The sequence below is a fragment of the Nyctibius grandis genome, chromosome 2 (genome assembly GCF_013368605.1).
Source record: "Nyctibius grandis isolate bNycGra1 chromosome 2, bNycGra1.pri, whole genome shotgun sequence".
In the NCBI taxonomy this organism is placed as follows: Eukaryota; Metazoa; Chordata; class Aves; order Nyctibiiformes; family Nyctibiidae; genus Nyctibius; species Nyctibius grandis.
The window spans coordinates 19,772,369-19,902,682 of record NC_090659.1 but is presented as its reverse complement, the minus strand read 5'-3'; the positions used below and the strand labels follow the sequence as shown (position 1 = coordinate 19,902,682).

Genomic DNA, 130,314 nt, shown 5'->3' with positions numbered 1-130,314 from the left:
GGCCATGCAGCTGCTGGCTGCCCTTGCATTGCTTCTCTTTCCTTATGTATTTTGATTATTTTTGGCCGCGTATTAAGTAACAGGAAACTATTTGCCTTTCTCATGTTTGAGTTTTTGTTTTTTCTTTTTCTTGCTGGTTTACTGAGCTGTAAAGGCTCTGGTGAAACTAGCTCTGGTACAAGACAAAGGGTGAAACTGTGGTCCGGGGAACTGTGATAGCCAGCAGGTAGGTTGGCTTAGGGTGTCATGAAATGATAGCCTGTGTTTAAAGCCTGTTAAGAAACTGGGTATTCACAGGAAGAGTCTAGAAAGGCCTTGCAAAAACCACCTTGTAGTTGAATAGAGCTAAACAGAATGGGGAATGAAAAGTCAACGAAGCTGTCAAAGGACTTCTGTTTACTTCATGCAGAAACATGAGAGTTTTTCTAGATTCCAAATTGCAACCTGAAGTTAAGGGAAGAGAAAGAAGCATTGCAGATAGGGACATAATGGAACCTGAGTCTGTGAATGTCAACTATTTTGCTTTATAGGCTTTTTTTGGGGACAGTTTCTTGCTCTCAGGCTAACTTTTTTTGGAGGAAGAGGAGAATTGTATGATTGTAGTTGTCTAAACCTTCCAACATCCAAGTGATGAGGTACAAGCTAAGATTCAGGTGAAGAATTTGGCCTGGCAAATTGACAGAATATCTGGAAGCAAAGACAGAGATCCAGTTTTTCACATGGAGAGCCTTGTGAGATCCCGATACCAAAACTATGTGGGCCCTATGAGCACCTGTAGAGCCTACTCCCATCCTGACTTAACCTCATTTGGTGACAAAAGACTTGAGGAGCATTCACATCTTGGCTTTCCCAAAGCAGAACGGCTGAGTGCAGGCAGAGACCAGTTTGCAATTTTTATCAACCTCTGAGGCAAAAATCTTGATCTTTAGTTGTCCATAGCTGTGAAATGTGCTTTAAAACAAACAAATGTTTTCTGAATGTCCGGTTTGAAACCGGACATGTCCGGTTGTGAGAAACTCTCACAAAGTCCATCAATGAAACTCAGTCTCTGGGTGCTAAATAGATGTAAAAGTTGACTACTGCCATACTACTTTGCATGGTTAAGGGGATCACACTCCACTTTGCTGTCTGTGTAACATGGTGATATTACGTACCATTCCCTGAATATGATGCCCTGTGATACGGGGAAGAAATATTGGCTGGCTTTAACTGCAGGCATACTGGTTGCAGTGTAAGTCTTCTGAAGCATAGAGGGTCAAGCACTCAGTCTCTCAAGGCATGTTCCCAAGGAAACAAGGCAGCTATGCAACTGGCAAACTGAGGAGTGGGAGGGGAGCGAAACAGAGACCAGGACTTTCAAGATAACATTGAGTTTATCGTTTTCTGAGGTGAGGAATTTCTGTGAGCCAGTCATCCCATTCAGCTGTTCCCCTTTTGCCTGAGCTGAGCACTTAGGGTTCAGTTCTCCCAAAGACTCTCTGTATTTGTGGAAAGACAAAGAGAGGGATGTGACTCTAAATTAGGAAATGTTTGGGACCACTATGAAGCAACGATACTTTTGATACAAGACTTAGATGTGATGTCAAAATACGCAGCTTGCAGGCTGAGAGATGTGAATTAATCCCTTACGAGAAGGGATTACAGATGCTAGAATAACTGCAGCAAATATTAAAATACGTAGATAAAAGAACTTACATTCCTGAGATCTAAAACAAGCCTCGAACCACCACTCTTTCAGGAAGTAACCAGGAAATAGTGACTGTTACACCTCTTTGAACAGGAACTGAATCTGTCACACTCAGACTGAGCAATATTGCTTATGAGAATCTTCTCCAACAGGAGATTGAGTAAGGTCCCTGAAAAAAACTACACAAGATGGGTTTGGAAATGGTAATGCTTTAAGTTAGTTACAGACATGGTAACGGAATGCCATCTATTTGTCCAACATTACAGTCTGCCAAGTGTGAGCAGACATTTATTGCAACATCCTTTGGGTCTGGTAACTTTGGGGACTCTAAAGGGGAACTGGTGACTAAAGCTGGGAAAACTATATTGATTTATGTGTCCTTTAGGTTACTCTCAAAAGTTCTTTAGAGTCAAAGGCTACAGTGCAAATATGGCTGAACTAATTTGATGCGTTAATGAAAAATCTGCTTAGGTCTCAGAGGCTTCTGTATGAGAAAGTTTTCGCAAAAGAACAGATACACAGTATGGGCAGAAAGTGGTTTTGCTTCTAGAAGCAGGATTCAAGATCTTAAAAGTTTTCTGGAAAAAACTTGGTTGAACAAAGCACTTAATTCCAATTGCTAGATATTATTTCCTGCAAATAGTAAGTCCTCAGCACTTAAAAACAGCAATTTGTGGCCAAGAACGTCTCTGAAGGACAACTGATATGGCAGTTATCTGGCAGGGAAGCTGAAGGCACTGGTAGAACCCGGCTTTCTGCCAAAGATGCTTCCAGACCTCTAGATTCCGATACAGTTTCTCTGCAATGTAAACAGATTGATCCTATGACTAGAGAAAGGACAGTGCTTTCTGTACAGGCGATGGCATTCCTTTATGGCCTCTGACACAGGGACAAGGAGCATTAATTGAGCCGTTTGCCTTTGATCATGCCTGAGCAGATAGGAAATCATGACTGTAGATACAACACAAAAGGACCTGGAGCTCTGGTGACCCTCTCCTGTAGTCACTGTAGGTAGAGTGGTAATAGAGCAAAGGTGAGGGAACAATCAGAGATCTCATGCTGCTTCTGAGGTAGGGGAGATCTTGTTTTCTGATGAAGAATACTCTGATGCCACCCCAGAGAATGAAGAAAGTCTCCTTGCTGTTTGCTGGAGAAAGCACCACAGAAACCTTAGTCTCGACTGTTAGTTGCTACCATCATTGATTCACGCTCAGCCATTAGTTGAAAAGCCAGGCTAGTAATACCAACCCATGCTCTATGTTCTTTGTCAACGCACTAAGGAGATGGCAGCGGCTCTGTAGGACAGGAGCCCCTTCCACTACAAGAAATGTGGCTATAGGCAGCCAAAGTTTCAGAGTAGCATACAGAACTCGTGCAGAAGCATCAGTATGAAGAGGAAGTGGAGGATGAGGGAAAACTGGTCATACCAGCGAAGTGAATAAGCTTTTAGGAGGTCAACAAGGGCCTTACAAAAAAATAAGGCAGTTTGCTAGGAAGGCATGAAAGGAAATTTGCTATGACTCAGTCAAGAAATTCAGAAGAACTGAGAGGAGGGGCATGCTGCTCCTTTTATAAATATATAGAGCGTGTACAGACAGGAATGACCGATACAGCCAGGGTAAAGAATAGTCTAGCCAGTAGAGCATGTGCCTATAGGTTACTCGGTGTGACTGCAAATCTACGTGTGTATTTGAGGGAGAATTTAGATTGCATCCCGTTTATATACTTACAACCTTGATGCTAGCACCAGTTAAAAAATAAAAAAGGAGCAGGGCCCCCGTCCTGCAGGCTGGGCTGCAATGAAAAAACAGATATTTTCTGGGGCTTCATTTGCAGGAACAGGGCCTGTAAACTCAAAGGAGGAAGTTAACTCCTAAAAACTTTCAATGGAAAACATGCTCAAGAGGAAGGCAGATGCAGTAGTGTATGTACGCACGTACGTACACCACACACATTTATTAAGAAATGATGATTTCAGAAAAATCCTTCTGAGCCTCTAAGGGAAAGATTTAAAAGTTTTGAGGTACCATCATTACCACAGGGGAAAGACGCAAAACTGCTAACATCTTTTATGATTTTTTCAGCTTTCCTGAACTTTCTTGTGTGTGTTTTACTTCAACACAAAAAGATAAGAAGCTGTGTGCTCACTATGATCTTTATCATGTGCAGGAAGGAAGAGACACGCTGTCATACGAAGCTTCGAAATCCCACCCTTTTTTTTACCTTCTGGCCTTTCAAAAAAACTTGTAAGTTGCATAAGAGCACAGGGCTGGGGACACACAGGTTTGTCAGTGGGGATGAGTGGAAGGTAGCACCCTAGATCCTACCAGGGCACAAAGAAAAGTAGTTCACCTAGCAGGAATTTTTCTGGCAAGTTTATGCCTACATTTTACACGCACCGTAAAAGACCTTTTGGCTCAAAATGCCAACAGGCACCTTTCTTGGAATATTAAGCAGGGTCTCATGGCTAGACCTTTTCCAGGATTGCTTATATGACAACCTCCCTCAAATGTCTAGACGTTTGGGAGCTCAGCATATGTTTGGTTTGTATATTATGAAATGAATCTTCTTCTCAGTGTAAGCTGAGAATAGCTCCAGGAGCTATTCCAGCAAGGTTATCTGATCAAGGACCTTGTCAATTAGGAAACTAATGGAAAAAGAGGAAAACCAGAAACAAAGTATACAGAGACACAGACCTGACAAAACAAATCTCGCCCCTCACACTAACAGATGAGCTCTCCAGCAACTACAGGCACTACTCCCAGGACTGGGAAGTCCCAACTTGGAATTTGCGACTGATAAAGATTGTGAACCAGGGTAATCCCAGATGCCCACCTGGGAGGTGCTCAGGAATCAACAGAGCCATATGATTCTATGATTCTATACAAACCCAAGAGAGGATGTGCAGAGGGAAGGGGAAGCAGGGAGGACTGAAGAGGGGGGTAGGCAGAAAAGGGTATAAAAGGGGCTGATTGCATGTAAAACAGGGCCAGTCTGTACACTTGTCTGGCTGAGCCCTGTGCTTAATCACTGCAGCCTGTCCTATCATCTTCTTATGTCTTATTATTAAATCTTTTCTTAACTATTTATCTTTCTGTGTAATCTCATTCTCTATCCCATGTGTACGGCAAGACTAGGTCCCAGCTACTGGTGAGAGCTGTGTGTGTGAGAGTGGCTTTGACACCAGCTCCTGGAGTCAGACCAGGGGTGTGGTGTCAGCTACTGGAGTAGGTGTCTTTGGCCTCCAGCCACTGGGGCAGGAATGGTATGTGTTCGGAAAACCAGCTCCCTGGGGGGACTAGTGAGAGTGAGGGGAGTGATGGGCTCAGCACCGGCAGCTGGAACAGGACTGCGGGTCACAGCCCATGTGCCTGGTGCTGGCTGCTGGCGGGGGGGAACCGAGACGTGTCTGTATCTTCCCTAATCCTGGTGTAGATGGGGAGTATATGTGTATTTGCTAGCAAACTCTAAGCTGGACTAGCCAGCAAGCAGGGGGACTCAGGTATCAGGCAGGCAAGGGTTTGTGCTGGTATCCAGGGGAACTTGCGAACATGGAGTGCCAGTGGGACAAGTGTGTGAGTGTGTGTGTTTGCTAGTGAACATCAAGCTGGACTAGCCAGGGACCATGGGGTCCAGGGACCATGAAGCAGGTAAGAGGGCCTGGGACCAGGGCAGGGGTGTACCAAGAAGGCAGAGGGCGCATGCTGGTACATGAGGGATCAATGAATGTGTTCTGTGTGCTTTCACTAGTAAGCTTCTGTCTCTACCAGCTGAAGAGGAGGAAGAGGACTTGGCTAGCTGTGCTTTATCTGAGTCCTAGAGGTAGGTGCATCTTGTCTGTGACAAGATGTCATGTGTAACCAGCCATGTCACTGTCTGCATGTGTGTCCCTGGGACACGTGCTCAGCTTCGCTACTGGTTGAACCTGCAAACAGGAGAGTAGTAGCCACGTCCCTCAGCCTGGGCAGAGACCTCAGGTCCCTGGGCTGGGTCCAGCGGCTGGGCAGGAGAGAGTCCTGAGACAGAGCAGCTGGAGAAAGGTAAAAAAAAGACAGAAATTGGCAAAGCTAACAGTGAACTACACACATGAAGCCTATTACAGTATTAATGAATACAGAAATTTTGTTTCCATTGTCATACACCTTGTGGCACACTGCAAATCATTTCACAAACAATACCTGAAAGCTTTTTTTGGAAAGGGACCTCTTTCTGAAGTTTTACGGTGTTACTAGAACATGCTACCCTGGGTTTTCTGTAGAAATGCTAATCAGACCCACCCCCCAAAAAAAAAAAAAAAACCAAGGAAGTGACAATGCTGAAACAGAAGGGCTGAGAAGTGTTTATAAGTATCAGCTAATATGGATATACATATGTATCAGTCTAACCTAGTTTAAATGTGCAAGACTTGGGGATTCTGTGCTAGAGGCAATGGATTTTGGACATTTATTTCAAGAAGAGTTAAAATCAGAGTCCTCAGTGGATATCCTCAAAGCAACAATGCTGGAGGATCCATCAATGAGTAAAAAGTCTTACAAGTCACTACACAAACTGGCTCAACACATGCCTAAGCAGCCACATGATGTTCAAATAATTGACAAACAGCTGTGGCCTTCTCTCCATTTGGTATTATAGAATAATAACAACCTTTTTGCTGTTGGTACTTATGTGCAGAGCACAGAGACGATTGCCATACATAAAGTACAGCTTTCTTTCAGAAGTCATTCGCTAGAAAGAAGTGTTTTTAAACAAAATTATACATTTATACACTGACCTTGAATCTCAGTTGAAAATAGAGGAGAGAAAAAAAAAAATCAGTATTCCAATATACTTTAAATCAACAGCTTTACATTACTAGACAGTCAGTCAGTTACAAATATATATATACGGATTATGGGCAAGGATCTAAGGATAAGGTCACTGTGGCAGAAAATTACTGGCTAAATAGTTTGGATATTTTAATTTGAAATCAGTCTCCTTTTAAGAGACTGTTTAATGAAGCTGAAAAAAAAAGTATTTTTACACGGCTGTTTGAATATTGCCCCTATCCTCATCCCATCTTAACTCTTGGGTGAGGATTTTTAATTTGCTGTTACAAGACCAGCAGAGGGAGCTCAAAACATGAGGTACCAACACTGCTTCTAACAAGGTACCCCAGGGAAAAAAACTCACTTTTCATGTGATTGGATAACAATACCTGGCAGGTTTAGTAAACAAATGACACTCAATGAAGGAAAGGGAATACAGTTACTGGAACCTAAGCAAAGCTGCCGCTGACCCAAGTTTCTTTTTGAACATGCTTTGCCTTTGCTGACCTAGGAAAAAGGTATCAGCAAGGCAACAGAATTGGATGTGGTACTAATTCCGAGATTATTTCCAGGATGCTAGAAACTGCACAAAAAAGAAAACTAGTTAGAAGTATAGGATTTTTCAAGTTTGCTGTCTCCATGACAAAACGTTGGTACATCGTCAAGCAGAAGTTTCTTTGATTGTATGCCATCCCCTGTCAGATTAACTAGATCGTGTTTTACATGCGGTAACTTCCGCTAATAACAATTTTGCCATTACTAACAGATGCTTAGATGGTAATTTTTGGACCATCAATTCAGCATCACTGAATAAATTCCCACAGTCTCTACCTATCTATATTAAAAATAGGATTTCCCAGTATTACAGTTGTTTCCTGTGCAAAGAAAACAAGACAACAGCTGCTGTTCAGTGATTTCAAGATCTTTTGGATTCTGTTGTGAAATCAAGATACTTTGACAACACAATTTTTTCTAGTGTGAAGTTTGCCAAAATATTTTCCAAGAAGCTAAATAAAATAATTTGTTCTGACTGCCCACAATGTCATGTTGTTTTTTTAAATGGAATATTAGTCAGAGTACAGCGACAGTTTTAAGAATTGGGTTTTTTTTTGGCCTCAGTGGGAAAGAAGATACCTAGGAAATATCATCTGTGATGAAAACAAGAATTTACTAAGGCCACCACTACTCTAATGTAACTGGAAAGCCTTCCTCATAGAGATGTGTGTGAAACTCACTTTTCAGCTAGCTGCAGTATCAGACATGCAAGCAACATCAAGAGGAAGAAGCTCTAAGAAGACTAACTGTGTTTTCTACTGCACATGTATCCCCAGTTCTATATTCCAAATGCCTGGAGGACGTAAAGGGTTGATGGTCTTGGAAAAGATCTCTTGCTAGAAAACTTGCAGGCACTCTCGCTTACATTTCTAGAAATTTACTTAAAATACTCAGTATGCGATCAATCACTTAAGCAACTCTGAAAGTTCGGATTATCTGTCAGAGAAGCAATAGCAAATAATCCATTTGTCAAAAAGTGTCACTTCTGATGCCTTGGGATTCTTAAAGCATATCACCACTTCTTAGTTGGGTGCTATGGCTAGGGAAATTTGAGGGAGGTACAGGTGGACAGTTAAGAAATGCAAGTTAAGTGTCATAGAATTTTCATTTTATTCTGATGACTATCAACCTGCAAGAGGAGTATCTTTTTCCTTAGAAATTTACCAAACTGTATCTCTTAGTGCCACAAGCCTATCTGCCAGAAATTTTCCAGGCTTAACTGCAACCCTAACAAACTGATTGACAGGAGGACTATGCCAAGTCTGGTATTCCTCTAGCTCAACTGCTCAGCACCGGGACCGATTATTTTCATGTAGCTGTTTATCAACTACCTCATGGTTTGAAGTTTGCTGCAATTATACTTTTAATGGGGCCTTGACAGAGCATCTATAAAAAAAGAACAGAATAGAAAGTGCCTTAGTTCACGTCTTAAATGCTTTGCAATACTGTCCAAAAAGAGAGAACCACAGTATCACAGAAGGGTTGAGGTTGGAAGGCACCTCTGGAGGGCATCTGCTCCAGCCCCTCTGCTCAAGCAGGGCCACCCAGAGCTGGTTGCCCAGGACCGTGTCCAGACAGCTTTTGAGTATCTCCAAGGATGGAGACTCCACAACCTCCCTGGGCAACCTGTGCCAGTGCTCAGTCATCCTCACGGTGAAAAAAAAGTGTTTCCTGATGTTCCGAGGAAACCTCCTGTGTTTCAGTCTCTGCCCACTGCCTCTGGTCCTGTCACTGGGCACCACAGGAAAGAGCCTGGCTCTGTCCTCTTTGCACCCTCCCTTCAGGTATTTATATACATTGATGAGATCCCCTGAGCCTTCTCTTCTCCAGGCTGAACAGTCCCAGCTCTCTCAGCTGTTCCTCATAGAAAAGATGCTCCAGTCCCTTCATCACCTTCATGACCCTTCTCTGGGCTCTCTCCAGTGTGTCCATGTCTCTCTTGTACTGAGGAGCCCAGAACTGGACACAGCACTCCAGCTGTGGCCTCACCAGTGCTGAATAAAGGTAGATCATTAAAATAATCAACCCCTAAGAAAGGCATATATGCCCCAAGACTTACCTACATTTCCTCATTTACATCAGATGCTCCATTACCATAGTACTACCTATGAATTTCATCTTAAGGGAAAATCATCACTGGCATGCATTCAAAAAACCCTTTTACTGACAGGAAGAATAGAACATAGCCATCTACCATAATTCCTCCTCTGCAGATCTCCTCTGCTTCCCCTTATCCAAAAGACACTGAAATTCCTAGTAATGTGAGAAATAATCCTACTGTCATGCATCTTCAGATTTTTTTCTTTGAAATAAAGTCCCAATGTCAAACAGCAGTAAATAACACTTACAAATACGCCAAGTGCCTCAGTACAAAGTACACACAAGTGCTAATGGCACCGCACAATTATCATTCAGTAAAGCATCCCTACAAAAATGATCCAATATCCCATAAAGATTTACCACCAAAGGGGTTTTCTACTGACTTGGTTTTTATCTGTATGTTCTTACCCAGCTTTCAACATCAAGCATATGATTCTGAAAGAATATATGTAAAAACAATCCCAATAACAGAATCCATTCCAAAAGCAGAAGTCATGGGAAAGTCACAGCATGCGTGACTCAACGTGCAAAATCATTACCAGATGCTGGTTTCCTTTCAACTAACAATGCCATGACAGGAAACTTCTGCTTCATCAGCCCTCTCCACACCAAGTCTGAAAGCTGATTATACTGCACCTATTCCACAATATCAACACTGGCTAAGTGCTTCTAGTTGCAGAAATACTGGGTTTGATTAACTTGCTTGTGATTTTTACCATCAATACTGACAAATCCAACTCTACATTGTCCAGCTGAAAGTATTCAATTATTAATAGGGCTGTATCCGATCCCACTGAGTAATTTCAGTGGAGAGAGTCAAATATAGTTCCTTCTCAGACTTCTTCCATACCAAATAATAAAGATTAGCTTTCTATTGTTAGAAATATTTTGAACAAGGTAGAAGAAAACACTTCAAGGGTCTTATTCTTTAGAAAGACTTTGGAAACTGAAATAAGACATTTAAACAAAGTTCCTTTATACACTGTAATAAACTGCTCTTAGAAGCCGAACTGTAAAAGTTCTGTCAAATTATTTTTCTGCTATTTCTGGATACATCTGAAACATATCACAATGAGATTGCCTCAGGTATTTAGGAACTTAATTTTTCCAGTTTAAGTATTAAGAGATTGTATAAATAGAATTAGTATTTCCATCTTACAGTTCTGGTTTTGCTTCTTCTGGCAACACTGAAATGAACTGATACAAGATTTTCTGTAACCCATCTTAAAATCAAGCTTCAAGCACACATATATATTCATTACCACTCATTTGGTTCTACATTCTGAAGAAAAATGTGGATTGCCTGCAAATTATGAATTCTGCCTATTTCATAAACGTTCACTGTAGACTGCTTTGCCACCATTTGAAATCTGACAGTGAAATCCTTCACATTAAATAGCTTTCTTCCAGAGTGCTGAAACTCCAGGAGGCAAATAAAATGTTGTGTCACAGAACACAGTTATCAAAATAATAACCCATAGTTAGCTGCTGACATATCAGATGAAACATTTTCCCTAGATGAGGAAGAAAAAAACCAAACAAAACACCAAAACCACCACACCTTACTTCAGTAAACATGTTTAGAACAGCTTCACTTTTGAAAATCCCCAAAATGAAAATATGTCCCCAAATTCTACTGTAGAAGTAGGTCACAAGTAAGAAAAATACACTGAAATTGAAGTTGTCCAGGAGAAAAAAAACATCCACGAGGGCCAGCTACAGTGTAAATCACTAAGAGGAACAGTTGCATAAACAAGTTGCATCCTCACAGCAAACTTAGATTACACTGAGGAGACCACACAAATACAGACAACTTCATACCGTCTTTCGTTTAAGTATCTCGCAAGAATTCACAGACGGAAGCTATTTACAAAAGACCACAATGACTGCAATGCTCATGTCCAGTGTTCTCATTTTAAGCTGTTCTCATTTTAAGCCCCGATTCAGAAAATGAATTAGCACTTTCTTTCTGATTTGTCCAAATCATGCAACACTCCCAACGTAAGCCCTAATTAAGTTCATATATTATATTGTTCACATCGTGTTTTTTAGGAAGGACAATAACTGAAGACTCACGGGAGCTTCCCAAGTATCCATGGTGTAGCTTCAATGTCACTACGTCAAAAATATATGGAACCACGAAAGGGATAAGAAGTAAATGTGCAAAATTTATTATGTTCTTCAATGAACAGAGGGACATAAAATTTATAAAATTAGATTACATCTTCAAAATTAAAAAAAAATTATATAAAAACACCAACAGTTGCTTGTTACATAAACAACAGGCCACATGAAGCTCAAAACCAGTTTACTCTAAATCAATTCCTTCATAAAAAATATGCTGAAGAATTACTTCAGAAGAAAGTGGTATGCAAATGGAGAAACATTACTGCAGCATATCTTTATAATTTCTACAAAGAAAAGTCTGTTGGCAAAATGAGACTAAGCTGAAAAAGCTTTGAATGACAAGCATCCTCACCATTCTGTTAAAAGGCATTTTCTAAATTCAGCTTTGGTCCTTCCAATTACAGAAATAAGTTTCTTCCTTGTTAAAAGAGATTCACATTTCTAAATACAATTAAATTAGAAGTAAATATTTACCCTTCTGGTTATGTAGCCATAGGGGAAAAAAAATAATCAAGAATAACTTTCCAACCTGTAAGTCTCTCTCCCTTTTCCCTTTCCCTTTGGGGGCGGGTGGAAGGTGGGGGGGAGGTGGGGAGGGTTAATAGAGAGCGTTTGCCATCAGTTTAATAGCCAGCCCAGCTTTAAACCGTGACAGTGCCTCTTAACATGCCTTGTCCTTTAAAGCAACAGTATTCTTTAGTTTCTTCCTGCAGTGTACATCTGGCTTGGACATTTGTTGGTTTTTATCCTAAATACAGTGCAAAACAATTTGACCCAACTTCTATTTACAAAGAGCTTCCACTATGAAATTTTTCTTCATAATAAAGTGAAGTGAACCTCCTTCCTGCCTTTTCCCCTCCCCATATTTGCCCAGATTACTGAGTGCTGTGGGAAATGATCACCCTGATGCAGGGACACAGACACATGAACAAGCAAGTGGGCACTGGGAGCATCCCACAGCCATGGCCACAAGGAATTCTACAAGGAGGCTCAGAGGAGCTACCTCACTGAGGCTACTGTTGGTCTCTTTGCATCTTTTGCTCTGGACTTGCTGAGCCAAAAAGCACGGCCCCGAGGCCAGAAAAGTTCTTAAAATTGTATGCAGCATCAATTTCCTTCTGCCCGTGTAAACATTGTAAGATTCAATACTGGAATTTGCAGTTTCTGTCACAGTACACACTGGCATTCAAAACAAACCTCTAAGACAGCGAGAAACTCTTCTTGAGGAACAGAGTAGGCTTTCACTGAGGTTATCAGGTTCAAGTATATAAAGAGTACAGATCTGCTGCTCGTTACACAGATGGTATTCCTTTTATCATATGATGAAAAGTGAGTCAAAATGGTGTAAGGTACAAGGAGTCAATTGTGTTTTAACTTCAGTCAGCTTGCAGCAGAGAGGGTATGTAACTTTCCACTAACAAAGTGCAAATTCGGAAACCTGAAGACAAAGATCCCAAAGTCACACTGTCTTCCTTAGGCTGTGACTTTCATAATAAAAAAGTTTTAAGAAAATAAAATTCATATATGGGACTGGTAGCGTAATAAACACTTAAAAGTTATACTATTTCCTTTTCTAGCATTTCTTCTGACACTTTGCTCCCCGAAGCATCGTCATTGTTAGAATAATTTCCCGAATCTCGACTGCTCTGTTTAGAATGTTTGTAGTCTTTAAAATCAATTTGATTTACTTCTTCTGTGATGATAGTCTCAATTATACAACAATTTTCTATTGGTTCTTCTGTAGTTGACACATAAGGACTGCTTAAAAGCTGTCCTCCAAAACCCTGCAAAAAAAGAAGCAGAAAAGAAAGAGATGAACATTCATACGTAATACCTAAATAATGATTCTGCTTAGTACAAATCTGGTTTATTGTATTCAGTAGCATCATGAGGTTTTCTACCTATAATATGCCATTTGTTTCCCTAAGTTCACAAACTCAAAGTTAGGATGAAGCTGACTTGCATTCATATAATTGAACACTAAAGAATGACTAACATTAATCTTAACTCTTTTGCTGTGCTCGTAGTTGTCAATCAACTATATAATTGCAATATCTCATTGATTACAGCCTTATGAGGCCACACAAGAACTAAAGGAAAATCCTCATTTAGAACACACTCAAAGATCATGTGGTAGCACAGGAATCACAGGTGTGTTTGCAAAGTCTACAAATCATTATCAAGTTATAAAGCAAAGTCTGAAAGAAGAAAGAGAAAGTGAGCTGCTGCAGCAGGATACCAAGTCTTATACAGCTCTCAACAGTGCGCTGCTGTCTACATGCTTTAAATCTGTTCTCTGAAGTGGTCATTTATATCAAATCCATCACAAAAGGTTCTAAATAGGCATTGCATTAATTATGTTACCAGTATTCTACTGAACAACCAGCTAAAATCCTGCCTTACAAAAAAATTAAATTCAGATTAGCCCTTGTGAACTATGAGACTGGTTTTAAATCACAACTTTATTCAGAAAGCTTTGTATACTACATATCCTAGGAGCTCCAGTGAGATGATGACACCTGTTAGGAAGGCCATACGCTGCTCAACATCAATGTTCTACGAGACACAGAAGAAAGCACAGTGAAAAGTGGTTTGTGCTACATTTCAAAATATATGTACACTTACATGTTGCCCTGTTCATTCCAGAACAGGATCCCTACTAAGTACTACCTGTGCCAAGCTGAGCTGGAAATTGGACAACATCTGCCTTTTTAGAGACCATCCAGGCCGCTAAGTCAGGAGATGGTAGAAACATTTGCTGCCTGCTACACTAAAATTTCCTCTAAAAACTGGGCTTGCATTTGCACCTCCTCTGAGTTTTAAAGGATGGCAAAAAAGCTAGAGCATGCTCTTCCAGCTAATACAATGGGAAAACATTTCTGGTCTCACACAGCAGGGCAAAAGTACATTATCACATTGGGTAGACATGCGCACCCTCTGGAATGAGGATCATTAGCAACGCTTTTGCACAGATAGAAGAAAAACCACAAAAGTTACAATATTTGCTAAGCACAGAATTCTAGAAATTGATACTACCCATTTTTTTTCCCCCGTAAGAATTCCTGCAATTGGTTAAAACCTTATACAATAATCTTGGCATACCCATAAGACCACAGGATAACAGATAAACACTTTTCATAATATTTTCTTTCATTTTTCTAAAAATACATCTGCTTAATGAATGAGAAAAATATGTCTCATCTTACCTCTATGTTCAAAGGAGGCTGGCATGATGGAAAGAACACGTATTTGATTTTATTGTAGGCTTGATACAGGGCAAAAATGAGCGGCATAGCCAAAAGCAAGACAGCAACCAGGGCAGTTACAAATGTTGCTAAAATGATCAGAGGTAAAATTTTATCTAAAAAGTGAATAATGATGATCATTACAAAAATGATGCCATTTCAATATCTTAAATAATTTTATCAAACACACAGCACAAAAATATTTATCCAATACAAGAACAAAGGCATTTGCAGACAGGATCAGAACAAAGATCCAGTTATTCTCAATTATATGTCACTATTTGACAGCAGGACAAAAAGGCTGCACACAGACAGCTACCATGAAGCACTTGATGCATGTAAATCTGTTGCGCTATTGGTTGTGTACAGTGTCTAACCCCAAGGAACATAATATGTAATTGATGGAGCTCTCTCCTTTATGAAAAGGCAGAGATACAGGAGTAAGAATTCCCGTAGGCTATGGAATAAGAATGGGCAATTACGACAGTGAAGTTGGCCCATGGTTATTTAGCCAGCAAACTACTAGAGTGCCTACACTTGCAGGGTCTTCAGGAGCCCAAAAGCATCCAAACGGTTTCTTGGACAGGAAAGGAACTCCAATTGGAAGCTTCAGATGACTACAACACAGCCAATAGAGAGAAAAAGGATCTTCCAGTGAGCATCTATCCCTTTCAGATGTTTATTTAAGAAGAAATCAATCCTAAGGATATTCCAGTTATTTTCTACACTAGTAGTCTAGACATTAGCTCAGCACAAGACTTTGTCGGTACAGAAAGGCGAGATGAATTTCACTTTAATGCTCAAACATGGTGTCATCAACTTGAAGACGCCAAGCTGAGTGGTGCAATTGATTCGCTTGAGGGAAGGGACACCATCCAGAGGGACCCTGACAGGCTTGAGGACTGGGCCCATGCAAACGTCATGAAGCTCAACAAGGCCAGGCATAAGGTCCTGCACCTGGGCTGGGGCAATCCTCAGTTTCAGTACAGACTGGGGGATGAAGGGATTGAGAGCAGCCCTGAGGAGAAGGACTTGGGGTGATGGTTGATGAGAAGCTCAACATGAGCCGGCAATATGTGCTTGCAGCCAGAAAGCCAATCGTATCCCGGGCTTCATCAAAAGCAGCATGGCCAGCAGGTCGATGGAGGTGATTCTGGCCCTCTGCTCCATTCTCATGAGACCCCACCTGGAGTACTGCATCCAGCTCTGGGGTCCCCAGGAAAGACAGACATGGACCTGTTAGAGCAGGTCCAGAGTAGGGCCACAAAAATGGTCAGAGGGTTGGAACACCTCTCCTAGGATAAAAGGCTGAGAGAGTTGGGGTTGTTCAGCCTGGAGAAGGGAACACTCCAGGGGAGACCTTATTGCGGCCTTTCAATATCTGAAAGGGGCTTGTAGGACAGAGACACTTTTTACCAAAGCCTGTAGTGACAGGACAAGGGGCAACAGTTTTAAACAGAAAGAAAGTAGGTTTAGATTGGACATAAGGAAAAAATTCTTTACTGTGAGGGTGGTGAGACACTGGCACAGGTTGCCCAGAGAAGTTGTGGATGCCCCCTCCCTGGCAGTGTTCAAGGCCAGGTTGGATGGGGCTTTGAGCAACCTGGTCTGGTGAAAGATGTCCCTGCCCATGGCAGGGTGGTTGGACTAGATGATCTTTGAAGGTCCCTTCCAACCCAAACTACTCTGTAACTCTATGGTCCTGCATTCCTGCATTAACCCAGGAAATGTGGAAAACCTAACAGGCTAGGGCCAGTTCCAGGACTTAAGGTTGGGACCTTATGGTAGAAGGAGTTTACATGACAGAATCCAGCTTTTGATAGTAAAATACTGTAGTCAAAGAAACCTTTTATCTGTATAGGCATAAGATATTCAGTGCTTAAGTTCAAAAGTCTTGCAAGCTTCCTTCTCCCCTCCTCTCTTCTCCTTTGCAATGTATTCTCTGGCACTCTCTCTTAACAAACAAACTGAAGGGAGTTCGAACATACTAAAAATAATACATACCAGGAGATGCTTTACAAATAATCAAGATGAGACAATCAGGTCTTTTTATCTCTATTTCCTGTTAGTACAAATGATCAAAGAATGAAAGATTTCCACACTGGGATATGAGAACATATGGGAAGTATAGGGCACGATCTGCATGACTGCATCTCTCAATATTTAGTCTTGCATGTGCTGCTTGGTCTTAAATAGGGTCATTATAATAGAAAGATATGGGGAGGGCTAATAACTAACTAGTAAAATAAAGAATTTCTCTTACGAAGCTAAAAAAGTAACATTTGTTTCATTTTAGGCTTGATAAAGACAAAGCAGCAAGGACCACAATATAAAAAAGAATCCCAAGAGCTTAAGATGTGAGAAAGTAGCATTACTATTATTACATCTTCTTAGGTTTAATTCAGTTTGTATATTTAGTAATTTTTCTAGCGTTAGAGGCAGTTAATAAAAGATAATTGGCCAAACTAAATTCAACAGATAATTTGCTCTTATGCTCTGAGTAAGTGTAATCCATCTAGAAATGTATTCTCATTGTGCACAAAGGTGAGCTTTCAGCTACAGTAAGTCTGATGATTTGACTCCTCACACTTTACCACAGGATTTTTAAAAATTTAATTAATTCACAGAAGAATTAAGACAGCCTCAAGAATAAAATATTATTGAAAACGCAGCATTTAGTGATTCCTTGCACCCTCCTAAAAGTATCTTAAAAGTACTGGAAATTAAAGCTTGCCTATTAACAAGTCATTGTACAGAACTAATTTTAATTCACAATCATTACAGTTATTAATCTGAGATAATTTCTAAACTGAGTTGTGTCGTGTAATTTTTATCAGGTCAGAACAGAAGCAGTTTACTAGTCTAGCTACAGGAGAGAACACAGAGCAGCAAAGTGACAGGCTGCTGATATGGATCTCTGCCCAACTAGGTGCTAACTCTGTGCGGCCATTCAGTCATGCTGCAAATATTTTTTAACTAATGAGACCAGCAAAGGCCTATGAAGGGTTAACAATTTTACTTCCAGAGGTGTAACAATTCTCAAGCTTTTCCTACCTCCAGGTGTTTTGATGCATTCCTCTTTGCTGAAATGACTGCTTTTGTTGTAAAATTTTGAGAACGCTTGTACTTTTAAACAGTACAAAGTCGAGGGTGTTAGATCAGAGACTGTTCCTATTGTCTGTTTTATCTCTTTCATTTTTATTTCCTCCTGAAAAAGAAAAATAGGAAGAATAAGATGCACATAAATAGTACAACAGTCACTCAAATAGATTAGAATTTTGTCCTCTGCTGAAGAAGTAATTCTGTAAGAAGTTAGACACCATTCCGCATTGGGATTAAATAAAATAAAAGAAACCACACAACCCTCTAAGAAAGCACATTCAGGAAACACTTATTGGCAAAACCCAACTGCTTTCACCATACTGAAATTTTACAATACAAAGCTGTGCACAAAATGAAACTTCTTCCTGTTGCAGTTTGTTTTCTTCTCTTCTTCCACGCATTTACACATGCACATTTACTGATCACTGTAAAATATTTTACTATAAGAAGCATTTACAGAATACAGAAAGATACATTAACATGTGAGCTAAAAGTATGCAAGACTGCATTGTTTTATGATATATATAGCTATAACACTGTAAATACAGAAAGAAAAGAATTTGAGGAGCTGGAAACTACATTACTTAAGACAGTGCACAGAGTCACGTTACGCTCTTACGGTATGAGAAAGATGGCATCACAAGAACCCTACAACCTCTATTCAAAAGTGAACCATTTAGCAGCTTGTACAAAGCTCAGTGCAATTCTGCAAATCATTACATATAGCCACATTAATGGAAAAAGAGTAAAGTCTCAATTACTTTGTGATAAAAGTTGTCTTGACCAGATTTTTAAAAGAATCTTTCAGGAAAAAAAAAAACCACAAAAACCACAAAACAAACAAACAAACAAAAAAAAAACAAACCCAAATTGACTGCGTGATTGACACACCATGTATGTGCCTCTTTTGAAAATAAGTTTCTTGAGGAGAACTCAAACTTAGTATTTAAGTCATAACAAATTTTATATACTGTTTTAAGTATTTAACTACTTCATACCTCATTATTTGATGAATTCTTCCAATACAAAACCCGGTAAGACCAGTCATAATAGTCCCTCATGAATTCACTCTCAGATCCTCCTGGAGGAGAAATCTGGATATGGAGCAAAAGATCACTGATGTCCACCTTTACATCAGGAGGGCCAATTTCATCTTAAGACATTAAAAAAAAAAGTTAACAATGAGACTGAAAGAATAAAAATATTGCATAAAATACTGTAAATTAAATCCATGACAATTTTTGAGAAACATATACTTAAAAGTCTAACTTGACTAATAGCTTTATTCAGAATCTTGAGTCCTGAAAAATCTTTCAATTATTTTCTCTTTCCACATTCATATGTTGCTTCTGCAAGTTTCACTGACATGAAATACACAGATGGTGGGATTAACTCTGTGCAAGTCAAAGCAACTACTGAACACTTCTTAATCTCATCAGGATATGGGCCCTCTTTTCCACATACACCCTCTTTCACAGTTATAGTACCGTTGAAAAGTGAAAAGCATTAGTTTTTGTTCTCTTCTGTTGAATTATTTACCTAGGTCATTGTTATCTTATTAAAGAATTATCTAATTAACAAGAGCTTGGACAAGGGAAAGCTGACATACAGAATAGATATTGACTCCATCTTCAATATGGAACGCAACAGAATATTACCCTACATATTAGATAAACATTTCTTGACATTTATGATTGATAAGTTTTTTGAAGTCAAACATTTTTGTAAGGTCACATTTCTCACAAAATCAAAAAAGTGCAACAAAGATAAAAATTACTATAATTTCAGTCTGGAGAGTGTTACATATTTTTGACTTAGATGCCACTATCATTTAAGACTGCTTTTTGATGAAGCTCTTCAGAGTTGTATGTCAATGGTTGCATAATACTGCTTCAGCACAAAATTCAGGGGTGCACTATGCAGGGGCAGAGAGAAAGAAGGAGATGAGAGTACATGCACAAGGAAATAGAGGCAGTGGATTCCAAAGTTATTTCACTTTGGCATTGTTTTTCTGAGATATCAAGAAGTGCTCCCTGTCAATAGCAAAAGGCAGACTAGGGATATTTCTAGTACAATCTCACACAGTGATTAATGTAGTATACAGTGAGATTATAAAATGCCATACAATGCTTTGTGGTTTAATTTTGTAAAGCAAATGATAAATATATCCACTAAACATAGTGAAATACTGGCTGTGCTGAATAGCTAAGAGACTATGGAAAAACTCCTGTTTGACTTGATGAGGCCAGGATTCCCAACACAGTTTCTGTAGGGGAAACTATGTATCCAGTTTCATAAATCTAGCAAGTTTCTTTTTGCAAATAATAGCATTAGGTACAAGCTTGTTGAGAAATGAAAATTTAAGAAAACACATTTGCTTACTTGTTACCAGAGGATTTACTTCTATTTCATCAGACAAACATGATCTGTTATATTCACTCATGGCCTGAACACGGAGATAATAACATCCAGAAGAAGTGATGATAGATGAGAAATTGCATTGTGTATTAGTGATGTTTTCACATCCGGGTACACTGAGCCAGTTCACTGAGCGTTTATCAGGAAATGTCTTTAGATACCCACTGCAAGAGATATTTTAATAGGTTTTGCTGTGAGGCCCTTGAACTCTAAAAAAAAAAAAAAAAGCACGTTCACTTGTGCTATTTTTTATTTTTGGAAGAGCGGGCCTCTTAGAAATTTCTCACATTCAGAATACTGTTTTTTCATTTCTACCGGAAACAACGAAGTGAACTGGATCAGGAAATACAAATTAGTGCTTTAATCAAGCCTCAATAGAAAAATTATATATTGGTTTTAGAAATTTTTAAAATCCAAATTAAGATTTTTCATATAGTTTGTTAAGTCGATTATTTTTCTGTCATGCCAAAGGAATTCCAAAAGAATACTAGAGATATCTCTCCTCTTCATTTAGATGTTGGCCACAATATTTGTGCAACAATTAGATATCAAGATACAGGTTTATGGGCATGATGGGGTTTTTTTTCCATGTTGGGATCTGACCAGAAGTAATCAAATAGGTTGACAATTGAAACCTCGAAAACTTGCATTTTTGCTCCCTTCTAGTCATCTAATTTGTTCATATTTAAACAGATACAAAGCAATACAAACTTCATGTATTTTAAAAATGTTACTTAGCATATATTTAGTAGTCCATTCCATCAGGTATTTTACACTCTTAAAACAAGCCTAGAATCCCGAAATTCTAGGACATGATGTTATATGCAATCCTTTTAACAGCCACACTGTGTCCAGATGAGGTACCCAATGTTTCAATGAATACATTAAGCCACTTTTGCCAAGTATTTCACTTTAGCTTCTAATAACTATTTGCAAAATACAATGGATGGCATTTAGAATGACGTAACCTGTTTAAACAGAGATATGGAAATCATTTAACTCACGTGAGATACTGTACATTGTAGCTCACATGCTGTTTATACTGATTATTCCAATGCAGATGAAATTTCATATCCAAAGCAAGAACACTCACATTTGTTGCACAGAGTAGGTCACTCACTGCTCAAAGTGAAAAGAAAAGGAAACCCACAGTTACTGAAAAGCTTTATATTATGTACAGCAATTTCTCAATAAATGGGCATTTCTCATGTAAATGGTCATGGTACACTTTCAATAATTAAAAATTGTTTAATTATAAAGATGGCAAATCAAAGTCTGTGATATATACAAAGTCTGTGTATATGTATATATACATATTTAGCCTTTTGTAAAAAAATCAGTTAAAAATCAATTCAGAAAAAAATGAAGTACAGAAATGTTGAAATGAGTAGAAATAAACTGGTTCAGCAATAACTCGATGAGAAAAATGCGTAAAATATACACGCATAAACATAAAGTAATTTTGATGTACCATCCGTTCAATCTAATGTTTGACTTTCTACATTCCTACGCTGTTATTTTTTTTTCCTGAAATAAACATTTAAAAGTACTTAAACTGACACCTGAACAGCATACAAAAGAATTTAAATTTAGACGTGCAAAACAAGCAACTGGTGGCAAGCTGGCACTAAGCCATTCTTCAGAATCTGTAATAACAAATTCACCAAGGCTTGCATAAAAACAATATTTTTTTAAGCTTAGCTCAACTTTATATGCATTTATTTAGTGCCAAATGTACAAAAGGCTTTTGTTTTGCCTACATACACACCCCTCTCCTCCTGATTCAAAGTCACCAAAGTCACCACTTTCCAAAATACAGAAAGTAGTTTTTGCAGTCCAAATTAACGGACAGAATTTGCCTCAGAGCAAAAATCTTTTTTGTACTGCTAAAACTCTAATATTGATAGGTGACATATTTTATATTGATTTAAAATAGAAAATGTACATAGCTATCAAGATTGCTGTTATACCAAAATGAGCAGCAACTTGGCACTTCTGCATATTTCTGTTGCTTTAGAACAATTTATTTTCCAACAGTTTAAACTTGAGTAATCATTTTAAGATAAAACAATTCTACTCTGTACCTTTATGGGTAGTTTTTACACAATTAATGGGACTGAATAAGCCTTCTTGTGATTCCGAAGTAAGAATTGCTCGAACTTTCAAACAATAGGTAGTGTCTGGTGCAAGATCATCAATTACGTCAGTAGGAAAAATACTTCGATTTCTGAACTGTAAGAAACAATTGCAAACAGCATATGAAAATAACTGTTCTTCCTGATGAGCCGATTTTTTAAAGTATCTTTTTCCTTCCTTAGGTTTCAGCCCATTTATATAATATGCCATCAGAAATGCTAAAATAGGGAATGAAGGACAATATATGAGCTGAATAAATCCTAAAGGGAAGTTTCCAACTCAGCCACGTGATTGAAACGACAGAACATGTCGTGCTCCTTTAACACGTGAAAGTGGGGAGGGATTGTGGCACTGCTCTACATGACGCATAACTCACCACACAAATATTCAAGCTCATACTCAGAAGAGAAATAGTACACTTCTGTCCGTCCGTTTATTGAACAAACACTTCCGCCGCCTCCCCCTCCTGCTGTCTCCCTGCTTTTGGTTTACCAGACTTTTCAGTGACTGACCTTTGTACACAGATTGTACTTAACTTAAAGCTTTTTTTTCCCCTTTGATGTGTAATGATTATGACTAGGTCTTCCAAATGAACACAGATATCTCTTCAATTCCTACCCTAATCTAGTTGGCGCCCATTCCCCTAAAAGGATAAAAAAAGAAAGACTGTTTCTAGATTGGTGTTTACAGAATAGCTATATCTGCTGTGCAAGACACACATCATGGCATGGAAACTAGTTCACAATTACAGGACCTCAAAAGAATCCCTAACCCCCACCAACCTACAGTATAAAACCAAAGAACTTAGTTAATGACACAGGACAGTGTACTGACAGCTGTAGTCAAACTATACGGTCTCAGCAAGATCAGGTTAGCCTTTTACCTCTCCCCTCCCCTATACCTGTGCCTTACTGTAAATGCTTCTTCCCACTGCCTTGAATTCTTTGCCCTCCCTGTTCTTGCTGGCTGAGGGTGGCTCCTGCTCCAACACATCTGAGATGGTTTCACCTTCTTCCTCATGCATTGGAAAGTGGCTCCAGTATTTAACAGAAATATAAAACTCTTACAACAAAATTTCTAATACAATCCTCTAGTGAAAACAAAGCCAAAAAGACCCAAGAAAACACCCCCTCCCAACTTTTAAACAGCACAGCAACAGTTACATACAGTTACATAATGAAATAATTCCACTTTAGAACATTAAGCAATTAAAGTACATCTCTGACAGTTATGTTAAGGTTAAAAAGTAAAAAAAAAAAAAGAAAAAGTGATCATACCTCTGCATTTGACGAATTTTCCCAGATAACTAGAGTATATTTAAAAAGTGTATCAGCTAGCCACATTTTTCGGACCTGATTGGCTTCTGGAGGAGAAACCTTAATTTTTATGACTCCGTTTGTGGACTGCAACTGTACTCCTGGGGGACCGATCTGAGCTGCAAATATTAAAAAGAAAAAAAGCCAAGCATGACTATTTAAAGAAAACACACCAAAATAAGTCATTTACATTAATAAAACCAGAGTAACTGACTATAGTATCTTATTTTTAATTCTTTTGAGGCAGTAACAAGATCACAGTAATTGTCTATAGGATCTTAGTTTTCATGAGTCTCAGGCAGTATCTAACAGAAATCTAACCTAACAACCAACCACTGTTACCTGGTTCTAAAAGCAGCAGAGTTACAATGCAATATTACTAGTGACTGTCTTCCAGAATCTGCAGTGAAAATCTGTGTAAGTTATTCTAAAACATGCAAGGCAAGAAACCCAGTTCAAACAAATCAGTTCAACATTGAGGGAAGGCTTCAGTACCATACTATACTGTAACTACTAAAAAGTCACAAAGTCAGGAGAAAACTTCCAGAGAAGTCCACTGTCAAAAAGGATTTTTCTGAAATCTAGAAAAATACAGTGACAGAAAATTCTGTCAGAAAAACAGCATCACTTAGAATACCTTCTCCTTTCCAGAAAGGAGAGAATCTAACATTCCATGACCTGCAAATACCTTATATTACTTTAAGGCTGAGAAAACCACTAGCTCATGTTGTTATAAGCAATGGAAATCACATGCATTTTTTCCACAATAATGGGCTGAGGGACACTTAACAAAAATGTTAGTTACATATATGGAGCTCATACCTATAAAATACGGAATCATTTCAAAAATGCTAGACCATGGAGACACTTCTTCCCTTCTTTCAGCCCTTATACGCACATGATGTGTATCATAGTATTTGGTTATTGCTGAGGAAAAGTCACATTCCGTGAGAGTAACATTTTGACACCCATGCAACTCCTTCCATTCTGTTTCATCTGTCTCATCTTCAAACCTGTAAGAAATAAAACCAATACATAATTTAAGGCTTGAGATTCTTTTTCCTTTTCTTCTTGTTGCTAATAAATGTCACATCATTTCATGCTGTTTTATCACCAGCACCAGTGTAATCAGTGTTATCTACTTAGTTACCCTGGAATTTATATCACCATGTAATTCATTAATTTAGCCTCATTACTAAAGGGTAACTATCAGTCTGCAAAGTCTGGTACCAGTTTGCTTTATTCACCACGTAAACACAGTGTCAGGAAACAGCATCAAAGAACTGTATGAGAAAGAACTCATATATGTATGAGTACAAGTTGGGGACAGAGCTGTTGGAGACCAGCGTAGGGGAAAGGGACCTGGGGGTCCTACTGGACAGCAGGATGACCATGAGCCAGCAGTGTGCCCTTGTGGCCAAGAAGGCCAATGGCATCCTGGGGTGTATTAGAAGGGGTGTGGTTAGCAGGTCAAGAGAGGTTCTCCTCCCCCTCTACTCTGCCCTGGTGAGGCCGCATCTGGAATATTGTGTCCAGTTCTGGGCCCCTCAGTTCAAAAAGGACAGGGAACTGCTAGAGAGAGTCCAGCGCAGAGCCACGAAGATGATTAAGGGAGTGGAACATCTCCCTTATGAGGAGAGGCTGAGGGAGCTGGGTCTCTTTAGCTTAGAGAAGAGGAGACTGAGGGGTGACCTCATTAATGTTTATAAATATGTAAAGGGCAAGTGTCATGAGGATGGAGCCAGGCTCTTCTCAGTGACATCCCTTGACAGGACAAGGGGCAATGGGTGCAAGCTGGAACACAGGAGGTTCCACTTAAATATGAGGAAAAACTTCTTTACTGTAAGGGTAACCGAACACTGGAACAGGCTGCCCAGAGAGGTTGTGGAGTCTCCTTCTCTGGAGACATTCAAAACCCGCCTGGACGCGTTCCTGTGTGATATGGTCTAGGCAATCCTGCTCCGGCAGGGGGATTGGACTAGATGATCTTTCGAGGTCCCTTCCAATCCCTAACATTCTGTGATTCTGTGAACTGTCAAAATCCAGAATATCTTTAGTACACAGTCCTAGTCTGGCAATGATTTTTGTAATTCACTGGAAGAAATTTAAAAGTCTTGATGGCAAGAAGTGCTTAAAAGAGCATAAAAGCAGAAAAAAAACCCCCAATTCTAACATTAGCAAGAAATGCAGATTAGGGGAAAAGAAAAACACAAAGGAGAAAACTGGAGTTCAGCAATAAGCGTTGGAATAATTAGCTTTACAGAAGCTATTTTTCTTGTGAGTTAACAGACATCCATACATTATTTAAGAGACATTTCATATAGAGATTAAAAATGTCCTGACCAAAAAAAAAAAAAAAAAAGGCAGAGACTTAAAGCAGTAATTGTTTATCCTCAACTCCTATCTTATCTTTCAGACTTGTATTATGTTTTTAAAATTAAACTATTTCAAAGCAGCTGTTTCACATCTATACATTGAAGAAGGCAAGCTATTTTTTTTAAAATCCAAAATCATACACTAGGAAATTCTAAAATCAAGAACTTCTTAAGTGATTTTATCTTAGAAGTGTTTTTTTTAATATTTAGTTGTCAGGAAAGTGCCACAAAATACCAAATGTATATGTATATGCAGACATAAGTATTGGCATATGAAAAAATTGAAGAAAACCAAGCAACCATTTAAGAACAAAAATTAAATAGTTTAATCTGGTGATTAAAATTTGCAGACGAGGAATCTGGATTCATAAACACTGACAAATTATTCAAAAGCTACACTGAAAATTTGCTCAAATTCTGTGTGTGCATGTGGCCACAATGTAGCTTAATTAAAAAAATAAAACAGAGAATAAAAAAAATCTAAATACTAAATTTCTAAGTATACCGGTTAATCTTCTCAAAAAATCATTCCAGTATTAAGCATTACTACCAAGTGTGCTCTGCATTTATATCCCTATTAGTGAACAATCTAATTTTACATATGCATTAGACAAATGAAGGACATTACTAGGATTCCACTTCAAGACTTAATCTTCTTGGCCTCTACTTTCTGGATTTCAAAAAGTCTCTAGAAGTTTTACATGGCAGAATCAAGAAGCATAGTAATTAATTAATATGGTCTACACAAATAAGCATCAGACATTTCTGGCTCAGAATCAAGTTACTACTCACCACCGATATTCTGCTGAAAATGTCACATTGGTATCATTCCCAGTGTAGCTCCACCTTAGAGTGAAATTTGTATTTACAACATAGACCTGAATATCCTGCGGACTCTTCAGATTAGTTTGGCCTACAAGAAAGTAACATAAAGGTATGTAAAGACTGCGATAAATAATTTGTACACAACTTAAGAAATAACCTTTATTAAAAAAAGAAGTAGAGAGTTATAGTGAAATGAAATAACAATAAACATAAGCGTTCAGAAAACCCCACACTACTCAAATGGCACTTCAATATATAGCTCAGGAGCATCAGGTAGCTCCTTTTCCTATTTGACTACACAGCTCTTTCCTCTGTGCTTAAAGTCTTTCTCCCCAAACACCTTTAAAAAAAGCACATACAGTTGTAACATTCAAGGCCTGTTCACTGTAATGGATTGATTATATGCAGTGTGAAATGCATTTAAACCAGTATTTTGTTGGCTGAATCCAACATCTGGGTCTCAGCTGCAAAGTGCTAGGGATTGACCCAGTGCTGTCATTTCACAGCTGCAGAACAGATTGAGCATAGCAGACTTGTTTTATGTCACGTGTCAATGTATTGGACATAAATCCTTTGTGGTGAAGCCTCACTAAGGCAGGATCTTGTATCTTGCTCATGGTAATCCAGTGTTTTCTTTTACACCAAGAACAGTTCATAAAACAACTTATGGAGGGTAAGGGCTAAGTCTCGGGACACGTACAAGAATGCCCATAACATCAAGGGAAGGACCAGACCAGGAGACAAGAAGGTTAACAGGCAGATTGCGAACAGGAGGGAAGCACACATGCTAGAATCATCTGCAGAATAACGCTCTCTCCTCTTTATTTTCCACCTTAAAAAAATAATTATTAAAAAAACCCCAACTGCCTCATAACTACCTTATATTCCACCTCCTAAAAAAGACTTCTTTACCATTAACTTTGAGATATGCAGAATCCTAGGTGTCCCATTTGGTATACAATCAGGTATGAGAGACAGATGACAGTAAAAATGCTGTGGGAGAAGGAATTATTCTGATACTTACAAAAACTGAAATTTATCTGACTATTTATAAGGTACATTTTGCTTTGAATTATTTCACACCAGTCTATGGCGCTACAAAGTTACAATCAGGGCTGAAAGTTTGGTCTGAAAGTTTTCTAGTACTAGAAACTAAACCAGACTGTGGCTTACAGAACAAAGGGAACAGTGTGAATGCACAGGGAATATGCATGAACTGAGGAAACCTCAGGCAGAAGTCACTAAAATTATACCCAAACCACCAACTAAGCAGTCATATGAAGATTTACAGAGCTTAAACTTCATCCAAGTCCTTCTGCCTGGTATGCTATACTAGGTATCCTTGACAACCCAGGCTATGTATAGCTTAGGCAACACACACCTCTGCCCTCTGATTAAGAATGGACTTTCAACACGTCAGGGAAAAAAAAAAATAAATCACCAAAATTGAAAAAAAAAAATAAAAAAATCACCACACACCTCTGACTTGACTTTCTATTTTAACCAGTTGTGTGTTACACTATTGATCACTTCCCAATGGCTACAACTTCTAAAAACATGTTAGTGACCATCAGTCTGAAATTGCTTTTTGATGTCAGTTTAATATTTTATTATATTAGAAAGAAATAAGAACAAATACATCCTATTTCACCTGAGCAATCAAAGTCTGTTCGCACATCTAATGGGTTACCCTGAAATTGATTTTAGAGTCGCTCTTCATTGCAAAAACTATTTCATATTTTACATGATGACCAAGTTCTCTATAAAGAGGAAATGTGTGTGGAAAAGCAATCTATAAACTGAAGTCTGCAAAACCCTTTTGGAGAATAGAGTGAAAGTGGTATCCACAGACTACCGACGTTTGGAAATAACTCCTGAAAGCACAAAACTTAAAAGGAAAATAATTCAATAAAACCTTGTGGATCCCACCACAGGATTTATTTCCACAATGCATGAATTTGTTACTCTTCTAAGCTGACAGACTAAGATAAGCCCAGAGAATGCCAAACCACATTTGATCATCAGAAAATAAGAAAGCAAAGGAAACAACTATTTTTTTCAGATATTTATCCAACAGATGGCTACAGTTCAGCCAAAAAGCTTATGATAACAAAGGCAGCTATTTCAGATTCTGGCAAATAATAGCAATTTTGAATATTTATATCCCTTCACAAAGAAAATACTCACTTCATGGGAAAACATTATTTTCACTTCATTTGAGAATGTTTACATTAATTTAAGAATAAAAAAAGCCAGGAACAAAAAAGTTCCACTACCTTTTAATAATAATTAAAAAAAAAAAAAGCACAACTCTGCTATTACCATAGTAAGTATAAGCCTGTCAGAGCCACCCAAAAAAAAGTTATAATTTGTTTGAAGAATACCATCACCTATGGTAATTGATAGATTGAATATTATAATCTTGCTTTGTAAAATTCATTGCTTTATGACCCAGTGGAAGATTGTCATACAGCTTAATACTTTCAATTTCAGTTCTAAAGAAACATTAACAGATTGACATCTTTCATGCGTAAAGTGCAGGGTAGTGTTTTCCCTGTAAATACATGTATCCACATATTTACAGAGACTTAAAAAATATCATTCATACACTCAACCTCTGTTTAAATATTTAATTGTAAAAGATCTTAATAAAGAGTTTGACAGAAAACCTGTTTCAAAACATCTTTTTGGAATGTAATTCAACTGCTGACATTTGAATAGCCTGCTAAAGCAGACAGAAAGCGAGATACAGTTTCCTCCATTCTCTAGCAACACACATACCAGGTTTAAAAACCAGCCATGGCAGTACTAAACAGAAGTCCTTACAACAGGAGATTCACAAAGTAGATCCTTCACCCTGAACAACATCGAACCTTGGAGTAAATCACAAGAAGGCAGGATTAGACAACATAGTATTAGCGGAGAACCACATTGCCTCTACACAGCTCCAACGCCAACAAAAATGCTACTATATGTTAAGACTATTACTTTTGTTTGCCTTGGGTATAAAATCATATATTCACTGCACTTCCAGGTATCTTACCCACATTTTCCATAACCTTAACTTAGACATAGCATGAAGCTTTACAATAATTCTTACTAGACCTTTTCCATTTGAGGTCAGGCAGGAAAAAGGAAGTCTGGAAGCAGAAACAAAATTGTTTCAAGATTCATGTTCTAAGCAGATATACTTTCTCAAGAAGTTACAAAAAACGTGCTGATGTAAGACATACACCTAATGTTTTAAGCCAGGCCAGCTTTTTCTAAAGCTGGTAAATACAACAAATAATCATATCCTCCTTCTGGATACAAACAATACTGTAAAAGTACAATTCTTCAGCCTGAAAAGGAGACCAAGGGGAGGATATTACAGATCTACAGACAGCTAATGAGTGGCATGGGGAATGCAGGTGGCAAAAGATTCTTTTGCTGTCTTTTTAACACAAAGCTGGAAGCATAAAAACAAGCACCACTCTTCTCTAAGCAAACAAATGAAACTGCTGCTTCACTGAACACTTAGTCAATCTGTGGAATTCCTTCCCCTAGGACTCTGTGAATGCTCAACTCTTACCTGGCTTATGAACTCAGTGTCAACTACAAAGTCCCAATGTTACAGACTGCTATAACACTACGTTGTGAAGTGTCACCATATACTTGCTTTTTTATTCTTTCCTACTCCACTACCAACTGCTGCTGTAGATGAAAACTGGACTAGACGGCATTTTGGCTTCATCTGGTATAAAACATAACAGCAAAAAATCCCCGAAAAAAACACAACACTCTCTGTAGATCTATCTCGAGCTTTATTAGGTACTTTCCTCCTTGCCCTGGTCAAAAAAACAGATTATTGCTTCAGAAATATCTCCCAGTCCTGACAGACAACCCTGATAATTCTAATTATCTTCACCAGGAAATCAAGTTTCTTATCCAAATTCAAATAACTACTTATTGAAGGTTCCAGGTCACAATTATGCTCTTTCATGTGTTCACTCCATGTCCTGTTGCAGGTAAAAAGAGGGATATACTCAGAGAGCCAACTATAATTTTATACTCTGAGGAATGTCTTTGGTTGTCATTTGTTAAAAGTTAATGATCACCAATTCACATTTTAACACTTCCTAACCATCCATTCATACATGGGAAGCACAAAAACTAGCTGGAAGAAACCATACAAGATCACCTGTATTTCACATTGGAGAAAGCAGGTGGCCAATTCTATGTACATCACCTGACGTTTGTGTAAAGAAGTCCTGTGGTTCCCACCACTGCATCATCGTATTTTTATGGGCCTCCGATCTCCCAAAATGTTTCTCTATCCTTACCATTACAGATTAGGGAAAGCTTTCAGTAAATCAAAAATAAAGAACTCCCACACCAGATTTCCTAGTAGATTCTGTTGGAGGTCTGGATCTTTGCAGAACAGGTACAAGTTTCCTCACAGCAAGGATGATTGCTTAGTTGTCATTCACAGTCCGTGAACAACAAAAGGTTTACAGACTGCAAACCCCAGAGTCTAACCTACGGTCTCCTCTAAGCACATTTAACCCATGTATGTACTTTTTGTCTCTGGATATTAAAGCACATTATTCTTTATATCAGACTTCTACATATTTGAAAACTATGTTAAACATGACTAACGATGAAGAGAAAACTGAATGGCAGCAACAATTCTTTTAGTTTTCCTTTTAAGCCAAATTTGCTAGCTTTCTGAATGACTTCTATTGTTCTCTTTTGCATTCTCTCCAAATGGTTGAACTTGCTTGAAACAGTGTACTTCAGAAAATCACAACACTCCAACCGAGATTAATAAATGGAAGTCAGGCTTACAAGACACATGACCTAACCTTTTCATTCTAATTAGGGCTGCTGTGCCCCAATACTTTTAGGGTTTTCTACAGCATAGCACTTAAAACTTCTACACATAAATTACAAGGCATTGTAACGTTGCATTTTTTTTTCCCCCGAACTGACCATCCTTTGTCATCCTCTATTTGCCTAAGTACACAGCCCTGCACATGTCCTTTTTCAATACCACTGTACTTTTTTCTGGAGTATTTCTCCAGCTTGTTGGGATACTTTTCGATTCTACTCCTGCTTTTCAAAACGATTGTGAGCTCCTACAAGTTATATGTGGATTTAATAAGCTTGCACTGTTCTATCACACAGGTTATTAGCAGGTGCCCACTTGATACATCCTTCCCTCTCGACAATGAACTGTAAGAAATTTTGATGAGCTGGAAAAATCATACTGAAAGAGTTTAACAAGGATTACTTTTTCCAGTATGCTTAAGCGATTAGTACACAACATAGATTCAAAAGCATATATATGCAGAAATTCAGGTTGATTTAACATGACATTTGTTCTCAATACTACAGACATGCATAGGTGATCCACCCATCCATCCTTTCACATAATACTTCCTAATTCCAGTTAAGTGTTTTCTGTTTACTTCCCTAAATTAATTTCTTAAATCTCAATGAACAGCAATCCAGGAATGAAAGAGTAAACTCAGTAACGTTTAATTACCGGAGAAATTTAATGATATAGCTAGAAACCAGATATGCAAAGTACTATCTAAAAATCAAGACTTCTTTCTGGTTTATTTTACTAATGATTAAAAGCCAGACATTTAAAATTAATTCATGTTTCTTCACTTAAAGCACAATGACACTTTGGTGCTGAGGACAACATTATAAAATTGTCATGGAAAGGAGTGATTAAAGAAAAGCTTTTAGTACAATTACCTATCTTCCTTCCCCATCAACTTTTAATAAACTAAAATAAATACAAACCTGTTCTAATAAATAAATATCACTACTTAATTTGTAATGTTTTATTTGATATATTCAATGAATGATAGTTGAAAATAATAAAGATTATATAACATTACAAAAGCCATTCAACAATGGAAGAAAGTAGTCTTGGCAAGACAGAAATATACTCCCTCAGGAAACAGTGAAGGGGAAATCCCGTGAGGAGTACATACTGGCTCGCTGCTTATCACATTAAGTACATGGTAGAACCAATGGAAACTTTAACTCAACTTTTTAGCACAGGAAGGAAAGGAGGCCTGTTATATGCCATACTTAAAATAAGAAAAAAAAAAAGGCACAATCAAACACACACCAGAAACAACCCTACTGTTATTGGTTCTGTGAGCAGAAAGGTGCTCTAGAGAACCAGGGAAAACTCTTACTGCAACAGCTTTTAGACAGGAGCAGCAGAGAGGAACTGCTGGTTTTGACAAGGCAGAAGGTGAGAGTTCACTGTAGCACAGCAATTACTTCTAATTCTAGAAGCAGTATATGGCACATTAGTCAATTGCTATAATATGTGTGGGTTAATCAAAGTAGCTGCATATATCACGATGCTTCCAGTTTGGGGCTGGAATTTGGGGCTGATGCACAAAGAATTCACCTACAAACCAAACAGCTGAAAGAAAACAAAGAAAGAGAAGAGGTGCCAGAGCTGTTTCTCTGCCTGAATCCTGCCATGAATGCGAAGTGTGGACCCCTGAAAACACCCTCTCTCTAGTCTTCTTTTGGGTATGCCAAAGTAGAGCAATACAATCTTACACAGAATTCAATAGCTGAGGTGGCATCAGAAGCAGTGTGCATGCCCATGGCTACAATATTTCCATTATCCAAACTAGCTTAGCCCATATATTCTCTGCTGCATGTCACTTTGCCCTGTAAATATGCAGGAAAGTAATTTACAGCTTATCTGGGCTGCACAATACCTCCCCCTTGAAAAAGGTTTTGTGCAATAGTTTTTTCCTGCTGCTTAAGGACGTAAGAAGAGGCACAGGCTACTATCCTGTGAGATAAAATCCTCATGCTGCAATTTTACTTCTCTCATTTCCTTATTTACACTTCAGGCTCTGTCAGGCTAGACTGAGACGCCTTTCGGTCAAACCAACACGATTCAAAAACTCCTTTGCCCCACACTTAAGCTACAGCCGCTACGATTCAGCGACAGCGGGAAAGCCTGAAGCAGACGAGATGAAGACAGCTACGCAGCTGTGGAGTAAAACCCAAGGCACTCCACGGAAACCGAGCCCCGCTCACCCACGCAGACACACCGATCCAGACCCGAGGCCTGGACACCTCTGCATCCCCGCAGCGGGCTCCGGGACCGCCTCCCCCTCACAGCGCCGCAGGCCGGGGCACGGGGCAGTCGCCGCAGGACCGAAGCGGGAGTGCCCGCGGCCGCACGCCTCGGCGAGGGGGGGGGGCTGTCGGGGGCACCCGTGCCGCGCCCCCCGCAGCAGGGCAGCAGCGGCACACGTCACGACCCACTCCCCGCGCTCCCCCTTGAGAACGGGCACCACACCCGCCTCCAGCCGCCGCTCGGGTGAGCTGAGGTGAGGTACCGTGCCCTGCCCTGCCCTGCCGTGCCATGCTATGCCATGCCCGCTCACCGGGCCCCACCTGCGCAGTGTGGGGGCAACACGACCAGGAGGCAGAACAGCAACACCACCACGGCCGCACGCCCCATGCCAGCCACCGCCGCTCCTCCATCCATCCGTCCCGCAGCGAAAGGGGCAGCCGCCCCGTTACCGGAACCCCCGGGCGGCGCATGCGCAGGCGGCCTCCGTACCGCCCCGCGGAGCCGGCGGCGGGGGCGGTGCGGGCTGCCGGGCGGGGTGGGGCAGGCAGTGTTGGCGGGCTGCCTGCGGGGGTTGGCGCTCGCCCGTCCTCGAAGCCTACGTGGAGCAACTTATTCCGGGAGACGGGTGCCCCCTCAGGCGTTTATTTCCCGGTGGCGGCAATGGGAGGTGCCGCTTAAGGAGGGAGAGGGAGGTTGGGCGCTCCGCGGCCGCGGAAAGCCCCGATAATTGCGCGTGTTCCCAAGTTCCGCCGCCCTTCCCGCCCCCGTCTGTGGCAGGGCGGCGGGTCGGGGCGCGCGCGCGGCCGTCAGGCGCGGGGCCGGTGCTGTTCGCGGCGGGCGCGCGGAGCTGTCCCTCACGGCCGGCTGAAGCAGCGGGGCGGGGGGCCGGGCCGCGGTGCGCGGGCAGAAGCGGCAGGCGGTGCTGGCCTGCCTGCGCCTCCCGGGTGGTGTCGGGGATCTCCCTCAGAGCGTCGCTTTATCGGGCGCAGGCACAGCTCTGTGTCCTTATCCGCGCGCAGCAGCCGCTGTGTCGCACGATGCGGCCCGAGTAGTGCAGGCCCATTTCGTTGGCTGACGGCCTGGTGCTGGCAGGGCAGATGCTTGGTGGTGTGGTGCTTGCAGTGAGCGGCAGGGTGCCCCCGGTACAAAAGACATGCGAAGAAGGGGGTGAGGGAGCCTTGCCTGGCGATAGCGTCCCAGAAGGGATGGGGGAAATCTTTTTCCTAGCCAGAACGCCAGCTACAGTGGGCAAAAAATGGGAGGGGGTGGGGGAGTGGTGAGAAATGAGCTGCAGTGAGAAAAAAGAAAACTTTTGATACCAGGCGGTTTAGTAAAAGCAAGCCTCAAAGCAGGCCCTAAAAGGCCTACTCCGTGTAACCTTCAGACAGAATAAACTTCTCTTTCAGAAATTTTCCTTTCAGCCACAATAACGGTACGTTCTGAAGCTAACGGCATGTTTTGAAGACAGGGTCTGCTTCTGGGACTGATAATACTTAGAGTTACAGTCATCACTGAGTCTTGCTTGCGCTTAGTCTTAGAGAATCCAGGGTTCAGTTCCTCACTAATTACAAAGGGCCAGACATAAGCAAGACTGTGAACAACATCTCTGTATTGTCTTAAATGACTTGATTCACAGCTCTGGCACCAGGAGTAGAGATAAATCCTGTAAGAACCAGAACAGGATCTTCTCCTTGGAGCCACCTGCCTGTGTCAACAGAAAGGCCTTGACCACGCTTGCGCAGAAGCGGGATTATACAGCGAACAGCATCACTATGGGGGGGTTACGACCACGAGAGCCCGTCCAAGACTCCTTCCTCAATTTAGTACGCGTGCGCAAAGACAATTACATAATATATTAGCATATGCATAAGGTTTCTTGGAATAGGTGGGCTTTACTCAGAATTGTATGAATATTCATTTTTCTATAATGTGTATAATGAGTGTGCTTTTGTCCCTGGGTGTGCATGCTAGGAGGAGAGATTCCCCCATGCACCCAGTGCTGCAATAAACCAATGTCAGCTTTATAAACTATCATTTGGTTTAGAGAGTTTTCTTGGTTACTATTATCTGGTAACAGCAGGCCTGGCAGGACTGCTGCCCTTCAGGGCAGAGGTTAGTGGCTGTGCAACTCCCACATGGCACCTTCACAGCACTTGCGTTTCCTCCCTTTGTTCTGCCCTTCCTGATAGTTATTCCATCCCAGCCTATAAATGTCAATAGAGCCTGTTCACACAGCTCACACAAAAATTGCCTTATTCAGTTTAATAAAAAAAAAAATTAAAAATCAGGAAACCACAAGATGCATTGAGTCATGGAGAAGGAATGTAATTCCTCTCAGTCAGTAGTTAGGGCACTTGTCGGGGAGGGGGAAATCTGTTTTCTGGTGCAGGCTGCCCTGGTTCTTGAACGTTTGAATGGACGCTACAGTGAGTATTGAATGTGGCATGCACGCTGCATTCGTCCTTGAAGTGGGGCTTGGACCCAGCTCATTTTTTTGCTGGCAGAAGTTCTGGTTTTATGACTAAAGAGCTCATCTTCTCTTTTTCTGTTTCATATTTTCCATGAGATTGCCCAGCTGCAATGGTTGGAGGGTAGAAGTCAGGGTTTACCTTTCACTTCCTACCCCCTGAAAGCAACAGTCTCCTAAGTGGTCATAGCAACGTATTCAGAGATGAGGATACGAAACTCTGGTAGACAAAGGTCTATGCCCTCTACCTCCTAGGTGTTATAAACATACATTTTTAGTTGCTTAAGGAGATGACAATCTTTGCAGCCATACTTCTGGATAAAAGTGTTCCTAGCTGCTGTTGATGCTGCTTCTGCTATGAGGTGCTACACATACTCTGAGCATGTCTTCTAAGCCTAGGCTCCCCTGGGACACTGATGGAGATATGCATAACTGGAACTTTAATTCTTTTGGCCTGTAGGTTTTAAGAAATGTTTGAGGATTGTTAAAGGGCAAAATAAAAAAAAAAACAACTAAATTCACTTTATTTTGGGTCATAAGCGCAGGGATCCTTCTCAAATCCATGAGGCAGTCAAATCACTAGTGCCATCTAAGATGGCAACGTTTGATCCAGACAGAATATTTCTATGGTTTGCATCATCTTCTTTTATGTGATAGCCTTTCAATGTTCTCCTTTTCTGAGGTGGGCATCAACACGTAACCACAATGTCAATTTTGCTTGTTAAATCAGTACCTTTAGTATCTAACTGTGTTTATGAAATGCAGATGCTATCAATTCCAGTAAATGAATGAATGTATATGCAGCATTAGCCAACTAGGGGATGTAAAAGCTGCAAACCTGTCCTATCAAAAAGACTGATGATTGAGGAGAGGCTGATACCATTACAGTGAAGGCTATGGACAAGAGGTTGTGGATAACCATGTCCTTGAAACACTTGTCTAATGTTAGCTAGTATGCTACAGGTGCCTGTACCTAGCACAGTTTCTTTAAAGAAAAAATAGTGTATGGAGTGTTTAAACAATCAATGTAATTTTAGATTCTGGTTTCTGTTATTAATTTATTTGGATCAATAAATATGCAATGCAATAAATATATAATGCAGAAGTATATTTATTGTGTAAATGAGTGAATAACAGGCTATTAAGTACCACTCTATGTGGGCCATCATATCTATTGTGATCATCATATGAAGTAGTCAATAGACAATCAATGAGGAGAAAGCGTGTTGTGATGGAAGTAACAAAGTAGGACATAATCTGTGAAATATTGTTAGCTTCACCACAACTTCCTGTGTGATTTTGTGTAAACTGGTTGCTCTTTAAGACAAAGGCTGTTATTTATCCGTTGTCTGAAGCTGTAAAAAACAGAAGTCAGTATCTTAGTGTTGCTGAAGTACCTTTGAAATCTTAACAAGAGGATTTCAAAGCAACGTTCAGCATAGCTATTTTACTGTCAGTGCGTTTTGACAAATGGAGTGAAATGACAACCTTTTATTAGCTCATAAATATTAGGAATGCCATTTTCAGGAGACAAGCCTTTCCAGTGGCAGTCACGCTCCTGTTAGTCCTCTGTGAACAATTCTTTGCTAATTTTCTAATACGGTTCTTGACTGCCCACACTCCTAACAACCACCAGGGCTCTCCAGGTTGGCAGCCTCCTTCGGAAGGAACCCAAATGACGTATTGTTATGTCCACAGTGTTAATGGCTGACACCAAACAGGCCTTCGCTTTGTGCATCGCTGATGCTATGCTTCTCCAGATGAGGAAGACACCCAACACCTCATGGTGTCAAATGGAGCCTATACTAGACAGCTCTCTCCCACCATAAGATGGGCATTATTGCGTAAAAGCAGCAGACTTGTCCCACAAGGGTCACTCCACCCTTTCCCAGGAGTGCTGGATTTGCTGTGTGTGTGCAGACCATGTGCACAACATATGCACACAAGGTTCATTGTTTCCTGGAAGCGTCATATTTTCTGATGCACGTGCACTTACAGGAACACTTACACAGACACCTATAAGAAGCATGCCGCTTCTGTGCCTGCAGCCTGTTGCTGCAGAGATATGAGCAACACCTGGAAAAAAGGTGGGTAGAAGCAGGCTGCTGCTATCAGAGTGGTTTGTATGGCCTCTCCCAGCTTCCCACACACCCTTGAAACCAAGATAAGGAGCCCAAGGCTATGGGCTTTGGCAGCAGCTCTTGCTACGTGATGAGAGGAAGGCTTTGGACAACTGAAAATTTTGGTGGCTAAGAGTATGTGACTGCCAGCTCTCGGCTAGCACAGTCACGAGGTGCTAAAAGCTGAGAGATGTACTTAGTACATTTTTTTCAATCTTAGTGGAAGGAAAACTCTGCCCTTTAAAGTTAGGAGTTGGCTGCAGGGATTATACAAAATGTATTCTTGCAAGGTATAGGGTGCTGTGATACTAAAATTATTAGTTTGGTTAATATCTGTAAGGCAGAGCTGATCATGATAAAGTCTGCTCAGCTATGAAAGCCTTTCCAGAAAAAAACCCAAAATTCCATTCTGCACATCAAGAGTGAGCTGTTACTGAAATGAGTGATGCATTACAGTTGAGCCTGCAGAAGATAAATGCATGGATATAACATGATGCTTAGGGGGATATAGAGGTGCAGGGCATTTCTGACCTTGAGTCAGATTTATTCTATGATAATTTGTTATCTATCTCATGCACAGATAGTTTATAGGGAAACATTTTTATGGCAAGTTATTTATGTAAACCACACTTCACCGTAACCATTTTGCGGTCTTGATCGTGAACTACAGCTAGCTACTAGTTTATTACTGGTAGAAACATTTAGTAACCTACTAAATATACCATACTATTTACAGTTTATATTCTGGTAAGTTTGAATGCAACTTCCTCACTGATATTATAGAAGAAAGAAACAGAAACTGGTGTTGATACAATCTGTTAGAAGAGAAGCTCTATCTCCGGTACACAGGCAACCAAACAGAAGGGAAGACAATGTGTGCTCCTGTGGTAATCAATGTCAATACTAACGCGTACGTGTGGCAGAGGAAACTAAGCCATGCAGGCTCCGCTGAATTTATTTCAGTTGGCTGACAGACAAAGGAGAAATAATGTGCTTGTTTCTTCTCATGTCAACTCTGGAACAGGATAAAAGAAACAAATACAGCATTTCATCTTGTTGGAAAAGCTTAGAAACATAGGTTCAGGAAGGAAGGACCTTAGGGAGTCCAGTGGTTCATTGTACAGCCCCAAGGCAATGTCAGTTGTATCTACCCCTTTCCTAATGGACATTTGGTTTTAGTTGTTGGTTTTGTTGTTGTGTTTTGTGTTTTTTTTTTCTTGATATGCCACTTCTCAGGGAATATCTCCTATACTTTTTCTGTTTTCATAATTAGAAAACTTTTCCTCATCTCTGTCTTGTTGCAGTCTTGTAACTGCTTTCACGTCTCTCATGGACATAGAGCGTAGGTTATTCATTTCCTGTTTTCAGAAGCCTTTCACATTTTTGAAGACTGTCTGTATGTTGTCATCAGACTTCTTTTTGCCAGACCACATAACACCATCTTCCTTACCAAAGCACATTTTTTGTCCTCCTCCTGATTTTTCCCAACGCTGGATATAGCTTTCCACATGACCTTACTAGTGCTAAAAAGCAGGAAGGATTTTTTATGTGTTTCATGGACTATAGTGTGGTTGGTGTATTCTGTATGGCATTTTCCTCTTTCACAACAGTGAGACATTGACTCATTTATAGTTTATGACCCACTTTAAACCGCTTATTTGTCTCCTTTTGCCCAGACCAGTTTTCCTTAAATTGTCTGTGACAGTATCTTGTAAGATATTGTGAGAAATCTTACTAATGATGTCGAAATATACCACTTCTGCCTTGTGCACAAAGTTCATTGATGTTCACTGAAAGGAATTAGATCAAATTTTTGTTAATACATTGATATTCTGCACCTGAGTGATAGCTTTTCTACATAGTTTTGGAAGCTAAAAACATTTCAAGTGAAGTGTATGTTAAAAAAACCCCACCTGCTTCTCTCCCAGCACTGTGTTTGGACATTTGGGCTCTATTTCTACATTTCTTGGACAAAGTGTGGTTGGACTGCTGTGCTCACATGAAACTCCACTTCATAAAAGTAGATGTCATCCCCTGTTCCAGCCTTCCAAATAGCATGGCATGAACTATAGCAAGGCTATGGTCAAGGAATTTTCCAGAAGTAAACTCTTTTGTCAATGTAAACAGGTACATATCTATGTGATGCAAGTTCTTCCATCATGTGTTACAAGCAATTTGCTTTCAAGACTTTAATCTCATTGGAACTGGGGTATTTCACATCGAGGAAAGTTACATAATAGCAGTTCAAGTTTTCCAAAATATTTCAATATCCCTTCTCATTCCAATTTGCACTTCAATCTGACCAACAGCTCCGTAGGTTTTATTGTGGGAAAAATCCAGTGACGGGGTGTTATGTCCCTGGTTTCGGATACTGGTTTCTGCATCTTTGCAGGTTTGTACCGTAGTGGGAACTTCTCCCTGACTTTTGCTGGTCTTGTCCAGACATGGTTATAATTGGAGATGAGAACTGATCAGCTAACCTAAGCCTTCCCAGTAGTGCTTCTGCTCTACCTTGCAGTCCCCACCTCCTTTTCTTCTGCAGCTTCTTAAGGGGTAAAGAATTCCTCCCTATGGTCCAGGTGTCCTGTTAAAGGCTTCAGCCACCAGCAGAGGAGCAAGTGAGTACTCTGGGGTAAGGAGGGCAATGCCTGACCTCAGCCTTAATCTTTTTATTAGTTGCTGTAGCAAACTGCCCTTTCTCTGTAGGAAAAATGTGAGCAAGGTCTTGCTTCCAGGAGAGGCTTCCAGAGTTGTGAGAGTGGCTCTTGCTGCATGAGAGTCAGAAGGCCTCAGTCCCTGCTTATGCAGAGGCTTTGGTGTAAAGACAAGAGCTAGTGTAGCTTGTTTTTCACAGCTGCTTCCATACTGATGCTGAGATAACACACCCTTTGCCTGCTCTGTGTGCCCTTCTGGTCTTGCCTTTGCTGTATTCTGGACGTACTGCACCACAGGCACCAGTTTATCATTTTTTGGAAACGAGCAGGATACAATGAGCAAGGTCAGGCTCAGAGCTGGAGGGATAAAAATGGTAGCACTACACCGCAGGACTTTATTATTAAGTGTATTTGAAAGGATATTTCCTGCATTGGTATTTTATTCTCACACTCATGAAGTTCTAGAAAGACCCTTAGGTTCAGCTCTTGCCCTGTTCTTTTGATCCTCCACCCTAAGATCTACAAGGACAAAGTTGGGTTTGGGACAGGTATAATTCTGTGTATCAGAAATGTTTTTAGCCGTGAGACAGCTGAATATTTTCAGCACATGAGAAAACTCAGGTAAATAAAACACAAGCATCTGGTCAGAACAGTGCATTAGGTTTTGAAGGAAATTTGCATCAGCCAGGCTGAAAGAATGTGGAAAGCCTGCTGTCAACCTGTCCTTTTACAGCCTGTGAAGACGCGTCGTGAATCTTCAACTGCATCTACAGCTTTCATCTTCATAGGTAGTATTTCATAATGATCAGCAAACTGTGCTTGGTTAGGATGAGTTTCAGAGCCTCGTTGTACCATTATGTCAGTGTGTCTGAAAATCTAACCCATGTGCAAAGCTTCAGTTGTGATTTACATCGTCTTTGTAACTATGTTACTCACACAGATATTGGAAAAGAAAGTTGGTGCTCTGAGGACCTTGCAATCTACTTTTTAAAAGTCTAACATAAACAACAGGAGCTGAGAGAAAGGAGTAGAAATGAGAAACAATATTTGAGTGACGTGATGTCAGAGTCAATGGAAAAATGGAAGAGCTGAAAGTTATTAAACAGATGCTTTGGTCTGGTGCTTTTTCCAGGGTGAAATCCTAGTGTTAGTGAATGCCCATCAGTGCTGCTGGAGCCAGGATTTCCTCGGTAAGATTTCCCCAGTGGTTTCTCATTTGTCTTTTTGATATCATTATCATTCTGTGCCTTCAGTCTTTGACGGTAATTGCTTGAAAGCACGCAAAATTAACTTAAGGAAATCCAGTTTGTAAGGAAGAAATAAGAAAGGTCTCTGTATTAGGAAGTGCAAATGAGCAATTTCCAGTATATTGCATGCAGACAGTCAGCTAAGCCTGTTGATTATTCACAGTACTTTCTGTAAAATAGCTATTTTCACCTTTCTTTTTCACGACAGTGCAATATCAAGGGAAGGAGCCTTGATTTGCACAGACACTCCATTCCACTTACTCAATAACCAATGATTACCAGAAAATTACTTTTTGCCAAGTAATAATGCTTGTTTCCCAACCTGCCTCAGAAAAAACTGGGTAACTTAATATCACAAATTCTTATGCTGTATTTCTGGTTAAGAAACTATTCAAAATCTTTTTCTGTAGCTTGTCATGAATGTAGAGTTAAAGTTTCTGAAAGCCTTTCTAGCTATGCTGTTCAGTGGGACTCTTTCTGGCCAGGCAGCAGAAGCAGATTTGCACTCTGCAGCCAGCCAGCCTTCCCTGATGCCTCCAGGAGGGACCGGGAAGGAAAGACACTGAAGCTACCAATATGCAGAGATAAAAGAAAAAGGTGGAGCTGATCGGTGACCATATCCCTAGCTCTTTGGTTGGTCATGGGTTACAGTGTTCCCTTTCTCCCTGAAATGCTTGCTCCACTCCCTTGACCAGAACCTGCTAAACTCTTGTTCCTTCCCTTACTGTCTTACCTTATTGCCCTCTTCTATAACCTGTTTTGTTGACCACAAGCCTAGACTGCTCTCCTTCTGTTTTCCCCACTTCTCCATTCCTTAATCATCCTCCTCTGCTTTGCATTCAATGACTAAAATATTTTTACAATAACTCCCAGGTCTTCAAAGTAATCCGTTTTACTCATCACTTTGCCAAAACCCCTGGCACACTGTGACAGAGTTAGCAGCATACTTCCATACTCTGCAGTTTAAACCGTAACACAGAGGTTCACCTATTTTATTGATTCATTTTCACTGTACTCTCCACAAGCTTAGCTCAAGATCAACTCTAAATTATTGCTTCTCTGAAGAGGCACTAGGTGCCATATACTGCCTGGGGTACCTGTGGGGCCATGCAGCCCATTTGGGTACAGCCAGAGGCTGCACCTTGTCCCCAGGCCTGTTGGCTCATTTTACACATCCCAGTGAAGCCCTGGCTTTTGTGGCTGAAGAAGAGGGCTCTCACCTACAAATACTTTCCTGTGAGGACTCAGTTTGGAACAGGAAGACTTCTGAAGCAAACCAAACTGCAGGCCAGTCTGAAGAAGAAAATCTGGACTGCTTTTAGGAGCTCTTAGGAAAGGCTGACCTTTAAAAGTAAGAGTCAGCTTTAATTCATCTCAAGTGGCACTGCTCTATCTGACCTTAGCCATGCCTGACTTCAGTGCTGGTCACAACTAGATTCCTGACTTCCCTGCAGAACAGGAAGAAGGAATACAAGACATCCAAGAGGTATTTTTATGGACTAACCTCGCCTAAGAGGAAAAAGTAGCCTAGCTTTTTTTCTGTAGTAATCAAGGAAAGAGATGCTCTTCCAGAGAAGGATCCCAGTCAGCTGCCTTCTGAAGGCTCTCCCTCTCTCTTGGGAGAGCCCAGGGGGTTGGCCTTATGGGGCCAGCATTAGAGTTTCCAAATACATCACCCCTTGTCACTTAGTCTTTTTATCTAACTAACGAATTTGCTGGGTCTTAGCCCATTCAATAACAAAACACTGGAAAAACCTGAAATCCCCAGGAATAGCTACGTATCAACGTGTGAGTAAAAGCTGCAGACATTAATGGCTTAGCTGGGTTTTAGTCAGGTTAATAGGAAGTGAGGTGAACAAAATACGTCAGAGGTGAGAAGTCAGAAGTGAAAAATGAGCTGGGCTTTCCCTTTTCATAGTGCTGTGAATTCTTTGTATCGTTATTGCACTGCTCTGTATTTGCGCTATGTATCGTGTACCTGATACTTTACATAGTTCCTTTTGTGTGTGGAGGAAGAAACTCCTTTGTCTGTGGCAGGTTCCTTCAGCTGCTGTAGATCACGCCTGGAGGTAAGCACGCTCCACGTTTACTGCAAGTCAGGTCTCAATAAGCACCACATGTAGGAGCTCTGAAGTACAGTTTATCACTATCTTTTTAGTCATAAAACCTCTTCTGGGGTCAGAAGAGTGAAATTCAGCAAAGAGAACAGGAGTCATCCAAGAAATGCCTTGCCTGGTTCAGCAAGCTAAATCTGTCTTCTAACAGTCACTGAAAGTACAGCTTCCCCTGTTCTCCCCACGGTGCGTTGAACAGCCTTGCTGAGATGTCTCAGGTGCTGTATGCACTAGCTACAGGCCTTACCCCTCTCCTGCTCTCTCTGTCAGTAGGAACACGATGTCTGTCTGCTTACTTAGGGGGCTTCTGTCTCTCCCATCACTGCAGTACCTGCATGCCATAATCCTCATTTCAGAGCTGAGGGAATTATAAGGACAATGCAGCTAAGTGATTTACCTGAGGTGAGAAGTCAGCAATGAAGCACTGATCACAGTCCTCCACAAGGTCAAATCATTATTTAACATTACTTTTGAACTCCTTTATAAGCAGGAATACAAATGATGCTTTGCTGCACTGCACAAACGAACGTGCTGGATGCTTATATGACTGAAGGGAGAACAGACGAGCAAGCAGACATCAGTGTTAGAGGATGCCCCGGCTACAAGGTTAGCTCTACATGAAATAAGGCTTCTGGCACCAGATAAACAAATCAGGATTTCACAGAATGTCTCTGCCCTTTCAGGATGATCTTTATTAAATATATTCTGCATTGGAGCCTTCATTTCTGTTCTGTGTGGCATATAATCTCCTAACTTTATTTACCAGGTTAGCTGCATTAGAATAACACCTAGCAATGGTGTAGTCTAACAGCTCTGTCAGCTTGATGTCCTCAGACAACTGGAGCATGTTATGATTAAGGGTTGAACATTTGCTAGGATCATACAGGTCTCTGGACTTTCTGGAAACTTTGGTGACTTATTGAGATGCAGAGTTGGGGAATTCATTCCTATTTCACACTAGTTGTAGTGCAGCTGTAATCTTAATGTATTTTTCATTTTGGAATTCACTAGATAAAGGCTTTTTGACAATGACATAGACAGTAGGTTAAAGATGGGCTCACATGGACTTACAACAGCTATTTCTTTCAAGACACCACGTTTCACATCAAAGAAACGTTAAACAAAGAAAGCGGTCAGGACAAATCATTCCTTTCCCCACGTGTCCGCATGTGTTGAAAGAGGAAGCAGCATTCTGAGAACAGTGTGTTTCCCACTGCTCTCACGTGATAGTACAGCAATTGGTATTAGCAAAGACATGAGGGGAAACGCTTCCTCTTTTTAAATGGGTGAAGCCATTTAATTTTGGAGACGATGTTCTTGCACACATTCTTCCTGCTTTAATCTAAAATGACTGTCTCTCCGAATAGCCAAGCTCATTTTTTTTCTCTCCCCCAATGTGGCTTACCAACAAACCTGTAATGAAGTGGCACAGCACATGGGAGTGCCTCTGCTGTGCCCTCATCATAACCTTTGAACCAGCTGACTGATTTCAGCCACATTTGATAGACGGTAACTTCCTGCTCTTCCATGAACATCAGCCGACAGATAGATGAAAGCAGCTCTACTAAAAGAGTAAGGAAAAGGCAGGGAAATCTCAACCCTCTTTTCTGTCTGACAGCAGCTGGCTGGACAACTAGCACATGCATTCGTCATACAAACTATGCTATGGTTTTGCTTTTGTGAAACACACAAAAAAAAAAAAAAGAAGAACATACAGAAGCAGCTGCTACTGGAAGGAGTGCTAGAGAACACACAGGGAGCTGAATTTTTACAGTGGAGAGGTGTACCAGATGCAGGACATCGGCCTTCATTAGGATCAGCACTCACAGAGCAGCTTTGGTGAGAGGTGAAGAAAACCACCAGTGAAACAAAATGCCTTAAAAAAAAACAAAATGAAAATGCTTCCCCATTTTTCCCATGTTCCACATTAAACCAAAATACAATAAAAATTAAAAAGTGCAGAAAAAAACGTGTGCAGATTACATACAGCTGGGCTGTACAAAGAATCAATGCCTGTTCTCCTTATGTTTTCTTCCTGCAGTAGTTCCCAAGAAGTGAATATTTACGCATTAACAAACCTCAAAACCATAGCCAGATATTTTGCAATTCCCACATCAAGTTATGCTTTACACACAACTTCACTCTTGGCAAGTTACTTTTGCTGACAGAATTTAATTTTTAACTCTCGTTTTGATGTAATAATACATACAAAAAAAAATGCTTCACTCACAAAATTAGTGCACGGTGCAAAGGTCACACTTTATGCCCCGATGTTGGTGTGGACATAACCTTCATATGCATGAACAGGGCTATGCAGATGAGATTGTGTTGTGTAGCATGGGAGTCACATCAACCTGGATTTACTTTGTTTCAATTAAGAATATGCATCAGTAGATAAATAAAATTAACCTACCTTTTAACTCCCACTTTAGCTGCAAAGTTTTGCACAGACTTCAGTGGACTCCGGATTAGGTAGGCAAAATGTAATTAGCCATAGAAACTGCAGAGCAGAGGCTCAGGGGACTGAGCAATACCTGAACATAGAGGGCTATCTGGCAGTGCACGGGTACGTTCCCATTATCCTTAGCGATGAAGTATGAGTAACACCTTGCAATGCAAAACACACTGAATATTTGTGTTTGGTTTATTTATACCAAGTTCATACCATCAAAATAACTTTACAATTTTGCACCAGGTAAAAAAATATTCAATAGAAAGATTATGGCGCTAGGGATATCCTTGAGAAATACACACAATTTCTCATTAAAAAAAATAAGTCAGATCAGGTCTTTCTTTACAAAATATGATTTTCTTTTACAAACCTTACACAATATGCCATTTTGATTTGCTTTTGCAATAAATAGTTCAGCAAAGTTAAATTAACTAGTATTATATATATATGTTATTTGCTTTTTAAATTAATGTCATAATACAGTCCTAGGTATTGCTACAACTTAACAGTGAGCCACTACAAACAGTGGCAAAAAATATGTATCATTTAATTCCTCATTTATAGTCAAGTTTCTTGTACTTTAAAAAAATAATATGATTCTGCCAAAAGGCTGTGTGCACATCTTCATATATGAATTTTTACTGTCTTAAGAACGTGGCAATAAGAAGATAAACTCAACAGCCCATTTGCTTTTCTTCTAGTCCGAGTGAAGTATGAGGAGTGTATTTAGGCCTTTTCTGAAGCTGGTACTATTCTTGAATCTGAATCTTCTTGTTTAGAGTCCTGAAGGTGCTCTGTTGTCTTGCTGGCCTCATCCCCAGTCTCATTACAGTAATTTTTGGATTCTTCTGAAATGACAGTTAGCTTGTCACAAAAAAGATGCTCTTCTTGTGGGAGTGGAGAAAAAAACTCCGAACCACTGGGAGGCTTGCTCAAAAACTGTGAAGGAAAGAGGAAATGAGAATTAGGCTGCACCAGCCATAGCATCCTGTTTGCTTAGAAATATGTTTTATATTGTTTTCCATGCATCAATTTGCTTTCTCAGTCCTTAGGAGTCCCAGAGTGGTGACAATGTAATAACCTCTCTGTTCGCTTTAACATCCTGTGCAAGGCTTAGAAGCAAGTCTAAAGTGTCTTTAGTTGCAAAAAGATACCCCAGGGGTTAGTGACTTCTTTGGAATATAAACTTTCTTAAAAAAAAAAAAAATACTGAGGTGGTGTTTGGAAACAAAACTAAAAACTGTGACTTGACTGTAGGTGAAGGAGTTCACAGAGAGATTTGTCAAATAGTTCCATGGGATGTGAATCGTTCCTGCCGTCTCAGAGACCTGTCTGCTCAGACATCAAATAGTGATGCCTTAAATGTCAACATAAACCATAACCTTTTAGTCAAGTATAGGACAGGGAGGGAGATTTGCAGGACTATGCAGTTCAGTGAGAAAGATGACTTAATTTTAGTACCGAAATATCACAACTTCCTCCCACTCCCTGTTCTATTGATAAGATGGAACCAGCCTCAAGAATCAACGTGGACTTCGCAGGATGTCATGACTGTATTTTGAATGTCAGCACAAGAACAGCACAGCAGTAACATGTCAGCCACTCACTTTGGCAGCTAAAGTGGCAGTTCATTTTATTGGTAGTGGCTGGAGGAGTACAACTGCATTTTGTTCTTGTGACCTGGCCCCCTTGTCTATTACTTTAGTGCATTTTACATAAGAAACAAGCTGCTCTATCGGGAGTCCTGTTCACTGTAATTACAAAAATGAATACTAATATTATTACTATTAGACCTTTTTCTAGCAAACTGTGATTTGAAGTGTTCTGTCAGTTATCTGCAATCTCAAATGTTCCCGTAGTGAAACCACTGCCTTTGATAAACGTCATTTTAGTAAGCATGACTGACCTTTGATTACTGTGATTAACCACTATAACCCACTAGCACAAATTGAAAATTCTCCCTTTCTTGTGAGAAACCTGTGAGGAAAATGAAATTTGACCATATCCTATATTGACCAGAGCAATGCTACCTTCCCAACAGCTAAGCTCCAGGTTCAGCAAACCTACAGCCTTCGTCTGCTGAACTCTAAATGAGTCCAAATGAAAGACCCAGAGAAACTGCAGGAAGCTTAGAATAGTACAGGTTGCTAACTTCAGCGTACATAACAGTCTGTATAGCCTTGTTTCTTGGAGAGGATTCTGATACAGCCTTTTTATGTTGCTATATGGGTAACAGGGTCAGTGATATTCCCCAACAGTAATGGCTAACATTCATTACTCTCATTTTATCTTGAATTTTCAGACTTCATACATTCTTTACTTAAGTTAAATGTAATACTCATTATTATATTTGTGAAAGAACTTTATTTCAGGAGAACAAATGTGCAATTTTAAGTCTAAAATGAGATAGGGGAGACATATCTCAGTTGTTCGCTATCTAAAAAGAGGAACTGAAGGTTAACACCTGTTATTCTCTCACTTTAAAATGAAAGAAAACATCCTGTTTCTAAGCCATATAAAGCTTCATTTTACAAATTATGCAGTTGTTTTAGGAATAAAAGACTATGCCAAGTTTTTCAGTTGTTCAGCTTTTAAGTATTTTGGACCATTCTGTGCAGAACAGTTCAAAATGACAGTATTTTAGAGCTTATTATACACCAGTATACTTCAAAAGGAAGTCTAATTTCACTGCTTCTCACTTGTGTCTATGCAGCACCACAGAACTTGATGAAAAAACTGAGGTAACATTCATGCAAAATTTATGACTTTATAATGACAGAAATTAAATAGTAAATGAACTAACTTCCACTACCTTTCTCACGCTGAAAAGTACTTTCCTTTGTCAGCTTTTTCCAAAGTTCACGACTTCATCCTTTACGCTTATTTGAATGGCTTTTTATGTTTGGCAGAAGAGCAAGTTTTACCATACACAACAACTATACAACAACAGATAACCCGCATTGCTCCTTATAGCCTAAACCTCCCTCAGAATAGTCTGCACTTTACTGATGGCTAATGATCAGATGCAAATGAAAGGCGGCAACATAAAAGAAGCTCTAAAGGTTTTGGCACAGAGAGCCTTTGAAAGGTGGGCAGTTCTGCTGAAAAGGCCGATTTTAATTGTGTTAGGTAGAAAACAAACCTCTTTCAAGTGTTGTGGGAAAATATATGAAGGGCAGAAAACATGTTTGGTGAGTCGATATACATACAAAAAGGAAAAGAAACAAACAGGAACAGATATTACAACGACCAACATCGATCCTATAAGAACGGTCACAATTATCCACACAGGAGTTACACCTGCAAGAGACAAGAAAATAAAATTTAAACTGTGATTATTAATTTCTGAATATATCCTTTTCAAATTATCACTTTCTCTATGGAATTGAAAAAAAACTATTACAAAATTGCAACTGCAAACATAAGTCTCTGTTTCCAGATGCAAAATACCTCTTAGCTCTTACATTTTTAGTTTGAATAGGCTGAGGAAGTTCTCAATAAAGTTTACAAGCCGTCATATTTAGACATTTACAGTTACACATACTGGTGATTCTACATGCAATACTAGGCAAACGATTAAAGGAAAAAAAGACCAACAGACCCATCCACAAGTTGATATCATGTAAAATGCTATAGTACATTCTTTGGTGTTTCAGGAGTGCAGGAGCTGACACATAACACCACCAGAGTATAGGCTTCCACTTTTCTCTTAAAGAAATCTGTAAAAATGGCAGCAAAGCGAAGGCAGCAGGGCACAAAAGTCTGTAAAATTCTAAACTACTGAGCCTTTAAAAAAATTATGTCACGCACGGGGATTTCACAACAGGCAATGGGAATGAAGATGTATTCATACATCACCGTATATGTCTGAAGCCAACCTACGCTTGCTAAGCACTGTTCTAGCCACAAACTAACAAGCAACACCACCACCAAAACCCACTTGCAATTCAGCTGCAGTGCATGCAGATAATATACGTGTACGAAAAACATATGAGGAAACATTTTATGAGGAAAAACATATGAGAAACAGCCCAATAGCTTCCCCAGGCTCCCCCCAGATGGCTTCCTCATGAACTTGTGTCTCTGATTTTCCACAAGTTATCCAAGGGTGTAAGTTCCTTGAAATACACATTATGCCTGTGAAAAAGACAGTACCTAGGGCTCTATCCTTTCTTTTAACTAGGGGCATAAAGCTCCCTGCTAAGACGACAGGGTCAGACCACGTAATGGTTATTGCTGGACTCCACAGACAGCAGCTAAGGTGGCACGGCTGGAAAGGAAAGCGCTTTTGGTACTTAACTGCCTTCAAAACGAGAAGTATCGAGACAAAATAATTGTTTATATTATTGATTAATAACTGCTGTGTGTCACAGAGAAAAAGCATCATGGCCTAGCCTCCTGACAGACACTAGCAATACCGCCACAGATGAAGCAGACTGCAACATAGGGTCCAATTCCTTTCTCAGTTACACACATATGGAACAAAGGCTTTCATAGGATAATGAATACAGCTAATGGTAAAAGAAATTCAGGCACATAGTGTGATCAGTGAAGAGCCTATGCTCCATTTAACTCTGATTTTCAGGCCTCTGCAGCATGATGGCATCATGCCATTAGTGCTATATTGCTTGTAGCTTTCACTTCGTTTCCAACTCCTCGGCTCCAAAGGCACACACATATTAACCACCAAACAGCACTGAAGTAACAAACACATCCATTTTTGGAAGATTTACACGTTACACCGATTTTCATTTTGAATGGCTCCGCACATTTCCTAGTTCCCTACAGCGCGTGTCCCGTGGTGATGCACCAGGTATTACCGTTGTGGGTTGTCTGCTCACAAAGCTCTCCGCTCAGTTCCCCTGTTTTATTCCACTCGGGGATAACTGCTTGCACTTGAATACAGTATATTGTCCATGGCTCCAACTGAGATAACATTTCCGAGTTATGTTTAGTATCTATGTGAGCTACCTAATAACAGAGAAGAATACAAAAAATTTGAAAAGCACAAGTCCAGTGAATGGACTAGCTAAGTAATTAAAAATACATTTAGTAGGACAAATCCTAGCAGTTATAGCTGCAATGGGAATAAGGCTTTTAAGGGCAGAATGAAATGCCCTGCCTATGTCACATAACTGGTAACTCTACATTGATTTCATTTGTGGTTAGAGTGTGATACCACTCACAGCACTGACTTTCTGGCTGCTTCTAGCAGCATTAATGAAGTTTTAGGCTAAAGAAGCCTACAGAGACGTGATAAATGAGATCTGCTTGCAGAGAGAAACAATGCCTAACCAAATGAGATCAACTAAGAATGCTGTCACAGACAAACCTAATTTAATTTGAGATGGAGCAAGTAGGATGGATGTTCTAGACAAAAGAAAGAAAAAGAGAGAAAGAAAAAGGCTTGTGGAAGCTATTAGGTGACTGACAGCAGATGCAACTTGCTGTTGAGGGGCACGATTGGTTGTGTCCCTGTAACTATACCATCCCTGCAGAGTATAGGAATCCCTATGACACGACCCACTGTGTAGTAACAGATGCTTTCTCAGGGGTGAGAAGACTCTATAGCTAAGTTTCAACATTTTGAGCAAGCATCCACTTCAAAAAACAACCTATGAAGTTACATAGTCTACGCCTTTTGCTTCTTTGATCCCTATGGAAATTTATATAATCATAGAATCATTTAGGTTGGAAAAGACCTTTAAGATCATTGAGTCCAACCGTTAACATAACACTGCCAAGTCCACCGCTAAACCATGTCCTTAAGCGCCACGTCTACATGCCTACACTTAGCTTTGTTGAACCTCATACAGTTGGCCTCAGCCCATTGATCCAGCCTGTCGAGATCCCTCTGCAGAGCCTTCCTATCCTCAAGCAGATCAACACTCCCACCCAACTTGGTGTCACCTGCAAACTTACTGAGGGTGCACTCGATCCCCTTGTCCAGATCATTGATAAAGATATTAAAGAGAACTGGCCCTAGTACTGAGCCCTGGGGAACACCACTTGTGACCAGCCACTAACTGGATTTAGCTCCATTCACCACAACTCTTTGGGCCTGAACATCCAGACAGTTTTTTACCCAGGGAAGCATACACCCATCCAAGCCATGAGCAGCCAGTTTCTCCAGGAGAATGCTGTGGGAAATGGTGTCAAAGTCTAGGCAGACAACATCCACAGCCTTTCTCTCATCCAGTAAGTGGGTCACCTTGTCACAGAAGGAGATCAGGTTAGTCAAGCAGGACTTGCCTTTCATAAACCCATGCTGACTGGGCCTGATTGCCTCATTGTCCTGTATGTGCCACATGATGGCACTCAGGATGATCTGCTCCATAACTTTCCCTGGCACCGTCAGACTGACAGGCCTGTAGTTCCCTGGATCCTCCTTCTGACCCTTCTTGTAGGTGGGCATCACATTTGCTGACTTCCAGTCAACTGGGACCTCCCCAGTTAGCCAGGACTGCTGATAAATGATGGAAAGTGGCTTGGTGAGCACTTCTGCCAGCTCCCTCAGTACCCTTGGGTGGATCCCATCCGGCCTCATAGACTTGTCTGTGTCTAAGTGGTGTAGGAGGTCACTAACCATTTCCGCTTGGATTATGGGGGCTTCATTCTGCTCCCTGTCCGTCTTCCAGCTCAGGAGGCTGGTACCCGAACAACTGGTCTTACTATCAAAGACTGAGGCAAAGAAGGCATTGAGTACCTCAGCGTTTTCCTCATCCTTTGTCACTATGTTTCCCCCTCACATCCAATAAAGGATGGAGATTCTCCTTGGCCCTCCTTTTGTTGATAATGTATTTATAGAAACATTTTTTATTGTCTTTTATGGCAGTGGCCAGATGAAGTTCTAGTTGGGCTTTGGTCCTTCTAATTTTCTCCCTGCATAACCTCACGACATCTCTGCAGTCCTCCTGAGTTGCCTGCCCCTTCTTCCAAAGGTCATAAACTTTCCTTTTTTCTCATGAGTTCCAGCCAAAGTTCTCTGTTCAGCCAGGCCGGTGCTCTTCCCCGCTGGCTTGTCTTTTGGCACATGGGGACAGCCTGCTCCTGCGCCTTTAAGATTTCCTTTTTGAAGAGTGTCCAGCCTTCCTGAACTCCTTTGCCTTTCAGGATTGCCTCCCAAGGGACTCTGTCAACCAGGCTCCTAAACAGGCCAAAGTCTGCCCTCCGGAAGTCCAAGGTGGCAGTTCTGCTGACCCCGCTCCTTACTTCTCCAAGAATCATCTATCATTTCATCATCGCTATTGCCCAAGATGGCCTCCAACCATCACATCACCCACAAAGTCCTTCTCTGTTCACAAACAACAGATCCAGCGGGGTGCCTTCCCTAGTTGACTCATTCACCAGCTGTGTCAGGAAGCTATCTCCCACACACTCCAGGAACCTCACAGACTGTTTCCTCTAGGAGGAAACAGACTTCCCAGACTTCTGCTCTGAAGTGTTACAAGCACAGATTCTACCTGAAATTCCCACGTTCTCTGGTAATCTGCCTAAGTTTGCATCCCATATTCAGAAATAGAATCATAGAATCATTTAGGTTGGAAAAGACCTTTAAGATCATTGAGTCCAACTATTAACCTAACACTGCCAAGCCCGCCACTAAACCATGTTCCTAAGCACTGCATCTACTCATCTTTTAAATACCTCCAGGGATGGTGACTCCACCACTTCCCTGGGCAGCCTGTTCCAATGCTTGATAACCCTTTCCGTGAAGAAATTTTTCCTAATATCCAATCTGAACCTCCCCTGGCACAACTTGAGGCCATTTCCTCTTGTCCTATCGCTTGTTACCTGGGAGAAGAGACCAACACCCACCTCGCTACAACCTCCTTTCAGGTAGTTGTAGAGAGCGATATGGTATCCCCTGAGCCTCCTTTTCTCCAGACTAAACAACCCCAGTTCCCTCAGCCGCCCCTCATAGGACTTGTGCTCTAGACCCTTCACCAGCTTCGTTGCCCTTCTTTGGGCTTGCTCCAGCACCTCTGTTTTTCTTGTAGTGAGGGGCCCAAAACTGAACACAGTATTTGAAGTGTGGCCTCCCCAGTGCCAAGTACAGGGGGACGATCACTTCCCTAGTCCTGCTGGCCACACTATTTCTGATACAAGTACCTTCATTTCTTGTAGTTTGGGAACACAAAACCAGTCTGGTTTTTGGGAAATGATGATCCGTCATTTTCTGGAATTGGATGCCAAAGAATTTTGCAGGGTAAAAAATACAAATGGGAATTATATGTTCTGGAGTCCTATTATATGAAAATTGTACTGATGTACAAAGCACTAATTATACTGTGACTGATATCTTCTGGTACAGGCCTTCCTTTTTTACTGTAATAGAAATCATGACCCTATAATTAGTATATTATTTATGATCTTTCTCCTTGCATTTTTTAATGGAGAAGTCTTTTGAGCTGAGTAACAGATTTGTCTGTGGATGAGGCTGTCCATGAGAGGAAGAAAGCGAATTACAACTGATAGAAATTGAAAAGGTGAAGGTCATCACAGTTAATGTAAGGCCCCAGCCACGGTGGTATTCAAAGCCCAGAATCCCATGAAGAGCACAAATACTTTAATGACATGAGATTTGAATCTAAGTCAGCTTATTGCCATAATCACAGATACTGCTGATGTTACAGCTTCTACGTTTACCCTTTCTTGTATGTGTGAAATACAGAGATTTGCCGGGGCAAACTGCAGCACAAATAAATCATCACTAAACGGAGGGAATAAACTCTCATGACATAGCAGTTATTTCTAATTATGGAAAGAGCAAATTATATCCATGCTACTGTTTATCTACACAGCTATCTGCATTTGCTCTGAATACCGGTTGTAGTGACTAGACTTTATTACACTGTAATTAGTAGGAAGGATATATTTTTACTCCAGTACTGTTGCTTTCAGAACCTCATCAGTACGGTATTTTACCAAGAAAAGCATATATCAAAATCATGGAGTCGCAACATGCAGGAAGCAGAAGTTACCTCTGTATTGCTGCCTTTCTTCCAGTACAGTATTCTGTAATTCCACGAGCCATAATATTGCTTTAGAGGCCACTTGTCATGTTCATGATCAGCAAAAGGCCCTATGAAATCCACATGCAGAGACCCAGACTCAGACTTCACTTTTACATCAGGTGGCCCAATGACTGCTGTATATTATATGGGTGGAAGAGAAGAAAGAACAGAATTCAGTTTCACAGTTTTCAATTTGACATTTTTACACAATCGATGACAATTCACGCTTTAAATAATTTTATCTATTAGAAGAAAGTAATTTCATTTCATGGGTCAGGCATAAATAAATCCTTTCCTTATAGAACTAGTCTTGAAAGGGATTTATTTTTGCAGTTAAATAACAGATATTGTTGCAGACTACATTTCCCATACACTAAATTAACTCAGTTCTCTTTTGCCAGCTGTGGTGACTCCTGGGAGAGGAAGGACTATTTCCATCGGTTATTACTCACTTCTCTTTCTGGGCCAAGCTGTTGCAACATCTGTCTTTTCTGAGGAGACCCTCTAGTGAAGTGTTTTAATGTTTCTTCCATTGTGATCACTTTGAAAAACTGAAACATTTGAATTATTTCTGCATGTCTTAAAGACTGAGCTCCTTAGACTGAGATATGAATAACAGACTGAGATATGAATAACACTGTCCATGTTGCCAACAAAGATGTTAAATAGCGCCGGTCCCAATACTGACCCCTGAGGAACGCCACTCATCACTGGTGTCCACTTGGACATAGAGCTATTAACCGCAACTCTTTGAGTGCGACCATCCAGCCAATTCCTTATCCACCGAGTGGTCCATCTATCAAGACCACGTTTTTTCAATTTAGAGACAAGGATGTCATGCGGGACAGTGTCAAATGCTTTGCACAAGTCCACGTAGATGACGTCAGTTGCTCCAATGCTGTAACCCCATCGTAGAAGGCCACCAAATTCGTCAGGCACAATTTGCCATTAGTAAAGCCATGTTGGCTGTCACCAATCACCTCCTTGTTTTCCATGTGCCTTAGTATAGTTTCCAGGACTATTTGCTCCATGATCTCGAGAGGCACAGAGGTGAGACTGACCGGCCTGTAGTTCCCCAGGTCTTCCTTTTTTCCCTTTTGAAAAATGGGGGTTATGTTTCCCCTTTTCCAGTCAGTGAGAACTTCACCAGAGTGCCACGACTTCTCAAAAATGATGGATAGTGGCTTAGCAACTTCATCCGCCAGTTCCCTCAGGACCCGTGGAAATACCTCATCAGGTCCCACAGACTTGTGCACCTTCAGGTTTCTTAGATGGTCTGGAACCTGATCTTCTCCTACAGTGGGCAGTTCTTCATTCTCCCAGTCCCTGCCTCTGCCTTCTGTGACATGGGTAGTGTGGCTAGAGCACTTGCTGGTGAAGATTGAGGCAAAAAAGTCATTGAGTACCTCAGCCTTCTCCCTATCCCGGGTAACCAGGTCTCCCATTTCCTTCCGGAGAGGGCCCACATTTTCCCTAGTCTTCCTCTTATCACCCACGTACCTATAGAAGTTTTCTTGTTGTCCTTGATGTCCCTGGCCAGATTTAATTCTATCAGGGCTTTAGCTTTCCTAACCTCGTCACTGGCTGCTCGGACAATTTCCCTGTTTTCCTCCCAGGCTACCTGCCCTTGCTTCCACCTTCTGTAGGCTTCCTTCTTGTGCCTGAGTTTATCCAGGAGCTCCTTGTTCATCCATGCAGCCCTCCTGACTTCCTCTTTGTCGGGATGCATTGCTCCTGAGCTTGGAGGAGGTGGTCCTTGAATACTAACCAGCTTTCTTGGGCCCCTCTTCCCTCCATGGCTTTATCCCATGGTACTCTACCAAGCAGGTCCCTGAAGAGGCCACAGTCTGCTCTCCTGAAGTCCAGGGTAGTGAGCTGGCTGTGCACCCTCCTCGCTGCCCTAAGGATCTTGAACTCCACCATTTCATGGTCGCTGCAGCCACGGCTGCCTTTGAGCTTCACATTCCCCACAAGCCCCTCCCTGTTGGTAAGAACAAGGTCCAGCACAGCACCTCTCCTCATTGGCTTCTCTATCACTTGGAGAAGGAAGTTATCATCAACACATTCCAGGAACCTCCTGGATTGCTTATGCCCAGCTGTGGTGTTCCTCCAACAGATATTGGGGTGGTTGAAATGCCCCATGAGGACCAGGGCTTGTGAACATGAGGCTACTCCTCGGTCTTCCTGGTCAGGTGGCCTGTAGCAGATGTCCACTATCATGTCACCTGTCCCTGCCCTCCCTTTAATCCTGACCCATTAGCTCTCGGTCAGCTCCTCCTCCATCCCCAGGCAGAGCTCCATGCACTCCAGCTGGTCATTGACATAGAGGGCAACACCCCCTCCTTGTCTCCCCTGCCTGTCCTTCCTAAAGAGCCTGTATCCTTCCATCCCAACACTCCAGTCATAGAAACCATCCCACCACGTCTCCATCATGGCAATAAGATCACAGCCCTGCAGGTGTGCACACATCTCTAACTCCTCTTGTTTATTCCCTGTGCTCCATGCGTTTGCATAGAGGCATTTCAGTTGGGCCCCCGATGAAGCTGACTTACTGCCTGAAATTCCTTTGTGCTGCTCTTTCAGGTGCTCTCCTGCTGACCTGCAATCCTTCTCCAGGCTCTGGACTCGATGATGCCAGAGGTCTCTTCCAACCTGGTTGATTCTGTGATACCTCAATATTATATTCTCTTATTTTGAAAATGGCTTGTCCTTATTATGTTTTTGTGCCACTACCTAAATTAATTCATGAGTAGCTTAGTTACCAACTACCTTGTGTCTGCAGTGAGGTCTCCATTAAAGTCGCTTGTAATTCCAGCTAACAAGCCTGCCTTGGCTGCCTCTACTAAAGTTCTGCCTGGCTACAGCCATGCTATCAAGTGTCTAAGAAAGGAAGAGCTCGATGTACAGACAATTTTGCATTCCTCTAGAAATATATGTTTCTTTAATTAAAAACTAAAAAAAAAAAATCTACTTGCATTCATGTAATGCTCATGAATATGTTGCTGAACTTGCAAAAAATAATGTGAGGAGGGTCTTTGTTACTCTGGTTTTCTTAGGCTATTCCTACAACACAGTGTGGAATTTCTTACAAAAGCACTAGCAGAAATAAGACAGTAAGGAACAGCAGATATTTTTATCATGTTGCCCTGCTCAGATCAGCTATGACAACATTAAAAATCCTCATGTCCTCCTCAAAGATTTGGCCAGTTGGCCAGTACTCCCAGGTCTTTCTTTCCAGGCAGTTTTATACCCCGAGTTTCTCTGCTCAGGAATAAGCTGCCTTTCCAAAGCCAAGCCTGCTCTGAAGGCCCCACACTCTTTCACATATAGGTCAAACTACAATTCTGTTAATGATTTACACGTTTGCTCTCTGCTCTGAAAATCCATACATACTTTTTCTATTACACTTTCTTTTGGCTGTAATTTATACTTGCAATGTTTTTTGGTTTGTTTTTTTTTTTTTTTTTTTTTCCCTGTGCTACATTTCAGTGCTTCTGTTTTAGGCAGGTTAAATTACATCAACATTACGCTTTTGGAGAGAGATAACCAATAAAAGCATTTTGTAAAACAAGGCTGTAAACTGTAAAATTACACTCTGAAATCCAAGGAGCAGAACAATGAAATCCAAGCAAATGGAAGCAGAACAAAAAATAAAAGGTTTTTAAAAAGTTTTTCCTCAAACATGAGGTGTAACAGAAGCTTCCTGCATGGTTTTGTATTAACAGCTGTGAGGAGAAAAGAGCCTTGGGTAACATTAAGTACATAATCTAAAAGAATTTCATTTTTGCTTATGAGTGGCGTAAGAATGTACAAAATAAAGCACACTCATTGATAAAAACCACTCCCTCATTCCCAAGCTCAGGTGACAGCAACACGATTAACATCTCTGTTGTGCACCCTAATGCAAGGCAATGTCTAAATCATCTCTCACAAAAGGCTGTAAAGCCTCAGTGAGAGAATGGCGATATTGTGCGATGAAGATTTCTTGACTAAAAATTAATCTTTCACTGTGAATTTTTTTATTAATTAAAAAAACAACAAGAAAGCTTTTTGCCTGACATAGCAATGAAGAAGAAAGTAATTGAACTTATTTAGATATACAGGAAGTCTGAGTCCTTGAAGAAAAGCTCTCCCTGGCTGAAAAATACAAATGAAGGCTTATTTTAAGGGAAAAAAATAAATGTTTTAAAAACCTCCTCAAAAGATGTTTCAAGTACCAATACTAACATCTACTGTAATAGTGAACCTACTGTGCTTTCTGACAGCAACTTCTGCCTTCAAAAAATGAAAGTGTTACAACTAAGATTTTATAGTTCAATGTAATTAAATTAAAAAATGATCCGCATGCTATAGCTTTTCTTGTGGAGCCAAATTGCAAAGGTGCATTAATAGCAGACAATATTTTTTGTGGAAGATTAGCAAAAGGCTTACTGTCATCCATCGGCTTAAATCTGACGGTCGCCCAGTCTGAATGGTTGTTTTCTGACTCCGCTCTGACCTGCAGAATGTAGTCTCCATACGCAGACAGAGAAGAGACATCACACTCTGTGAGTCTCAAGTTTGTGCTCACGTTTTGATACGTGTTTCCAGGGAAATTGATGCTGCATGGAAGAGAAACAAAATGTATATGACGGGTAAATTATAACTGACTAAATGTCTTTCCTCTCAATTAACTGGAAAAGTGGCACATCTCTCTGTCAATGCAAACAATTACGACTCATGAACAAGAAAAATTAAATCCAGTGTATAAGAAACACCATTACTAGTGTGTCCACACACATTAACCATTTTATATGCACCTATAATTCCGTGATAAAGTTAGAGACTAAAATTATGATTCAGTAAATAGATGGCCTTTTTCTGACAGTGGTACAAAACTTGATTCAACAGACAGTAGTTATCAGACAAGTCTGCAAATATTAAGACCATATCGCTATGCACGGCTTGCTGTCTAACTTGGACTTTGTTCATAACTGTCTTTAAGATATGCATATAAGGAAAAGCCAGAGAAAATAGAGCCTGCAAACTGACTGGGAACTGTATAATAAATTATATTCTTTCTGTTTTGCATCAAAAGCCCACCTAGGAAAGCAGTGATCAACAGGTAATTGCTACCAGAATCCAGAAAAATCTTCTTCTGACTAAGATGGCCTGTACCCTCTGTTTGGGGATTTCTCCTCAGCAGGCACCTACCTGTGGGTGCCATCATCCCCACTTTACATCCTACCCTTTCTTGGCCAACGAATTCAACCTTCAGCAGGAACACAAGACCTCTGGTCCAACACGTGGCTTCCTCGCCAAGCACGGAGGCAGGCAGGGAGCTCACCACTGGGCTGGGGAAGTGGCTGCCTTCCTCGGTACAGCTGCACAGACCACTTTTCCAGACAGGAAAGACCAATTCAGAAGGACACAGTGGCAAAATTAAATCAAAGCTAAATCAACCCACCTAAACTGACAAAAGGAGACATCAGAAAACGCGTCCTCAGTTTAAGACACTGAATGGATGAGCCACCTGCCTGAAGTTCATCAGGCATTTCCACTAAGGACACAGACACACCGGCTGCATTGGTGGCAGAACACAAAATGCTGCTGGAGTGAAAAAACAGATAAGGTCCTAACGCTCAGCAGGACTAAATCTCTTGAATCACAGGTAACAGCTACATGATAGAGAAAAAACACACACAACGCTAATAACAGCCAACGTTAAAATGTGTTTCTGGTTCAAAAAAAATTAGGTACAAAGCTGCCTTGGGTGTGAAATGTGTTGAAAATGCCCCAGCTGTGTTATTTAGCTTGGAAGATAAGTCTCTCACAAGCTAAAAGAAAGGGACAGCTACTGATCTTCCTATAACAAAGGAAACAATTCCCAAACACACACAGCTGCAAAACGTGAATTAAAGAAAGCGCAACTCCCCCAGACTTACCTCTTAGATTGGACAGTGTAACTTATATTCCCTTTGTGAAACCTAGGTGCATCCCACTGTAAAATGCTGTGAAGATTAACTGAAATAATTCTTGCGTTTCGGGGTTTTGGCACTGTTCCAGATACTGTGGGAGCAATCAAAAACAAACAAACATTTGAGTTTGTGATCCTCCAGTAACTTCTCAGTCATCCAAAACTTCCTTATCTTCCTTGCCTCAGACACCTTTTTTTAAAAGACTTTAATAAAATTAATTTAAATCCTGATGCCTATCAATCCTTCTGAGCTTGTGCAACAAAAACAAATTAGCCAGCATCAATGATTTCCAGTAAGTGCAGTCTTTATGATATCATCGTTTATTACGCACGACGGACTTGTCAAGACTTGGGGCCCACCAGGCTATGTGCATGAACTCTCACTGAGATTGTCAAAATCAAATTTTTCTAAGTAGTGCTCGAGTAGCACTATGGAAACAACACGGGTGTGTGGACTGATTCGTTGTTTGTTTTGTTTTTTTCTTTTTTTCTGAAGAGGAATATGAACATATACCTGGGTATAGGACTGAAATAATAAAAAAAAAATCCACCATAAGCGTGTTTATATCCTCACCGCATGGATTAGCATTGCCATTTAAAATGCTTTACTCACTCTGTTATTAAACCACCCTTTTGAAAAACAGAGGTAAACAAGAAGTACCTTCACAGGCAAGAGAGCTATTAAATATACCATACAGATAAACATATCATTAATTGTCACTCTTCGCAAGTGACAGAAACACAATCCTTTTGCTTTACTGAAACTGAATAAAGGAAATCCTAAAGTAGTGTTGATGAACAGTCCACTACTATTATGATTTAATTATTTGAAAATAATTGTTGGTATTGAAACTAAAATAGAAAGGATTTTGGCCCATTTTTGCAACACACCTGATCAATGCAAACAAACCCTGCCAGATCAGATTAGTGCTTAAATTTCACGGAAAAAAACCCTAATGACAAATGTTCTAAGGAAAAAATAAATAGCCTATTTTATATGTCTATAGTTGATGCATAAATACATGAAACGAATGTGAGTCACTCACCTTTAGCAGACAAGTGTTTTAAATCTAAACCCTGCTTAAGTAAGAACTATTTCACAGACCCCTTTCTTGCAATGCTGCCCTCGCACCCAACAAATCAACTCAAACATGCTTCACATGGGAAAAGCAGAAGTTGCTTTCTCTCCTGTGCCCAGAACTGGAGAGATGCCATCCCTGTGCACATGTGCCCTCACCGGTACCCACCTCGGGCACTTGCCTTCAGAGGTGTCTGCCCGTGCACTCGCTCTCCCCCTTTGCAGTGTTGTGCCCAGAGCACAGAAAGCACCTCTAGCCTCCTGCTCCCACACCTTCTCCTACCTGCAAAATCCCAGGTATGCAGAGCGCTAAGGAAGATGGGTGCACGGAACAGACTGCAAAGACTCAGCGTGAACAACACAGCTGAAAAAGAATCTGGCTCGTACAAGGCACCTGGTTTCTCGTCTCCTGCACAACGTGGTCCTTGTGACAAAGGACCCTCTCTAGGGCGCTGCCCGCGCTTTGAGGAAGGTTTGACGTAGGCTTGTAAATTCCCAGTAAGCAGCACAGTGCCTCTGCAGGCTCGCTTCCCTGACAGGGTCTTCTACTTTAAAAGTCTCCGGGTAAAGTTTTATTTATTCCGCACTGTGGACCCAAAGAGCTGAGAAAATGACTTCTCTGGTTCTGTTCTTTGCAAATGAAAGGTTTGTATACAGCTCACATCACAGTCTTAGACGCAGCCTGTTTTGGGAGACATACGGCCTGGGCCAGTTGCAGTGGCTGCGGTGGCTGCTCTCCCAGTGCTCTCTCCGTGCCCAGGGCAGCACCAGCCCTGCCAGAGGAGGCCAGTTCGTGCCGGGCTCTGCGGGCACAGCCACCCCGCGCTCCCACAGCGCCCGGTTACCGTGCCTGGAAGAGCGCGGTTTCCCTCCCACACCTGTGTTTCATCACTGGGACTTGCACCAGTCTCCAAAGCCTAAAAGGAAAGTTCCAGTTTCCCAGCACTGATACAGCCTTCGCGGAAAGAAAAGCGCGGGGCAGCGGCAGCTGGGCCCCGGCCGCCGGAGCATCCCACCGGCGCCCCGGCAGCCCTCCGCCCCTCCAGCCAAGGCGCCCTGCGAAGGGCGGGCGGCCGCCGGCCTCGCCCCGCTCCCCGTACGGCACCGCGGAGCACACCCGGCCGGCTGCTCGCTCGCTGTCGGTGCCGCTCGGCTCCTCACGGCAGCGGCGCCCCCCGCGGAACCGCCGCCTGCCGCCAGCTCCTTGCGGCGCCGCCACCGGCAGCCGGGCTCTCGGGGCAGCGCGGCCCCCGGAGAACGAAGCCGGCCGCCTCTAGCGACACTAGCTCCCGCCGCCCTCCCGAGGGCCCCAGCCCCGCCGCCAGCCACAGGCGGGGATCGGGAGGACGATCCCTCGCTCGGGCCGGCCGGACCCCTCAGCCGCCCCCCGCCGGGCCCGGGGCGGACTCACCGCAGAGCAGGAGGCAGCTGCAGAGGGCGCACCGGAGGGTGGCGGCCATGACGACTCCCGGCGCGGGCCTCCCTCATCAGCGGTGGAGCCGGCGCCGCCGCCGCGCCATGGCACCGGGCGCTGCCCTCGTAGGCGGGGGAGCGGGGCCGCCCCGAAACCCTTCCGCCTTGCCGCGGCGGGACGGGGCGGGGCGCGGCGGCGTGCGGGCACAGCGAACGCCCCAGGCTGCGGGGCTTCACCCTCCGCCTGAGGGGAACATCACCCGCTCCCCGCCCGCCTCACCCCAACTTTTCCAAAACCTCCCCTGCTCGCCACGGCTGCCTTCCCCTTTCCAGCAAGGGTATACCCGGCCCCTGAACCTTCCCCGCAGGTTTGGAAAGCTGTTCATCGGTGCTGTGTTTTAAAATGTATTAGCGATGCCTGGCTGCTTGGGTACTCATAATCTCTAAAGAGCATCTTCAGCATAGAGCCTGGCGGCTGGGAAGACAAGAGATGGGAGGGCAGCATAAAGGTGATAAATAAATAACGCATCACCAGACAGCAGATGACGCACAGTGTCAAACCAGATCTTGAGTGAAATTCCTGCTTCAGGTAATAGGAAAGTTACCTGAGGAAAGGTTTATCTTCTGACTACATCAAAGATGCCAATGCTACTACTTTTACCAGACCATTCAGCGTCCCTGATCAAAACCAGCATAAACTTGGGGGAAGGAGGAAGCAGTTTTATTATTCAGAGTGGAAAGGGTTCTTTTTCAAGCTACTACTGTTGCCAACTGAAAATTCCAGTTTAATACACTTTTTCCTGGCTCATTTGTCAGCTCCTGTCACTAAACAAGGCGATAAGGCAGGTTTGGCCTTCCCTGGGATGGGCACGTGCCCCCTGCCTTCGTGTACGTATGAGCGATTCCTCTGGCTCTGTGGAGACGTGCATACCAACTGCAATGTACAAACAGGAGAGTGTTGGTACAGGGGCACTGTAAGTGAAAGTTTCATCCACTAATTCTACAGATGTGTAAATCTGCAAATAATTAGCTTGTCAAGATGCAAGCTGTCAGGTACTTACACCTACTTAGTTCTTAGCAGTAGTGCAGCAGCAGGACATATTCCAGCACCTTAGAAATTACTCTCAGCTATCCTCACCAAAAGAATGACTGCCAGCCACGGCAGCCAGAAGCTGCTTGTGGGCAGAAAAGTAGCACCTAAGCAGAGCAACACAAGGTGAAAAAAGTTCTTCTTTTCAGGTATGTGATACCCAAAAGCCTTCTCATAAGGAGTAAATTCTTAGCAGGTTAACTCATGTAGCTTTTCAAAGGCATGTAGCAACCACAGTAAAAATTCAGACAGGGAAATGAAAAAAAATTCTGTTTATGAAGCACAAATGTTAAAGCATAACTGTACACTGCAGTAACTTTTAAATGTCATAAAAATATTTTTTAAAAGTGTAGTATTCAATAATTGCACAAAATTATATTAAAATATATAAAAAGGTATATTTAATGCCTTAATTCACAGTCAGGACAACTCTTTCAGCTGAGTATTCTTATCTCTGCCCCCATTATTTCACTTGATCAGCTTTCTCTGCACAAATGTAGAAATCACTTCACTGACTTGAATACAGCAATCCATCCAGCAAAACAGGTTTCACAGTAATCCATCAACAGAGCTAAAGAATAATAGCAGAGTCTTTTCAAATTAAAAAAGTGGTCTGGTTGAGAGATGGGCCACTCACAACTCCCTGTACTACAAACTAACTTAGCTGAGTTACATAAAATATTTACTTTTTAACAGCTAAAAGGTATAGTTCACTATCGAACTGCAGAATGAAATAAATCCTCTTTCTGCTGCATCTGAACAGTCATTTTTGTTTCTCTGTGGATAATCCAACCTGAACCATATCTGGAACAACCTGGAGAGATCAGACAAATTTTTGTAAAAAACAAGTGTTGCATATTTTCAGTGTTCAGGCATATACTCACAGAATGTTAAAAGAAAAAGACAAGATCTGTATGTTGAGTCCAGAAATAAAGTTGGACAATATCAATTTGTATGTTATAAAATAATAGTGGTTCTCACTTATTCATCTTCTTATATATTCAGTATTTCGGTCCACATCTGAATCTGATGAGTCACTTTCATCAGAAGAATGAGACGAATTTTGCCATTCATGAGAGCCGTTACGACAGTGTGGTTTCTGCACGCTTTCTGTGCCATCCAGTCTTGCTTCGAAAGCATGAGTACATTGCCAGTCAACTGCATCTTCTTGGGAAGAAAGAAGAGCTGCAGAACTATCCATGTTCTCTTCAGAGGCTCCCAATAGCACAGTTTTTAAGTTAATGGTAAAACAAGCACTGTTACTTTGCCTAGAAGAATAGTTACAATTTACCTCAGAGAAAGGATTAAGTAACTCTCTACTCGTGTCTTTGTCTTCTTCAGTGTCCACCTCATGCTTTTCAAAATCTTCTGGGTCAGGGTCTGGATTTTCACTTGCCTGGCTGCTGCTGTCGTCACATGTACTATCTGTAGAGTACTGCACAAAAACATTTGGTGTCTCAGAGGAATGACGTACTCTACTTATGATATCACGCCTTGTATAGTCATGATTACTTATGGCATCACTGTCACTGTCATCGCTGTCATCTTCATCACTGACACCACCACTAGATTCATTTGCCTTTTTTTTAACCTCTTTGTAAATGATCTCTACAGAGGCTATTTCTTCAGGTTCAAATGTCCAAGGTGAATAGGCTAACGTCCTGATGAATACCTAAAAGAGCAAAGTGAATTAAAAAAAAAAATCAGCCAAATTTGCACAATCGCACAGAAAAATACTAAAAACGTACTCCCAGTCATGAGGTTGTCAAACAAATGATTCCTTCTGTGCCACATCTTTGGCTTTTTCCGCAGAGTTCAGGGCATCTAGGATTGTTCCCTCTTCTCCAGTTCTGTAAACATGACTGCCTTCACTACAAATCAAGGCACACAGCACTGTACAGTCTCAAAGAAATGACACTAGTGCCAAGCAGTGTCAGGTATGAAATGTTTTAATTCTGACTTTTGAGATATCTTTCTAAGACTAAAATCACAGAATCACGGAATGTTAGGGATTGGAAGGGACCTCGAAAGATCATCTAGTCCAATCCCCCTGCCGGAGCAGGATTGCCTAGACCATATCACACAGGAACGCGTCCAGGCGGGTTTTGAATGTCTCCAGAGAAGGAGACTCCACAACCTCTCTGGGCAGCCTGTTCCAGTGTTCAGTCACCGTCACCGTAAAGAAGTTTTTCCTGAAAGGTCATTTTAGAAATACATCCTAAACCTGAGGTGAGTCTTGCAACTCTCTATTAGCTCTTGCAGTTACCATGCAAAAGAGAAGCCTTACACGGATGATCAATTTTTAGGTCCTTTAAAAATGTACCATTTGAAGCAATGAACTATATAACATCCCAAGTTCCATTTTCTCAGTTTCACTCTGCACTTCTGAGGATTACTGAATATTTGAAGCATTGGGGGAAAATGCCGACAACAAAAAAATTAACCTTAGACACTACTTGGCAAAGTCATGTTCAGCAATCTTAGGGATATGAAGGTAATGACATAGCAAAGGACAGAAACATGAGGAAAAAAGTCTTAGAAAAAGTTGATACCAATCTGCTCTGGATATGTTTGTAGAAAATGTAAAATATTTATGCTGAAACCCCCCATAGAATTAAATGTAAAAGAAGTCAGAGACTATTAAAAAAAAGAAAGCAAGCAAAGAGGGATAGAAACAAGTCCCAAGAATCTTTCTACTTTTTGCTTGAAATTTAGTGGCAGTTCAGTCTCTTCTATTAAAATAACAAAATTAGCTGACTTGGGACTGGCTTCCTCAAGTGCTAAAACATGAGACTTGATCACAGAAAAAGTCAAAGAAAGATTATTTTGTTCAAAATAGTGGAACAATTTGAGTGCTATATTACCATTACCTTTCTTTCTTCCTTGAGTACTCTTCCTTAATCATGGACTTTTTTGCCGCTACTGAGAATACCTTAGCATTTGGAAGGTGATGCAGGCACTGTTTGCCTTGTGTACATGCCCATCCTCCCCCCACCCCTAGAAAGTTTTCTTGCAGAGCTATACTGTTTCTTTTCTTTTCCTTTGATTTTTGTTTTCATCCAACTCCAATATTCAGGTAGATTATGACAGTCTGGTCCCAGGAGTTAGTTTCTAAGATACTATGCCAGCTCTAGATTCTGGCAGAGATAACTTGTGTACAAATATCCTTTTTTCCCTAGTAAGTGCTCCACTATCAGGCATCCTTTTCACTAATGCCTGTTCATAACAGAATACAGTAATAAATCATTACCGAGACTGGAGAAGGAAGGCAGACAGAGAAGTGATCCTGAACTTGCTAGGAACAGTTCTGGAACTAACAACTAGGATGCTTTTCTGGCAGGGACATATCTGCACAATCTATGGTATGAGATACATGTGAAACTGGAAGGTTGGGGACCTGCAAGGTACATCTGATTTCAGTGAAGAGGATTTTTCCTTCGATTGAGAAGCTACTGTTGTTGTTACAAAGCAGACTCAGGTTTCCTGAGAAACAACGTGCTTTAAAGACTGCTTCCTCAAAGCAGTGTCTAATCTCTGCAAAGGTCTTTGATGGTCTGTCCTTTGTCTCCTTGTTGAGGTGAACTGAGAGTAAGTTCTTATACGTTTTTTGCGAGATCATTTCCAACCACCATCCAGATCTTGCTCTCACCAGGCTGCTGAACTTTTAGAACTTCTCACATGCTGTCCTTGATGCCTTTTGTGGACAATAGCCATGAAGTATAGCATTAAGAACAAAAAAGTCTTAAGAGCACTAACGGTGACTCTTTTCTTCTCCACATGTGCCTAAATAACTGGCCCATCTTTTGGGGATAATGAGACCAAAACTCCCAACTCTAGGCCATTTTTATGCACCACTACAGGAACAATATGCCTATACCCAACTGGGTCTTAAAGCTACCTTTTGTCTTTTGAGCTTGCTTCCCTATGGGAACGTGATAAAGAAAAGATCTTGAAAGCAAGTTTAAAATATTTGCTTTCAGTTGTAGAATCTCTCAAAATGCCTTTAGACTCCAGCAGCCAGGGACCTGGCTAAACTATCCTCAAACCTTCAGGAAATGCTCTAATTTTTGGTGTAATAAATTGAAAAATGTTATAGGGGTAATGGGTTTTGTTCTTAGAGAGAAGTACAATGCTGCAGGGTGAAATAACAGAGGTAAAATGTGCCAGAAACTGCTTTGCTAAGAAGCAATGGATACACATTGCTCCTGAATGTTTTCAGAGCATCCTTCTTCTTGGTGGAGAACAGGTGTTCTCCCTATGTGCTTCACCTAAGAACTGGAGTAGGTTTTTTGGAGTTATTGCCCTGGCTCAGATAGTAGAAGAAATCTGTCTGCTGCAGGAAGGATTTACATATAAGGTAATTTTCAAAGGGCAAGGGGTTAATTGTCCTACACTGTAGGACTTAGCCTGCTTCTGTGAACCACAAAGAGTTCATTTAAAGTTACTCTGGGGGGGTTCTCCCCTTCACTACTGGCTGCTCCCTCTAACTTCACAGAAACATAGAACAGCCCAGGCTGGAAGAGACCTCGAAAGACCAACTGCTCCAACCTTTCATGGAAGAGGGAGCCTAGATGAGATTATCTAGCACCCTGCCCAATCACACATTGAAAACCTCCAGTAATGGGGACTCTACCACATCCTTGAAGAAGTTGTTCCAGGGATTGACTGTTCTCACTGTAAAAAATTTCTTTCTTATATTGACATGAAACCTCTCGTGGTGCAGCTTGTACCCATCGCCCTTTGTGTTGAGAGCCTCTGTTCTGTTTGTAGCCACCCTTTAAGTACTGGAATACTCTAATGAGGTACCCTCTGAGCCTTCTCCAGGGAGATAAGACCTAATCCTTCAGTCTTTCCTTAGAGTGCAGGTTCTCCAGCCCTTTGCTCGTCTTTGTGGCCCTCCTCTGGACCCTCTCTGGTCTGTCCACGTCTTTCTTGCACTGTGGGGACCAGAACTGGACACAATACTCCATGTGCGGCCTGACAAGCGCTGAGTAGAGGGGGATGATGACGTCTCTATCTGTTAGTAACTTGTCACAGTACTAGCAAGAAATGGTTTTGAAAGAGACTGAATATTTGTTCCGCAGAACAGACAAGATTTAGGAGCCTACAGTCTATCTTTGACATAAGTAACCTGCAAATTAAAACATTATATGTACTTACATAACTTGTACCTAATGCACAGGATTAGAAATTTCAGATGGTAAACTTCCTCCTTCCAACCAGGAAGGTTTAAATATGAGAATTATTACATACCAAGGTACGTGGAAGCGATATTTTTTGAAGAATATAACCTCCTGCATGCATACACTTCAGGGCACCAGCTAACATCAGCGAAAAACATATAGCACCTGCGATTGCAACTGTATGATAATCTGCAAGTGAAAAAAACAAACAAATCAACATACATGAATGAAGTTTCCAATTACACATTTCGTATTTCACATTCAGAACAACTACTTAGAATCACAGAATAATTTTGGTTACAAGGGACCTCTGGAGGTCATCTGGTTCAAACTCAAAACAAGACCAAATCTCAAATTAGATTCAATAATTAAAAAAGAAATGACACCATCTTTGATAACTATTTATGCAGTTAGTGGAGATTTGTATAGCTCACAGGATTAACAACAGATTTGTAGCCCCAAAGTGCTTTTTTGGTTTTTATATTTCACTTCTAAACCTCTACAGTGTTTATCAGTTGGAAAGTACTTTCTCTCTGATTATTTTTTAGGATTAATTGGCTTGTAAATCTTCCTATGTAAAAAGAAAACACCTGCACGTAATCAAGTCAGACAGTCCATTCCCGCACCACAGCACAGTTACCTTGTTGAGCTACAGAGTCTGCAGTTTTACATTTCCAGGCTGATGGGATGGAATTTTTGTTTACAGATGCAGTGACCACAACAGACACACAGTAATTTCTATTTGGATACAATTCTTCAATGACAGTACTAAAAATTTCTTCAGTGGTTTTCTCACGTGGCCTCTGCCATGAAAGACAATGGTTTAAAGTTAGCTGTTTGCCTAAAAAGAGATCCCCAGCCACTGATAAAACATTATGGCTATTTCAGAGAAACGCAGTAGCACGTGAAACTGCAAAAACCGACACAGTAACTCAGTGGTTTACCTAGATAACTGCTTCATCTCTAGTTCTAGCTGATGTCAAGATGCCTACCTTACGCCTGTTTGTGAAATATGATATTATCAAAGATAAATTGCCTTCTGTCTCCAACTGTTGGTCACTGTATGTCCCCTTGAAGTAGCCTCACATAGATTCTACAGATTTGAAACTGCAAGTGATATTCTGATTCAGAAATCAGGGGAAAAATATCCACAGCAGGCAAGTTGTGGTCCTTCTTCTGTGACTCATGGTAGAATGAGTTAGATTAAATTCCCAACAGGTACCTGTCTGACCTGCTGCTCAAAACTTCCAGTACAGGCAGCCCATGCTCTAGTCAGACAACTCATTCCAGTGCTTTGCCAGCCCAGGTATTAATGTCTCTCTTGATGCTTAACCTAGTCTACAAAACTGCCAATTCCACTTGACTGTTTTTGGTCACAGAGTGAATGGTTTATTTCCTCCTTTTCTGTAGTAAATGTTTACATACTCAGAGACTCTGGCCTCTAACTGCGCTTTGCTTGCTTACACTAAGCGGTCCCCTATTATCCCAGCATTTCCTCACAGGTCATGTGTCAGGATCCCCCACAGTCCTCACTGTTCCTTTCTGGATCCTGCTTGACTGGTCGGTGCCTTTTCTGAACCCCAGACTGGTGTGGGGTACATGGGCTTTACAAGCACTGAGTACGTAAAAATATTATTTTTTTTTTATCTCTCAGCAACACGTGAGTCATGTCTAGCTTGCAATATTATAGAATGCTCTCATCCTTTCTGGCAAAACTGCTGCCTGTGTAGCTGTTATCACTCTTATTACACAGAAAATTATTCTTATGTGTTAATGCCTTGCATTTGTCCTTACTGAATTATCTCCTATTATTTTAAGATTATTTCTCCATTTTGTGAGGATTGTTTTAAGTTCTAATCATGCCTATCTACCTCTCTTATTTCAGCATACAAAAAAAAAAAAATTAAATAGTACCAGACCCAGAACAGGTTGTTTCAGAAACTAACTGGATACATTTTTCCAGTTTGACAGAAAACTACTGAACTGCTTTCTGAACATATTTTCCTATCAACTGTGCATACACCTGCTAGTAGTTTCTGCTAAACAGTCTTTCCCTTGTCTTCCCAGAGAACAATCACTTGAGCCAGTGCCCTGTGCTTTATTTCAAGTAAGGATACAGGACAACTAGTATTCCTCTTCAAAGCCTGCTACTCTGCAGTAAAAGGAAGCTAAGATTATGTTGGCCATTCTCTTTGTTTTCTTCTAAGTGTCTTCTGTTCACATATTTGCTTCTGTGATTCTGCTAACCATCAGAGACATTTTATGCTTTCTGTGTTTCTCCCCTAAAGCACAAATAAAACAAGAAGTTATTTACCTTACGCTCTCCATCGAGTGTTTTCAGTGTTATATCATAATAAAGCTCTTTATATATATCAATTAAAGACGATAGCTTTCCATTTTCTCTAAAGTGCGAGGTTGGCAGCTTTATGGTGACATTTATGCAGTTTAGACAGGAACTGATATTAACTTCTGGTGGTCCCAGGAATGCTATTGAAAAAAAAGAAAGAAAAAAAAAAGATGGAAAAAATATATACTATGTATTCAGTACCAATTCTATTTTGGTGACAGACACATAGCTGACTAATCAGATTCCAGAGTATGTCACTGTTGTAAATCCACAACGTCTTGCAACATTTAAGTTCCATGGTCAAACGATCTTTTCCCACACAGCTAGATTTTAAAAACAGAAAGCAGTGGAAGGGAGGGAAGAAGCAGAAAGGTGACAGAAGCTTTGCTTCAGCTCCAGAGAGACGTGAGCTTTTTATCTATTTGAGAGGAAAGCTGAGGTTAACATGTACGAAAAGCTAATTACTTTCTTGCTCATCATTATCTTCTAGTCATTCTCTGGAAGGAATCTTTGTAGAAATTCAGTGGTGAGTAGCCCTGCACATATTCATACTGGTTGCAAGGAAGGCTATAGGCCTAAACTTGACAGCTGAGCCATAAAGACTAAAAACTACTGACAGCAGGACAGAGGACCTAGCAAAACAGAGTTACACTTCTGTGAGACTTCCACTGAGACCAAAGTAATCTCTCAAGTTCAAGTCCTCAGAATACGTATGTGTTTCAAGAGCCGTGCACACTAATTGTCTTCTCTCTCCAAAACTACACATCCATCAAGATCAGAGGAACTTCCATAGTGAATCAAGCCTAAGATCTTTCTTCTTCCAACACAGGAAAGAAGTAGGTATGTTAGAAAATGGTGTGAGAACAAACTATCTCCATAATCCTCCATTTCTGTGTAGTACATTGTGGGGGAAAAAACATGAAAATTTAGAGTTTGCATTTCACTTTTGTCTTTTCCAGAAGCATGTACATTTTGATGAAGGTGGAGACTGGTTTGCCAACCTCTGCAAAATTCAAAAAAGCAATACATGTTTGCTAAGTACTTCTGTTCCCGACATAGGGTAGAAAGAAAAAAAAAAAGTTTAATACTTAGTACAACAGCAAGCTTTCATCTGCTTTCAAAGAGGAACGCATGTCCTAGTAAAGCAGGAAAGCATGTCCTAGTCAAATGGTTGCACACTTACTCCTTTCTCATCTTTTGTTTTAAGTTACAAATAAACATTAGCTTAAACCTAGTTACAGTCAAATGTGATTGTTCTCCTGGCTCTTTGTTATGAAGCCTTTCTGGCTTTGCTCAAATCCGTCTGTCAACAGGACAGAGATTCCACCATAGGTATTTGAAGGTAGATATCAACTACACCCAGAAGGGAAATATCTCAGAATATTGATTCTTTCCTATTCAGACACTGTGAAATAAGAGAAGACTATAGAGTTCATCTAAGTCCCATGCCCTGGAAAACCTGACTTCACTCAGTCACTTGTGGTTTGAACTAGAGAACTACTAGCAAAACATCCAATTTCAATTTACAAGTTGCCAGTGATGGACAATCAGTCAGAACACCTGACGGTTTGTTCCAGTGGTCAATTCAAAATATGTCTCTTTTTCCTAGTTAAAATTTATCTAGCTTCAGCTTCCAGTCAGGGCATGCTGTCATGCTTTGTTCGCAAGACTGAAGAAGCCTGCCATCATATTAACTAGTGGTCAATGCACCTTCTGATCCTTCTCTTTATTAAACTAACTGCTGAAAGACTGAAGGCCTCCACCTCAGAGGGATGTTCTCAAATCCTCCAGTTATCCTTGTGGCTATTCTCCCCATCCCTTCCAATTTTTCATCATTTCTGAGACTGTAAGTGGACACAGAAGCAGCTACTTCTGTGACGAATTCAGAGGTAACATGACCTATTTCTCCTCCATAGTCTTCCAGTTGTTCCTCGATCTCTGTCTCTGTTACTTCAAAACTGAATACTAAGCACAACTAAGGGTGAAGCCACCTCTGGCATTAGAAGATGTCACAGCTAATAAGCATCTTCTTTCAGCAAGGAAAGGGAAAAGAGCAGGCTGATGAACCAACAAGTAAATCTCTTCCCCTACACCTAGTGCAGACATGGTATTTCTTTAACTCTTAACACTGACCACTTGAAGACATAAAAACAACATTTTTTTCTCAGTTATGTATCGTATGGACTTAGAGATTTTTACTTTGTGCTTGTCAATGCTTGACATGACACTATTTCCTCTATATTTATGCATACATAAATATATATATGGGACCTGATGAGGTGCATCTGCGCGTCCTGAGGGAACTGGTAGATGAAGTTGCTAAGCCGCTATCCCTCATTTTTGAGAAGTTGTGGCACTCTGGTGAAGTTCCCACTGACTGGAAAAGGGGAAACATAACCTCCATTTTTAAAAAGGGAAAAAAGGAGGACCTGGGGAACTACAGGCCGGTCAGTCTCACCTCTGTGCCTCTCGAGATCATGGAGCAAATAGTCCTGGAAACTATACTAAGGCACATGGAAAACAAGGAGGTGATTGGTGACAGCCAACATGGCTTTACTAATGGCAAATCATGCCTGACAAATTTGGTGGCCTTCTATGACAGGGTTACAGTGTTAGTGGATAAGGAAGAACATCTGACGCCATCTACGTGGACTTGTGCAAAGCATTTGACACTATCCCCCGTGACATCCTTGTCTCTAAATTGGAGACATGGACTTGACGGATGGACCACTCAGTGGATAAGGAATTGGCTGGATGGTGGCAATCAAAGAGTTGCAGTCAACAGCTCAATGCCCAAGTGGAGACCAGTGACAACTGGCATCCCTCAGGGGTCAGTATTCGGACTGGTGCTGTTTAACATCTTTGTCAGCGACATGGACAGTGGGATTGAGTGTGCCCTCAGCAACTCTGATTACAACACCAAGCTGTGCGGTGCCGTTGACACACTGGAGGGAAGGCATGCCATCCAGAGGGACCTTGACAGGCTTGAGAGCTGGGCCTGTGCAAACCACATGAAGTTCAACGAGGCCAAGCGCAAGGTCCTGCACATGGGTTGGGGCAATCCCAAGCACAAATACAGGCTGGGCAAAGAATGGACTGAGAGCAGCCCTGAGGAGAAGGACTTGGGGGTGATGGTTGATGAGAAGCTCAACGTGAGCCAGCAGTGTGTGCTTGCAGCCCACAAAGCCAACCATATCCTGGGCTGCACCAAGAGAGGCGTGACTAGCAGCTCAAGGGAGGTGATTCTCCCCCTCTGCTCTGCTCCCGTGAGACCCCACCTGGAGTACTGTGTCCAGCTCTGGGGCCCCCAACATAAGAAGGACATGGAGCTGTTGGAGCAAGTCCAGAGGAAGGACACAAAGATGATCAGAGAGCTGGAGCAGCTCTCCTATGAAGACAGGCTGAGAGAGTTGGGGTTGTTTAGCCTGGAGAAGAGATGGCTCTGTGGAGACCTTATAGCAGCCTTCCAGTACCTGAAGGGGGCCTACAAGAAAGCTGGAGAGGGACTTTTTACAAGGACGTGTAGTGACAGGAAGACAGGGAACAGTTTTAAACTGAAAAAGGGTAGATTTAGATTAGATCTTAGGAAGAAGTTATTTACTGTGAGGGTGGTGGGACACTGGCACAGGTTGCCCAGAGAAGTTGTGGATGCCTCCTCCCTGGCAGTGTTCAAGGCCAGGCTGGATGGGGCTCTGAGCAACCTGGTCTGGTGGAAACGTGTCCCTGCCCATGGCAGGCGGGTTGGAACTAGATGATCTTTAAGGTCCCTTGCAATCCAAACCATTCTATGATTCTATATTTTATTTCGAAATCAGAGCCTCATCCATTTATCAGAACTACTGTAGCCACTAATTTTAGAAAGCTATCTTTATATTCTGTGTCTTGTAACTGATACGTGATAGATTACATAAAAATTCATATTCTCTTAGATAAAGGAATAAGCTACTGACCAAGTTAGTTTGGACTGTCTTACTATAAAGCTAGCAGAATATCATTTATACATCATCTACGAATAAAAACTACTAAAATAAGCAAATGCAGACAGAGAACTTACTGTCAAGACGTGGCAGAAAACGAAGTACAGAAGAATTCAATACTTCAGTTCCTATGAAGCTCTGAACCAATACAGAATATTCAGTGAAAATATTTTTTAAATCATCTGTCAGATTACAGGAGAGTTGCGTAATATTTGAACATTGTTTAGCAGTCTTCCAGTTCCTGTAAATCAAAACAAGTTAAAAAAAGATCAAAATAATCTATCTGGATTCTCCGACACAACAAAGCTTGGGGGGTGGGGAGGAAGCATTTCTGGGTGGAAAACCAGACAAACCAACAAGAAAACCCTATCTTAGTACTTTAAGTCGATAAACATTAAAAGTAAAATCTTGTCTCATAAAATAAGACTTGCCTGCGGTCGGTGTACAGCACACGATAGTATGTTGGCACAGTTGGATCACTTTTTGCCTGCCAGGACAAAATGTGCTGAAAATTGCAAGATTCCATTTGTGGGATGCGAGGTGGCTCTCCTAGAAATCTTTCTAGAATGGGAAAAAACCAAAACAAAACAAAACCAAACAACCCACCAATATGAATGGCAAACAACTGTGAGATTGCAACAATTCTAACCAATAAATCCCTTTAAAGTAGCCCAATAGTTGCCCCAAAATAAAGCAACCACAGAACAGAAAAGAGTTCAGCACAACAGAAACAACAATGCAAAGGATTGTCCTCCTGTATTGTATTTCTATTAAGTTCTTTCTTCAAAAAGCATAAAGTTGTAAAATGATGCTTGGTGAGAATATGCAAGTTTTTTTGAACTGTGTTACAAAAAGCATTTAAAAGACAATAAAAACTCTTACCAGGCAAGCTGCAACAAGCTGTAGAGAGAACGCTGACGTACACTGGAAAATGAAACTATGAATTAATGCATTTGTATGTCTACAATATCTGATTATTAGCTTACTACTGGCAATATTTATTTGCAACAATTAGAGACAATACTCAGCATTCCCTCAGTGGAACTGTTTCTTTCCTTCACATCTTCCTACTACTTTCCTCTGCTCTTTCCTCCTTCCTCAGAGTATGGGATGGCCCCTTCCAACCTCTGTCATTAATTCGAGGCTCCTAGGAGCTAGTTCTTTGATAACTACACTGTGGTTCAGGCTTATGCTGATCGCTGTCAAATGAGGTTCGAGACTCAGTGTGAATAAACATATTTAAGATGTTCGTATCAAATACTGTCTTAGAGGATTCTGACTATATTTCAGGTAGCTCACTCTGTCTATTAAACACCATTTTAAGTCACGACAAGAATCTTAAAACCGGTCTGGGAAAACATACTATTACTGCTTGAAGAATATTATTGAATCATCTTCACAGATGTCGTTCTTTGCTAAATGTGGGGAGTCCTCAAAGCCGTAGTTTAACAACTTTGATATATTACTCAGTGTCTTCAGTCAGCTAACTCCTGTAACTCCCTACTTCAGGCTCTAATTTGTAACTCCCTCTCTATTTTCTGTCCTGTGTCTGTAACATTCCCCTGTGGGTGTTTAACTCTACAGCATTCGATTCTCTGCCTGCAAAGAAAAAAAAAACACCAACAGATGCTGCAACACTTCTCCCGTCACAGGGCATGGTTAAGGCCACTTTCAGCCTGTCAGTCAGGCCTACTGTCCGAGTAATCTTTTGAACCCAGCCTTCTTGCAGATCCTCACATTCGGGGGGTCCCCACATCCTCTTGTATAACCTCTGTAAGAGACTATTCATTCATCCAGATTCTCACTGTATCCAGAATTCTTTTCCTTGACCAATCCAGTCTTGCATCATTCATATCTTCCCAGCATGGTGCTTCAAGACACTCTTGAAATTACTGTTCTGATCCTTCTAATTTTTTTTCTCAAGATCCTTTAGCTCCCTTCTTCTTTCCAAGTGAAACCTCATTTTAAAGGCATTTTGTGGCCTGTACTCCTACTGATGAGATGCCAACTCCCATACTCAGATGGCCAAAGGAGACGTTAGTTTAATTTGAAACATGCATGCTTTTTCTCAGGCTTTAGACAAACTCCATGGAAATATCTGCAGAATTACTTTATTATTTTCCCTAAAACTCTTCTCTATGAACTCTCTTTTCTCTTGACACCTAAACCCTCTACCCAAATATATGACAATACCCAAAACACTGCTGGCCTGCTATCTGTGTTGAACTGTGCTGATTAATACTGCCTTAACATATTCATTTATTCTCCACATCTCACTTTGGGAACTTCTGTAGCATGAGGAATGTCTTTGGCTTTACATTTGTAGAGCAACAAATGCAGTAGCACTCTTGTCCACACCTGAGGTTCTCAGGTGCCACACTATGACAAACAGAACTACCTGACATGTCAACAAGATGTGCTACAGTAAGAATGACCACAAAAAGAGAAAAGAAATCTGGAACAAACCTCATAAAAAATTAAAACAATCTTTATGGAGATCTACAAATAATGCATAGGACAGGACTATCAGAATGGTTGAGGTTGGAAGGGATTTCCCAGGTCATCTGGTCCAGCCCCCAACTATGTGAAACACAGTACCAGAATACATATTCCTGGCAAAGTAGAGGGGATTGAGAATAGTAGTGGGTCAGTGAGAACTGTCCTGTTCCAGACACATTGGGAGAATTTCCTAATGGATTCATGCAGTTATTTTATGATCCTTGTCTACTTCTGCAGAGAGTACTGGAAGAGGAAAGGAAAAATTTCCTACTCAATTAATTAAAGAGATATCTGCACAGAACCTTTATGGCTGCAGAGAAGTGCTTTAAAAATTCCCCTTTAATTAGCAGTGGGCACACACAGAAGCACACACAAATACACTTGGGCATCTAAGTGCAGCAAATTTGTATTTCCACAAGACAGAAAACTCATCTCTCTCAAGCTTCATTTTGCCGCTCAAACCACAGACATCCTCTCTCGTGTACGTCTTCCTTTTACACTTGTTCTTCTATGTTATTACTGAATAATAAACATCCCCTTAGAGAAGTGCAGTTAAAAGTAGAACAACTGATTTCCTGCCATATAGTAACAGATCACCTATGTGGAAAAAACATCCAGTGGGTATGAATAACAAAGCAATACTTATTATTCTTTACCTCAACACAAGCTCAGATTTGTAATCATTTGTGGCAGGAAATCTCCCTTCTCCCAACAGGCACACAGCCTTTAGCACATTAAGGATATTCCCATTATAAAACCAGATAGTGTCAGTGCACAGACTCTAGTAACGACACACTTCCTTGGAGTAAGCCCTTTGGATTAGGAGATGCAAACTGTCTCTTACCATTCTCTCTTACGCCAGCCACCTCACGTGTGTCAGCTGTCTTGCTGATGTATTTCCTGTTGACATATATGTTTTTCTATTCTGTCCATATTTGTGATTTTATAATGCCTCTCCCCTATCAAAATCAAATTCCATTCATCTAAGTTCAAACTGCCTCAGAACTTTGTTTCAACAAACGTGTTTAGCAAAGACAGTTGGAGAGTTGCAAAATTTTGTAGGTTACACTCTTGCATAAGAGACACAGACAAGCAAATAAATCTTAGACCAAATAACTGGGAAAATTAAGACTGGAGAAATAAAGATGGGCTGTAAACTCAATGAGGAATCTTCTTTACCACCTTATCCTTTTTACAGAATTAAATGATCCTACCAAAACAATTTTCCACTACAACTACAGCTCAGCCAACAAACTATGTTTGTTGTGCCTGCTAATCCTGAAACTAAGGAGGCTCAAAAAAAAAAATAAGAACAAAAAATAAAAACCAACACATACAACTGTTCACTGGACATTTCAAGAGGCAGAATGCAGTATGTTGTTTCAAAGCATTTCTTTCTTACAGGAAAATCACGGCTTATGTATAGAATGGAGTATGTAGAATATAATACACTAGATTCTTGACTCTGAATTATTCCAGAGAGAGCCCTATAATAAGATGACGGCATCTTACTTCAGTAGCTCAGGAGGAGTGTTAGTGAAAAATCAGCAGTACTACTCTTACAATATACTCCTCTTACAAAGTACAGGCAACTTACCAAGTTGATAAAAAAGCATTGGTCCATCCATCAGTATTTCCATAGTGATTAGGAAATATAACCTGATTGTAAAATAAACATTTTGCTTCTGCACCTGCAAATACATTAAAAACAATCACATTCAGGAAATCATCTTAGTAAATTATTTGCAAGTAAAACGAGGTCTATGCACAAAAGAGTTATTTTAATCTCTTCAGTGTTTGTGGGGAGGCAGTGGTACTGAAACAGTTACTGCTATTGGGGGGGTGGGGCAAGGATCCTCAGATTAGACAGGCAATTTTATAACAATAGCACTTTCCTTATTTCACATGGAAGGGGCTCTTACCATTTCAAATAAATACAGAAAGCATTGTATGATTATTTGTATTAATTTTGCATGTAGATACCATCTGAAAATTCTATGCCACTCACTCCAACTTATTAAATACAACAAATACAAACATTGCTTGGCTTTATTTGAAGTATTACAAGAACTCATCACTGTTGTAAAAAATGTTTCCAGAAAGAGGGTAGATCAAGAGGGAGGTTAGAAAAAAATATATAAAATTATTAATTATAAGGAAGTTATGAAGTTTATGTTACAATTTTTAATACATAAAATCTATTAAAATATTCTCTCCTCGATGTTGTTATTTTACTCTATGTATTACCCTCATAGCATTAATATTTGCAGGATCTGGTTTTGAATTACAGGCAAAGTACTAAGGAACAACTGCGAATCTATAGACGTCTGGGCAAGGGTATAACTATTTCCAAAGTATCTTCTCCTCAGGTTTCATACAAATAAATTGTTTTTTTAATTTAAAATTATTTTTAAATACAACTTAAATTATTTTCTCTGCAAAACAAAACAGCTCAAAATTTAAAAATCACGACAAAGCATATTAAGGTCAAACTTAACATAATATGTTAAAATCAGATGAATTAAAAAAACCCTTATCTGAGATGTCAATCTTCCTCTGCTCAAAGTTTTAGCATGACTATAGGAAGTCACCGGATAAATGTTGAGAACCTGTATCTCTGCAACTAATAATGATAATTCCACAGATGTTCCAGAGGATGGTCTTTTTACTTCCCTTTGATTCATTTTATTAATTCATTCAAGTGTGAGGAATATTTAGGAGAAATAAAAATACCAGTCTTCTTTTCAATCAAAATTAAACATGATGGATAAGAAGATAAGATTTACTAGTTACAACTTTAAGTTTATCACTGATACCAGCAAACTGGAAAGCGATTAAGTCACATATCTATCAAGTCCATATAGTTTTGGCACTAGTGAGTATGACAGAAGATAAAATAATTTGACTTTCTCATTCAGATCAAGCTTACAGATTACACAAGTAGAAAAAAAAATGTTTCTACTTCAACAAGGTTACCAGCCTTGTTCACAAGTCACACAGAAACCTAAAGCCAAACAATGTTACTTTCACAGTCACTTTAAAGGACAGTTACACCTGCAGGATCTGATTCTTCCAGCTGTTCAAAATTTTCTCTTAAGGGGAAAATTTTGAGGATCCTGAATTCACTTAACAAAGTACTTCTTTTATGTCTTAATCCTTGCAATTAATCACAAGATATGTTCAAAGCACTCCATATATAGTATTATGCAACATATGTATTGGAATACCTTTGATCCTTGCTGTGCATGCTGTCACAAATAACAACCATCTCACTCTTGGAATCTGAAGTGACTCACATATGGCTCTATATGCTGAACAGCACATTTATCTGACATGGCGCGTATTCAAAGCCAAGTTATGTGTTTAGCACCTTAGAACATGTAAGAGAAATGTGACAAAACAGGTTATCTCCAAGTTTGCACAGTTGTCTAAATCTGGATGTCCTCTGCAGCTCTATCAATGCCAGTGAAATTCCAGGGAAAAATCCAAGGGAAAACCATTTCTGTCCAAACTCTGATTAGCTTTTGTTACTCTTCCTGTTCAGAGCCTCAGCAATCCCTGGAGGGAAGCCATGGAAATACTAGTGAGTCCAGCTCCCACTCACCTCATCAGCTTGGGCTCAGTAACTCCCCCAGGAGCTGCCTGAAGCCCACAGCACTTTCAAAACTCAGCTCCACACTTCCACATCACCATCACTGGCAGCTCATTTTTAACTGGAGTTCAAGCTGGGTTGGTTTGTATTTGCTTCCAATCAGAAAAAAAAGCAGGCTTTGAAGCTTTGAAGGTCGCTGTCTTGTATTTCAGAAAGGCTCCACATCAGCAGAGCAGAAACACACCCTATTCTTTGAAACATGTTCTAAACCTACACAGGTAATACAACGAATGGATCAACTTTACTACTGAAATCATGTGAACTAGGGAATCACACTGTATGTTGTGATGCTATGCCCATCCTCTAGTCCTGGCTTTGCTGGGGGACTTTGGATAAGTTGCTTCTAAGGATATCGAAATCATTTTACCTTAATAAACCAAGTCCATTAACCAGAAGTCCATTTCCCATACACTGCCAGCAGTGCTCGGGGTGAGCCGGACATGGCCCTGGAGGGACCAGTATGGGACGTGCAGCATTAAAACATACCAAGCGACTCCTCAGCTGCCCTGTGCTACTCCAGCACGGCAGGGGGGACAACGAAACAGCACTTGGCGACAACAAGCTCTGTCAGAGTCCACCATTGTGTGTATTTTTCTTTACAAATTTCTGGCCTTTAGCTACACGATCACCTCCATCAAAACCAGCTACGACGCACCACACAGACTATGGCTGAGGACAATTTTGCATCCAGTGACACTGCCGAAGAAACCACCCCAGTAACTCTCTGTTTTTATGCGCGACGCAGCCGGTGTTACGCCAAAACGCGCTGCGGGAGACACGGATTTCACCCCACAGCGGCCTCCACAACGCGGCCAGCAAAGCACCAACAGAAACCAGCGACCTTCCCAGGAAACCCCGGGAGCCCACCGCAGCCCTGGACGCCGGGCCTGGCGCCCACTGACACCCCTCCTCGCTGAAGGGGAAGGGGAGCACACAGCGGCGCCCCGCCGAGCGCGGCCGGCCCGGGCCCTGGGGCGGTTGCGGGCCGCCCCCGCCCTCGCTCCGGCTGCTCCAGCTCCACGTCCGCACCACAGACGGGTGCCCCCACCGCGCGGGCGGCGACACGCTACGGGAAAGTGTGGGGGGGACTCCGTCGCCCTACCCCAGTCATACCTCGCCGCAGGCGGCATCCCTGCGGGCTCGGCTCCGCTCCGCGCCGGTTCCCCATGGCTGCCCTGGCCGGCCGAGGGAGCAGCTCCGGCCGCCGGCGCCGAAAGGGAAATGGCGGAGGGGCGCAGCGGCGCAGGGCGCGCGGCTGGCCCCGCCCCCGGCCCGGTGCGGGGGGGAAGGCGTAGTTGAGGGCGAGTGCCCGCTAGGGGTCAGTGCCCGCTGGGGGCCTGTGCCCGTTAGAGCCGCTGGGCAGCGGCCTTAGGGCGCCGCTTCGCCCGGAGCGGGGTCTGCGCCTCGCCGGTGGCCGGAGGCTCCCCTGGCCAAGCACTGCTGCACACACACCCGCGGAAAGCGCTTTCTGCCCTTGTTTCGCTTTCTTTTACCCGCCTCGCTCCTCTCCCCACCCCCCCCGCCGGTCTTCGAGGCTTGTTGCCGTGAAGGCGGCCTCGGCGGAGAGCTGTGAAAGCGCTTGCTGATCTCCTTCCTCCTTTGTGATCTCCTTGTCCTCAGCGCTGAGGGAGCGTGGTGCTGCTGACAAGTGTTGCATAAATGTTTGCCTTAACGTGCACCCAGACGGATGAGGTGTTCTCTGCCCGAGTATTTCCTGTTAGTAGAAATGTTGTCCGAAAAGCGGATTTGTGCCCGGCACGCCATGAGCTGATCTCACGCCCAGGAGAGATTCTGTGTTTATTCTGCCCAGGGTGCTCGGTGGAATCATCCACAAACCAAGCACACCTATTGCATATCCCAGTAGCTTTTTTATACACAAAGAATTACATTAAATCATCCCTCTACCTGCATAACACACTTTTCATTAGTTAGTATATCTGATTACAAGTAACATAAATGCTTAGTCGTTCTTATACGATCTATGTGTGCTCAGGGGAAGGGTCTTCATCTGGGCAAGGGTCTTCTTGACCTGTGGGTGTGATTTTTAGTATTATAATGTATTGTATTGAGCATAGTTTACTTCAGGGCATCCTAAAACTAATACTTCTGTCAAGGTTGATTTACATTAAACAATGGTTATTAGTTCGCTTTAAACAGACGACAGATTAAAGTCCTTGTGTTCCAGGATACTCCTTTGTTCTTCTTCTGGCTAGCGTCCCCAGATATAGATAAGGACAATACCTTCTTTCCCTCCAGATGGACCAGGTGTATCCTGACAAAGTGTATCTTGCGTGCATCTTTAAGCAATTAGCAAGTACACTAAGCAAATGTTCAAACATGAATACAAATTTAACTATATCAGAAACAGCAGTACTGTGGTATTAAATATAGCCTGTATCATGTCACGTGAGGGATCTTCACGAGAAGATCTCAGTACTTAGCTGAGGTGAGTGAGGGGTAAGAAACCAGATCTGGTTAGTGGACGTGTCCCACTGCACCTGCGGCCTCACTGACTACACCTCCTTGTATGTTGGCCTCTTTCTTCACTGATGGAGACACGTGTCATTTGGGGAGTTGTTTGGTGGCTGGAATGAGGTTATGCTGCATCTCTTTAAGCCATACAAGGCAAAGCAAACCTGAGGTTTCCAGCCACCATCTTTTAGGCTTCTACAAACTTTCTGGTTAAATATATATATTGCCTTAACCTATGAATAGCTCAAAAGTAGTGAAGACAGGTTTTCTCCATTTTACTTCATGAAGAAATAACCTTGGATCTGAGATGCAAATTGAAAAAGTCCCAGTTCTGACTAGAAACTCCAAACATGCTAAATTCACTGTATGTCTTTGCATGAGTTTGTCTCACAAGTGGGTATTGTATGTGGCACCATTATTTGTGTTTCTTGATTCTAGTTCCAAACTAACTTTTTGAAGGGCAGAAAGTTTACCTGGAAGCAGAGTCTGGAGTGAAAATCAGACGGACAATCGAAATTTTAATGATATTCTGCCTTGATCAGTTCTGCCACAATAGTACTGTGCCTTTTGGCATGCCTACATCTGCTTCATACCTCTGATACTACCTTTCCATGGCTCACTCAGCTTCTGCCTACCCAAACAGAAAGGTCTCCTAAACTCTCATTTTTGTTTTGTCATTGTTGTTTTACTTGCTCCAGCACATTTTTGTTTTTTTTTTTTCTTAAGGCCTTACTTGTGAGCCTCTCTACTTTCTGTTAACTGCTTTTTCAGCATTATCTTTAGTGAAACCTCTTTGTTCTTTCCTGCTTGTCAGATGAATTCACTGGCTCTTGTGGTCTCTCAGCACTTTGTGCTGAAGATGCTGAAATTTAGCTGCGCTTTTTTTCTCTTTACATTTCCTTCTCTCTTTTTCTGATCATTTATTGCCTCTTCACTTCTTTAAACTACAAGTACAGCAAAAAGTGAGATTTTCAGCTTTCTCACCAGCCTTCCTCATTGTCTCCAGCGATCACGCTGTCACTTGGTCATCCAGTGAATCTTCTGTCTGGCCTAGGTACACGAGGGATGAAGCAACCCTCAAGTCACGGGCTCCACTGGATGGGGGAGAGGGAGTGGTGAGGGGAAAACAGCTTAAGTGAGCAACAGCAGGAGGAGAAAGAGTTCAGCAGCTTTGGCTCATGCAGGAATCAGCTACTTTGCCTTTGACTCTTCAGATGCAGGGACCCCTTCACCTGCTTGCGTGCCTACCTACCTATGTTGTGATGAGGGAGCTGGCAAAAAGGAAACCATGTTATGGGAGATTGTTGTTCGACATTATTTGTAGGGGTAAAGGGAGAAGAATTTTGCTGGGAGGAGTAAGGACGCCAGCCTTCAGCCTGAGTGATTGGCAAAAAAGCCAGAAAAACCTTGAAAAACATTTCCAAGGAAGCCTTTCAGAAAAGGTGTAGCAGAAGATCCAGTGGATCAGGTTCCCTTTTTATACGTCCTCAGCTAGTGGCTACAGAGAACTGTTTACATCCATTCAGTGACTTCTCAGTAAGCTTGTTTGTAAACCTCGTACCATAAAATTGCAGTTTGCTATATCAGTTGTGTGCTGGTATCTGTGTTATCCTTTTCCCACACTCATAGCCAACTTCACGATCTCTGGTATCACTGAATATTTTAACTTTAGGATATGTATTTTTTTGCCTTTGCTTTTTCCTTTCCATGGCTGCCTGCTTATTCTTTTTGCCCAGACTAACAGATACTACCCAGAGCTGATGTGCCCTTGGCTGGTAGCATATCTTTGTGCTGCAAGGTTGCTGAATTACCTGAAGAGCACTTGATCCTTTTCGTAAGTTAAAATCCCTCTCACTTGCATGCAGTATCTGTTAATGTGCTGTTTTCTTCCTTCTGCAAAATGTTTTTCTTTCTAACTAGCCTCAGGGTCTTTCTTACATTCTTTCCCGTTCCTGGAATTATGCATTTCCTGCATTTGTTTATTTTTTAAATAAGGAAAATCTTTCCTAACTTGGACTAATTTTTCATAACATCAAGCTTGTTATTTCTATTTAAATAGGGTTTTCCTTCCATGGGCTTCAGAGCCCCTTGCAGGGGATGGGAAAATATTATTATTTCATAGGTGAGATGACTAAGGCAGAGAGATAAGAAGGTCTATTTTCAAAGGTGCTTGACCCTTCCAACACCTGGTGATTTTAGGGTGAGTTACAGGTTGTTGGCAGTTCTTGTAACTAGGATTGAAGTCAGAAATTACTCGTCCACAGTTATCCTGTATGTTGGTGGTAAAGGAGAGCTAGAACTCAGTTTTCACAAATTTTTGGTAAAGTCACTAGGTCATAGCTATTACCAATATAAATATAAATATAAATATAAATATAAATATAAATTGCCTCCCATAATGATCGGTCTGTGACTTAGAGGTAAATATATCCTTGCGTGCTGAAATATTACTTCTACTCCTAGCTGTTCCTGATTCTGGAGCACTCAGCAAAGTACTCTCATGCAGGTACTGACCCAGTGCAGACGGGGAGGAGGGTAGGACTACAAGCAAGGAATAGCGAAGATTTGGCTAGTGTAAAGTATAAAGCCTCTTGATTTTGGCAGCTCAGCTTGCATTTCCCATGAAAGAAAAATTGTGCTGAAGCCACAGGGATGCTCAGCTATACCAGGAATAAGATTCTGTAATGAAAACTCAGTAGTTTTTGGGGGGTTTTTGGTTGGTTGGTTGGTTGGTTTTGGGTTTTAATGTAGAGAATGGCTCCATCTGTTGCACTTCATGTGAAAAATTGCCTGTAGAATTTGTAAGTGAAATGGGGAGCCTGGCCTTGGGCTCTGCCATAATAAACATTGACATTATTCTTCAAAGAAAACTGGGAAGGAATTGTATGGACTAAATACACTGGTATCACAGACAATTATTTTCTTAGTTTTGTTAATGTGTGTGTGTTTGTATGTGCACATGTGTGCGTTTATACATAAATATTTATTTGTGTGCATGTAACTGGTTGATCAGTTGCTCTCTGAGAGGTCATCTGATGCATTACTTGCACAAAGTCAATGCTGGATGAAGAGCAGCTTGTTACATATGAAACATGCCATGTAAAGCTGATACTGGGGACGAAGGAAGGTATTTTGAGGAAGTAACTGAGATGCTGAATCTCCTATTCAATGAAGACATCTGCCCTCTATTTCTCAGTTTCTCTTGTTGCCATGTAAGATTACATAAAATAATCTGGAGAGTTTGCTGTGATTCATCTGTTACAATGAATCAAATTTAATTTACAGTGAAAATATTCCTCAGGATTAAATGTGCCACTGCTAACCCATGAAATATGATTGTTAAAAGAGCAGGAAGTTTTAGATCTAGAACCAAAACTAATATAAGAAAGGCAAAGTTTACAAAAGTTAACTAACATAGAGACGAAGTTACTGTCATCCATTTGTTCTGTTCTGTGTAGAGACCGGTGGCGGTTCTCGCATTAGGGCAAAAGCAGAAACATTTCCTTCTGTGTTTTAGTACTTTATGTCTGAATCCAGAGTAGGAATCTTAATACACAGCGCCTGGCTTAAAAGTTAGATGTTAACACTGTTAAAGTAAGCATTCTCTCTTTCCATTTGTCACTTTGTTATTCAGTTTTTGAATGCAGGGCTATCTGGAAGGAAAGTCTCATCAGTCTAGACCAACGCAAGGTCAGACCGTTGCTGTCTCTGCAGGCCAAAGCTTACGGAGATTGTTCAGAGGTCGAAAGTACTCTAAGCATATCTCAACAAGCCAGCCTGGGACATGACAAAAAGTTCACCCTGTTCCTCTCTGGAGCTACTGTGGCTTCTAGACAAGCCAAAGAATTGCCAGGTGTGGTCTCTGGGTGCAACTGCTGCCGTAAGACTGGAGAAGTAAGCACAGCAGCTAAACACACATGGCAGTCCCCGTGCTGAGCTGCACAGAATGGTAGTCCCCAACCTTTCTGGAATAACAGACTGTTGTCACACCTCCTCTCTTGTGGCTGCTCAGCCTAATCGTACTCAACAGTTTTTACTATGAAAGATGATCATGTGTGTATGCCATACCCTAGGACAGGCAGTAGCATGAAAAGAATTCAAATGGCCATTTCAAAATAGCACAACAAAGTGGTATTCATCCTGAAGTTATGCACTGGTGCATCTGTTTTTTTCCCCCTGATATGAAGGAAATTCCTAGTGTGCATGTAGGTCTTGTTTGGCTTGACCTAACTTCTAGTGGTGGCTTCTTCTGCTTGCACACCCTGTTTTCTGCCATTCATACACCACGTTGACCTTTTTCACTGTGTCATTGTTACTGGGGATTTCAGGTTGCAAAATAATTGCTATAGTAGTTGGCTGCTGATAGGTTTGTTGGTAAAACTGGCCCATTGCAAAGAAAGAGAGAATAAAGAAATATGTAGAAAGACAGGACTGAGGTGCTCTTATTTTCTTTGCAAATTCATGGAGCACTCATTTCATCTTACACATCCAATTGAGATATCCTCAACTTTTCCATGTCCTGCGTTATTTCATTTCTTCTCCTTACATCCTATTACTCTCCCACTCCTGATACCTCTAGTAAGGGCCAATCCTCTATACAGGCAGGGTTTCACTGAGTATATAAATGCTGGGAATTAATTAGAACTAGTATAAAGTGCTGTGAGCCTGTCTTCCAGTTGCTATGCTTACTGTCAACATTAGTACTGGCGCACCTAATTTAGTGATAGTGTTAGGGAGAACTTTGTTATACAATTTCCAGGTGTAGGCATCTTTATATAACTTTCTCTGATTATTTACTTCTGACACATCTATTTATATTAAGTCTTATTTCTGTTTTTGCTATCTTTATTTTATTCTCAGCTCGACTGTGTGGACTGTTCTGAAACTTCAGTGGATCCATAACTAGGAGAGACTGCCCTTTCCCCCTATTTTTTTTTAATTTGTGTACAGCCCTATAAATTTTTTTTGTATGTTCATGTTTTGCAAGCTAGGGTTAGAAAGAAATAAAAAATGTGCAAGATACTGAGAAGTAATTTTTAAGTCTTTCCTGACTAAAGAAATTAGAATGTGATCGGTTTTGGCCTGAAGGTGATGCTGTTTCTCTAGGAAAAAGTATTGGAAAAGACATTGAAGAGGAGTACTTTGGAAGTCTCGTGGAAAGGACTTGCATTAAAATTATATATACACCTATGTATGCACTTCGACTTTGTGTTAATAAGATTTTGTCAACACTTGGGAAGGCTAAGACCTCTCTTAGAGAACTCAAATGTACATTTTAAACCTTCCAACACACTAAAAATAGGAGCCATTATTTTTTTAAAAATTATTTATGCATGTCTTTAATCTGTCTTTTTGTGTTGGTCGTATGCTTTGACATGCTTTCAGATTTGTTGGTGGGAGAGATGTGTGGTTTCTGTGCAAGTCCCCACAAAATATGCTTATGCTTATTTGTTTTGAAAGATTTCACTGTGCAAAGCCGAAAGACAGTAGGTTTCCGGTTTTACTTCAGTACCTTGCAAATGACTCATTCCAGTTCGTTTTTACCACCTCTGTGTTGTGACTCGAGTTGTAACATACAGGCAAATTTCTGAATTTTGGCCCAACTTCCTTGTCCCTTTGTAGGCCTAGCAAACTGATGAGATCCTTCTCATTTTTACTAAAAAATCTTTTGTTTCTTGAAAGGTTGCTTAAAATCCAATTCCAGTGTTAGATACCTCTAGGATGTGGCCTGTCACCTTCAGGTGTCACCTGTGTCCCCCCTGTGTCTCACCTTGCAGGCCAGTTAATCCTGATGGAGGAGAGAACTTGCCTCATCCTCCGCTTGGGTGGGTGGAGAAAGGTGTCACCTACTGCCTTTGGTGGTAGGGTTTGAGATGCCATACATTTCTGCTGGGGTGCCAAGCACAACCCTTGGTTATTTTTGGAGTATGAGGGAATGTAGGACTCTAGGATAGGTTAGACAGCGGGTGGAGGATGTTTTTCTTCTACATAGGCATCTGTTGGGTCTTCACTGTTCAGTGCATTCAGAAATCACCTGGAAAAGGGAGCAGGCGGACAAAAGTTTACTGCTAGTGTGAAATTATGCAGGGTAGAAATATTTTGCAATAATACCCAGCTGTCACTGGACTACTGGATAAAGTGGCAGATGAAATTAAATGTTAAGGTATGACTAGACACTGAACCTATTTTGCATTATTCCTGAGGTCTGTGCTGCTGGCTGCTGCATGAGACAGGACACGGGTTTAACTGAATTTTAGGTATAATGAAGTCTGACTGAGCTTATGTCCTTTTGGCTGCAGAATGAGGAGGACAGACTCAGACTGCAGGACATCGAAGCCAGGTGTGCTTAGGGATAACAGGATTTTGTGAACATGGGCTGTTTCAGTGCCTGTGAACTCCCAGAGATTCCTTGTGGAGTTTAGAATCATAGAATCATAGAATCATTTTGGTTGGAAAGGACCTTTAATACCGTTGAGTCCAACCATTAACCTAACACTGCCAAGTCCACTACAAAACCATGTCCCTAAGCACCACATCTACTCGTCTTTTGAATACCTACAGAGATGATGACTCCACCACTTCCCTGGGCAGCCTATTCCAACGCCTGATAACCCTTTCAGTGAAGAAATTTTTCCTAACATCCAATCTAAACCTCCCCTGGCGTACCTTGAGGCCATTTCCTCTCGTCCTGTCGCTTGTTACCTGGGAGAAGAGACCAACATCCACCTCGCTACAACCTCCTTTCAGGCACTTGTAGACAGCAATAAGATCTCCCCTGAGACCCTTTTTCTCCAGACTAAACAACTCCTGTTCCCTCAGCCACTCCTCATAAGACTTGTTCTCCAGACCCTTCACCAGCTTTGTTACCCTTCTTCGGACTCACTCCAGCACCTCGATGTCTTTATTGTAGTGAGGGGCCCAAAACTGAACACAATATTTGAGGTGTGACCTCACCAGTGCCGAGTACAGGGGGACGATCGCTTCCCTAGTCCTGCTGGCCACACTATTCCTGATATGCGCCAGGATGCTGTTGGCCTTCTTGGCCACCTGGGCACACTGCTGGCTCACGTTCAGCCGGCTGTTGACTGACACCCCCAAGCCCTTTTCTGCCAGGCACCTTTCCAGCCACTCTTCCTCAAGCCTGTAGCGGTGCATGGAGTTGTTGTGACTCAAGCGCAGGACCCGACACTTGGCCTTGTTGAACTTCATACAATTGGCCTCGTCCCGTTGGTCCAGCCTGTCGAGATCCCTCTGCAGAGCCTTCCTACCCTCAAGCAGATCAACACTCCCGCCCAACTTGGTGTCGTCTATGAACTTATAGAACTTATAGTGCGTTGTATAGAATAAAGCCAAATCTACTTTTACTACTACTAGTAGTACTAATTGCATGAAGACAGTTTTTGTGCAAAGAAGTTAATATATAAACTCTTTTCCATGTAATTACATCTCTGTGCTTTGGACATGGCCGGTAAGACATGGATGAAATCGTTGTACAGTTTAAATATATAATACAGGTGAAAAAATTCTCTTGGAATACTTATTAATTGGAAGATAGATTTCAGAGAATTAATTTGCCTGGCTACTATTACTAACAACTTGACTTCTTTATTAAAATGATTCTGCTAGCCTTTGATGCCTTGGTGTATCCCGTAAGTGAGTTGGGATCTGATTTGGTATTGCACTAACAGTGAATTTGGTACCTGGCCCGTAGTTGTCACTGCCTGTAGTGCAATAACTAAAAATATATAGGTATGACTTGATAAGCCAAATTCTGCATGAACTCATGCCACCTCAGTGAAGTCAATTAACCTAGTAGCGTTTGCAGTAGGCTGGTACAGAATCTGGTCTTTGGTGGTTTATATTCACTAAAAACCAGCACTGAGCTAGAAGACTATCAAAGGCTTTCTGGGGCTGCTAAACACTCAGAAATTGTTTGATTTTTTTTTTCAGAATACTCAGTTTTGGAAGAACTTTAATGAACCTGTCATTGGTTAGAACCTGGTAGGGGTATAGAGCTGCAGAAACTGCACAATCCTGGTGCATATGATAACATATTATTCCCAGTGTGGGACCATTAGTTTCACAGTTTTCTCAGATAAATATAAACACAGAAACATGTAATAAGTGTTACTCAAAGCAGAGCATGCACCAGCTGGGATTTCCCTGTCTGCAGGTTTTAAATTCAGTGGTGTCCCCAAGGGTTAATCAATATTGATGACAATTATTCTTAGTCCACACACCAAATGAAAGGAACACTTATATTTTTCCTGTTTTGCTTTGTCTCTTTGCAAAGATGTAACATAGAAATACCAAAATAATAAAAAGATTGTGTTGGAGCTTCAGAAGGCTGGCAGAGTAGTTAGATTTATTTTGTATCAGATGTTGTTCAGTAACAGTCTCCGTTGCCTTAGTCTTTTGGGAGAAGGACGATGTGTAGCAGCTCTCTTTGGTGCAAAAGAATGAAAAATCTCAACAGCCTTGATTTGAGGGACATGTGAAGACTGTACCTCAGGGGTTTTTGTTTCTGTTTTCCCTTTTGTAAACTTCAGCTTCTGGAAAGCTTGTGCCTTAGATCCCTGGGAAGTTTTTCTTAGTATTGGACAGGCACTTTTTCTAACATGAAATGCACACAAACCACAGTATGGTTGCTAAATAGAGGTGATGAACCTTAGGTGTTAATGTAACCCTGCAAGCACTTACAAACATCCTTGGTCTTCCTTGCAGAAATTCTCTCAGTGAAATAAATCAGGTTATTAAACTTACATGAGTGTGTGTGAGTAAAGGGCCTTAAAATGGTAGAAAAAGAGTATAAAATCTTCCATTGCCCAGTAGTGGGATTTTCATCCTACAAAAGCTGTCAGGATCTGGCCATTTTGTTTGCAAATGACCAGCCTACATGTTAGTCTGGTGCAAAGATTTCTGCTGTTCTCCTTGGGTTTTGACTACCCCTTTCAAGTTTTGAATCAGGTAAGATTTTTTTTTGCCTCACAGGAGTGTTTGAGTAGGTGGGAAAAGAGCAAGTGAACGGCCTTAGCAATTACCCAGCTAGTGAAGGGCTGCAGGCCCCACGTGCAAAATGTGCTGTGGTGGACCAGGGAAGTAGGCTTCACAGATGTGGGCAGAGATTTCTCTTTCTGTGGCTGTCTTGTTTTTGAGAGTGTAATTCCTGCAGTCTCAAACACTGAGCCTCACTGTTTTAATGTTTCCCTCTCTCGATGCTTTCCTTCTTGTAAGTAATCACTTAATGGCATATTAGAGCCTAGGAAAATAATTGTTAATATTAGAATAACATAATTTGCAGCTCAGCTGGCAATAACCAACTGCAGACTGTGTTTCTACATGGGATGATAATTTTTAGCTTGCCATGAAGATGCATTTCTATTAGCTCTGTAATGGGAAGCCCAGAAAAGAACAGAGTTAAAATAGGAGTTTGGGTAGTAGTGTGGAGGGAGGGTGGAAGGAGTGACCCCAGAGAGTCCTAGGGGAGAGAGGAGTGTAGTTAATGTGACAACCTAGCGGTTTCTCCCTCTTGCAAATCCAATGCAGCCTCAGTTTACTGAACACCAGTGAACCTAAACCCCTGAGCAGTCAAATTTAAATTGTGTTCTGGGATGTGTCTGAATGTGTTGACACTCTTGGAAAACTGCAAGGCTTCCTAAATGGCAGGGCTGAAGGGGAGAGCTGGAGAGGGTGCATTTCCCCTCCGGCCCTGCCTTCTCCACAGGCTTTTGCAGGAGGGCCGCTGATCTGATGGTTTTTGGCTGCAGCTCTCTAGTCCTTTATTTCACAAAGGTTTGAGGTCTTTGCCAACACTTTTAAGACCTGTAGCCTCCCATGCTTGTGGAGAGCAGCAAAACTACCACCTTTGCAAGACTCAGTGTGCTTCCCTCGCCCTCGTACTTTTTTTTCTTTGCTAGTGTGAGCACTTCCTGGAGTATGGTAGGTAGCATTTTGGCCCAGGAAGAACAAAGACCTGTCTGGCCACTAGGCACTCAGTGGCTGCAATAATATGGAGAGTTACCTAGGAATTTGATTTTTCTTTATGTTTTTTTGCAAATGACAGGACAAACTGCTTACAGCCCTTGTGTGAAAAATGACATTGTTTAGTCTGATCAGTATTCTTTATTTTGGGGAAATAATGCATAGCTTTGCCAGAAGATGGCAATTGGAAACACTTATTGTAAAACTCCTTTCATTTAATTTTACAATTTGGAACACCTTATAATAAAGGGATTGGGTTTGTAGTGGGGATGTGTTGTTAATTATCATTAGACCTCTGCTTTTGATTAATGCTGCTAATTAGTTTCTGTCCTTGACTTTTTCCAATTAAGGAGTAGATGCCTTGGTGCTAAACACCTGGGCATATTGTCTAATTAGATGAAAGAAACATGTACTCTCTTTGTAGGTAATTATTTTAACTTTCGGTAGTTGCTGTGTACTAAACAGAGGTAGTTTTGTCTCTTTGGATGATGGCACAGGAAACATCAAGGTACCAGTGAGCAGTGTGGTGGTCGTGAGCCATATCCTGCTGGTAATTGTTTTGATTTACATGTGTGAGAAATGATCACTCTTCTGCTTGTGGCAGACATAGGGCTCAGGAAGGAGGAAACAAAACAAAATAAAACGCAAGAGAAGGAGACATAAGACTGTGCAGCTCAGCTCCTTAAATCAGCTTAGGGGCAAAGAACTTGCATTGCTTTCAGAAGTAGCCGCCTGAATACATTTAAGGGCCTGAGAGAGTCGTGCTGATGTATGCATTTGAAAACTCTCTACTTTCTTCTCGTTGAGGGCTGGAAGAAGCAGCTCCTTGTGCAACGGGCTCCCAGGACACTGCAGGGGAAGGAAAAGGATCAGCTTCAGGAAAACAGCCTGCTGTCCCTCAGGGGCACCTCTCCCCAGCCTCCTTCCTGAAGGATCTGCCCAAATCCACCTGAACATGACAGTAACATCTGCCTGTGAGACCTGACAAAAGTGAATGCTGTATTGCGTGGATCTGGCTGTCACAAGCCCCTGTGTGGGTCTGTGCTCCCTCACTCTCCTGTGGGATGGGTTATGTGCAGTTCCTGTCACTCTCTTACTTGCTGCCAGCATTTGAGGTGCTGTCCTTAATTCTCCAAATTCTCCCCATGGATGATTATATTTCAGGCTGTCTGGGGGACAAGACAACTTCTTTACTGGTGGGCTTTACTGAGAATAGAAATCAGCTAGCAAATTCCATCTATTGATCCCTAGTTTTGAATCCCAGAAGCTTTTCAGAACAGAAGACTTGAACCAAAGGTTTGTCTCTCTGGCTAGCTTTGTAAGGTGCATTTTGAAGATCCTAGCTGAGACTGAACCTGTGCAATGCAGTTAGTGTATAAAGCAGGTGCATCCCACAGACTGCATCTCCAAGTAAGCATCACACCCCATTTTGTATAAACAAATAAGGCAAAGTTTCAGACTCAAAGAGCTTATTATCTAAATTTAAAAAATAGAGACCACTGTATCTGGAGTATGGGTTATCCATATTCTGATTTTAAACAAAAAAAAAAAAAAGAAAGGAAAAGGAAAAAATTGTAACTGAGTTTTGTGTGTGTTGGTGAGGACAGTGGGGGACTCAGATGTCAGTAAGGGACAAATGGGGGTATGGAAAGAGGACTGTAGCACAAGGAGACGGGAAGAAATTGAGAAGACTCTGAAGAGTATTAATGCTGGCATGTGACATTTCAGTGACTGAAGGGCTGACTGGTGTATAGGAGGCAAGGCAGAGGATTTCAGTGTTATTGCAGTGAGATTTTTTGCAGTGAGATTTTTTGCTGTGTGATTTCTAAAGCAGCAGAAACACGGTAGGCAATGACGTTAAGACAAGAGAAGAACCCAAAGCAGCATCTTGCTACTTAGAGCTGTGAAATCCTTCACATCTTTGTCTCAAGAGAAAGCTGCTGCTTAAACTGTGTCAGGCTTGCAAGGCTGAGGAATTAAATTGCCTTTTTTTTTTTCATTAGCCCAGATTAAAACAAAATAAAATTATGTGTGTGTGTATATATATATATCCACACATATACATATATATATATCTGTTCTGTCCCTGTAGATACAGGAACTGGAAGAATGTACAGAAATTTTACCAAGTGCTCTTAGAAATTTATTCCATTGCCAGAACATTACCTACAGACCCATGTCACAGGGATGATAGCTGGTCATTCTTTGTACTGGCATTATTTTTTGTGGTGGTGGGTTGTGGTCACCATTGTTCATTCTGTTTTTTGCAGTGTTGAAGTGATCGCCTGGTGGGGTCAACATTACAATCCTTTTTGAACTAGCTTTCATACATGTTTTGTATGGAGGGGATCTCAGAGGGCACTTGGGTCCCAGTGGAAGTCAGTAAGAGTCAGATATGAGTCAGGTACCTGTTAATCTCAACCATTTTTGAAAATCCCCCGTTCTTTTCTTCCCTTCTCTTCTGAAATATGGCATGGAGTGCTACGTAAGCATCACTGATGATGCTTTGTTATTTCCTTATGAAGTAAATGGTACCTAGTGCTTCACAAAGACAATAACGGTAACTCTCCGGCCAGCAACTTGCCAAGAAAATAGCATCCCACCACAGAGCACAGATGACTGATAGCTAGCTGCAGAGTACCAGAAGTGCACCTGTGCAGCTTGCCACAGACACCTACTCAGAAGATGTGTCTCCTGTGTGTAGACAGGCTGCAGTTAACTGGCAGTTCCTAAGCTATAGGACAGTTGTCTAGAGAACAAAAAAATCCCCGTGGTATTTCTTAATTCTAAAAAGAAAAACAAGCAAGTATCCTGTTGGGCTTTTTTGGATTGATGGCTCAGGAGAAGCAGATGTATATCAAATCTCTGCTTGACTGAAGGTACGCAGGAAGCTAGCAGGACCTGCTGGTTCATTTAGATCTTTAGCAAGACAACCCTTAATCGTGATCTTTCTTTATACAGTCCATTGAGCTGTTGGGAACATCCGTAAAGTTGCAACATGCAGGGAGCTGCAGGGGACTACTACGCAATTAAATGTTGATTTGCATATAGTATTTATTCAAAAGCAACAGTTTTTGAACCAGTTGGAATTGTAAAGCATTCATGTTATGTTAAATAAAGTTTATTTAATTGAGAGCAGTTGAAAGATTGCAGGAACACGTTTTCCTAGCTGATTTGGCAATATGAATTTGAATGGCCAAAGTGGTAATTTCTTCAGAGTACTTTGAATTCCTTGTATGGAAGCCGCTATAAAAGTGCAAAATATTGTCATGCTAATAACGCATTTTAGTGGAATGTCATGATTCTGCATATAAAATTGGAAAACTATCATTTTCCTTGTTTGCATAAACAACTCACTTTACACTTCTAAATAACGGATGGAAATCCAGAGAGGATTAAAATAAATGAAGGAACAGATCATTTTCAAAGGCTAAAGCTTTACAGCTCCTGGAGTTACAAAAGAATGAACTAACCACATCTCTTAAACTTTGTTTTAGAGAAACCTTAGCATCTATTTGCTTTGAAAATAAATTTTACCCTAATCTATATTTATATTTGCAAACACGGTGCCGGATACTACAAAGCAGTCAGTTCTGATAATCCCTTTGTAAAGTTGTCCAAATTATCTTTGTATTATAGTTGACGAAAACCTGAAGTTGTAAAAGGGTTCCCAGAAGTTTCAGAGGCAGCTAAGGTGGTTATTTGGTATTTGATGAATTTTGTATAGTAATGATAAACCCAGTGTCATGTCCTTGGACTTAGGAGACCATGGGTCTGTTCCTTTCTCTTAACTTGCTTGCTGATCCGTACTTACATGTGCCTCAATTTCTTCTCCGTGACATGAAAATAATAATAATGACTTTCAAAAAGAAGTTTTCTATCTTTAATTCTGTTTTATCCCAGTTATGGTTTGTAAATAATTTTTACAGCTATTCTATCAGGTGAAGTCTGCCGTAAAATGTAAAATTTGGCAGAAATAAATTAACACCACTAGAACTTCTTTGGGATAAACATATTTCTCAGTGTCTGTGTGACAGTTACCCTGTCTCATAAATATGTATTTGTAATCGAGGCATTCTTTTTGTAATCTATTTATTTTTAATCCCCTCACATCCATAACACGAGTGGTTCATGTAAGTGTGGTCTCTTGTGTCATTCAAAACAAAGAAACTTTATCTCATGTTATTTAGTAGTTTTCTGATAATTGAAAATGTTAGTATGTATTGTGAAAGAGTAGTTTCAAAACAATGCACAGCACGTTTTTTGAGAAAATGGATGTGATACAGTCTTTTTATTTGGAATACTTCATAGGATTCAAGAGAAAAAGCTCTTTTTTTGGGGAGAAAATATGAGTTTCACTAGTTGTTTTTTGTTTTCATGGCTTTTTCTGTTATGAGATTGTCTTTCTTTCTTGGAGGAAAATGTACTTTAATTCAGAAGATAAGGGAAGAAATAATCTTGTTGTGCTGTAACTGCTTGAACAAATCATGCCCAGAGTCTGTGTTTTCTTCAAAAAGATCACTGGCTTTAACTTGGAGGTATGTTAAAATAGGGTTACTTTTTAGAAATAACCCTTATCAGTTCCTTTATTGTGTTTTCCATTGATAAATCTAATAGATTTGTGTTAGCTTTAATCCACTGAATTTATCAGAGGGATTTGATGCAATTGATCTCAAACGCTTAATGATAAATCCCCTATATTTGGAATTTAACAGTGGGTCCTCCAGGAGTTCTTATTCCCCAGAGCATTAATTTCAAGCTTTTGGCTTGATGAGTTTAGTTTAACAGTGGCATGTAATAGGGACAGTGTTCAGGACAATCCATGTGTGATAAGTTTGATATAGTATATATATTTAATATTCAGATTTATCTTTTCTGAGGATATGTTTCTCCCTGGTTTTCCTTTACAGCAACTCTTTCCAGTGGGATATACCTAAATTGCTTGGGCAAACCATGGCTAAAAGCCTTAAGTCCTCTTACAGTAAACCCTATATAGCCTTTGCTAAATTCTGCCTCCATTTTTCCTGTGGTAAAGTCCGGATTTCTAATGTTAGCCTTCCTCGGATCAAGGTAGAAGATGGGAAATACACATACTCATGTAATTTTTTCAAGTGAAATGACAGATTATTAAGGTGCTTATTAGACATTTAGAGTTATGCTGTCATGTGGAAATGAAATATTGTTTTCCTTCTCTGTGCTACAAATTATTTCATCAAAACAATATTTTTTTTCTCTAAGATCAACACATTTTGACTTTCATGCTATTTGTTCACTAAATAAATTTCTCTGTGGCACTGAAAATAGACAGGTGACATTGGATTTTGTTCCTAGCGAGCTCTGAAGTGGAATGAAAGCCTTTCATGTATGAGTGTGATATAGGTCACTCATAAAAAAATTCCAGTATCTTTAATCCAAAACAGATTTTCAGTGAGTCTTCTCTAGGAGCATGGAAGAACTTAGCAATCATTAAATGAAGTGGCAGCTTCTTCTTTCTCAAATAGGTGGGAACACAGAGGAACACCCAGGCAACGAGGCACCAAGAGCAGCTACCATAGAGGCAGTAACCTGACAGTGTGGGGAGCACCTGTCCTGACTGTTCCTGGAGGGAAAGGAATCTGTAGACTCATGGAAAGAAGAGGAGCATTCGTGCCCTCCAAATCATGTTATAGAAATTGAACATGCCTATTTGCTCATCTGGGATATTGCAATGCCACTGCTACAATGTATATGGGCTGGTTTGTATAGGGTCAGAAGAAATGTGCCTTGAGCCCTACAGCCTGTCTCCATGCACTGGCCCCAGGCACACATGAATGCTCCTACAAGCTTTTACAAGCACCTGCAATGCAGAGAAGCAGGAAAAATCCAAAGGTGGTGTTGGCTGTGCTCACAGTCCTTGTGTGTGATGATGAAGCAGGACTACACTGGTGAATTAGAGAGAACTGATGATCACACAGGTGGCAGAATGGTTGTTGATGTCCCAGGCTGACTCAACAAGTATGATGTGATTTGCCTCAGGTTTGATGTTCAACCTAGGGGTTTGGGAAAGCAGCAGAACCACCTGCTGCCCTTCCGTTCCTTTGGTTAGTTAGTGCTGACAGCCTCAGCTGGTATTAGGAACTGTGAGAAAGGCCATGAATACAAACAAAAGGCAAGATCCTGGGCTTGTTTTTCTAGACTATCTAAAATGGGTACCCTGATAATTCATTCAAACCCAGAGACCACTGGCTAGTGGCAAGCACTTAGGGAAAAAATTGAAAACAGGTAAGGACCTACTGAACCAGAGAGAGACTTACTGAGTCATTCTATTTTAAACTTGCTGTCTGACAAAAGAAGGAGCAGAATGAAAGTATTGGTTGCTAGTTCAATAATTTGGTGTTCTGATAAACTGTGACTGAGCTTTATCTGCCCTTCTACCCTGTGAAGCCCTTTGTGAGTTTGGATGCTTACATATTGCGTAGTAACGATGCTGAAGGGAGAAGGTAACTCCAGTTAGCCCAGTTCTTCCTGAAGTGTGGAGTGAGTAGACAAAACACTGCTGCTTCATTAGTGAGTAGGGGCAGTAATGAAGTACTGGGCTTTGAAGCGGGTGTAAAATTTGCATAGTGCTTTGAAGATGTCTTCTATACATGCCTAGGATATATACAGGTTTCTAATGTGCTTTTTCCCGTGGTTCTGAAAATTCCTTCCGAACTTTGCGGGATTGCTCTTGTGCAAGGTCTCCGTTGATGGAGATTCCCAGTGATTAGATTGCATGTCTTGGATCCATCACACAAGCAGTGTACAGGTAGTCCTGGAGGCTTCTCTTTGCTACCAGTCACAGGACTGCTGCTGTTGCTGCACATGTTCTTTGGTCAATTGCAGGGCATTGTTCTAGCTGGATTATATCTCCTCCAGTACTTCTCCTGATCATGAATTCTTCAGCTGCAGATAGACTTTCACCTTTGTCCTACCAACTAAAGCCAACCAACTACCCAATGAATGACTGACAATGACATAAAAAGTATATTCTGTTAAGTTGTTTGGGTTACCGGCCATGGAAATGTTAGCACACTGCACTCTCACTACCATACACAACAGAATTAAATGTAGATTTCCAAGGAGGGGTAAGCAGAAGTTTGTACACAAATCCCCATGAACAATGCTGTGGGATTTGTGCAGCCCTCTGAAACTGTCCCCCTTAGTGTATGTGAGAGCATTAACTCCTCGTGGATGAACGTGTTATTGACTCTGAGTAAACAGCTCTTTTTAAAAATTCTACAAAGTGTTATTGGTCAATAATACACAGCAAATAGACAAAGAATTACACTGTGACAGTTAGAACAAAAGAGAGAAAGAGAGGGGTACAGATAATGAATCATTAATGATCAGCAGTTGTGTGTTGCTTTTTAAGTCTTGCCTGAGGGAGATAAGTGGGAGGGCTAAAACTCTTCCGTGTGGTATGGACATCAGGCTGGCTGTGGGGAACACTAAAAGATATTTTTTTTTCATCTAAATGTGACTCCCTCCTGATATTGCCAGACCCAGAACGGTCTGTCCAAAGGCTCTAACCATATTCTCATGCTACAAGTTTATTTGAAACGCAAGGCCAGTAATAGAGATCTGAGGAAAAGAAAGCATCTCAGAAATAACATATTCTCCTTTTGTGGTGTTTTCTTCATATTTTTGGCTGACTGCAACCTATCAGAATATGTTTGGCCTACAAGTGCTAGGCTTGACTTGCTTAGATTGGGAGGAAGACTGTTCACATTGCCCTGCTGTCTGCTTGTCATGTAAAAGAGAGCTCTGCCTACCTGCATTTAACAGAGAAGAGGAGGGAATATTCTTCTTTTAAATTATATAACAAATTAGCAGCTAATTGACTTTTACTCAGCATATTAGAAATTTCCTGATTTGCCTTAACAGAAAATCCCAGACATTCAAAGGCACTTGATACTTCCTTAAATGCGAAGATTAGCTCAAAGCCCAATAGTCTGTTTTTCATAGGAAAAAAATCCTCAGCTAATTGGCTACCCATTTATGACTATGCAAGTGACTATAACTGAGCCATCCACAAGGAAGAGAGAGTCTGAAATTACCGTATTTGTACATTGTGGAGATTAATTCAATAGTCACAGAAACTAGTGTACTTAGTTTTGCTTTGGCTATGTGGATGCGAGCTTTTCGTATTGCTAAGCAGAGTCTATAGGGAAAGATGTACCCTGACAATTACTGTGCTGAGAATAATGGTTTCCTGCTGCTTTTAAAGGTTCTGTGTCAAAGGGAATGTGACCCCTCAAACGTAACCAGATACGGTGTAGAGAAATAGCCTCCATCCAGACAAACATACGGCACCAGCAGGATGGCAACACATCATAGGGTAGAGATGGAGAATTGTACTTGCTTTCTGGATTATCTATAAATTAAGTTATAGATAGCCCTGTGCTGCACGGTCAGTGATTCACTATCTGAATATACAGAATAATCTAAGTCTAATCTGCATTGTTTTTATGACAGTTTTAAAAAACTTCTTAAAAATGGGGAGGGAATAAGGGGAAAAGTGGGATCCTCAGTCTCCGTATGTGTTTGAGTATACAGAGCTAGACAGACGTGTATATGTAGAAAGAAATATATATAAAAGATCAAATTGTCTTATTTATGAACCAATGCTGGTCTCTCATCTTTAACCTACAGTTGCTCTTGGGCTGTAGTTTCCAATAGCAGATTCAACAAAACCCTGTGTAATTCCCAACAGGTCCCATACATAGATTTCTTTATTTACAATTTCACTCTGTGCATAACTTTAAAATTTTAAACCCAGTCAGTTTGAGTTGTGTGCAGAAAAGGAGTATGCACTATCATTTTAAAGGCAAAAATGCACTGGTTTCCTTGCCTAGGAATTCAGATGTGTAAGGGATGTTTTTGAGACTCTCCTCAAAATGGTTTATTTTTTTTAGCTGAGAAAAAGGTTAAGGGCAAGAGTAGGAAATGTGTGAGTTTGAAAGCTGGCAGATGCAGAGTCTGAAATGGAGGCACTGTCTCAGCCATGTCTGATAATCAGCAACATTTACTGTTACAAAAGGGGCACATGGGGACTCGCTAATGGTTCTTGAGCCTGGTGGGAAGAGCTGGTGAGGAAGAACCACGTACGGGCTGGAAAATGAAGAGAAAATTGTTACTTGGTCAGGTGAGAAGGCTTCCTTCAGCATCGCGAATGCAATCCCTTTGTGCTCCTTCCCTTCACCCCTCCCCATCTGCCTTTGAGCGCTTCCAAATTAACTTTGCAACTCTTAACTTCCGATAAAACTGAGAAAATAGCCAGCACCAGGCACCGCAGGTGACCTCTTTTGGGCAGCCAGGGAGGGAGCATTTTCCTGGCAGGCTTTCAGGTTCAGTGCCGCAGTGTGCTGCTTCCCCTCCCTGTCCTGAAAGGGAAACGTCCTTGGCCTTTTGGGTGGCCGCCTCTCCTCCCGAGCGCTGGCCCCGGGCTGCGGTGTCAGCAGCATGATACGGAGGAGCAGCAGGGAGAGCAAAGAACAAGTGACATGTTTGACTCGCCGGCTGCCCCCACGCTGCTGTGCTGAGTCCAGGGCTTTTCCTGGCTCGGCGCTTCTTCGCTGGCCAGGCTGCTGCCCTGTGCCGCTCCAGAGAGGCCTCTGCGATGCGCTGCGGCCCGAGGCTGTTAAGTTGTCTTGTTGGTTAATTAAGGCTGGCTGCCGAGGAAGGCCCATCTGTTCCCAGGTAAATTGTGTTGCTATTTTTTCCCTTTGGCAGGCGTACAAAAAGCTCCCATCAGTTCTTCCAAAGGATGGACGGGTAGTCTCGTGTGCCAGAGTTTGCATTCCTTCTCTGCTTTCCTGGAGGCACAACAGCCAACACGGAGTCACACTGAGACTGCCATGTGTTGGTATAAGAGCCAGGGTAACACCCTCCCCTATGGCCACATGCTGAACGCTTGCGAAACATCCACTCCTCTTGCTCTGCTTCTGGCAGCTCCAGTGTCCTTTGCTTTCTCTGATGTCTCCTCTGGCTGCAGCTATATGGGCACCTCCTTATTATAACCCTGGTCCCCATCTGCAATAGGTCTCATTTAGTGCTCCAGGGAGGGGCGTGGGGAGGGAAATGTTTACCTGGTGTGCAAGTGTGATAGTGAGCTCGGCATGTCACACGTATTCACACATGGGTCACTGTTGCCACAAGAACTGCAGGTTTATCATTGCAGCATCTGCCCTGGTGTGTAAAGAACTGCTCTTTCCTTCATTTCAGGGACTGGGAACTAAGGCACTATAAGGGCAGATAAACAACTTGCCCCAAATCTGTGAGGTGTGATCCCAGTCTTCCCAAAGCCTAGAAAATGCCTGGGTTCCCAGCCACCTTTGCTGTTGCTCTGCTTGCATGATGGGGACGTTGGAGGAGATCATAACCATCACAGACAACTGAGCACTTGTCAGCTGCACTTTAAGAGAGCTTTGGCAAAGACACAGTGTGTCCATGTTTCCCCTCTAAGCCCCTTTCTCCCCTCCCAGCTGTGACTGCTGTTAGCAGCCCTTCATAGAATAGAATCATAGAATGGTTTGGGTTGGAAGGGACCTTAAAGATCATCTAGTTCCAACCCCCCTGCCAGAGGCAGGGACACCTTTCCTCTAGACCAGGTTGCTCAAAGCCTCAAAAGAATTTCTTCCTAATATCTAATCTAAATCTACCCTCTTTCATTTTAAAACCATTCCCCCTCATCCTCTCACTACTTGTCCTTGTAAAAAGCCCCTCTCCAGCTTTCTTGTAGGCCCCCTTCAGATACTGGAAGGCTGCTATGAGGTCTCCCCGGAGCCTTCTCTTCTCCAGGCTGAAGAGCCCCAAGTCTCTCAGCCTGTCTTCATAGGAGAGGTGCTCCAGCCCTCTGATCATCTTTGTGGCCCTCCTCTGGACTTGGTCCTACAGCTCCATGTCCTTCTTATGAAGAAGAGGGACTTTATGGGGGAACAGCCCGGGGACTCGGTGATACTAAATAATGACTTCAGTGCAACAAGTCCGTATTTAAAAATCAACTTTATGATACGTACCCAGATATTTGGGCTTGTTCCAGCAGTAATTAGACCAAAATAATAAGAGGGAGCTAAGAAGAGCAATCCAAGTCACACAGAAATTGGATAGGAGTGTGGGGAATGACTGCTCTTCTCCAGCGCAAGGTGGGAGTGCTGTGATGGGGACGGTTGCAGCATGGTTACTCTGTGCTAGAACATGGCCACCTCAGGAGATGGGGAGGTAAAGTAAAAGAAGTTTTAATGTTTTGAAAGCAGTGAGTTTTATTTCATCCCCTGTTTGACAGTCGTGCCTGGGACTTGCCAAACTACCACTGGCAACACAGTTCCTGGCCAGAATGATTAAGAATATGCTGGAATGGGAGAGCTTTTAGTTGTTTTTCATTTTTAAAATTTGATTTTCATTCTGCGTAAAAGGTAGGATAATATGTGAGGGCACTACTGTTGGTCCCCAGATTGAGCTGGAAATTAGAAGTTCCCCACAGAAACCAAGTACATCAAAGGAGCAAATTTGGAAGAACATTACTAATACTCCTAAGTAGGGAGTGCTGTAAACAGAGGAAAATGCAACACAAATATTGCATGGAAGGAAGTATTGCACTTATACAGCTAACAGAAAGAAAACATGTCAGTTCTAAAATTTTAAGTAGCATTGAGAAGGAACCAGCCCTGTATGGGTGATGCTTCCCAAAACTTCTGAGACGGTGCTCTGAACAGGGCAGGTCTTGTTGCATCTGCACTTAGAAACATCAGCTCAACTTAAGTGTCAGAATAGCTCTGTCTTTGGGCAGAGCTCTTCCCACAAATGGAACACAAAGCTGCATTTCCACTGTCGACGGTGAGCAGAGTGTGTCTGGTGAAACAAGCTCCAGCTAGCCTGGGCTTGCTCTTTGTGGTTAAGTGCGAGGGGTTATGCAGGTCCTAAGGCTTCTGACTTCCCTTGGCTGGGCTTCCTGTGACAGCAACCATGTTAGGTTTTAAAGCATGACTTAAACCATAAACCATTTGTTTGTACAAAACATCCAGCAGCTTTCTAGAAGGCCTGTAGATGCACAGCAACCGCCTGTGGTTTTATTTGCGTGTATTCTCTGCTTGCTGTTCGGAGGACAGGCCGTTGCTTTGACCTGTCTTGTGCAGCACCTCGTGCAGCACGGTGCTGGTCTGTGCCTCTGCTTGGAGGATCTGCTTAGGTGCTGATAAAAGCTGTGTGATGGGGAGCCCCTTAGGCATGGGCTAAATCTGCCCAAAGCAGGCTCATTGCCACACGGGGAGAGTGCAGGGATCAGTGTTGATGTTACTGACCTGGCCCCAGGGTTGTCATTGCCTTGGAAAGGAGTGAACAGTAACTAGCCCTGACTGTCAGGACAGCCGTGAAGCCACTGCTCTGAGCTTGCCCTTACTGATGCAGTTGCAGCCTCGTTTCTCTGTCCTGCCACCTACCTCAGGAGTGGGTGGGGGCACACTGCGGAGGAGGAATCTGATTCTGTCTTTTCCAGAAATATCCTTTTGCATCCACCTAGACTACAAGCTGCTCCTGAAGGAGAGGGTAAGAACTGGCTCCTTGTGTCCCCAGACAGCTGGATCCTCCCCTTTTCTCTGTGCAAATAATAGTGATAATAATCCTGCTAGGAGAGATCTGAGCTGGCACATTTTATGTTGCAGCGAGGACCAGCTAACTCTGCACACCAAGGATGAGGAAGGTCATTGGGCTGGCCTGCGGTAACTTGATAAGCTGCCAGAAGAAGGCTACAACTCACCATGTGCCATATTTCCTATAGAAAGATGCAGGTATTGCTTCTCCTGTGCAAGGTGGTTGTGGTCGATGGTGTCATAACACAATTCATGGAAGTTACATGAGGTAGAGAGCTTACGCTAGTGGGGAAAGACAAGACCTACTGAGAAGATCAACAAGTTAATGCGGTTGCTTAATACAAAATTGCATAAACCTCAGACCTTTGATCTACCATCTTCCTGAGGTGCTGGGCTGTGCAGATTCTCACTGCGGGTTCAGTGGCATCAGCTTTGTGGTCTTGCTGCATGACAGACTGGGTGGTTTACGCTCAGAAAGGAAGATTTAAGTTGTATGTTGCTGTGGCAGTCTGTGACGTAGCCAGAAGTGTCATGTACTCTTTGTAAGACGTGTTTTGCTTTTGTGAGCTACGTCCATGGTTTCGGCATCCTCACCTTTCTCCTGGAGAGCCAGTTGCGAGCTTAGGTTTTGCAGTTTCCTAGTCCTTTCTCTCCATGAAAGAGAAAATGCTTTAATTGGAACATCCCCTATCTGATACACAGCATGTCAGAGAGTAATGAGCAAAATGGGTATTAAACTGAGACAGGGGGCTAATAAAGCAAAACATGACTAGTCTAGTTAGGAAAAGATTTGAGTCTGAAATGCATTTGCTCAAAAATAAAACAATTGATTTTTTTTTTCTTTTTTTTTTTAAAGAAGAGAGACTCTGGGGGAGCACAGCTTTATGGTTAATGTAGCTGACCATTTTCTGCAATTGGTTTTCTTCTCCCTGTGAATAGGTTGGAAAAGAAAGACAACAATTCTGTCGGAGGTGTTCAGATCACACTGGCAACAATCAGCACATGTTTTGAATGAATAAAATAAGGACATTCTTGCCAAGTAGTTTCACAAATGCTCAAATATAGTCAAACAAAGACTTAATCTGGGCTCAAAGACACGTATCTCAGCAGATGTGTGTAAACTAAATCAAATCCCCTGGGAACAGTACTTACGAGTTATTCTTAGGCGTTGGAAGGACAAGGATGGTCCATCTGTGAATTTATTACAGAAGATGAGAAGCATCATATGAAAGTCATTGCTGGACTGGAGGACAGCACGGTTGATTTTTCAGGAAGTTTAGAGGTCATTCCTCAAATCTCTGTTTAATTAAAATAGAATCCCTCAGAATCAGAATAGAATATAACATGTGAAGACTCTCATTTACTGAGGTGTGGCCGGTTAGTAGGAAGACGGGTAATTTTGCTACTGGATTCAGTGAGGCCAGGATTTTGCAGAGTGATTGGAGTAATGTAGAAGTTTTTACTGACTCTTTTGACATTTCCTCACTTGTCAGAATAGATCTCTTGAACTGGCAGGAGCATAAATGTTTTAGGAATTTATGATTTAAAATAGTATCCAAGGATTCTGGTGCAAAGATACCAGTTCTGTGGCAGCTTATTACAATTACACACCATTAAGGAAGCCAAACTGAAACAGTGAATTCTTAAAAAGCATAATACAGCCCTTCAGCTTAAAACTCTAGAACAAGATATCTCCACGAGGCCTTAGCTCCTCTCTCCCCATAGCTGACCTTACAGAAATAGATGGGCTCTGCCGCATGCAGAATTCAAAGCTGTAGGACTGAGTTGGTGAGAAGCAGATACCGAAGCTGAGAGGCCCTTATACTTTCCTGGTAGCTCCAATATAAATGATGCAGTGGACTGCAGCTGCATCAGTGTGGCCTGGATAAAACATATTGTCCTTCAAAGAAGAATGTCCCAATCCATGAAAGGTCTTATAGACCAAATTCAACACTTTAACTTTAATCTGGGTGCTCAACCATTGGCAGGTGCAAATCTGAAGGCATTGGAACCGCTCCTGTGGAAATTTACCTTGTACTGCTAACAATCCTTCCCTTCCACCTGCAAGCACACAAGCTTCGTTCTCCAAAAAATCTCTGTGATAGTATCTTGTTGTGGATAGTGTGGCAGCTTGTTTTTGGAAAAGAGAGATTAAAAGACGTTGGATTTCAGTCTTGCTATGGGAAACTGCAGCTTTGAACAGGTTTTTGTGTTAGCCAGATGGAACAGTTCCTGTGCTCTGCAATGGTCTGAGCACTGAACTGTGCAGACCTCTCAGATTTTATGGGTGATTTTTTTCTTTTTCCATGTGAGATGTCAGATATGAAAACGAAATAAGAAAATTCCTGGAACAGCAGGCTGTAGCAGTTAAGAATCCTCTTAGACCTGAAGCTTTTTAGAAACATCTGAAAAGAAATAGTTTGAAATAGTGCTTCTTTCTGTATCTACAAACCATGGATACCTGGGAGAATGAAGGAACTGTGAAATGCTTTACATATGTTAGAGGAACTCTGCACAGCATGTATATGTGAATTGTAACGTAACTTTAATCCAATTGCAAAGAGAAAGTGAAAATTATTTTTTTGCTATAACGCCAGGGTGTTGCCTTTGGAGGCTAAATCAGTGCTGAGTCCAGGTAGAGATTTGGTCAAAGAAATGAAAAAAGAAGATTCATCCTAAACAAACCAGACAACCATCACCACCCACAGATAGTGGCAACTGAATTACAGTTTGCTAACCGAAAGGGGTCAGCAAGGCTGGACAGAAACTCAAGAGTGTGAAGGGTTTGAATAAAAAGTGTCTGAAGGGGAGCAATATGCAGTCAGAAGGCATTTGGTTTGTGAAAGTCAGACCCACAGGAAGCTTAGCATGTTGCAAGAACATGTTGCAAACTGCTGCATCAGCTCCAGCAAGACAATCCCAGCTGCCTGCACGGGGCTGGAAGCATCAGCGCAGCACACATGATGTGAGCAACAGCTCAGAAAGCACAGGTGGATTCTCCATTGGAAGCATGAATGACATGACTTCTGAGGATGAACGAGCCGCTGGTCTGAGAGCAAACAGGGTTGTGACTCATGTAAAATTGGACTTTGATGCCCAGGCGCTCAGCAGCATGAGTGAGTTAAGTTTGGCTTGTGCTGGTGACCTCGTCCTCACGAAGGTGCATAAACTGACTGTGAACAGCCGTGACACCATGTAACCCTTAATGGTGCTCACTCTGAACAGAAGATCCATTCCCTCAATTGGCAGAAAAGAAGTACTAAAACCAATTTACATATTAATAGTTAGCTGTTACCTACACATGACTGGGATAATTTTTCGGGAGACCCATTCATCTGCGTATCTGCTTCTAGGAAATGTCTTCATGGACTATTTCAAATTATTCAGTTTCCATCCTCAAAATGTATACTGTGTAATTTCATATTTCTTCACTCCTTATGGCCAAAGAGCAGTGATTTCCAGAAATTCAAACTTTTGCATGCACTCATTCAGCCTGGCGCTTGTTTGCTTCGTGTGGAATATGAATCTGAAAGAAAGCAGTTCTGGATGTTAAAAACAGAAATGTGGTGAGAGGGAAGCAGTCTCTGCCAGCGTGCTGTGTTTAAGATCTTATCCTCAGAAGCGTTCAGCATTTTCCAGTCCTGCTGTCCTTGCATCTGTAGGATGTGAATCTCCAGCTGGATCTCTGCTAGTTTCTGTGCTACAGCTACCATTTCTGTCCTTCCTGAGATTTTAGGCTGTGGATATTTTTCTTTTTCCCCAACAAAACATTTGAGCAGACTGAACTGCTTTCCCCATTCTTTTTCTTCACCAGAGTTTAAGGTTAGGTGGAGGAAAGGTTGAAGGTGACCTTCCATGTTTGAAATCAGTGCTGAATTTAATTGCCAAAGTTCAGCCTTCCCTTACCATCTGGAAGCTGAAACATTACTGCAAAACATGGATTGGTGGCAGGAAAACACTACCAACCTTTGCAGTAATGTCTGACTTCTTCCAATGCATACTGCTGCTTAGCTTTTGTGCAACAATTATGAGTGGATGACTTCAAGAGTTTGTAAATATTTTTAAATATTCATAGCCATATTCTTGAGGGAATGATGCCAGCTTACACCGCTTGAGTATTTACCCTCGAGGAGACTTCTGAATGACACTTTGTGGTAATCTTGCAAAGAACACAATCAAAACTTTCAACAAAACTTTCAACTGTGTTTATTTGTGGAATCATAGAATCATTTAGGTTGGAAAAGACCTTGAAGATCATTGAGTCCAACTGTAAAACTAATGCTGCCAAGCCCACCACTAAACCATGCCCCTTAGAAAAAAGCCTAGATACCTTTTTCTCTCAGAAGGTATTTGTTAATGGTGACAGTGAAGCAAGGTCTTCAATTAATCTGTTAATATATCTAGCTTGTTTTCTTCATCACAAGGTCTCTTTGCAATTCTCTATTTTCACAGGTACAACTGTGGGTACCTGCCATTCTCACCAAAGTGTCTCACCAAATAAGCTAGAGACCAATCTGAGTAGAGGGTGGGCAGTCTGTGCCACCTGAAGACTTGGGCACTGGGTGCTCCCATAGGCTCCCAAACTTACAGTCTTAGGTGATCTGAGTGCTGCCTGACCTTGGAGCTGTCTAAATGTCTGCTTAGAAGTGTGCCTAGCACTGCTCTGATCCAGATGATGCTGTCTGCAAATCTCTCTGCTCAGTCTGACATGTTGAGCTGAGACTCATGAATCCGTCATTCACTACCAGTCTTGCTTCCTAGCCGTGGTTCACCTGGCTTCCTCAGAACATAGCTACTATTTTACTTGCAAATGCTGTTTTTCTAGTAGCCAGCAATTTGGTTGAACTTCCACTTGTGCCCAAAGGAATTTGAACCTGGGTCTTCTACCACTGTAATGAATGCCCTCAGGACTATACTGTAAGGCCTTCCAAGACTGGGGCTAGGCATATGAAAGGAAAAATGGGCATTAATATATTTGGTTAAAGAGAAGGCTGGCAGCAGTTTAAGTGAGTATTCTGGTAGACACAAATATCTGAATATCTGTTTCATGTTGTGACAAGTGCTGAACACATGAACATCATGAATGTGGCCCTCTCAAAATAACAGGAATCCAGTAACTTGGGATCCCAGGTGAATAACATCTACTGCACCTTCTAAAAGACCAGACTTAGGCATTCTGGGGAGGAAAATAAATAATGCAAACTATTAAAAGATTTAGAAGAACAGGGAGAGTTATCCTAGTTTCTCCTGTCCCAAATGCTGTAACTGCACCGAGAAAACACCATTCCCTCCCCCGTGCCAATGCGTAAGTGTATGTGTTGTGCAGAACAGGCTAACACCTACCATGCTGAGTGTGGAGAAGACTGTGCGGGACATGGCAGTGCCCGGTGGCTTAAGCTTGCACTTGGTGGCTAGAAGAGGTGCATCCCCATCCCTTTCACTTGCAAAGGACATTGTCTTGGGTTGTCCTCGGTCTGGAGAGAGTGTTCTGGGTAAGGGACCATCACTGCTGTGCTTGGCTTTATCTGTGGGTAGGCTGTAATTCAGGTCGCTAATTCTGGGAGGTGGAGTTGTCCTCCCTCCAGACTGACAGCGGGTACTGCTCAACATGAGAGAGGCAAGGCTAATGTCCCAGGTCTTCCCTTAGGTTGTCCTACTCACTGACGTTAGAGCTGTGAACAGGATTTCTAGTGACATCTCTTTCCATAACATGTTTAAAATGGTTTAGGTGCTTTAGTCTGCATTCTTATTGACAACCTACTTAATTGCATCTTCAGTGTGAGAGTGGTAGCATTTACTGTAAACGTCTGTTATGCTGGTGAATTACCAAGGATCAAGCTTCCTTTTCTTTATATACTTCACCAAGCTATGGAGAACAGGAATTTATCTTAGTGTCCATTAATCATTCTTAGACTGCTGTCCTCAATAATCTAGCAGGAGAATGAAGCAAAAATTTGCAGCATACTTGATTCTGCCTGCTCTCAACTGTAATTCTGCAGCATCAGAATAATTTTTTCTCTCCTATCAGAGAAATGGTAGGAAATGGGTAGGAGAAGCTAAGACTGTGGGAGTAGTTACTTTATATTGAAAGAAGTATTTTTATTTTGAAAAAGTCTTTTCAGATCACTGTCAAAGAAAGAATCTCCAGATTGACTATGGTATTTTACTCCATAGTAAATACCCATAGTAAACTCTCATAGTAAAATAATCCATAGAGTTTACCCATAGTAAACTCTCATATCCCTCTCATAAGAGAGATACCCATGACTGGGGTAGAAGTTTTGCTGTCATGCGTAAAGGAAGACTTGAAGGAAGCTCTGCTATGTTTTATGCTTTTTCTTGCTTCCATTTAGGTGAAAGCAGTAATCAAGACTAATTAAACTTTTCTCAAAGGCAAAGGCTCAGGAGTCAGCACTGTCTGCAGACAAGCTGCGGGGCCTGAGTTACACACAGTGCGGCACTGTTTTGCTCGCAGGAGGGCTGTACCGGTTGCACACCGACTGATGCTCTTGGCCAAGCCCAGGAGCACTCAGAGCACAGTGAGCCAGGCAGTGCCGGGACCTGCCTCCTGGGGAGGCTCATCCCATGCCTTTAGGTCTAGCACTCTCTTATGACAGTGCCAATTTTATTACTGCTTTGAAACTCTCATTCACAGAATCACAGAATCACAGAATGTTAGGGATTGGAAGGGACCTCGAAAGATCATCTAGTCCAATCCCCCTGCCGGGGCAGGATTGCCTAGACCATATCACACAGGAACACGTCCAGGCGGGTTTTGAATGTCTCCAGAGAAGGAGACTCCACAACCTCTCTGGGCAGCCTGTTCCAGTGTTCAGTCACCCTTACAGTAAAGAAGTTTTTCCTCAAATTTAAGTGGAACCTCCTGTGCTCCAGCTTGCACCCATTGCCCCTTGTCCTGTCAAGGGATGTCACTGAGAAGAGCCTGGCTCCATCCTCTTGACACTTGCCCTTTACATATTTATAAACATTAATGAGGTCACCCCTCAGTCTCCTCTTCTCTAAGCTAAAGAGACCCAGCTCCCTCAGCCTCTCCTCATAAGGGAGATGTTCCACTCCCTTAATCATCTTCGTGGCTCTGCGCTGGACTCTCTCTAGCAGTTCCCTGTCCTTCTTGAACTGAGGGGCCCAGAACTGGACACAATACTCCAGATGCGGCCTCACCAGGGCAGAGTAGAGGGGGAGGAGAACCTCTCTCGACCTGCTGACCACACCCCTTCTAATACACCCCAGGATGCCATTGGCCTTCTTGGCCACAAGGGCACACTGCTGGCTCATGGTCATCCTGTTGTCCACTAGGACCCCCAGGTCCCTTTCCCCTACGCTGGTCTCCAACAGCTCTGTCCCCAACTTGTACTGGTACATGGGGTTGTTCTTGCCCAGATGCAGGACTCTACACTTGCCCTTGTTATATTTCATTAAATTTCTCCCCGCCCAACTCTCCAGCCTGTCCAGGTCTCTCTGAATGGCTGCGCAGCCTTCTGGTGCGTCAGCCACTCCTCCCAGTTTTGTGTCATCAGCAAACTTGCTGACAGCGTGCTCTAATCCCTCATCCAAGTCATTAATGAATATATTGAATAGAACTGGTCCCAGAACCGACCCTTGCGGAACTCCGCTAGACACAGACCTCCAACTGGACTCTGTCCCGCTGACCACTACTCTCTGGCTTCTTTCCTTCAGCCAGTTCACAATCCACCTCACTACCCGATCATCCAGACCACACTTCCCCAGTTTAGCTGCGAGGATGCTGTGGGAGACCGTGTCAAACGCTTTACTGAAATCGAGATAGACCACATCCACAGCTTTACCATCATCTATCCACCGGGTAACATCCTCATAAAAGGCTATCAAGTTGGTTGAGCAAGACTTCCCGTTGGTGAAGCCATGCTGAGTGCCCCTAATGATCCCCCTATCCTTGATGTGCCTAGAGACAGCACCAAGAACAAGTTGCTCCATCACCTTTCCAGGGATGGAGATGAGGCTGACCGGTCTATAGTTACCCGGGTCCTCCTTCCTGCCCTTTTTGAAGACTGGAGTGACATTCGCTTTCCTCCAGTCCTCAGGCACCTCTCCCGTTGCCCACGACTTAGCAAAGATGATGGAGAGTGGCCTAGCAATGACTTCCGCCAGCTCCGTCAGCACCCGCGGGTGCATCCCATCAGGGCCCATGGATTTATGGACGTCCAGGTTGCTTAATTGGTCCCTGACCCAGCCCTCATCAACCAAGACAGATTCCTCCTCTATCCTGACTTCTTCTGAGGCCGCAGGGGTCCAGGGCTCCTCAGGACAGCCTCCAACAGTATAGACAGAGGCAAAGAAGGCATTCAGTAACTCCGCCTTCTTTTTATCCTCTGTCTCCAGGACCCCCACCTCATTCATCAGTGGGCCTACATTGCCTCTAGTGTTGGCTTTACCTGCAATGTATTTGAAGAAGCCCTTTCTGTTGTCCTTGACCTCTCTTGCAAGGTTTAATTCCAAGGAGGCCTTAGCTTTCCTAGTTGCCTCCCTACATCCCCTGACAACAGACTTATATTCCTCCCAAGTGGCCAGCCCCTCCTTCCACGATCTGTACACCTTCTTCTTCCACTTGAGTTTGCCCAGCAGTTCCCTGTTCAACCATGCAGGTCTCCTGGTACCCTTCCTTGACTTCCTACCTGCTGGGATGCTCTGATCTTGAGCTCGGAAGAAGCAGTCCTTGAACGCTAACCAACTATCTTGGGCCCCCTTACCTTCTAGTACCCTGTCCCATGGGATTTCGCCTAGCAATTGCTTGAAAAGGCCAAAGTTGGCCCTCCTGAAGTCCAGGGTTGTGATTCTGCTAGCTATTCTGTTCCTGCCACATGAGACCCTGAACTCTACCATCTCATGGTCGCTACAACCAAGGCTGCCCTCAACCTTCACCTCTTCAACCAGACCCTCCTTGTTAGTGAGGATCAGATCCAGCAGCGCTCCTCTCCTAGTTGGCTCATCCACCATTTGCATCAGAAAGTTATCATCAATGCACTGGAGGAACCTCCTGGACTGGGGATGGCTGGCTGAGTAGGCCTCCCAGCAAATATCAGGGTAGTTGAAATCCCCCACAACAACCAGGCCCTGTAATTGCGAGACTGCTCTCAGCTGCCTGTAGAAGGCCTCATCACCCTCCTCATCCTGATCCGGTGGCCTGTAATAGACACCCACAACAGTATCACCCCTGCCAGCCTGCCCCTTAATTCGCACCCACAAACTCTCAACTCGCTCCTGATCCGCCCCTGGACAGAACTCAATACATTCTAGCTGCTCACTCACATAAAGAGCAACTCCACCACCTCTCCTTAGCGGCCTGTCTTTCCTGAACAGGACATAGCCATCCATGACCACATTCCAGTCATGCGAGGCGTCCCACCAAGTCTCTGTAATTGCCACTAGATCATAGCCCCCCGATCGAACACGGATTTCTAACTCCTCCTGCTTATTCCCCATGCTGCGTGCATTGGTGTACAGGCATTTCAGGGAGCGAGCTGGGCACACCTATTTCATCCGAGATTCACCCCCTGATTTCACCCCAGGGGGATGGGGGGCCTCCTGGTCTACCTCAACACTAGAGCATTGCCCCAGTGGTGCTTGAAGACAAAATTATTTTCTGCTGAAGGGATTCCTGCCTGTGATCCCAGGGCTGTCTTTAAGGGATGAAGGGGAAGTGATGTGTCATGGCAGCAACCAGCGGGGGGGTTGGTGAAGTGCGATTGCTTTGCTTTCTCAGTAGATGGAAAGATACCTGGGCCTGATCCTGCAAATTCTTCTTCTGATACTGAATCTGCAGGATCGGGACCTTTCCCTTCCTCTCCAAAGAGACGGGGAGGAGGCGTTTACCATGCTTGTGATAAAGACTTACTGCCCTGCTGTATTGGGGATTTCTGTGTTGTCTTGTGCATACGCCTGCTATATGGCAAGCTGTCCCGAAGAAAGTGGTGTTAGCTATCGCTATGCCATCTGATTTCATCAAGATTCTGCTCTTGCAGAGCAGCACAGGTGATTTATTTTTAATAAAAAGAGGTTTTAAGGTGGTTATCTTCAGTGACTCTCCCACAGCCTCACTCCTTTTCCCTGCTAGAGACTTGTTAGCCTGACTTCCCCCGTGCAAAGAGGCCGCTTGCTACGACGCTTTGCCGGCTTCACGTTGCAGCTCGCGGAGCCGGCAGGCCTTTTCCCAGCCTTCCCGATGCGCCGGGCGTCCTGCGGTGCCGCGACTGTCGCACGTCGACATCTGAAGCCCCGCGCCGGAGCACGGGGCTGCGGCTGGCTGCAGCCTGGCCAGAAGGCTGCGAGGGGCCGAGCGTAAACAGAGGCAGCTGGTCACACAGCATGGTGTGGCGGGCCCACGAAACATGGCAGATGCAGCTTCAGCTGTTAATGGGTACAGAGCATCAGCCTCCAAGCCTGGGTCACATGAAGGACCCGCTTTCACTGTGACAGTACGGTGTCAAACTGCCATTCTTCTTCTGAAGTCTGCCACATCTCCGGAGCAGCAAAGCCCCAGCCTCTGGTTCACAGGCCAGGGGACAAAAAGATCACATATATCAAGGGTTATGCATTTACACTAAGCTCTGCAGTTACGGGAGAGTTCTGCTTTTGAAGTTTAAGACTTCGCTCAAAGCTCTTTTAAAAAAAAAAGATAATTCCATTACAGAGTTAGTGCATACAAAGCGTGGCTTATTATTGCTGATATGAGCTCTGTGATATAACAGAAAAGAATAACGCTCTCTACATCTAGTGCTCTATGCATCTAGCAGACTCTTAGTACATCAGTTTATTAATTTCTTTTTAAAAATTATATTCTGTAAGGTGATCAAAATATTTTAGCAGGGCTATCAGTGTTCTGGAAAACCTGCCAGAATTTCAGGCAGCAGAGTGATGCTAATAATCCGTGGCACCACCCTCAGTTTTGCGCTGCCTGTTACAGAGACACTTAATGGTGTTAAATTCCTTTCTCATGTTGTTGTCACCTGCAGAAGCCAAAGTGAGCTAAAACTCGTTGTGGCTATCAGTGTAACATGGCAAAATTCAGATTTGTTATGACATAATATTTATAGTTTTGTGACATGCAGGATGTATCGATTACCCATACAGATTTTTTAGTTGCTTATTGCTGTACCTAAGCACCACACTGCAAATAGTTAAATATTTTAGGAAAGTCTTGGAATTATAAAAACAGGTTTTGACTTTACAATTTCAAAACTTTCTCCTGTAGAAATTAATCAAGAGGCTTAAAAACATCCCAGTAGAGCCTTTTTGACACTGCATTTGCACCAGAGGATAGTATACAGTGAGTCCACAATTCAGGCACAAAATGAAACATCCATTCCTATCCTAAGAAAAAATTAAAATGTTTCTAAAAATAAAATCTCTTTCTTTTCCTTTGTCAGGATAATCTTTAACTGAGTAAACAAAACCACAAAAGGAAAATAAAGAGAAATCCTAGGCAAGACATCAAGAAAAAGCATTGTGATGGGCCAGCTTTAGGTCTTCAACTTAAAAGGCAATTTCTTTAGATCTTTTGCATTCAAGGGACTGTGGTTCTATTTACCGAGGGATCAGTGGCGGGCATTTGTGAATCAGTATGAATTGAAGCCTGAAGCAGCATTGCTTCTCATTGCTGGCATGGGTGTCTATAGAAACAGGCATAAAAAGAAAAAGGGGAAAAAAAAGGCTAATATAGTATGGTGTTCAAAGACTGTCCAGTAAGAGATGTTCTCGTTCAGCCCTGACCTTTTCTGAAAACCTGGGCTCGCGTGAGCCAGGGAAGCTTGTGCTGTGACTGCACAACTGCGGTCTGTCACAGGGATTGCCTCTTAATCCTGGGTGCACAAAATGAAGCACTGAAATTGCTTATATTTAGATGCCTAGATAAAAGCTGTCTGATTTTTCAAGGTGCAGGGGGGACTTACGTAACACTCCATTTTACCTTAGCACATCTGGAAATCAGGCTGGTGTTTGAGATCACCAGCACAGTTCACTCTTACTTAACTACTGTGTTTTAAGATACCGTATCAACTGGAGTTCTGGCTTAAGAGCATCACCCTCCTCTGCAGATCATATCCTTGACTGTTATTGTTTTCCTCCCTGATTATCATCTAAGAAATGTGGTGGGTTTGTTAATAAAATGAGCGAGCAGAATTGATTTTTAGAGTGTGTCTGCACTTCTCCACTGCAAAAGAAAAAGACGAGAAGTAAAACTTGTGAGAGACCCTGAGCACCATTTCTAAAATCCCTTGCAATTTTGCCTCACTGTACTTCCACCTCGAGCTGGTTGCATAGACTGCTCAATGCAGTCTTGGAAGAAGACCCTCTCTGACAGACAGAGTTTTGTCTTGTCTTAAGGCAGGGGCTTGAGACATGTGGGGCGGTTCACGCTCCAGTGGTGCCCAGTTCTTCCACTGACTGTGGAGGACAACTGCAGTCAGTGTAGATGCTGAACCCTCAAGGGGCTCAAGTAAGGTGAGATGTCCCCATCCCTAGGACTGCCAGCCCCCCTGAAGATCGGTGGCTCACAACAGTTTTTTGCCCTGAATCCTGCACTGAATTTTGCATACAGAGGCCAGCCTGGCTTGTAACATGCTGGGTGGGTTTTATCAAAGGGTTTAATTTAGGTTGAAAGGGTTTCAGGAGGTCTCTGGCCCCCAAGCAGGGCCAGCTCAGGGGTCAGATCAGGCTGCTCAGGGCTTTGCTTGGGTAGGTCCTGAAAATCAAGGATGGACCCTGCACAACCTCACCAGCTGATGGCTTAACCCAGCAAAAGATGGCCAAGGGTAGGAGGGAAGGAGTGGTGGGGGGTGTATGGAGTGCCCTGAAGTCTGCAGGCAGCACATGGAAGCCGTCTGCAGTAGGGAGCAGAGGCTTGGGAAAAGGAGTCTGAAGGAGAAAATTGTATTGCAGGGTATGCTGCCATGGGAAGGTTATTCCTGAAAGAGCAATTGTCTCACCATTGCTTTAATGTGTGTTTTCTGGGAGAATGCACTTGTTTTCCAAGCTGCAGGGTCTCCGTGGAGAATCCTGGACCAGGAGCCAGGGAAAACCCTGAGCTCAGGCACAGGGGGGTGCTGGTGGAAAGAAATTGATCCCAATGGGTGGAGGGGGCATTGCGGGATCGTTACGAGGTGGTCTCAGTTTCAGTGCATTCAGTGTGGATCGCAGAGCCTGACACTGTGCTGCAACTGAGTATCATGGCAGTTTATCAATGTTTGTATCAGGTTTTCATATCATCAGAATATACTTCCTGGCATTTACAGATGTAGCTGAGAAATACCCTTTTTTTTTACAATATCTGTGTATTCTTTAAAAAAATAAATCTCAGAACACTTTCACAGTGTATCTGGAAATATCTTACCAAGTGGTACAGGAAAACTCTTTTACAACCAATGACACTAATGTGCCACACACAGAAAAACTCATGAATTTTGCCCCGTTTTTCTTTTTGACATGATTTACTATTGTAATTTATCTGCTTTTTTAAGACTATTGTAATTTACTACCTGCTCTTTTAAGACCACCACTCCTCAGTACAGAGAACTGTTCTGCAATGTGCGGACAGCCTGCGTATTTAAGAGGTCTGTGGAAACCAGGAACTTCCCACTTAAGCTGCCGGATCCTCCAAGATGAAAGACTGCAACTGTTTCGTGTTTGCTCAGAACAAAATGCCCAGCAGCACTGGTTCATGCATAAACGTTGGAGATGTCAAAAACATAGTAGGTCAATTTGTCCACTCCCTCTCGCAGCCTCGTCCCTCCGGAACACCTTTTTCTTCGTGCTTTGTCCTGTCTAGTCCTAGCAAGTGATGGGACTTCTGCTGTGGGATTTACGCTGTAGATTAATGAGCTGCAAAACTTCACATATGTTTAAATCATTGTACTTGCTCCCCCCCATTTATATCTCCGTTGTCAATAAGGCAGTGGAGAGGCTAGCGCCAATCCATTTATCACGCCGCTTTACCCGCGAGATGCGTCTCGACTCAGCGTCTGACATGATAATAAACATCGAAGCTTTAGCACCTGATGTTAGCACAAGGTGCCTTTCCTCTCGAAACATCTGGTCCCCTGGTAAATTGTTACACTCGCCGCACCGCCGTTCCCTGGATCACGGGAGAGCCCTGCCCGGTGCGTGCTGCTACGGGTCTGTTCTCAAGTTGTTGCGGCGCGCCGGCCGTATGATGACAATTAGAAGCAGTTAGTGCGCAGATGAGGCTGGCGAGTGGCAGGTGGCGGGAATGGGGCTCAATTAACTAACATGCACAAAATCCTTTGCTAATGAGGCTGGGCCACCCCAGATGAGCAGGAAAGCATGTGTCGCTGACAGCAACAGAGGATTTGAAACTGAGAGGGAGAGAAACCGGTCAACAGGTATCATCGGTGAGCGAATAAGCCTTTCCAGCTCGCCGCGGTCAGATTAAGTGATGGGTTTAAGTCTGCACACTGAAAGTCAGTGAAGGAGATAGCTGTTTGCTGGAGAGCTGGGAAGAATTTCGTTTTCGCTGTCTCTAAATGGGATGCCACATTTTCTCTTCCCTGTGTCCTCCCTATTAACCTGCTCTTTTGTGAGAGCTGCAGCAACGATTACAGTACAATGTAAACTTAAATATCATCCATCTGTATTGCCAAAATACTGATATGAAAGGCAATGGAGGTCAAAAAAATAATTAGTTTGCTTGTCTTTCAAATTAGGTCATTTTAAAACAATGCAAAAGCTGTGTTTAGGATGTGTTACTTAAGCCTCTGGCCATTTTACAAGGTACATTCTATTATTTTTTGTCTTTCTATGTCAAGCAGCAGTTTGCAGTTAGAGAAGAGAGTCATTGATAACCCCATAAAGGATTTTTAGTTTTAGCAGGTCATAAGTCAGCATTTTTCTCTCGACTGAAACTTACTGTGGAAGCTGTCACTGTGACCATGATACCACTTCTAATCCAAGTCTCCAAATGCTGCCTGCTTTATCACTGTTCATTTTATAATGGCTTGCAGGGGGATCTATAGCTGTGTACACAACACAAAACCACAAAATTAAAATTCTGCAATACGGAATTTTCAGCTAAATTTTTGTTTTCTCCAGAAATGTTTTTAAAGTAGAGGGTATTTTTTGTTGTTTGAGTCCCACAGGCAGTGTATAGTGACTTGTTTTCAAAATGTATCCATAATGAGAATGCACCTGAGAACACACAGACATTTCAGATTCAGTGTGATGGACTGATCAGAAGTCCCAAGGAAACGTAGTACTCCACACCCAGAAGCAATGAGGTGAAGCCCGGATGAAGCACAGTCCAGACTGTGAACGCCCCTGGAGTCCTTGACAGTATTTCAGTACATCGGGGGTTGTATCTGTTTCTCTAACTATAGGTTTTCAAATGACACAGTGTGATGAGGCTTGATGAAAGGAGAACTCTCTTTAAACTCTTTCACTGGGGCAAGTAAAAAGGGAAAAACACTCCTATGCTTGAAGTTGTAACAAAATTTTTTACATTTCACGTAATTCTGAAAAAAAATTCCCAGTTTCCTCAGAAGGTCTAGCATGATTTCTACTACGTTTTTACACTGCACGTTAGTATGTTGGTACAATTTGTACCAATTTTACTTCAGTATGTTTTGTCTTGATTGCAAGGCATCCCTTGCATCAGACAAGAAATACCCCATAGGTTTCTGTAGTGTCCAGCCCCAGCAGAAAGTTGTGATTGTCATAATTCCATCGGAAATATCAGCTTTGTAAGTGTCTGTAAGTTGCTTTGAACAAAATTTTCCATGCTTTGTTTCTGACTTCCATCTCCCCAGCCTCCACACGGATACTTCATGCTGTTGAGCTATTAAGAGCTGAACAGCTTCTTCAATCCGTCTCCTGACAAGTGGCACGTGTTTTTTTTTGCTGGGAGATAACAGTTGTATGTCCCTGGGTCAATGGCTGTTTTACTCTCTGCAAGACATGCCATTAAATTATCTTGTGTGGTGAGCTGACTCAGTATAAACCCAAGTATTTCCTCATGACTTTAGAGGATTCTACACTCTGGAGTATTTTTGGCTCAAAGGCCCTTAGGCACTTTTGTTTGTGTGAGGGTTTCATAGGGATGTTAACCTTAGTGTCTGGGGTAGGCTTTAAAGTAACCCCTTACCCTTGTAAATGGAAGCGGGGGAGCAGACTGATGGGACCTATTTTTTTCCTTCCTGCCCCAAAGTCGTGTTTGCTGTTTCTGTGGGTTTCAGAGCAGCTGCTCTGTGAGACCCACTTCTGCACAGGGTGGCACACGCGGTAGGGTCTTTTGTAAATATGTGCCCGCTTAAAGCAAAACACTGGACACTTGAGGAGCCCATGAGCATTAAATAATGTATGAATATGCAGCTCTTTTGTAAATGATAACTTACTGCGAGGAAGTGGGAGAGAAATACTTTAAAGACGTTTTACTTTCTGTGGACAAAAACAGGTGATGTGCTAATTTTTCCAACCCACCTGTATGACCTGTTGCAAAAAAGATCATCAGAGACTGCTTTTTTTTCTGGAAAATGAAATTATATAGAATGGTTTTAAAATAAAAACCCTGGTTCGAGACTGCCTAGGTTTTAGGTAATCCCAGTATAAAGTAATGTCTTTGGCCCTAACTTTAGGAGAAAATGGTACTCCTCAATTGACATGTCCTATCTTACCTTTCACCTAAGACCAGAGTATTTTGTTTAGATATAAAATTAAGATAATGAAGCAACTGTGGGAAAATACTGGAGGATAGACAGTGCTGACCGCTGCTTTTGAGAAGTAGAGGGAAAGACTCTGAAAGGGAAAACTCCCCCATGGAAACTATATCACACGTTCATACTTGGCGTGGCAGCTACCTACTGTGTAGGCCCCCGCATAACAAGGACAGTGATGGAAAGCTTTTGTCTGGCTTTGAACAAAGCTTGCTCAGATGGCAGAAAAGGGGGTGTTTCAAGCGGACAGCCACCGGGGCAAGGGAAAGACATCAGAGAGGAAAAAAGGCTAAAAAAAAATAAATCAGAAAGAGCAGGATCCAGAATGAGCGGGACAAGCAGGTGTGAAGCAAGGAGGGAAAAGGAAAAAAACCTCAAAGATGCCATTTGAGTTGCGGTGCTGGACTGTCGCAGGAGCGTGGGGCCGTCGACTTGGTGCTGGAGGTGGCTGGTGGCTGCTCTGCTGAAGGCTGCCTAGAAGAAAAGCTTGCTGTGCAGAGGAGGGCTTGGGGCATGCGGTGCCAAATAATCCAGCTCCCCTCCCCAAGGAAAAAAGGCTGGAGGGCGGTGACCCACTAAATGACATCCTTAGCCATGCACAAATAATTGATGCAGGAAGAAGAATATACGCCAGTACTGTAAAGGAGCCTTCTCAAAGGAAGTGAGGAATAGAGAGCAGGTAATTGCAATATATCACAATGTAACACACAGTACCATATACTGAAGTGTCTATATGTGTGCTTAATTTCATCCCAAACAGTTCAGAGTTTGCAAATCATCCCCATGAGGGTTTGGCTGCACACCTTCCATTTGCACGACCAGACTAGTGTCTGCATCCCGTAGATCGCTTTGCAATTCCCAGGCCTTTGATATCTTACAGTACAACCCACTGGGATAAAACAAGAATAGCTGGAAGTCATAGCCCTGCCTCTGTTCGATGGGATCTGTTCCTATTTTGACATCCTAAGCTTGAACTATGGAACCTTTTCTGGAGGTCAGCATCTTCTTTACAACACGGATTCAATGTCCTTGGTGGGTGGCATATGTGCAATGGGCCATGAGAAATGTTCATAGTGTTGAGATTAAAATAACCTCCCAGGCTAGAAGAAATATAATTCTAATTTATAACCTAACTGTGGAGATTATTAATTCGTTCCTCTCTCCACTCGCATAGATTTTATTTCTATTCTTCCTCCAACACATCCTGTTGGATAGAGTATTAAACAGAACAAGGCCACACACAAATTAAGGAGGAAAGTGGGGGTTTGGTTAAAATTGCTTTTTGGAGGGGAACTTAGACAGTTCTTCTTACTGTAGAGCTATTAGCACCTGGATGGGTTACAGCATGCTTTAGGAAAGAAGAGGGAAGGGAAGGAGAGAGGTGTACACCACCAGTATGATGAGCTAAAAAAAACAGTGGCGGAAACTAGTGTTAAAATCTCCTAACGGATAATAATCCAATAGATTATAAGGATGATAATCTTGTAGATACTAAAGAACACTGCTATGTTTTAAGAAGCAGGTGCACATTGTGCATACATCTGTAATTACAGATATATTGGCTGCAGTGGAGCAGTGCTGATTTATACCAGGTCTGAGCAAGAAGCCAGAAAGCTTGAAAGTTATTTGTCAGAAAGAGAAAATGAATGGGAGGGGGCATGTATTACAGCGAAGAATTTGAATAAACAGCAGTGTGCGAGGGCAGTATGAAATAAACTCAGCAGAGGGGAATCAGAAGCTCTTATGAGAGATTGCATCTAAGAGGGAGGCAATTCTGAGAGCTTGATGTTATTTTTTTCTTGTGAGAACTCGGATGTTAGGTTTCCATTTTGCAGTATAGCCTTGTTAAGTATGTTCTGGGTGATGCACCGGGAACTCAGTGCCATTCCCCTGTATATTCAGTGGGCACTGACCTTCCTCATGGAAAAACTTGCCTTGTGTAAAAGACAAAAAGATGTACACAACTACAGATTTAAACAGTAAAAGACGAGGATTTAACCATCCCTTTCTTGTCACTTCCTTTACTTTAGAGAGTTGAATACCACTTTGTGAAACCTCTGATGGTAAAGCCTTTGCTTTTGGAGACCTTGATTGTAGGTGACTGCAAAAAGAGAGCTACATGAGTGAAGCTTACACATAGCACACTCGGGGGGGGAAGGGGGGGGGGGCGCGGGGAGGAAGAAGTAAAATTTATGGTTGCTTCTGTGCAGTGAAAAATCAATTCACAGAAAGTTTAGGCTCAACTTCACTTCTTGCCTGCGAACGAGCTGTCAAATTATCTTGGTAGGAAGCTGCACCGAGGTATTGTCCTTAATTGCTCTGATAATGCTCCGTTTTGACAGCTGCAATACCTGGTTCAACACGGCTGCTAACAAAAAAGTCAACCATTAAGTATGTTTTCTTAAACAGTGACTGATAAGTTGTTATCTCTCAGCATCTCCAGCTAATTAGACATCACGAGTCAAAGCTAATTTGGTGGAAAACATTTCTCGACTTAATGACATTTATGGGCAATTAGGCACGTTGCAGAATGGAATACACATTTACATTTCAGCCCATTTCCAGTGCTTAACAAGAACCCACCTCTTTCTCCACTGGAGATTTCTCATTCTCTGAGGAATACCTTCGATACAGACACCACAGGTCCTCTTGTTTTTCTGGAAACCAGCAGTCACTTGCGTGAAACAAGCTACCACACAGTAATGAGGCACACACAGAGATAAAATTAGGCGCAATAAAAGCATTTATGCTCTTTAGGCTCCTGTCTTGTCACGGCCAGAATTGCACTTAACTCCACAGTAGTAGTATATCAACTGTCTCTGGGAAATGGGTGTAGTCTTAAAGCCTTTATTTGAAGTTTGACAGAGGACTTGGAAAAGCAACACATTAACTTTTAACCTGTCCCATGCTTATTGAAGGAGAAGACAATGTAATTGGTTTCTTTCTAGTTGCTCTGGGCTGAGGAAGCTGGGGAGGAAAATGAGTAGTGGTCCTTGCTAGTTACAGGTGAGCATGGGCACGCATGTGCCCCTCTCTTGCCCTCAGGCAAGGACATGGCAGAATTTGGGAGGCGCTGCCCAGCTGGCACCTCCTGGCATGGGCAGCGGGCTGGCTTTTGGCTCCATCACTCAGCAGAAAGCACCCTGTTGAGACCGCTACCTGCTTCTGATTTTCTCAAAAACTTGCAAAAACGTAGAATCTGTGTGTAGTGCCGGTGTCACGTTTAGCTGAAATAGGTCAATGGCTCCAAAGGCCACACGGGCCGACAAATCCTAGTTATGACATCGCTTTTCCTCAGGAGTTCAGGCTGAACTGCAAAGGAAAGGCAGGCTATGCATGCAAAGATGTCCTTCAGTTTTGCACTGCCTGCACGAGTGGGTTGCTCTGGACCCAGCCCTGATGGGCCTGAGACCTGAGGCCACAACTGTAGAAACAGATAAGCAAAGTCTTACATTTTTCTACTGGAGCAAGAAGCATCTCCAGAGCAAGCTGCAGGGCCACCGAAACAAAATGTTTGGCAAAACAGTTTGATAAAGTCAGTGTGGGCAGATAGAGGTGAAAGCACAGTCTTCTAAGTGGTCCCTGCGATTTCAGACAATTAACACCTGCAGGGAACAAACTGAGGTTTTCTGGGGTCTCAAACGTCGGGATTAGGTCTGGACCCATTTTTGCTGGGCCCAGACTTTTGCTCTAAAACCGCATCGTTTTTAGAGTGAGCATTGACTGACCAAGAATAATTATGGTATATGGTATCTACAGGCAAATGGTGCAAATTGTCTAACTTGGTGTTACTACCTGGAAAATTAATTTATTTTAAACTAGATACCTGCAATGGCAAGAAAATGTCACACCAAAGAAGGGCAAAAAAGCTGGTGAAGGGTCTAGAGCACAAGTCTTATGAGGAGCGGCTGAGGGAAGCAGGGTTGTTTAGTCTAGAGAAAAGGAAGCTCAGGGGAGACCTTATCGCTCTCTACAAGTACCTGAAAGGAGGCTGTAGGGAGGTGGGTGTCGGTCTCTTCTCCCAGGTAACAAGTGATAGGATGAGAGAAAATGGCCTCAAGTTGTGCCAGGGAAGGTTTAGATTGGATACGAGGAAGAATTTCTTCACTGAAAGGGTTGTTAAGCATTGGAACAGGCTGCCCAGGGAAGCGGTGGAGTCACCATCCCTGGAGGTATTTAAAAGACAAGTAGATGTGGTGCTTAGGGACATGGTTTAGGGGTGGACTTGGCAGTATTATGTTGACGGTTGGACTGGATGATCTTAGAGGTCCTTTCCAACCAAAACGATTCTGTGATTCTACGTGTATCTTTTCCCCATGGATCAATACGTACCAAGTCTATGCTGGCACTTAAGAAATGCACAACGCTGTTAGTTGATGACCTTCAGCAAGTGAAGCAAGGACTCGTGCAGTTCAGTGGGTGTATAGGTGTGTGCTCCTGGCATACGAGGAGTAGCTCCCACCCTGGCACCGGGGGGTGTTTGGCTCTGGAAGCAGGCAATCCACTTCAGAGCGGAGGGCATCTGCGGTATCTGCCGTCTCCATCTATTTGCTCAGCTTGCTCTACAATTCAATGTATGTAAATGAGGAGCCTGGCATTTGTTACCCATGAAAGCAGCACACTTCACACGAGCAGGCTTTATTTACAGGAGCTGAGTATTAAAATTGTAAATGCCACCGACAATTACTGTTGCAACCACTCGGCCCCTCAGCACCATCCCTTCAGGACGCTGAATTATTTCGCCTTCCAATTAACGCGCAGGTGACAAACTCCTGCTGCAGGGGAACTGGTTGTTCGGCGGGGCCGGCGGGATGCATCGGCCGCTGTTCTTACCACGGCGAGGGCGGCAGCGGCTTCCCTCCACACACGCCTCTCCCCGCGCTTGAGCCCGGCGCGGCGGCGGAGCCAGAGGCCCGGCCGGCCCTTCCCGCCGGCTGCCGGCGCCGCTGCCCGCCTTTCCCGCCGGGCCGCCGCGGGACCGGCAGGCGGCGCTGCGGCGCGGGGCGCGCGCGGCGTCTCCTCCCGCCCCCGCGTCGCGGCTGCCCGGGACCCCCGCGCTGTGTCAGGGGGGTTAAAGGAGCCGAGGGGCTCTATGTCGGTGGAGAGCAGCCCCCGCCCCCCTCCCTCCAGCCTCCCATAACACAAGCTGGCTTTCCCGATTACAGTCCAAGGCAGGGTGTTCGGGGCTGCACCGGGAAGGTCCTTATGGAGAGCTCCTTGGGCGGGGGGGGGGGGGGGGGCGGTCCCCAATCCATCCTGAGCTATACCGGGGAAGGAAGCTGTAACAGCTGGGACTGTTTCTCAAGAAAAACAATTCCTTACACATATTGCATGGAGGCATAATAGCCGGGAGTGTTTCTGAAGAACAGCAGTTCCTTACACATATTGCATGGCTACCTTTGGTAGCCACGGCTAAAGATCAAGGGGGGTTTCACCCGGTTATTCAGTTCATTGGGACATGGCATAAGATATT

At 42.1% G+C, this 130,314-nt stretch overlaps 3 protein-coding genes across 7 annotated transcripts; all 3 read right to left on the bottom strand.

Moving 5' to 3' along the window:
- Window positions 1–11,373: 11,373 nt before the first annotated feature.
- Window positions 11,374–34,255, bottom strand: IFNAR1 (interferon alpha and beta receptor subunit 1). 2 transcript variants are annotated; one of them, XM_068424925.1, is made up of 11 exons: window positions 34,123–34,255; window positions 26,659–26,779; window positions 24,314–24,504; window positions 23,453–23,610; window positions 22,124–22,271; window positions 21,044–21,158; window positions 20,004–20,203; window positions 18,620–18,774; window positions 17,574–17,727; window positions 14,481–14,635; window positions 11,374–13,058 (listed from the first exon to the last, which is right to left on the bottom strand). In XM_068424925.1, exons 1-11 carry the CDS (start codon window positions 34,214–34,216, stop codon window positions 12,831–12,833), a joined length of 1,719 nt encoding a protein of 572 aa, XP_068281026.1. In that variant the 5' UTR covers window positions 34,217–34,255; the 3' UTR covers window positions 11,374–12,830. The 2 variants fall into 2 exon arrangements, with proteins under 2 accessions (XP_068281026.1, XP_068281027.1); XM_068424926.1 differs by having other exon boundaries at window positions 14,481–14,608.
- Window positions 34,256–47,070: 12,815 nt separating this feature from the next.
- Window positions 47,071–64,432, bottom strand: IL10RB (interleukin 10 receptor subunit beta). Of its 2 annotated transcripts, none has more exons than XM_068425452.1 (7): window positions 64,319–64,432; window positions 61,798–61,921; window positions 60,305–60,474; window positions 55,841–56,007; window positions 51,677–51,827; window positions 49,999–50,156; window positions 47,071–47,795 (listed from the first exon to the last, which is right to left on the bottom strand). In XM_068425452.1, the coding sequence occupies exons 1-7, from the start codon at window positions 64,365–64,367 to the stop codon at window positions 47,583–47,585; spliced, it is 1,032 nt and encodes a 343-aa protein (XP_068281553.1). In that variant the 5' UTR covers window positions 64,368–64,432; the 3' UTR covers window positions 47,071–47,582. The 2 variants fall into 2 exon arrangements, with proteins under 2 accessions (XP_068281553.1, XP_068281554.1); XM_068425453.1 differs by having other exon boundaries at window positions 47,731–47,795; window positions 50,066–50,156.
- Window positions 64,433–65,667: 1,235 nt separating this feature from the next.
- Window positions 65,668–84,270, bottom strand: IFNAR2 (interferon alpha and beta receptor subunit 2). 3 transcript variants are annotated; one of them, XM_068395377.1, is made up of 10 exons: window positions 84,182–84,270; window positions 82,644–82,786; window positions 81,014–81,107; window positions 77,800–77,841; window positions 77,349–77,478; window positions 76,995–77,158; window positions 72,908–73,080; window positions 71,234–71,396; window positions 70,664–70,782; window positions 65,668–67,082 (listed from the first exon to the last, which is right to left on the bottom strand). In XM_068395377.1, exons 3-10 carry the CDS (start codon window positions 81,054–81,056, stop codon window positions 66,396–66,398), a joined length of 1,521 nt encoding a protein of 506 aa, XP_068251478.1. In that variant the 5' UTR covers window positions 81,057–81,107; window positions 82,644–82,786; window positions 84,182–84,270; the 3' UTR covers window positions 65,668–66,395. The 3 variants fall into 3 exon arrangements, with proteins under 3 accessions (XP_068251478.1, XP_068251481.1, XP_068251480.1); XM_068395380.1 differs by lacking the exon at window positions 77,800–77,841; XM_068395379.1 differs by lacking the exon at window positions 82,644–82,786 and having other exon boundaries at window positions 84,182–84,264.
- Between the last annotated feature and the right edge of the window lie 46,044 nt (window positions 84,271–130,314).

Excerpts from the sequence above, each read along its gene's own strand:
- IFNAR1 (XM_068424925.1), bottom strand. The coding sequence starts at position 34,216 with ATGGATGGAGGAGCGGCGGTGGCTGGCATGGGGCGTGCGGCCGTGGTG. Across the intron at positions 23,611-24,313 it reads AATGATTCCGTATTTTATAG|CTCAGATCGGTCCCCCAGGA; the intron begins GTATGAGCTCCA and ends TAATATTTGCAG. Across the intron at positions 21,159-22,123 it reads TGTAAAAACTACCCATAAAG|TGAGTGACCTACTCTGTGCA; the intron begins GTACAGAGTAGA and ends CACTTTGAGCAG.
- IL10RB (XM_068425452.1), bottom strand. The coding sequence starts at position 64,367 with ATGGCCGCCACCCTCCGGTGCGCCCTCTGCAGCTGCCTCCTGCTCTGC. Across the intron at positions 61,922-64,318 it reads CAGCTGCCTCCTGCTCTGCG|TATCTGGAACAGTGCCAAAA; the intron begins GTGAGTCCGCCC and ends TTGCTCCCACAG. Across the intron at positions 50,157-51,676 it reads TGAGCAGACAACCCACAACG|GTGTAACTCCTGTGTGGATA; the intron begins GTAATACCTGGT and ends TGTCTCTTGCAG.
- IFNAR2 (XM_068395377.1), bottom strand. The coding sequence starts at position 81,056 with ATGGAAATACTGATGGATGGACCAATGCTTTTTTATCAACTTG. Across the intron at positions 77,842-81,013 it reads AATGCTTTTTTATCAACTTG|TGTACGTCAGCGTTCTCTCT; the intron begins GTAAGTTGCCTG and ends TTCATTTTCCAG. Across the intron at positions 77,479-77,799 it reads AGCTTGTTGCAGCTTGCCTG|AAAGATTTCTAGGAGAGCCA; the intron begins GTAAGAGTTTTT and ends TTCCCATTCTAG.